This window comes from Hibiscus syriacus, unplaced genomic scaffold (genome assembly GCF_006381635.1).
Source record: "Hibiscus syriacus cultivar Baekdansim isolate YM2019G1 unplaced genomic scaffold, ASM638163v2 tig00110044_pilon, whole genome shotgun sequence".
NCBI lineage: Eukaryota > Viridiplantae > Streptophyta > Magnoliopsida > Malvales > Malvaceae > Hibiscus > Hibiscus syriacus.
In genome coordinates, this window is record NW_024062574.1 from 652,194 (window position 1) to 769,857 (window position 117,664).

A 117,664-nucleotide genomic window follows, 5' to 3' on the forward strand; every position below is an offset into this window, starting at 1 on the left:
TCATCTGGTGTTTGATGGTAAATGCGGTTTGGCTCTTGCTGAGGTTACAGCTTCACAGATATTTGTTTTTGTTCCGGAAGTTTTAGAAAAATTTGAGCAATAATGCTACCTCATTACCTCAACGAGTTGTTCAAGGCTTTAATTTTGTTCTTTTCAACGTGCATTGTCTTGAATTGATAGCATTTATTCCATTTTTATTTCTGGAAAATGACTTTTATAATATGTATCATTCATGAATTTCTTCTGTGATTTTATTTGATGTGATCATTAAATGAGGCATAAAATGTTTTGATGATCTATGTGATTATATGACAGTAATGGAACTCTTGCATTACTCATGGTGTTGTTATTTGAATTTTTGTAGCAGATTTCATCATTCCGGGAGAGCAAATCTGATGATAGACGGTTTTACATTTTTACTGCTACAAAGACCCTTCATTTGAGAACTGATTCAAAGAAAGATCGGGTTGCTTGGATACAAGCTTTGATATCAACCAGGAGCATCCTTCCGCTGAGACCATTAAACGATAATCTCAACCTTGTACCCCATGATTTGTCTATATCAACTGATAGGCTCAAGAAACGGTTGCATGAGGAGGGAATCAGTGATAACCTTGTGAAGGATTGTGAGAAGATTATGCTCTCAGAGTTCTCAGAGATACAAGGGCAACTTAAAGTTCTTTATGAAGAAAGATCTAATTTGCTCGACACATTAAGGCAATTGGAGGTAATGTGAGCTTAGTAATTAGTACGTGTCTTTGAATGAAAATGCTTGATCTTTAGTTATTCACACCTTTTAATAATTTGGAATCTGAATAGTTTCATGAGCTAAATTAAATTTCTTCCTTTCTAAATTAGAGTGAAGATCAATTTAGTTGACTTGGATGAGTATCAAGTTCAACTTAATAAGTTAAATTATGAAAGTGTATTTTTTTTAATCCCATGGTGTTTTGTACTAAGAGGGTGTCAAGCCTCTAGCAGGCTCATGTTGGTAATTAGCTCAACTGGTGGAGCCTAGAATTTGAAGTGAATAATATTTACTTCATGGGATGAACAGATACAGTTCACAGATGAGAGTATAGAGGCCTACTAAAGTTAGTATCAATAATCTTCATATGTAATATGATGAAAACTATCTTTGACTGTTCTGATGGCTGGTTGAAATGAATGTGTGATGTGATGAAAACTATCCTTGAATGTTAGATGGCTAGTGGGAATGAATAACAAAGCTTTTGCTCAATAGTAAAACAAATGTATTCTGTTACTTGATGCATTAGAGTCATTCTATAGGTGATACAAGTGATGACTGCTAATGAAGGGTAATTAGTGTAGTGATCAATTAAAACTGGTTCTGTGTTCGCAATTGTTTCTCATTGTAGAATGTTTTATTGAAACTTTGGCACTTGGCAGTATAATGTAATATACTTTTTATGTTATAAACATTATTGAGTTCTCCATTTTTTTTTCCACTTTTTTCTCATGTGATATCCTTTGTACATGTATTATTGGTTTATTGCATTTTGTAATATCATAATAACACATTTCCATTGTACTTTTAACCTTCCTTTTGGTAAAATGATTGTGGAAGCTTACCTTAAATCCTTATTGATTGTGGTAAAATAGACACTCGAGTTGATCAATAAAATAATTATAATAATAATAATCATATTGGTGGGATTGGAATTGCTCGTCCAGCTCAGTTGGTAGAGCACAAGGTTCTTAACTTTGTGGTCGTGGGATCGAGTCCCACGGTGGGCAATTCATAATTCTGACTGCTGGAGGTCTTCCACGAAAGCTGCTCTCAATCTGGCATTGGGGGCAACCTACTACCCTACCTCCCCTTACACCATTACATATGGGAATAGGGTCAACTAAATATTGGTGGGATTGCTGAACAATGTGTTCTAATTATCTTATCTTTTAAAATGCCGTCTTATTGTTGGTTTTAGTAACTTCATCTTCTAAATGGTTTATTCTTTTTATGAAATTGCCCGATACGACATCATAATTGACTTATCCTATGCAATATTTTGCTAAGCTATATTGTTTATGGTGCATTAATTTTTTAGTCTTTTTTGCATGTTCAGGCAGCTAATATTGAATCTGAAACCTCTGGATTTCAAGGAGAATATCAGTTGACGAAGCATGGATATTCCAATTTGGGGCATGGAAATAGTGGTACATTACCGTCTGTAACTCTGTATCCATCTTAGTTTATGCGTGAATGTCTGACACCTATTTTAATTGTTAAAATTAAATTGTGTTAGCAAAGGAAGGTAGTCTTTGTTGTTTTCTATTGACCTGTGGTGGCACTTTACAGATAAACTGATTTCATAGTGTTTTAGATATGCATTCTTGAGTAGAAATATGTTCTGAACATCTAAAGTTTCAATGGAAATTTCCTGTCCTCTTATTTGCCATCATCATTCTCGCGTTAGTTGACTTTAATGCATGTTTGTTCAGAAATGTTGTGATAACATTAACCAATGTTTCTGGTTACTAATTCTTGTCCTGCTCTCTTATGGCCTGACGTTTGTTTGGTTTCTCAGAATGCAGCACTACAGAATCATCTGATGATGTAGAGAAGCAAGAGCTCGAGGAAGTTTTTCATGAAGATGGAACCTTGTTCTTTGATACCAAAGAGTATTTTACTGAAGCTGCAATCGATCATGCAGATAATCTGAAAGAAACTGAAAATCAATTTGGTAATGTGGAAAAGATGCATGCTGATAAAGGAGATTGTGATTCCAGATATCCTCAAATTGAGAGACGGAAAAAGCTTCCTGATCCAGTCGAAAAAGAGAAAGGGGTTAGCCTTTGGTCTATGATCAAAGACAATGTGGGAAAGGATCTCACACGAGTATGTCTCCCTGTTTACTTTAATGAACCAATATCATCCCTTCAGAAATGTTTTGAGGACCTAGAATATTCTTATCTTTTGGACCGAGCATACGAGTATGGAAAAGAAGTACGTTATTCATACATTTCATCTTTAATATTTTGTGCTTCTCTTGATAAATGCACTATTTATCTCCAGGGGTATAGCAAATTTAAATCAAGATTCCAGACAATTTACAGCATGGGAGTACATCTAAAATTTGAGAAATTGGTGCACTCTTAACTGATAAGTAATAATATCTAGAGTGAAATTTGAGAAATCTCCTGTCCCGAAAGTTTTTGGTCTTTTTGCAATGCTTTTGAAAGTTCTGTAAACATAGCAGCAGATGATCTTGCTTTATTTCAGTTCAATAATGCCTGGGTTTTCTGTACATTCTCAGGGTAACAGTCTCCAGAGGATTCTTAATGTTGCTGCATTTGCTGTTTCCGGGTATGCTTCCTCTGAAGGCCGACATTGTAAGCCCTTCAATCCATTGCTAGGGGAAACTTATGAAGCAGACTATCCTGACAAAGGACTTCGTTTCTTCTCTGAGAAGGTCAGCAGTCAGGATCATCAATGACTAAACTTCATGTTAAGAAATGTGCAGCTTTATATTGAAATTGAAACTGACAAGCTATGAAATTTTCTATTAATTTTTGTTACATCAAGTGCTTTTGACTTTTCAGCAGTTGGAACAAGATCAACTAGATGATACACTTTTGCATACCCTTTGGTAACACACACGCATATATTTAGAAATAAATAAATAGGGGGGGGGGGACTGTCATCACCTTCTTCATATGGATAATCAAGATGTTGGAAATTATTGCCTTGGTAGTGTCCTCAACAATAATTTGAACTATTTATGAAAAAAAAAAGTCTCACATTCTTAAGACAGTGAAGAGAAACATTACAAGTGTTCTTGATGAACTCGGGAGGAAAACTTGAATTATACTAGTTTGTAGGCATTATGAGTATTTTCCTTCCTATGTTGTTGCTTCTATTTATCTGGATGTGAAAGTGCAAATATTGTAATGCAGTTCCATAGCACATATGACTTACCTTTCAGGTTGAAACAGGTTAGTCATCACCCAACCCTTATTGCCTGTCGTTGTGAAGGGCGAGGGTGGAAATTCTGGGGCGACAGTAACCTGTGCACAAAGTTTTGGGGGCGTTCAATTCAGCTCGACCCTGTTGGAGTTCTGACCATAGAGTTTGATGATGGTGAAATATTTCAGTGGAGCAAGGTGTGCACTATACGGGGCTGTGTTTACTGGATTTGCTATTTAGGCGTTTTGGTATACTAGCTTCCCCTTTCTATTTGTGTGGTATGATTTATTTGGACCTCATTCTCTGCAGGTAACAACTAGTATTTATAACCTTATCCTTGGTAAAGTATATTGCGATCACCATGGCTTGATGTGCATTCATGGGAATCGCCAGTATTCATGCCAACTCAAATTCAAAGAGCAATCTATTCTTGACCGGAACCCTCACCAGGTTAGTAGTCAATATAATTGTTTTATCCCCCTGGATTGCTTCATATCCATTGTAGTCTATCTTCTGTGTCTTCAGAGTTATTTTATGTAGTAATTTCTTATCCTGCGACCTTCATTTAAATAGGTTCATGGATTTATTGAAGACCTTTCGAGTAGAAAAGTTGCAACATTATTTGGCAAATGGGATGACAGCATGTATTACATCAACGGTGATGGCAATGGCAATGGCAATGGCAGTGGCAATGGCAAACCAAAGGACTGCAGTCCTCCATCGAGTGCCACCTTGCTATGGAAGAGGAACAAACCACCTCCTAATCTGACTCGCTACAATTTAACATCATTTGCAATTACACTAAATGAACTAACGCCTGGACTGCAGGTAGAGATGATGTATTACATCAGTTTCTCATAAGCAATTTCATTTTCCTCTTATGCATATTTAATTGTTTTCTATAGCTTTGTCTGACTTGGGGTATTTGATCACGAATTAAGGAGAAGCTCCCACCTACGGACTCAAGGCTTCGACCAGATCAACGCCATTTGGAGAATGGGGGAATATGATAGAGCAAACGCAGAGAAACAACGATTAGAGAGGAGGCAGAGAATAGTATGTTTCTATGCACATGCATTTATTTGTTGACAGGAACTTATTGTAAATGGGTCATTGCCTCCAGAAAAGCCTCCTTGCATGTTGTCTTTTGCGTCTTGCTTATATTATTGCTTATATTGCTTGATATTCATGCCGTCTCTGGTCCTGCACAGTCGAGAAAACTACAAGAAAATGGGTGGAAGCCTAGGTGGTTCCAGAAAGACGATGAAAATGGATCCTTCCGTTACGTGGGCGGGTTACTGGGAAGCAAGAGAACAGGGAAAATGGGATGACTGTCCGAATATATTCGGTGAATTCGAAGAGCTTGTTGATTCCTCTGAATAATAATGCCAACTTCACTTCAAGGTTAGTAAACTCATTTTCCATATTCTAGTGTGTTACAATGGCTTGTTTTTGTCATTTATATCGGGCCATGCATAAATTTTCTGATCGTCTAGAATTGGCATACATTGCGGACAATGAATGACGGAGCAAATCGAATCGATAAACACGTAAGTTGCTTCTGCAAAGATTGCAGACAGTAGATTCATATTGGTCGTCCCAAGAGACAGCCAAATTAAGAATATGAACCTTCAAGTGAGTAGATATAGTAGGTATAGGTGAGAGTCTGAAGAGTGGGAGTCCTTTGTGTAATGTAATGTCTCGATAGTTCATTTATTCTATAGTCCTTCACTCCAAAATTTAATTTCATAATTATTTGTATTTCCATTCTATGAATAAATCAAATGAAACAATCGAACAAAAAATATATATAAAAAAATTTGAGCTAATTTATTGCATACATATATATATGCTAAGTTGCTAACATCTTTCTGCAACTGGAGCAATCGAATTCAAGTGATAGAACTTATTCACAGAGTGGAAATCATAAAATTTATATACAATATTCGGCTGTACACCGTATTGCCACCAGTTCTCTTGATAATACTAGTGATGACGAAATTACCGTCCCAAAGGAAATGGAAATGGTGATGCTAGAGGTAATACACGGGTCTGGCGAAATGAGGAAAAGATAAAAGCGACGTCGGGAACGAATTTACCAAAGGCTACTGAGAAATCCGATCCCCAAATGTGTTCTCCCCACTGTAAGTAACATAAAGAAATCCATCTTCATCCTTCTTCTCTTCGTATATGGCAGACATAATGGCACCTGCAAAACCACAAAAAGGGGTTTAGCCCCGTTGAATCAGATAGCAAAGGTAAAGAATCGAGCAGCGATGGATGTAAGTGCAAGGGATTACCAGTTGGAGGGAGAACATTGTCCACAAATATGAATATTGCTTTTTCTGCACTCAGTTTGATCCTTTTACGGATAACATATACGAATTGTACGGACAGTCAAATCAGCTGGGACAAGATACCTGTAAATTTGAGAATCATATCACACGAAGATAATCTCTACTGAAGAGCACCCCAGGAAATAAATAAGCAATTCGAACGATTTCATATGTCCAAGACAGTCAAAAATGGTGGAATAGCATCCACATCAACATGAGAATCAACAATCATCATCATACACTTTACTCTTTATGATACTTCTTTATAGCAGCTATGGATGTTGATCATCGAAACCATAGTGTCGGAGGTGCAATATGATAGAGATAGATAAATCAAAGAAACTAACACCAGACGACGTTTTCAACAGGGTGAGACAATGAATCAAGAGAATCTAAAGCCACAAATAAGATATTGGTGATGCTTACTTCTTCTTGTCGATGTTCGGGATATCACTCCTCTCCGCTTTCTCCACGATCACCTTAAAAATAAAAGAGGGATAATAAACAAGTCAAGCTTGGAACACTGCTAATCACCAACAAATATACAGGCTGATCAAAACTGGTAGACCATGTTAGATGAACAATAACGGCAGATATCGAGATCGGAAATAAAAGCTGAAGCGTTACCGGGATCCTATCCGGGTATTTCTCCCTAATCCTAGCAGCCTCTGCCCTCCTCTTCTCTGAAGCCAGAACCAAACATGGGAAAAATAATTAGCTCCCACAAAATATAAATAATTGATTTCGCCATAAATATCATAATTCAGACTGGTTCACCATAAATAACAGAGAAATTAAAGATACATACGTTCATAACAAATAAAAGGTTTCAATACATACCCAGATCATGCTCTTGCTTGTAGTAACTCTTTGCCATTCCTCCTGAAATTAAAAGCCAAAATGAAAAGGAAAGTTTGTAAAGTTTAAGACCCAAATTTTATCCATGATCACAGTGTTTTTTTCCCCTTTTGCACAGTTGAGGAAAACATAATCATATAACAAAAAATGAAAAGTCCCAAATTTCAACTGAAACCATCCTTTCTGATTACCCAGAAAAAAAACCAACAGAAAATAAAGTAAAAGGTCTATCAAACATACATGAAACAGACTGAAAATGCAAGGGAAACCCAGAAAGGCAAACCTTGTGAAGATGAACCCAAAGCAAAAAAGGATAAAGCTTTTTTCTCTTGATCAAAAGAAATCTTCCAGGGCTTGAAGCTCGTGGCTTGGTTGACAAGATATAGGCAAAGCCTTTGTCTTTGAGCACTTTTTCTACTCCTTCAGCCGAACTTGGGTTTGTTTGTTTTTTAATTAATGATTGATGAATGGTTTTATAAATAGCTCTTGGAAGGGCGCATATGCAGTTGCGAATGGTATGATATACACGTGGGCTGATATTATTGGTTTAGATGTTGGTTAATGCTTGTTGATTAAGGTAAGTCGGGCAGATCATTTTCAGTTGTCGTTGATCTTTTGGATAAGGTTGAAAGTATGTTAATCGGACGGCTACCGATGTGGCGATCATCGTGGGACATTGTCAAACACAGAATGTGGTCTGACAGATTATAAGAAACTTCTCCACTCTTCGTACCCTTTAAAAAAAAAAGGATAAATTAGTCGGATACCATTGAACTTTACTAATAAATTTTAATGACATGATAACGTGGAAACATCTTTTTATCATTGTGATAACATAGATAAAATGACAACGTTTTAATAATAATTATTGAAGTTAAAAATGGCGTTATTTTAAATATTGAACTATAAGATGTATCGATTTTACCATTAAACTTTTAAACATTACATTTTTGTCATTGAATTTTTTCAACCGTCGTCAGTAGCCAATCATTGTCCATCAGTAACCACTCATCTTTCTTCTCCTATGATTGGTCTTCCATAAAGTCCACTCAAAATCAAAGAAAGTCTATTTAAAATTCTGATGTGCTAATACTCTAATATCTTTTGCTAACAGACTGATGAGACTAATTTTGATGCATGTTGGTAATCTTCTCAAAATAATGCTTCTTACACTTAGAATTTTAGAGTAAAAATCACAAATCCTATAAATTTAAGAAAACCCCAAAACTCCTAAAATAATAATTTTTTTTGTTTAAGTTTGTTAATTTTTAGTGAGTTTCGTGAAAAATCAATTATAAGAGAATAACGAGGAGTGAAAAGCAAATGTCTTGATTGTAACCCCCTAGACCAGACCTAAGAGTTACAATCGAATTTAGACAATCAAATATCGTATTCAAAAGTTCTTTTCATATTTAAAAGGTAACCCAAATCCATTTCAATAAATAAAGACCATGTAATTGTAAAATACTGAAAATAACCATCATAAGAATCCATGCGGTAAATATACAGTAATAATGACGGCGTGATACAAAATATCAGTAATACATATACGTAGGTAGTAATAAAACATGTGTCCCCAAAATATAACAGAAGAGGCGAGTAAAAATATATAGAGATACAAAACGGAGAGTAGTCGATCCTCCTGATGCCAAAACTGCTAGCCTATTGTCGAGTAGTATCTGAAAAGTTAAAAGATTGAAGAATGAGCTAAAAGACCAATTTGCTCCTTACAATGTATGAAAGCATACAAATAAAATACTTCGGTAAAAGTTACGTATAAAATAGGTTTTGAAAACATGAACACTACCTCCATCCGAACATCAGAACGTGTAGGTTCCCCTGAACTCTACACCCACATGTACACCCGGTAAGAACCTTATACTGCTAGTATAAGGGCCTGCGGTAAGAACTTACCCTGTACACAAAGCGAGAGGATTATGCGGTAAGTTCTTACAAGTCATAGACTAAGCTTGAGATACTTCTTCCAATCATACCCCCTAATGATAGTAAATGTGCATGTATTTGATTAAAAACAGTAATTTAAATTATGTAAATATTAAAACAGGTCATTTATCAAAATCAGATATAAAAATATGGTAACCAAAGATCATGCTAGAAGCATTCGGTAATTCAGATATCATGCATTCGGAATATAAAATCAGAATTTTAAATAGTTCACACAGATAGTCAAAACAGTACTGTAACACCAATAAGAACACACTTGAACCGATCTGAGTAGTCTGGGACAATCACCTACTCTCGGGTCTTCCTATCACAGTAAGCAGCACCTATGAATCAAAATAACTGAAATCATAATCCTAATAAAATAAGTAATAAACTTTAATCGAATAATTTACAGAAACATACGAGTAGCTCTCAAAGAACTCGGATCGGAAGGATCTGCAGGGCGGGTAGTGCCAGACCTAGACGGCTCTTGGTTAACTGTATCTCATGTACATTCATAAAAATATAGTCTCAGATTAATTCCATAATCAAATCCTGAATAAAAGTGTAGAAATGCTAAAAATACTAAGCATTTTTGGATTAATAGGCTTGACTCGGGGCTTTCAGGTCAAAATTTGGCAAAACATACCACAAAATCGAACTCAAGACATCGAAAAACATCAAGAGAGAGGTTTTTGAAAAAAATCAACGATCATAATCAATGTCTGTCAACAGTCAAAGGTCAACGACGACGGTCAACGGTGGCGAGTCAACGGTCAAAGTTGACAACTCAGCGCGGCACGACGCGACTTAGCTTAACTCGATCCGATTTTGTTCGGTTGAATCGGTTCGGATCGATTTAGAAATGGATCAGTCTGGTTGGGCTGATTCAGTTGGGTTTAGATTTGGGTCGGATGAGTGTATGGGTCGGATACGGTTACAGATCGGATCTGGTCATTGGGTCGGGATAATTCGTTTTAAGGTGGTCCACCAGGCGGTGGACGATCCTCATGTGCAGCATCGACGCGTGGGGGCACGTGTGGCGGTGATGGGTGGCGAAACAACTTCTAAAAATTTGTAAAAAATTACTTTAAAGCGTTATAAGACACTTACCTAACTCGGTTCACTACAGTAAATGACAGAGCTCCCGTTTACGCTTCGTAGAAAATTTGTTTTGCGTCACCCCTCCACACATTGGCGACTCAGACGACAAGACGATCATCATTGGACTCGGGACAATACATGGATTTCATTGGTGTGAGTCGTGTAAAACACGGAGCAGCGGCCGGTGACGAATCGACAATTGAAGTTTCTTTGTTAAAACTTGCTAAAAAGGGAAAAAGAGAAAAAGAGAAATTGTTGGTTTTCGGAAATGGAAAGTTTCAGAAAAATGTTTTATACCCAAAAAAAAGTGTAATTACACCACAAGTCCTCAAAGTTTTACAACTTTCTAGTTTGGTCACAAAATTTATTAAAATTTTGTTTTGGTCCCTGAATTATAATCGAATTTCAATTTAATCCGTGAAATTAAAATTAAGAAAAAAAATTAAGCCCTAATTTGGGGTGTGGCATTGATACTGATCTTGTTGCAAAAGATGATTGATGACGGACAATGATTAACTCCCGACAATGGTCGAAAAAGTATAATGACAAAAGGTGAACATTTTAAAATTTTAGTGACAAAATCAATATACCCATACAATTTAATACCTAAAACAAAGTAATTTTAGACATCAATAGTTGCACTAAAATGATGTCATTGTCTATATCTTCACAATGATATAATTTAAATCAAAACCAAAATTCAGTATTATAATAGAAGAAATTAACAATTCAATGCTATAAACAATACACCACATAAAGTTTAATGATATCTAGTGTAGTTTATCCTCTAAAAAATATATGTAATCTATATTCGAATATACATCAAATTTAAATATTTAATAAAATGAGTATAAGAAAATATTTTAATTTTTTTTATATTTATAATTTATTATTTTATAAATTCTGATATTTTTTTAATACTTCAATATACAAGTCGAATAGCCCAATGCATTCTTTTGGAAAAGGGCTCATTCGAAAGTTATAGAGTCATTATTCATTAAATAATCAATACCATTTCTGGTATTACCAGAACCTGAAATGAACAAAAAAGAATGATAATTACAGAAAGAATTTAACAAATTAATTGATTTGCATTAATTAAATAATAAGAAGGAGAAGGAGAAGGAGAAGGAGAATGAGGAAGAGGAGGAGGAGGAGGAGGAGGAGGAGAAGGAGAAGGAGGAGGAGGAGAAGGAGAAGGAGAAGAAGAAGTAGATGGAGAAGGAGAATGAGAAGGAGATGGAGAAGGAAAAGGAGAAGAAGAATGAGAAGGAGAAGAAGAATGAGAAGGAGAAGAAGAATGAGAAGAAGAAGGAGAAGAAGAAGGAGATGGAGAAGGAGAAAGAGAAGGAGAAGGAGAAGGAAAAGGAGAAGGAGAAGGAGAAGAAGGAAGAAGAAGAAGAAGAAGAAGAAGAAGAAGAAGAAGAAGAAGAAGAAGAAGAAGAAGAAGAAGAAGGAGAAGAAGAAGAAGGAGAAGAAGAAGAAGAATGAGAAGAAGGAGAAGAAGGAGAAGAAAGAAAGAGAATAAGGAGAAGAAGGAGAAGAAGGAGAAGAAGGAAGAAGGAGAAGAATGAGAAGAATGAGAAGAATGAGAAGAAGGAGAAGAAAGAGAAGAAGGAGAAGAAGGAGAAGAAGGAAGAAGGAGAAGATGAAGAAGAGAATGAGAAGAGAAGGAGAAGGAGAAGGAGAAGGAGAAGAGAATGAGAAGAAGGAGAAGAATGAGAAGGAAGAAGAAGAAGAAGGAAGAGGAAGAAGAAGAAGAAGAAGAAGAAGAAGGAAGGAAGAAGAAGAAGAAGAAGAAGGAAGAAGGAGGAGGAGAGGAGGAGGAGGAGAGGAGGGAGGAGGAGGAGGAGGAGAGGAAGAAAGAAAGAAGAGGAAGAAAAAGAAGAAGATGAAGAGGAAGAGAGAAGAGAAGAGGAAGATGAAGAGGAAGATGAAGAGAAGATGAAGAAGAAGATGAAGAGGAAGAGGAAGAGGAAGAAGAAGAGGAAGAAGAAGAGAAGAGAAGAAGAAGAAGAAGAAGAAGAAGAAGAAGAAGAAGAAGAAGAAGAAGAAGAAGAAGAAGAGAAGAAGAGAAGAGAGGAAGAAAGAAGAGAAGAGAAGATGAAGAGAGGAAGAAGGAAGAGAAGAGGAAGAGAAGAGAGAAGAGAAAGAAGAAAAGAGAAGAAGAGAAGAAGAAGAAAGAAGAGAAGAAGAAGAGAAGAAGGAAGAAGAAGAGAAGAAGAAAGAGAAGAAGAAGAAGAAGAAGAAGAAGAAGAAGAAGAAGAAGAAGAAAAGAAGAATGGAAGAAGAAGAAGAAGAAGAAGAAGAAGAAGAAGAAGAAGAAGAAGAAGAATGGATTTGCAGCTACCAAACCCAGAGGACCTTAGACTTGACAAGTTTTTGCTAATTCCATAAAGCTAACTAATGCAAGTACCAGAAGAAGACCCTATGTTTTTCTTCCCTTTACTTCTCCAGATGAAGGAAACTAGAGGGGAAATTGGGCAGATGAGCCGACTAGATCACTCGCCGTTCACGATCTCTTAATGATATATCCCGTAATTAATCCGACCAAGCCGATCAACAACACAAGCATGAATGACAGACCGCCACCACCTTTGCTAGTTTCGCGCTTCAACAGTTCCTAAACATTTGTAAGTTTTACACGTGAGGAATTTTGCAAGGCTCAAAATAGATCAAGAGAACGTAATAAACCGGTCGGAGACAATTATATCGAAAGCACACGTGTCTGGATAGACAAGTAGGGATCATGCTGGGGTCTGAGATGTTGAAGGAAAACAGAAGAGATCGATGTCGACTTGAAATTTTGATAACTAGCAGCGATTATGGAGAGACGGTATGCGGAAAATAAAGGGTCGATGAATTTACTAACTTGATCATCCATAATGAAAGAAAACTGCAGGCTGAAGCATAGAAAAAGACCTATAACTACGATTCATACCAGCTCTTTGCGAAGGTTGTCATTCTGTTGAATTGCTTTATTTTTCTCTTCAGTCAGCTTTGTTATAAGAGCTTTTGCCTGCAATTATAGGAAGTATTATTGAGGACTAGTATACCTTCAATATATCAACATTTCATACAATAAAAGAGCTTCAAGCTCCGATCTAGAAGCGTTGAAAGCAATGCAAATATCCGACAAACTATTCTACTTCGACTCGAGTGTGATTTCTGGATTGCAGGTATGTTTCCAATGCAGATAAGTTCAATTCTTTTAAAGTTCTTTCATGTATTTGGAGGTTACTGGAGGATCATATTTTCATACCGATATTCGGATATGTATGAAAACGTAGGGATCCTATTTCCACACTGATTCAGATATGCATTGGATATTGGTGTTGGACACGAATATTTCAAGAAAATAACGAGTCAAAGCAACATGGTCCATGGATCCGGAATGCCAAAATAAATGAAGAACAAATCATGAATATGCAGCAGTAAAGGGCGACACAAAAGATACGGAATTCAGGGTACCTCAGGAGATTTATCTTGAACTTCTTCTGTAAATGTTCTTGCAACCTGCATTCACCAAATGCAAACTATCAGCATTCCAGAGAAACAGTGTGCAGACAACAGAGGCAATAACAAAACTATTCACAGCAAGATCTCGGTTTCGATACCATAACGAACTCTGTAGCATTCGCCTGGCCATTGTCCGAAACAGATCCTCGCATTGAAGACCCTACTTCAGACCCATCATGTGCAGCTGTATCTTGAGGTGAAAAAACATAGACCACTCTCAACTTGCATTCCTCAACCACATTCCCAGCTTCTCTGTTGAACTAGAAAATCGAACACTTCTTTAATCAATCAAAACCATACATCCTAGCCCTCAAAGGTTAGTATATAATTATGTTATTCGAATTCGAATGTAAATGTCTGAATTCGAATTCGAATGATAATATCATACCATTTCCGCAGTTATATCCTTTGGAGTTGCACCATCAGGGGCTTTTACAGTTTGGAGGAGGAATTTGTCCTTGCACTGCATATCAGCAGGGACATCCTTTTGCGCTTGCATGGTAACTTTAAAAAAAAAAGCCATTGATCGTTTTGAAGCTTACCCAGAAATCAAACAATGATAAAAATCTGAAAAAATGTAATTGATTCATTGAATTTGTACATTGTACCTATAACCTCGCATGTTGATTTAGGCAAAACGATCCCCGTGTTGGGACGAACACAATACTTCTTCGGATTTGTTGTTTTCACCTGAAAAAAAAAATCCAAATGAATTATTGATTTATCGTTGTTAATCATTCATTCATTCCTGTTTTTATTTTTCTCAGCTACCAAACAGATCATTACAATTAGACATTGATGAATGATACCTTGAAAGCTACATAATCATCAGTTTTATTCGACAATTGAAGAGAACATGAGATCTGCTTCTTCAGCTCAACTGTTGAAACACCAACACCAACAACAACGAATCAAAACTATAATCCCATAAAAGAAAAACAGAAATCAAAGAGAACTCCAGAATGAACTTACAAGGAAACTTGAGCTCTACAGGGTCGACGTTGAGAAGTTCGCCCGTGCTCATTTCGAAGCAATGAGATTTAACCGAGGACTCACTTAATCTCTAAAAAAGAAAACGAAAACGAGAAGGAATCCAATCTATCCCTTTATTATTGGTTTTTATAAATTAATTGTTTCAAAAAAATTCCTTTTTCTTCTTATAATTAGTTAATATCACTTGAACCGACCAAAATTATTGGATTGATCGCTTTTATATCTCCATCGTTAAGTTGGGTCAGTTTTATATATAGATTGTTTATAGTTGCTTGTTGAGTAATGACGATGGGTCTTAAAAAAAGGCTCGACTTTAGTGATCATGAGATTACAAAATATCAATGGCTTCCTCGTTTTGGACCCTACTAACTCTTCTGTTTTCTAATGACGATTGCTAAAATATATATTATACTTGCAAATTATATTTTTTCAGATTTGGAAGCAAAAGATTGCTAAAATCAAAGCATAATCATATTCAATAACGATTACTAGCCAGAAATGAACATTTGATTGCCAATTAAAAACTTAAATTTCATCAGTTCATCATAAGTAATTATATATGTGTATCTTTTAGCAACCGGTCACACATGAAAACATCCTGTGGCTCCTAAACCTCGTAGGTTTCAACCCTGCCGGTGTTGGAGAATCCCCGGTAATTTTCATCCCTTCCGCGGACGAGGAGATATCTCCCATGGACATCCGTCGGTGGTGACTGCGGCTGCCGAGATTCCTCTCAGCGACAGAATTATTATTTGGTTCCATATAGAAATGAATACGACTCAGACTCGGACTCTGAACGTAGAAATCCGAAATGTTGTAAGGTTGAGGTACGCTGGACGGAGACACTCGTATTGCCGGCGGGTTTTGGTGTTCTTCAGTGTTCGGTAAACCAAAGGGATAAGACCCACCCTCCATTTTCTGGGAATCTTTTTTCTGGTTTGTGACAGAAGAAAATAGAGAAGAGTGGATTTATTGAGGTAGATAGAGCCTTGGGGGGAAGACTTTTGGTATGTTGGGTTTGGTGGTGATGAGCTGATCACTGAAGACTTTATGTACGTATATGTGTATGTATATATATACTTTGACTTTAATATACATGGACGAATTTGCTTTATATAATACATGCATAATAAAACATCAATAATACTAATTCAACAACAGCTTGTCCGAATCCGCGTACTGACCAGTGAACACCAGAAACATTCCGGCAATACTGCATTAAACCAAACTTTGTTCAACATCCATACATACATGATTTGTTTCATATATACCCAAGACAGCTATTACGAGGTACAGGCAACGGATGATCTTATCTCGGTCGAAACGGCAAGACGACGACCGGTTTGGGAAGACATAGTTGTTGCATCTTTTGGTGGCACAGTGCTCTGCACTAGGCTCAGTGTAAGGGCACCTAACACACACAACATTGTGCCAGCAATCTTCACTTTACTGTATAAGCAACTTAGATCAACATTTCTAACCTGCACCATCAATTATTATCACCTCAAGAACTTGGAAGAAAAAAAATACTGGGGCAGGATTACAGGAGCAAAAATTCGAATTTTCCAAATAATTATAATCAACTCAGACCTCGCCTAATGTGATCAATTGTTTAAGTTTGTATATTTACACTGTTAGATAAATTAAATACTTCATAACTTGAATAAAATTAAACTTGTAGGAAAAATATATCAATAAAATTGAAATGGTTTTTTTATTTATACGAGATATGTTGATGGTTGAATTTTTTTATTTAGAAATCAAGAATTTATTATGTAATGATCAATTTTATTATATGTTAATAGATGAAATTTATATATGTGATATATCACAAGACCTTAAAATTTAATGGTTTTACATATAAATATCGTTTAGGTCCGTTCATGTATAATCTTTATGTCATAATCACATTTTTATTCGAAGGAAAAGTAAACTTTCCTTTTGAGTCATTCTTTGTGAAAAAATTCAAGAAAATGATTATGAAAATGATCAAAACTAGGTCAAAATATAAGACTACTTCTGTGGCTGTAGGTCTTTATATAGTATTGCTATTTGTATGAGAACGTATGTTGATTTAAATACAAAAAAAAGATTACTTCTTGAGTCTTTAACATGGTATCAATCGCTTTCTAGATCTTAAAAGGTGATCCGTTGTGTGTTCTTCTTCTTGGTGTTTTCTTCATTCTTGCAGTTCAGATCTTGAAATTCTAATCCATAGCGAACACCTCTGATGACGATAAACTTGCTGATTATACCTCGCAAATCTTCGCAAACAAGAGGATCAATGTTTGTCTTACTGATTCGAACTACCTGTTGTGGAAGCAACAAGTGATACTTACCATTCGAGGTTTTGGGCTTGAAGAGTATCTTGATGAGTCTATGCCAGTTCCAGCCAAATTGTCTCTCAACAATGCTGGTGAGCAGGTCATCAATCCGGCCTATCTTCGATATGTTAAGTAAGATAAATCGTTGGGATCTTTCAACAGTCAGCTGATCAGCTCTAATATTCTACCTCTGTTGGTAGGAGCCGAGTCCACTGCAACTGTTTGGACTGCAATTACCAGACTTTATTCCAGTCTTTCTACAACCAAGATAATGGCATTGCACTGTCGCCTTTGATCCATGAAGAAAGACACGCAATCAATGAAGGATTACACGATGGCTATTAAAGAAATTTCTGATCTTTTAGTCACATGTGGAAGTACCATCTCTGATGTAGGTCACATTACTACCATACTCAATGGTTTGCCTGTGGACTACGAACCAACGGTTGCTTCCATTACTTTTAGTAGAGATCCTTTTGCCTAGATAACGTGGTTTCAGTTTTGATTGATGTTAAGACGCATCTGGAGGATTCATCGTGTTTTCCTGTAGGTGTAAACTCACTCGATACAACCCGGATCATGGTTCGGGTGGTCATCAAAACAATCAAACCAACAGTCGCTTTGGCGGATCTAAGTCAAATGGCAACAATGGCGGTAAGTATAATGGAAGGTCAAAACAGCAGTGTAAGTTTTGTGAAAAACTAGGACATCTCGTTGGTAGATGCTGACATAAGTTTGATCAAACCTTCAAGGGAGTGTCAGCACGACAGAATCATCCAGAATCACATGTTAATGTTTGCTCGTGTCTAGCCCATACAGTCGATTGTACTTACACTCCTTTTGTAAGTCAAAGTGCAAGTGACAGGGCTCCTCTGCCATAGAATCTGGTGAGAACATTTAGATTAATGCTCTTATGGTGATGGTCCTTTAACTTACTCCAAATGGTTTCTTGACTCGGGTGCTACACACCATGTGACTTGTGATTCGTCCTCATTCACAAACAAGCAACCATATACTAAAAGTGGTAAAGTTCAACTAGATGATGGTTCGAGCATTATGATTAGTCATATTGGTCAAAAGCTAGTTCACACCTCTTCTAGAAAACTATTGTTGGATTATACTTTGTGTGTACCTCAAATTACTAAACCGTGTTGTAGTTTCAACATTAACTCGTAATAATTTAGTATATTTTGAGTTTCATGCAAATGCTTGTTATGTTAAGGATGAGCACTCAAATGATGTGCTGATGAAGGGAAGGCTTGATAGAAGTCTCTACAGTTTTGATTGTCAAGATTCTCAAGATTCAGTAGCAGTCTACAATACAAATGTCAAGAATACTAAAGAGTTTTGGAAGTGGCACATAAAGCTGAGTCATCCAACAGTTAAGGACCTAAGGTTGTAAAACTTGTTGTAAATAAACCTTTATATATAGATAAGACTAGTGTATGTACAGACTGTCAAATGGACAAGAGTCGTGTTTTACCCTTTTTCAAGTTTGCAGTCTATGTATAATCGATTGTTTGAGCTTGTTGAAAATCTAATCTAAAGTTCCTTCAAATCCAAGGAATTAAAGCAACACTTATGGCATGCATCTAATCCAACACTTCCTTCAAATCCAAGGAATTAAAACCCGAAAGAGGAAGAAGAACTAATAAGCTTTTTCACCCTCAATGTTTCCAACAGGATAGTAACTGCAAATCACATAATACCACCCGTTTTTACATTTTTTCTCTAGCGCACCCAACGCTAGTCGTCTTCATGGCAACAATTTGAGTATAGTGCAAGCAATCGTCTCCACCGCTTTTGCATTTACCGGAAGCAGGGTCATAGTCAGGCTTCTCCGTGGCCCAAAATCTCACTGAATCAGCGATGGTCGACTCGTCATAGCCTCCGGCAAGGTTTTCCCCGTAGGGTCCCATGGAATTCTCCATCTTACAGTCATTCACCCTTTTCTTGGCATATTCTTGAGCGTATTTAGCTAGGATTTCATTCCAAACCAGTGGAGGAACCCCAACTTGAGCACGGAATTCGTTATGAGCTTTCAAAGATGTCCTTAGGAGTTTCCTGGATGAGAGAGAAGCTTTAGGCTCATGCAGCATATAACAAATAAAAACAACACTTTTATTAATACACAATACACAAAAAAAACATAAGTTTTTTTTTTGGATGGTATATATTGATTGACTTTGCTTACTAACCTCCTTTGAGTTTTTGCTTTTTGGGTCTGCTCCTTCAGCTTGACCGACAACAGAATGGATAGAAAGAATTATAAACATTGAGATCAAAACAAAGACCAAACCAATCTTTTTCATTATTGCTTTCTTTTGTATATAACTATGGACTAATAAGTGAAATGAGATTAGATGTTTTGAGATTGAAATCATGAACAATTTATATCCTTTTGGAAGAAACATATGCGGCGAGTCTATGGTCGGGCAGGTGACAAAGAAATTGCATAAAGTTCAGATATTTTTTAAAAAAATGGTGACAAGTGAAAATTCTGTGGAGAAAGAAACTGTATCACCCTATTTATGGCCAGGTGTTTATTTCTAAAAAAATATTCAAGGAGGACTGAATATAAGGTAATATCTATTAAAAACGTTCAATCATTCGATACTGAACGTTCATACACCCTTATATACGTGGTGTTTGAATCTATGACCTCAAGAAATAACAATAATTCTTTAATAGGAAGAAATGTTGTATGTGATAAAATTAGCATCTAACATTAATTTATTAAAGAAAATTATATGGAATCGTATCTCGTTAACTGTCGTTAATGATTGAATGGTTGAGTGACAGATATGAAAGTTTTCTATTATTTTGATTCCAGTAACTAATGTAAACCAAAGTAAAAAATTTCCTTGCTCATTTTGTCAATTTCGATAATCAAAGTGAAAACGACATAAAAGTTGAGTGACAATTAGTGTAGTTTATCAAAAGACCAAACTGAGACTTATCGGTCCGAACGAATAACTTGACCTTGACCAGAAGCACAAATACTTACATAACCTCATATGTCATCCGTGTCCCAGTTCACATCTCATCAGTCTGATGAAAAACAACCAAAACAGTATTTGCTTCTGGGAGGACCTAAACCTTTTCTTTTGACAAACAAGTACAACTCAACCTTGACTTAGCTTAAATGGTCTAGTGCAGCAATGAGTGAAATGGAACTTATAGCCTGAGACCGGGTGCTCATCGAATAACAGCTTGATTGCGTACTAGTCCGTCTGTCTGACTCAGCTTCAAATTCAAAAGAGCACATATAGACATGCCAGAAGAACCAAACCGGTGAAATTCTATCAAGTAGGTTATCAATGAATAAATGTCAGAATGCAGTCGGAGTTGGACTCGAACATAAACCGAATTTTCTCATAACCTCGATACTTTGTGCTATTGTTGAACCCGCTGTCCCAACAAAACCAAGTGAACTGCAACTGCAAACTGTTTCCTCTATATACAGGAGTACATCAGGTAATATGTCAGGGGAGCAATGCTCCACCTTAGCCGCTGCATCCAAACTGCCAGGAACAGATTCAAATCCAAGACCACGTCTGGCTAGTGATAGTTTCTTTGCCGTATTCATCACCAAGAGATCTTCCTCTTGCAGGAAATATAGCTTAAAATTTGCTGAATCCCTAGCCAAATCACCCAAGTAATTCCCGGTCCAATTACCTCGAGGGAGATCGGTCATCAGAAAAATATGTATTGGTCGAGAACCCGCCTGCCTTAACGAATCTAGTTTTTGTCTCAAACCCAGAAAAGTGGCTTTCCAGTGGTTCTTGAATTGTCCGTCGAGCAGCCTAAGTTGTGCACAGAGAAAAGGAGCCTTTATCGTTTGAGTAGCAAACTGCTTTCCAGAGTCTATAATTTCAGGGACAAATGGAAGGAATTCAATCTTGTTGATTAAAGATTCGATCCCTGGATCTCCTGGTGCCTTTTGGATATCAATATAGAGCTCAGAACCTTTATATGGGGAAGTAAAAAGGCTACCAAATGCAAGAACAGTGGCTGATTCAGCTTCACTTCCAGGTCCAAGAGCCTTATATACATCTCTCCGTCTTCTAACATACGAAATTTTTTTCTTATTCTTGAGTTGTTCATCGGGTTGGAATGAATCTAACGTCCCATCCACTCCATTTTGGTATGTCCAAACTGTTGATCTACAATCTTCATTGATGGCAAATACACATCGATCTATATTAACATCAATCCCAGATAGCAGAGAGCCACATTGCTTTAAGCTATCAACCAGAGCTGGCAGCGCATTCAGTTCATTGGAGCAAACCAAATCAATGTTCAAACCACACCACAATGACACAAAAACCCTGAAATCTATGGCTCGCAGGAGCGAAGATGACAATAAAGAAGAAATATCGATGATGTCGGCCATGGAAACATACCTGCAACAAGAGGTAAGCATTAGCCAAAAACTACATGGAGTTAAAGCAATGTTTAATTCACCTAGCGATTGAAACTTCCTACAATTAATCAGCAGTAAATGTGCAAAAACAAAAACAAAAACAAAAAAAAGAACCTATACTTGTTTTCTTGTAATAAGCTGAAATAATCTAGTGACTTAAAACGTTCATCATTCATTGGAAATAAGTAAAGTAAATCAAAGCCCCGTATTCTAAATTTTACAAATTTAACCACATTTTGCCACCACAAAACCAATAGAGGAAAATTAATCGTAAAAAATAAACCAAAATCCCAAAATCCAAACATAAAAAAGTTCTAAAATTTACTAGAGAAATTAAGTGAAACGGAAATGGGCAATACTTAGTTACCTCATACTTCTAAGAAGCTCAACGATATGATCCCAAACGGAAACCCGGATCTCTTTAGGGCTCTGAACCCTAAACTTAGGGCAGCTACCAAGAGCTACGGCATGGTGGTCGAGTATAGGAGGGACGATTAAAGTACGGTTCAAAATAGACGCCATTATAATCGCATTTTTGAACTCAGAAAGCTGGTTGCTAAACCCACTATGAGGAGCATACCACAAGAACTTCTCCTCGTAAGATCGAGTATCGCATTTTTGGGATTGGGCTATATTTGCGGTTTTCGAAGAGGTCGAGAAGATCGTGTAATTGGGTAAGAAGAACAAGAATAGGAGCGAAATTAGAAAGATTGAAAGAACAAATAAGGGAGATTTGCGCTTCTTTTTGCTCCATTGTTTGGGATTGGCGATCGTTCTTTTGAGGTTGAAGAACATGATTTTTTTGCCGGTAATTTATTGGCGGGGGCCGGTAATTTATTCCATCGTGAATTGCTTGTTGGGTTTCTACGGGCCTTTTGCGGCTGCTTAAAAATCTTAGGGTAAAAAATGTAAATAGTCTCCCAATTATAAGTTATATTTTTTTAAGATCCTCATCTATGAAAAATTATAAAAAGATCACTTGATTTAAAAAAATATAAATTTTTTTGAAATTATATAAATTAAATATTTACTCATTTATATTTTTTGGATTAATTATTTTTATATTCCTCTTAGTTTTGAGAAGATTTAAATTAGATTCTGACCTCCAATTTTTTAGTTCAATTATCTTTTAGGTTTCTTAGTTTTGAAATTAGACAAATTAGTCTTCACCTGCCATTTTTCCTGGTTTAAATTATTCTCAAGTATACCAGTTTCAAAATTAAACAGATAAGAAGCTAGCAGCTTAAAATTTAAATTCTAAATTAATAGCTTAACAATTAGAGTATATAATTTTATTTTATTACTATTTATATTATTCTTTAAATTTTATCATGCTTTGTCCCTGCATATTGTTCATTTTTTATTGGTAAAAAAACATAAGAAGTCAAAAAAAAATTAATGTAGCTCTCGTGTTATTTTTTTCTTAATATGGTGCTCTAACCTAAAAATTAAATCTAATGTGGTCTTTTGACTATTGTTTTCCATAGTTGAAAATTATTATGTTAATGTGGTAGTTCACAGTGCTGACGTGGTAGTCCACGGTACTGACGTGGCAGTCCATCTATTATGTTGACGTGGCAGTCCATCAGCCATGCTATCACCACGTTATCAACCACCATGGACTGTCACGTCAACACCGTGAACTGCCACATCAACACTATAACGATCAATGACGAAAAACATTGGTAAAATGACCACATTATGTATATTTTCTGATTATGATGGTTATATTAAGAGAGAGAAAATAATACGAGAGTCACATTGATTATTTTAAAAGTATAAGATCCTCTAATACCTTTTTGTCTTTTTTCTTAAAAAAATATATATTTTATGTATAAATTATTTTTTGGGTACTTTTTATAATTTCATTTATTTATTAGAAAATAATTTTAAAGAGTATAATTCATGGGTTCTTTTTATTATTTATCTCGAATTTTCCCCTTTATCTTAGGTTGCCTCGCAATACCTTCTATAGTTTGGCCCGCAACAATACCTTGACCAACTTTATGTCTAATAAAAGCAAGCTAGACGGTCAACTCAACATCAATAATGGAAACGACGAAAATCAGTAGATTCATGATAAGTTCCTCGTACCAAAATAAAGAAATTGTTAATGATACGATCATTCAATAAATTTTGACTTAATCTAGCTTCGATCGTCGATTAAACAAAGTGAATAAGAGAAAGGAGAATTTGAATTTTAAGGTTTTCAAACAATTTTGGGTGAGAACACTTTTTTATTAAGTTGAAATGGGTTAAAAAGATTGTTTTATTAAGCTGAAAAACAACACTAGCGTGCCATGTCAGATAAAACTAAAGAAATATAACGTCATGGGACCTTACTGAAAACAAACTAAAGAAATAATTCATGTGTTCCTTTTATTATTTACTTCATATTTATTTTTTTACCTCATGTTGTCTCGCAATACCTTCTACCATTTGATCTGAAACAGTTAGTTGACCAACATCATGTCGAATAAAAGCAAGCTAGACAATCAACCCAACATCAATAATGGAAGCGACGAAAATCAGTAGATTCATGATAAGTTCCTCACACCAAAATAAATAAATGGTTAATGATGCAATCGTGTAAAATTTTTGACTTAATCTAGCTTCGATTGTTTATTAAACAGAGAGAATAAGAGAGGAGAATTTGATTTTAGGGTCAGTCAATAGCGTGTCATGTCAGATAAAAATAACAGGAGTTAACGTCAGAGACCTTATTGAAAACGAACTAAAAGTTCAATGACTATATTGCAAGTTTTTAAAGTTGGGTGACCAAAATGCAAGTGTCCTAAAAATTTGATGACCTTTTTTATAGTTTACCTTTAAAATATTTAGAAATCAAACACCATATTAATAAAGATTTATTTATCTAGTAAAACAAGAGTGTGATATGGATCAGCCTGAATTAGTCAAAGAAAAGTCTTAAAATCGTGAGGGGAACAAAAAGTGATAAAAGTTTAATTATTAATTTTATGACTATAATAATTTATTGAATATATTTTTATAAATATGATAATTAACATAAACTAATTTATTTGATTTATTATATTAAATTTTTTGAATAATAAGATATTATTTGATCAAAATTTTTATTAATAATTAACAATATAAACATCCATATATGCAATTTCTTGAACTTAATTTTTTCTAAAAATTATCGTTTTAATCACTAAAATTATTTTAGGGTTATATTATATCAAAACTTAAATCACACCGATAATCTTTGGTTTTATATATAATACAAGAATTATTATAAAGAATTATTATAATCTCTGGTTATATATATATATATATATATATATTAATTTCCTTTTCTCATAGGCTAAAAAGAAAAGAAAATCATTTTTCTCAACTTCTTATTTATTGAAGAAATCTATGTAGTATTGTCTAAGGATGTTAAACGGTTATAATTTCGTCGATTTCGTACAGTATCCGCTCCAATTGGGGTGGGATGAGTATAATTTTAGTAGATAGTGAACATGTGTGAATTTAGAAAGTGATACCCTAGGGATGTCAAACGGGTATAATTTTGTGGATTCCGCACAGTATCCGCTCCAATTGGGGTGGGGTGGGTATAATTTTAGTGGGTAGTGGGCATATGTAGATTTAGAAAGTGATACCCATCGCGAATAGTAGGCAGGTGATGGGTTTGAGACCTTACCCGCCCCGTATCCGCCCGCCCCACATCTGCATGCCACTAAATACCTATTAAATTTTGTATCATTATAAATTTAGGTATAATTTTAGGATTCGTCATTTATGTGTGCCAAAGAACAAAAATATTATGTGTTTGTCATTTATATTTCTAGGCTTTAATTATGTCTTTTATTATGGTATTTTATGTATTTTAAATCTATGTTAACATTTAAATCAGATAATCATTGGTTTATTTTATTATGTTTTTTAATGGACGTGTTTGTTTTATGTTTGTTGCTTATGCATAACTTAAGGTTGTTGTCAGGCGAGTCTAGCCGGATACGTCTCCAATTAAATAGTAGGTGTGAGGATGAATTTAAAAATGTGACTACGTGGGTGGATGTAGATTTGAAAAAATTTACCCTTCATAAGTGGTGGGCGGATAGTGGATTTAAAAATATTAAATAGATATGAAAATAGAAGAGAGGGTATTGCTTATGCATAACTTAAGGTTGTTGTCAGGCGAGTCTAGCCGGATACGTCTCCAGTTAGATAGTAGGTGTGAGGATGAATTTAAAAATGTACCTACGTGGGTGGATGTGGATTTGAAAAAATTTACCCTTCATAAATAGTGAGCGGATAGTGAATTTAAAAATATTAAATAGATATGAAAATAGAAGAGAGGGTATTTGCACCTTACCATTGTTATCCTTAGTCTTGTATTTATCATGAATCAAAATGCACAAGTCTTAAAATGAACTCGCCCACGCAGTAACAAAACCAATAGGGTTTTTAAGATTAGGTTTAGCCTCAGTCTCAGTTATCTGCCGCATTGGCTAGGGTTTCGCGATTCATCGAATTTCTCAGTTTTCTTACCTCCCAAACCCCAATCTCGGATCTTTATTTTTCTTCCATTTTTTCATTTATATTCTCTTCCATGGCTGTAATCGTACAATAGCGCTTTCGTTTTCTTTTTTTAACTTAAAAAAGAAGGCTAAAGAAATTTCAGTATCATTTTCTTTGACTTAACCAATGGCAACCCAGAACCCATTCGATCTCTTGGATGATGATACGGAAGACCCAAGTCTGGTTATTGCCGCTGCCGAGCAGCAGAAGCTTGAAAAGCCTAAGAAAGCTCCTGGTTCGGCGCCGGCTCCAGCTCAGCCAGCTAAGCCTGCAAAGCTCCCCACCAAGCCACCTCCTCCTGCTCAAGCTGGTAACCTTTGCTTTTACCCCACAAATCCGTTTGATTATATGCTTTATTTTGAATGTAATGAGAATAAATGAATAAGATTTGTGGGTTTTTAATTTAATGCATTGTTTCAGTATTTTGATGGAGTATCTCTGTTGTGATTTGTTGTTGGGTTGATGTATGTACGTTAATTTCAATGAAATTTGAAGTTGAACCAAAGGCATTTCTGAATCTTCTTATTTGTCAATAGAGCTTATCTGTTAGAAAAAATCTTTGATAAATTCGATTTGTGAATTTGCATGCGATTTGATAATGAGAATGAAGCAAGATTAACATATTAGTGAACTCTATTGATTCAGTTTGTCTTGCTATTATTGTTTGTATCAATTCCATAAATATCTTTTGTGAAGTTTAAACTTTATGTTGAAGTGCATTATGCGGTTCATCATGGATGATATTATTCTTCTATAGCTTAACTTTTGTTGGTCCATTGACAAGCACTTTGAATTTGAAGTGTGGTCTGCTACTTATTTATCTTTCCATCCTTTTTTCCCACGTTTGCCTTATGCAGTGAGAGAGGCAAGGACTGAGCCTGGACGTGGAGGAGGCCGTGGTGGTGGACGTGGGCGTGGATATGGTGGCAGAGGGTTTAATCGTGATTCCAATGCTAGTGATAAATCCAATGCATTTTCAGGAGGGTACAGACCTTCTGAAGAGGGAGAAGAAAGGAAGCAAACTGAAAGGCGTGGTGGCTATGGTGGCCCTCGAGGTTCCTTCCGTGGCGGTCGCCGTGGTGGGTTTAATGATGGAGAATCTGGAGAGGGGGAACGACCTCGCAGGGTTTACGATCGCCGTAGTGGGACTGGACGTGGGTTAGTATTGTTGCGTTATTTTAATTTTCATTATTTTGTTTAAACTATCGACCACATTATTTATCTGTCAATAGGAATGAGTTCAAACGTGATGGTTCTGGACGTGGTAATTGGGGTAGTCCTATTGATGAAGTTGCTCCGTGAGTATCTGTTTTGCCAATCTGTTAACATACATAACTTTTTTTCACAACAAAGCTCTTTATGTATAATTTCTATACACATAATTTTGTGTTACACTAGCTCTTCTGCTTACATATCCTGCTATTTTGGCCCAAAATAAGGGAGACTGAAGAAAATGCTCCCGAGGATGAAAAGAATATTGGCACTGAGAAGCAGCCTGGAGAGGAGGATGCTGCGGATGCCAGCAAGGAGAATGCTGCAAATGAAACTGAGAAGGAGCCTGAACATAAGGTGTTTTTTTTCTTTTTCACAGTTAATACCTCAACTGTCAGTCTATTAAAACATTTTTTAAATAAGGGGGTAATGTGTCTAGTAACTTTACTACTATTAGTAATTCTAATCCTTTCAAAGTGCATAGCATCTGTGGTTGAACTGTAAATTTAGGTAATATGTGTTAGATGAAAGTATGTTAATTCTGAAATTTTGGGTAAATTACGTCTTCAAACATTTTGAATTGCAGTACTGGCCATGCTTTCAATTTGTTTGTTGGAATCAACTTTTGGATAATCAAATAATCAACTTAGTTGCCTGATTTAGTAAGCCTTTGTGGATGAATGTTAATTTTTCATTCTTTCTGTCCTATAGGAGATGACCTTGGAAGAATATGAGAAGGTTCTTGAGGAGAAGAGGAAAGCTCTGCTTGCCCTCAAGACGGCTGAAGAAAGGAAAGTTGATACCAAAGAGTTTGAGTCCATGCAACAACTTTCAAATAAGAAGAGCAATGACGAAATCTTTATCAAACTGGCAGGATTTCTTAGTTTTCTTATTTTGGTTTGTATGGTTTCAAATATTTAATTTATGGTGGCATATTGACTTAGCTTTTGGTATTTAGGGTTCTGAAAAGGACAAACGCAAAGATGCTGATAAAGAAGAAAAGGCCAAAAAGGTTTGCATATTTTTGTCACATGTTATTGTTGGTTAACTGCTTTCATATAGATGTGAGTTGATAACAAGGAACTTGACATTTATCTTTCTTAGGATGCCATCTTCCCTTTCTAACTTAACTGGGTCTTAATAAGTATAGTGATTAATTTTGTTTAATGAAGTATGAGTGCGTCTTTGTACTTTGATTCTTAAATGGCTGTTTCCTTGTCATGGTCTATATTACTTTTGACAAGGCAATGAGCCTAAATTATTTTAAACATAAATGGCAATTAATTGAGAACATGCATGTCTGGTTCTATGTTGGTTTAACGGCATAATAATTGCTAAGCAACATGGAAATGGATCTGCGAAATCATTTGTGCATAGTCCAGCTAATACTCTGTTATTGTGATGTAATTGCAAAATTATGTGAATTTTTAAACTTTTGCAGTACTTGATGAATATTTGAAGTGGTATCTTTGCATTTTCTGCCTTAATCACTATTATTAGTGCTGATGATGTATTTCGCATACTGTTCCCTTTTTAATTCTGCATGGATGTTGTTTCGGTGTAGTCTGTCAGCATCAATGAGTTCCTGAAGCCAGCTGAAGGGGAGAGGTACTATGGAACGGGGCGTGGTAGAGGCCGTGGCCGTGGTCCCAGAGGAGGGTATGGAGGCAATACAACAAGCAATGTGTCAGCTCCCTCAATCGAAGACCCTGGGCACTTCCCTTCATTGGGTGGCAAGTGAGTCCCCAGCCAGCGCAGCGAACTACACAATGGGTTTCCCCTTGTCTGGGAATTCACTGTGATCTATTTCATAGTCAGTAGCTACAAACTTATACTGTTTTGGAGTGTAAATTTAGACAATTTGCCCATTTCCCTAACATGCATGCTTGCATACTTTGGTTTTGTTTTACTATTTTTGGTTAAAATCAGAACAAAGGTTCATTTTGATTGAGAAGTTGTGTCAGTTTTGATTTGATTTAGGTTAAGATGGTCTGTGGGTCTTTGTTCGAGTTTGAGACATGGCATTCATGTTATCCTTTTAGATCTGACGATCTCCTGGCTTCAAATGTAGTTTTTCATTTTAAGATAAAAATGTTTGCTAAAGGGAAGTTTTAATGCCTGTTGTTTATTGTGTTATGTGTCATACCTGATATGTATGACCCATCACAGAACGTCGGGTCTATATTTTCAGCCTGCAATTGTTGGTTACCGCAGATTTTCAAAACAATATACCTATTCCATCAACACTTAGATTATTCTTGGCTTAAATTATATTCAAAATTAATTTTTGATCTCAACAATTTTTTCTTAAAAATAAGTGTTTGATGTTTTTTTCTGTTACATTTTTAGATTTTTACCGTTTAAAAAATTTGTTAAGTGATATGTTTATATTTTTTTTAAAAAATATTTTTAAATAATATTTTATTTTTAAAAATCAAAAAATATAAATGTGATATTATCATTTTATAGTTTTTCTTAACTGATAGAAACTCAAAAGTATAACATTGTAACGGGAAAAAAATTAGACACGTTTAAATATAAAATTCTCTGGATATCTAAAGTTAATTTTAGGTATAATTTAGGTATTTATCCTTGAAGTGTTATTCTCGATTTTGGGTTCGAGGAGTTAAGAATGTGTGCATGATGTTCAATATTAAATGATTAAATTATTTTAATTATTATTATTTATAATCATTTTAAACTAATTATCAAACAATTTGATTATATATATTGATTATTGAGAGTAATTTCTTTAGAAAAAATATTTTTTATTTAATTTTCACCAATCATTAAAAAAGATATATATTTAACATTGTGCTTTTTCATCCGCATTATATTCATGATGTAAATCAGTCATTATAAACTTTAAAATATTTTTTTACGGAAGCGGTTAGTTTTATGAAAAATAAAAAAATATCTCGAATTATAATAAAGATTTACAATTATAATCATAAATTAAACACTTAGGATAATTTTTTGTAATAATTGAAACAAAAATTAGCAACTTAAGATCACATAAGGATCATACAAAGAAAGGTTAAAAATCTAACTAAGAAACTCGAATAAAGATAGATACAAACCGATCTGATCGCATTAACAAACTAACCATAAAAAGGGATCAAGGTACTGAACGAGACGTGAAAAATTATCCAAGCAAATCGAGTATCCAATCCAATCCGAGGGTCCAAACAGATGCATGAAAATAACGTCAAATGACCAGAAAGTATACTAAAAGACTGAAGAAAACGTGCCACAAAGACAAATGAAAAACGTATCACAAAGACAGATTAAGAAGTACTATACAAGAAGACTTATTGAAGATAACAAAACAAGCAAAATAAAGATCCAATATAAGAAAATAAAATGACAAAAAAGAATACCGATGATCGCCAATCAACATTAAAATTAGTGTCTTCGGTGATCAATAAAGACGAAAAGAAAAGGGGATGAACCGCACACCGATGAAAGAAATCTAGGTTAAAATTTTATATTATTTTAACTTACTTTAAAAGATAAAGAAATATAATATGGTATATTTGAAAATCTTTATCCTTTATCAAGTAAATCCATTTATCCAAAGTCTTTGAAATGAAATTGAAACTCTTATTCATGGATATGATAAAATTAATATAAAATATTTATCAATGAATAAGTAGATTGATATCTAAAAGAGTTTTCAGTATACAGGTGCACATATTATTCAGACCAAGAACTCCGACATTGGTGGCGACTTCTTTTTTCCACCAGAGAAAGAAACCTGAGATTTAGACCGATCTCTTTGCACTTTGCACCACATGTTTGTTCCTCCTTCATTGATTAATATTACATCAAATTTCTAAGGATTTTATGGCAGCCGAGGCACTCTTTGTTGATTTATTATTACTTTTATTTTCTTTTTTTTTGTTAGGGTTCGAGTAATTCAGTGTTAAAAGAGATAAAAGGATATCCGGTGGTGGCGGTGGAAGTGGTGGCTCAGTCATGCCGGCTGCCGAGGGTAATCAGTTGATCTCCATTCATCCTAATGATCTCAAATTCGTTCGTAAGTTCCACCTCTGTTATATGCTTATATGTATATACTTGCATGCATGTGAGTTTTGATGTATGTATACATGCATGCATGAGCATGCATTGATTTCCCTTTGGATGTATGTAACAAAAAGAATCATGCTTTAATTCTATGGCCATGTCATTAAGTTTTTGTTATTGTGATTCGTCTTTCAGTCGAGCTTGAGAAGCCAAGTTTTTGTGATCTTAAGGTGGTGAACAACACGGAGAACCATGTTGCATTTAAGGTATACATGTATATACATGAACATCATGTCATGTATGTTCTTCATCATATGTTCCCAAACTTGTTTTCATGTTTATTAGGTTAAAACGACTTCACCAAAGAAGTACTTCGTCCGACCGAACACTGGCGTCGTACAACCGATGGACTCGTGTCTTATCCGGGGTACTACTTCTAACCCGACCTTTTCCGGTAACGGTTATGTTATGTATGATACTGATTTCGTTGACTTGCTCAAATACCAGTCACTCTCCAAGCGCAACGGGAGTATCCGCCGGATATGCAATGCAAAGACAAATTCTTGCTACAGAGTACTATTGTGCCTCCGAATACCAATGTCGATGACTTACCGGCCGATACCGTAAGATTGCCGAAATCGAGAATAATCTTTTCGCATTTGATTTTTCGGAATGTGACATATTTGCCTCTGAATCCAGTTCAATAAGGATGGTACTAAGGATATAAGGGAGTGCAAGCTTAAAGTTCACTATGTATCTCCTTCTTCTCAAGGGAATTCAGGGGATGAAGTATCCAAGAGCTTCCCGGATCAGAGCCCTGATTCTAACTCTGTGAGTTTTATCTGATACATTCCGATTACCATGAGCAAATGATCCCGATCTTCTTTGTGACTTATTCGAACACATGTTTTCGGTTTCTCGTATGCCACGGCTTGTTGAAAATCAGAACCGAAAACATTTGTTCAAGTATGTTAACTTGTATTGGCAGTAGTTTTACTTGTACCTCATTGTCATATGCTCGCCGTTTTGCCTTCAATTATATTTTCCGGTGAAGCTAACTCGAAAAATGCAAGCCGGAATCCGATTTCTTTCCTTAAATTTCCTTCCTGCTTCCCTTAATCAGACTTTGCAGCACCTGAAAGAAGAACGAGACGCCGCAGTTCGGCAAACACTGCATCTCCAGCAAGAGCTGGTATGTCAATATAAAGGCACCATAATTAGGTGATTCTGAACCAGATCAAACATAATATCGACTGGTCACTTGTAACTTGTTAGTGAATGTACACACATTTATGTTCCATTCATATAGATTTATTACGGAAATGAGCGATACGTAAACCGATGGTTCTTTTTTTTGCGGGAACAGGATTTCCTGAAGAGGCGAAGACAACGGAGGAGCGATCGCGGATTCTCGATCATGCTCGCAGGCGTCGTGGGAGTGGTAGGGATAATAGTTGGGTTGGTGTTGAAACTTTACTTGTCTAATGAATAGATGCCTTTTTTGTATGTATATGCCAAGGAATCCAGATTGGTCTAATGAACAATATCCATTGCTACAGCTAAAAGTAATACTCTTATTATGGTAGCCATTAACCAAGCTTTGCTTATGTCTTGCAAAATAAGGAACTTGGATAGGTCCTTTAAAAAGTCACTCGAACCTCAAAAACACCGACTACTTGATCAGTTCAGACAGTGGAGGAGAGGGTTATTTATTCTATTACAAAAGCCTCTCCTTTTCGGACACAAGCACACCATAACTAATTAACTTTGTTCCCACTCAGAAATTCCTTGGCAGACTTGAGCCTTCTCCTCCTCAACCTTTCCGATATGGCAAAGGCTAGCTCTAATGACTTCTATGTGTTTAACCTCGGGTCGCAATGTGTGTGATACCGAGAGTTCAAGTCGTCAAAAGTTATGGTATTTGACCCTCCGATGCACTCTGTCACCTTCTGCCCCGTCATCTCCAGATGAACTCCTTCCGGATAGCTTCCTTCTTGTTCATGAATATCGAAGAATGCCCTCAACTCGGACTGAGGAAAGTGAGAGACCAAAAGGATATCACATTTAGGCTTTCATTACAGTTTAACAAAAGACAAGTTTAGCTCGGAAAGTGAGGTATCCAACATGAGCTGCATCTAATTGCCGAGTCCTCTCACCAATCCAAAGCATGTGAGCAGAACAGTCATGATAGAGGCCAGTTGTTGAGTCCTCTCTAGTCAAGGCCTGCTCATAAGGTAAATGGAGGCATTCATGGGATGTCCAATAATAAACCGTGTTCATTTGAGGGTCATCGATAGTTAATCCAGCCACAGCCATGAACCCGAGAGCTTCACCGACTCTCTGTGCAAGCTCCATGTACCTAATTATAAACCCAAACCCAGATTTCTAAATCCAACAACAACAACAACAAATCCGAGGCCTATGATCTCTGTTGCAAATCTATGCATTTCCAAAATCACAATGCTAGACATACCTGTCTCCTTGTTCACTGTGTCTAACAAAATCGAGATTCCATTGGGAGACCCTTTGCGTGGCTGCATATCCACCGGTGGCGAATGCCCGAAGGAGATTCAAAGTACCAACAGATTCCCCACCTCTATGATACAAAGTTGCCATTCTTATTGACAATTAGTGATGACAACGTGAGTTAAAATAGAAATTGAAAGAGTTTATAGGTCATATTAATATTTTACCAAAATTTTATAGATCAAATTAGAAATTAATCAATTTTAATAATGTATCACATATTAATATAATAAAAACTAACGATTTAACAATTAGTTGTAACAAATCGATAAGAGCAATTAAATATATTAAAAGAAATTATTTTCCGTTATCAAAATAGGACAACAATAACAAATTATTTTCGATAAGTTGCCATTCTTAATAAACCACTTGCTATTTTAATTTTCATTACACCTCGTAAATTTGATCCGTACTCTATTATTCGAACCGATTTACCTAAATCGAAACTCGAAATAGACTTGAACATGATTACCCAAATTTGACTCGAAATTAAAAAAAAATCAAATCGACTCGAATACTAGTCAAACCGAAAGCAACTCAAACCAAAAACAACCGAACCGAAAGTAATCCAAATTTAATTTATCCAAACCCGATTTGAACCAAATATTGACCCGATTTTAAACCGATATTTCAGTTAAAGTGTATAAATATTATATTTTCATTATTATTTATTTTTAGCAATGTGTTAAATAATAAAATAGTAAGATAAAATTCAAGTATAGATATTAATTATTTATTTGATTTAAAATTTAATTATTTGTATTAATTAGATATCTAAATTTAAATAGCTAATTAAATATATAACAATTAAATAAATCTAAATTAACATTAGTCTATAATTAATTAATTCATTAATTAATAATTATGATAAAATTAATTTTTCTCCATTAAATATTTTTTATATAATAGAATTCTAATTTCATAAAATAAGAATAACTTTATCGTCTCGAATTTATGTTAAATTTTAATTTTTTAATTTTCTATGTTTTAATTGAATAATACTTTAATATCTATTTTAAATTTCATTAACTAATGAACTAAATTATTAAATTAATCTTTAAATAATCTAAATAATAATTTAATTCAATATTTCATTTTGATTTTATTACCTAACGATTCAAAATTATTAAATTGGTTTTTAGTTTATTTAAATCAAATTCTGAATTATTAATATTTTACTTTGGGCTATTAAAATATATTTTCAAAAATATTAAATTAATATAAAAATTATTTTAATTCCTTTGCTTGTGAAAAAATAAAATTATTTAAACTCAATATAAAAATAACTTATTTTTACATTACACAAACAACTTATTTTTACAATATAAAGATATCTATTTTCATTTAATATTAAAATATTATCTATAATATAATAATATAATATTATTTATAAATATATTTAAAATAATATTTATTCAATCATAGTATATTATTATTATTTTTAAATTTAATAAAAATATTATATTTATAATTGAACGTGTCAAAGCATCTAATTTAAAATTTTAATGGACAATAAAATTTATTATTATTATTATTATTTTGGTTGAACAAAGGATTTTACACACTGCCTATCGACCCAATTATTCTAGCCTCAGCCTATCCTTGACCTCGTCCGGGGGCTGTTGTATACTTTGCTCCTTGTCCTGGCAATTCCAGGCATACTTCGCCACGATATCCGCTGCCCTATTTGCATCTCTTGGAATATGCATGAGCACCACCTTCCAGTCATTCTTCAACAGATGTTTAATATGTTGTAGGATACTGAGCTGTCTTCTTTCCATTGATCTCTCCTTAATCAGGTTAACTGTCTCTATGCTGTCCGATTCCAGGATTATTTGTCCTTCTCCCTCTCTCCAAGCTAAGCGTAGCCCTTCATGGATATCCCACAGCTCCGATTCTAATGTTGAGCAAATTCCAATTCTCCTCGTGTATCCCCAAATCCACTCCCCGTTATGGTCTCTGGCTACCACGCCACAAGCAGCTTCGTTTGTATTCTGCTGTCTAGAGCCGTCCGTATTTATCTTGCACTAATGTGGTTCAGGTCGTCGCCATGAGATCAAATTCTTCTTCCTCTTACCGGCTTCTCGATCTTGAACTGTCTTAGCGTTCTCTACATCCTGCTTCTGTCGGAGAGCTATTTCAATAATCGACTCCCTCTCTACCATATCTGGTTCAAACATGTATTTATTCCTTCTTTTCCAAATTGCCCAGCTGAGCAAAAGAAAGTAGATAAGTTTCCCACTCTGCTTGATTGAGACTTTATAGTTCTTAGGTTGTCTGCTAACCAGATCTTTACATCACTACTAAGGAACGTCTGCGTGTTCTTTGAATCTAGGAGTTGCGCCCGTACCAAAAACGCTGATGGGCAAGTTCTAAGTGCATGGTCTATGTCTTCAGTCTCGTAACCAACTGATAGATATGACTCATAAATATACCAGTAAAGAGGACAGGGGATGAAGTGGAGTGAACGAATCAAACATCAACTGTCCTTACAAAGAAAATCTCGTAGAGGGAGTTACGATTATGTGGGTTGTGGGTGCGGGGCGCAGTTCCCGCGGTACGGTACAAGGTTAATTATGTAATTATGTACTATGTTTTTTTATTATAAATAGAGATGTAACCTAAACCTATGAGACATTGAATAAAATTTCTAGCGTCATCTAGACACCGAAGACGTAAGTACATTGTCGAATCTCGTTAAAATTCTTGTGTTCTTTCATTTTCTTTTTTCGATTCTTCAACACACACATAGGGCATCGCTCATCAAGTGTCATATGTCTTCGAGGTCTCTTCGAATTTGTCAAAATTTTTCCACAACTAATCAACCACAAGAAGGTTCTGACCCTCGGTAGGTTATCATGCTTTGCTATTATATCTCAAATCTTCTGCTGGCTCGCTTCATCTGTGTTTAAGAGAGAATTATATCCCAAGCATTTTGGTTTGGAGCAATAAACAAATATCACAAACTCTAACATATCTTATAGATCGAGACTGAGTTAAAGTGTAATCCTTAAATGATAATTGAATTTGAATGAAATACACAAATGATAAGATTTTAAAAAAAACACGTTTTTTGTACAAAAATATATTAATAATTCTATATATATTTGATTTGACTCGTACCTAGCTCAACCTGAATTGACCCGAAAATTCAAAGTTGACTTAAACCGAAAATAATTGATCGAATATTGACTTGACCCAAAAATCAACAGATCTGATATTGATCCGAACGAAAATCAATTGATCTGATATTGATCCAACCAGATACCCGAACCGATCCTACTTTCTATTCACTCGAATAAAACTGAAATTCGAAATGATGAACCCGACCCGACTTACTATATATCCAAATAAAATCAAAACCCAAAATAACCCAATCCAAACCCACTTAGATTAAGTCTAAACACAAAATGACCCAAACCAAACTCGATCCAAATGACTCGTTTGCACCAGCACCTCTACTTTTCATGATGGGGATAAATAGGTAAGCTATCAAAATAGTCATTTATCTTTTATATTTGTACACTTTTATTCATTAAATTCAAAAAAATTAAGTTTTGATCATTTATACTATTGTTTTATAAAATTTGATCACTAAAACATTGAATGCCGAGCACCAAACTAAGAATGAAGAACAGCTTAGTTGAAGAATGTTATAAGCAACAGCCAATGAAGTGATATACACCAATCCACCGTCAAAAATTAAACTAGAAACAAAACTTGATCAATCTCATATTGATTAAACTAACGATATTCAACATCACAATAACTAAAACTTAATAAAATAATAACGTAAGTGATCCAAACATAAGTTTTTTTTTAATTTAGTGAATATAAATGTATAAATATAAAAAATAAGTGGCCATTTCTATAATTTACCCTAAAATATTTTCAAACATGGCGCGAACGCAAAATCAGAAACAGGATTTACTTGGGTTTCATTCCAACATTCCCAGGAGCTGACAGACAACGAACAAAAGCAAATTTAAAATTATCTATAAAAAAGGAAAAAATAAATAAATAAAATGATTAACAATAATAACAACATCGAAAAAATGGGATCTCCCAACTGTTGGGTTAAGCCGTCAAAGTTGTTTATATTTGCCCTTACCTTCCTTTGGCTTTATCCATCTCTCTTGGTATTATATTTCGTCGTTCTGTTTAGAAGGACATAGGAAGGAGTTGAAGATCTCTCAACAGCTTCGTTCCTTTGTCCTTTCAAAGCGACGTTTTTCATTTCAGGCCTTTCGAATTCTCGGTATTTTTATTTGATTTTTTGGTTGTTTGTTAAGATTGCTAATTTGGGTTTTCTTATTGAGTTTGATTGATTCTAATGCTGTTAGTTTGGGTTTTGGTTGATTGATTCAACATGCATTGAATTTTTTTTTTCAAGTGATGGGTATTTCTCAGGTACCAAAGGAAATGATTTTGATAACCATTTTCCCTTTTTTTTCTCAGTGAATGGGCTGCTTTCATTCTAAAGCGAAGACTCAATCTAAAGTAAAGAAAGTGCAAAGATCCAAACGTGAAGACCCTGTTAAACTCGCTGCACAAACTGATTGTAAGTTTTGCAATTTGTTTACAAAATTTTGTTTGTTGCATGTGATGTACCCCTGTTGTGTTTGTGTGGATGCAATTTGTTTTGGGGTATAAAAAACATAGCCCTTTACTCAAATGAGTAGAAAAAAAAATACTATATTGGATCGTTGCAATCAGCTGGGAATTGATTATTCGGTCGATTTAATAATTATTTGGTTGATTTTACTTGTATCTGCAGTTAGTGTTAGTGAAGTCGAAGCGCTCTTCGAGCTATTCAAGATCATCAGCAGTTCGTTGGACGACGATGGGCTTATTAGCAAGGTGAACTTTTCTGTGATTCCTCCATTTCCACCGGTTCTTTTGGATTTCATTTAATGTGGTCCGGATTAGGATGATCACATACATATCTACATATGAAAGTTTGTCGTCGGTGATGTTGTTTATCATCGTTCCTTCTCTGTCGAATTTGAAAGTTTGCGTTGACACGATGTTAATGTCGGTCTAATGTTTTCTGTTGTATGTGCAGGAAGAGTTTCAGTTAGCTCTGTTTCAAAATAAGAAGAAGAAAAACATTTTTGCGGATCGGGTAATGCATTTTGTTGCATTTTGCTTTGATGGCAAACTAAATATTACTTCGAGTGTCGTTTTGCTTTGCCTAAATTTCGTTCGATGTGCTAGCAACAGGCGATCTATAGGGTTGAAGGTTGTTTTGAGGGCATGCTTATCACACTTATCTTGTACAAATACTATCTATAAAATCCAATTGCTTAAAGCCTTTCAGTCCAGTAATTATAAGCATGATATCATAAATCCGGTTTTGATTTACTTTTACATGCATATGGTTGTTCTGTTATGACCAAAACGTTCGAGTTTGGACATTAAGGTTTTGTTTTCCGGCTGTCTTTTGGGCTGGCAAAGTTGGTGTAGAGCATTTTTACTTGGTGTATCAGTTTCCTTCTATAAACCATTAATGCAGTACCGATACGAGAGTTACGGAGTTAGGTATTCTTGGAAACAAGTATTTGAAATAGTTTACTTGTGCAACCTTCTAATATGTGCAGATCTTTGATTTGTTTGATGCTGATAAGAAGGGAGTCATTGATTTTTCGGACTTTGTTCGAGCACTCAATGTCTTCCATCCAAATGCATCGCAAGAAGAAAAGATGACATGTAAGTTAACAGTTGTTGAATGTGAATGTTACATCATGTTAATCTTTCATCTCATTTTACTTAGCTGGATTGTTTTACATTGCAGTTGCATTTAAACTTTATAACATCGACGGAACTGGATTTATCGAGCGTCATGAGGTACCTCGGTCTATGCTATTATCCGGTTTCGAATATTAATGCAAACCTCTTTACGGAAACTTCATCCTTTTGGAAATTTTGGTTCAGGTCAAGCAAATGCTGGTTGTGCTTTTGAGTGAATGTGAAATGAAGCCATCCGATGCAACGATCGAGGCAATTCTCGATAAGGTGAGAGCTCATTGTTTTCACGGCTCGCTAAGATTAATCGTTTATGGTACCGTTGGTGATTTCTACGTTAACTCTGCGGTGTGTCTCGGTGTTTTTGAGCAGACTTTCATGGACGCCGACACGAATGGTGACGGAAAGATAGATATGAATGAATGGAAGACCTTGGTGTACCGCAACCCGTCGGTGTTGAAAGTCATGACCCTCCCATACTTAATGTACGTGACACCGATGCTATACAGACCTTTGATTACTTTAGAAACCCTGCTCAACCCGGAATCTCATCGGTTTGGTTACATTAACCATGATGCAGGGACATAACAACAGCTTTTCCGAGCTTCATTTTCAACACCGAAGTCGACGAGGTTTCGACGTGGATGGAGAAAACACACTCGGGTTAGGGTACTCGATTTGTTTTTAAGCCAGACTAAAAATTCTTTGATCTGTTTATTCGTTGACGTTAAGTGTATCTACGAGAAGAATGAAATGCCTAAATTGTTTCACAAGGCTGAGAGCAAATCTATCAAGTCTTATTCTTTAAAGGTCAGCAGCTAAAACAATCACTGGCGTACAGGGTCAGCAAAATAACCCAAACCCGTCGGGTTCTAAGCCGGTCCATTAATCAAACCAGAAACAAACCATTTTTCACATCCTGTGTAATGAACTGCATAAAGTCCGACTCAAATAAATAGATTTTAAATATTGATTGGAAGTCTTAGGACCAATTTACGACGTGGTTAAATCATATAATCACATTGGCCTGTGTATATATCTTCTCCCCGTTAGCTACTGTGATAGTTAAAGGATTGGTAGCTATCACTTCGACCCCTTCTTTTGCCCAAGGAGATGTTACAAAGCTGTGTGCTTCCATTAACCACAAGAATATTTGCTGGTTTGCCTCCGATTGAACCTTCAATTCTCAAGGTGTTGTGGTCAATATTGCCCGTTAAGGCATTGATTGAAATTTCGAGATCGCCTTCTGGATTGTCAATAGCTATGTCACTCGGTTCTTCCACTGTTTCTGCCACCTAATCTTGATGTTCCTCTTCTTCCATCAAATTTAACTGAATTCTTCTGCCATAATTTATTAAATTCCTCAATAATATCAGCATAGGTTCTCTCACAAAACCGCTGACATATGTCCACAAAGAATTATGCCCAAGCAGTTCGTTGGGGTTGCATGAGACACCCATCAACAACCACGCTTCTGCCTTACCAACGAGGTACATAGTGGCAATCTCTAACTTCCCGTGATCTGGTATAGCGAACAACGAGAAACACTTCCGGCATTTTCAAACCCAACCTTGGGAGTTATTCCCATCAAATGCTTGCAACCCGATATTTGGTCTCAGGTTGTAAGAGCCAAAACACTCTTCGTTTTGAAACGGAGTCATTCATTCTCTACGGAAGTGATCCTTTAGGTTAAAAGGTTCACTCACATGATCATTTGCATGTAGAGCTTGATCTTGTGTTACAGCAGTATTATGGGAACCCATAGCAACAGGTTTAGTAGGAGCTAAAACTCCTGCCTCTTCCGGTTTGTATGTGTATCTTTCATTATCATCAATAATAGTGACGTGTGTCATGGATTTTGCTTCAGGTTTTTGAGTATTTAGATGAGTGTATGTACGTGTATCTATGTGGATGTCTTCTTTGGATGGTTTCACTGGTTTTATTTGCAATAATAGCGACAATGATTCTCTAATGACATATTGATACCTGTCTCATGTTTGTTTTGTTTGCAACAACAATAACTCAAAAATATTGGTTAGTTGACTATCAAAGAACTTAAAAATGGGTAAACTACACATTTAGTACATAAACAATCAATTTTAATCTGTTTTAATACCTAACTTTCATTTTTTTTCTTTCAAAACCAAACGTAACATTTAGTTTTTGTTTTATTTTAGTACCTCACCGTTAAAAATTTAACGCATTTAATACCTAAAATATCATTTTTAATCCATTTTATTACCTAAATTTTCAATTGTTTTCAAAACCTAATTTTAAATTTTAAACAGAATACTAAAATAAACAAAAAATAAATTTTAGATATATTTTAGAAAAAAAATAAAAAATTAAGTACTAAAACGGAGCAAAACTGATAGTAGTTTATGTATTAAATGCATAATTTACCCCTTAAAATCAATGAAAGTAGGCATGGAGGAAGAAGGCAGGTACCAAAATATGTTTTTCGAGCAATACCCAATTATTTCATTGTAGCGAAATATGCAGAGCATTGCAGTTCACTCGACAAAAAGGGTTAATAAAGACCGACTTAATCCGAACATTTATTATCTTATAATCATCTCATACTAATAAAATAATAATAATAATTCGATACAAAAGTAGCAAGACTAGTAGAAAACAAAGTACTGAATATTTCAATATAAATAAAGTTCCAACACCAGAGTTAAAGACACAAAATTGAGAATCAAGTACATAACACATTACTTTCAATAATATGTCTCAATTTGGTTGCAGCCAAAACAAGCAAAAAAAAAAAACATCATACCAAAGTCGATACTCCGTTGGTGGTAGCTCAGCTCTCAGTTTGCTCCCTCAGCCTCCTAATAGTACTCCTCACCGTAACGGCACTGGCGGTGCTGTAAAATAACAAGCAAAGTGCATTGTCAATTACATGGACATAGAAATAAATGATATTGAAATGAGAAGCTTAGGTATGCATACTGTAGATATGCACTTACTTCATAGTATAAGCACCGCCGGCTTTAACTTTCCCACAATCCTTGCAGCCCCAGATTCCGACGGCCTTTCTCTTTACTGCATACTGTAAGCAGCAGAGATTGTTGGAACAAATTGATGCAAATCATATATATATATAAACAAGGATATCATAAGACGAGCAATGACATGAACATAAGCCTTGCTACTCGGAAAAAGGATCATGAAGATAATCAAAAGTGTTATACCTTTCCACAGAACTCACAGAAGTACTTGCTGTGTTGACTGACCTCCATCTTCTTTATTTGCTTCCTCAAACTGGCACCATAACGAGTACCTTCATAACGAGGCAAAAACATACCGAGGAATCAGAAAAGGAACTTCAGTAATCAAAACACTAGAATTAAATTTTATTTAGAATCATTTCATAAGCTATAATGGTGAACAACTTCAAGCAATTTAGATAGAAATCAGAAAGGTAATAATGTCCAACATTCAAATGGCTATTGAATACCGATCTTTCGTACAGTTTTGAATCATTCCAGGGGTAATTTTCTCTTAAATACTACAAAGCAACACTTGATGAAGAACATACCATATTTGCCAACAATTCCGGCCTTCTTCGTTCTCTTTGTCTGCACCAAAAGCCAAGAGCACAGGGTTAATGAATCAAACTAAGAAACATCATGAACAAATCAATGAATCAAACCCAGTAGATATCAAATTAATACTCTAGCATTTTTAGCCTTTAGATTCTAATTCAAAATAAATGAAGAAATTAGTAACTACAGATCAAGAATAAGAGAAATTGTAATATGAATAACCCATCAACTTTTTTAACCTCAGAATTGCAATATGATTGTCAATCTCCCAATCTCATTTCCTTTTGTTTCAACATTGCTATAACACAATTGATATTTAGCTATAAAAATGGAATGATATCTCATTTCAAAGCTATTCAATGACATAATGTCTTACTTCAACATTGCTATTTCACAATTAACAAGATTTTTTAGGATAACATTTCTCGGGAAACAAACACGCAAATAGATGATTGAAAAAATATAGATGCTTTCAAATCGAGAAAGAAGAGAATACCATTGTGGTGGTGTTTGGAGGATCTGTGTCTGTCTGGTTCGGAAGGTGAGGAGCGGCTCTTCGAGGGGAATCAACAACGAGGGGTTAGGGCTTTCTGGTTCGGATTTTATACCCAAAACATTAGGCTAAGGCCTTTTGGGCTGTGATGAAATTATCATAAGCCCAGTTATGGCAAGTCGCCATAAAATCATAAAACCCAATCGGCGACCTAATTCACTTCCTTTCGTACTTTAGTTACCGGGAAAAAATATGGAAAAATCGTTCACTCTTATTCACATGGTTGCCACCGCCGGTGTTTTCTCCGCCGTTTCTTGCTGGTAACAATTGGCTCCCTCCACATTTTTCACTTGCTCTAGAATCTTCATCTTTCAAAGTTTGATTTTATTCCTTTTTTTTCAAAATCATTGATTCAGGTACGGATTCATGTTCGGCAGAGAATCAGCTCGTAAAGAACTGGGAGACTTGATCGAGAGTCTTCGCCGTGATAATTCAGACTCCCCTTCTTCGTCATCTCCCCCGCACTCTTGATCGGTACTTTTTTTTCTTCTTCTAGTTCTCTGACTTTGTGGAAATTCTTTCAAATGTGATATAATCAGTTATCAGAATAAGTAAAGTTCAAATTTTGAGTGATGAAATAGACAAATTAATGGACAGCTTATTCTTTTTCTCTTAATTCTTATTTGTAAGAAGGTGTTTAGTTAGAGGAAAATTGGATTCTTTCCTAGGGATTTAACATGTATCTGTTTCTCATGATAAAAAGAATTCTCAGAGTATCAGAGAGCCATGGTTTTGACTGCTTTAGCAATTGCTATAAAGATTTATAAGACAATGTTGGTTGGCACTCTGTGTTGCTTCTTATTAAGAGAGAGCATAAAAAGGTCCCAGTGCTAAGAATTACCAAGGCACCCTAGTACCTGGGAAAACTCGGGATGACCTACTTAGCCTAATTCAGAGAGACTCGAGTTTTGAGTAAATTAGCCAGTTTTTCCTCAGTATATGGCATTATGTCGAAGATTGAAGGAAATTGCCATGAAGGTAGGATCTACTATAACTTCTGCTTCTATAAAAACAGTTGTTACTTGGACTCGGGTATGTGTCTGATATCGGTCCAATTTTATCTGTGCTTTTCCATGTTTTCAGAAGGTCATATCTTCATACTGATGTATGAAAGTGGGTCTGGTACTTAAAGAAAGCGAACAGTCGGAGAATATATGTAAAAACCAACTACCTCTTTCGTTTCCAGATTATTCCAAAAAACTTTATGAGAGGATACTACTTGGTGTGTCTGATACTGTATATAAGTTTTGCATTTTAGGCGACAGATGCACGTATTATTTCTTTAGCACATTGGTACTTTGTTCTAACTATTAACTCTTAATCGGGAACTTCTGGTTTCATTCCCTTTTTGCAACATAAGTGGTTTGATTGGCTGCTTTACCTTTGAATTTTACTGTCCTGATCCTGTCTCAGTTGAATCTCCAACTTACTGCATCTTTTATCTAGCAATTGCTGAATGTCTTTGCTCGTAAAGTTATACTCCAAGAGTTGATAGTGGAATTACTTTGTAATTTGGATGCATCGATTTTAACCGAGTATCTAGATGAATGTCCTAACAACTAAACTTTGTTCTGGATTATGGCAAATTCAGCTATACGAAGCTTCGATGTCAAGAAGCTGGGACTGAACAACTTTTCTTAAGGGTTGGAACTTGGCAAAACTTTGAGGAGGCATATCAGGAACAGAGTTCCTAATGCTCCTCGGAATTCTCTGACTGTATTTCATGTATTGTAGTTTCTCGACAATTTTTGTAATGAATTGCTATATTTAGTTCATCATATCAAACCTTTCTACTATGGGTGAAAATATTATATGAAATGAACTGATTTAGGTGTTTAATTTCTACTGTTGTATGTGGACTATGTGTATTAGCTTCTATAAAAAGCAGCCTCCTTTGTATCTCACGAAGGAAAAGCCTAAGCCTAAACCTAAACCTAAAGGTTCACCAAAATTAATTTGCATTTAAGACCAAACAATGGAGAACTGATGATGATGAAAGCCTTTTATCACCATGGAGAAGATAAAAAAAAATCCACCTAAAAATTCTACCTTCACCTTTCTCTGGACTTGACATAGAAACCCAAAGCCTAAATGAATTAACTTAGAAAGTGCAAATAACAAAAATAAAGCTATAATTATGAAAACAAAAAGAACACATCTTTTCCAGCAAGTTCCATTCATGTTCATTTCTCTTTCAACAAAAGAAAACTAGTACAAAAATAGTCCACGAAGAAACCATAACTTCTTCAATTTGATTCACTAGCACTTGTTAACAAGAAGATGACGATTGAACAATATCAATTCTAATTAACCACCAAAAACACCCCAAAAGGGAGAGCAATATCATAGAGTAGATCTAAAAGACTACCTCACAGTCTCATATCATACCATATAACATTCACAGTTAAATCTCAGCATCATGTATGTTTGGGATTCAAAAACCCCAGGGGGGAAAAACCCAAACAAGCTTTCTTGTTCTTCCTGTCTCTCTCCTTGGCCCTTTTCCTTCATGGATCTCCATGTCCTTTGTTCTTTTGCCTTTCTTTTTCAAGAGTTTATACAAGGGTAGATATATGTTTTTTCTGTTCTTTTTTATTTCCTTTGTGAGATGTTTATTTAGGCAGCTGCAACAGTGCCTGGTCGGATCGGGTAGTTCTGAGCTTTTGTCGGAGGAGTTGTAGCTTTCCTTTGATCCTTCTTCCTCGAAGCTTTCATTGAAGATGAAAGGCTCTTTCTTTTCTCCTTAGCTTCATCAACGTCTATCTGTTCTTGTCTACACTCTTCACTGCAAAAAGGCATATCCCCTCTGCAACAGAAAAAGAAAACACCAATCAATAACAAATTTAAACCCCCCAAAAATCCAACCTTTGGCTCCAAACTAATGGAAGATTCATCAGATCTTTAGGCAAAATTATTCGCTTTTTTAATATAAAAATTTACCTGTACATGAAGATGTCTTTGTTACCCCCAAGAGGCTTCTTGCAATGGAAACAAGCATCCAAGAAATGGGGTTGATTGTAATCTTCAAATCTAGCAGGCCTTGGAGATGAACATGAAGAAGAATATGATGATAGATTCCTCAAACTAGTTCTCCTCGAGTAAAATAGAGGTCTTTGAAAAAACCCATTTTGGTTATGGGTTTGGTAATGGGTGCCCGAGTACCCGGCCTCCATCACTGCAAGGGAAGCCAATCCTTGATCTTCTTCGATGAAACAACGCCTCCTTGAACGTACAGATGAGTCCATTTTTGTTATTCTTTTTCTGGGGAAAAAAGGTTTGATTTTTAGGGTTCTTTGAAGGGAAAGAGATGAGAACACGAGGAAGATGAGTGGGTGAACAAGTGGAGTGTGGGTTTGATTTTATAGTGGCCTAGTGGGGGAAAGATCAAAGCTTTCTTCTTTGTTTGAGAAAAATAAACAATTAAATCAATAGTTAATTGCAATAAAAGGTCCCTAAGCTACGACTGCATTCTAAACTGGTCCATAACCTTTTGATATTCCAATTTCATTCCCAAACTATAACTTTTATTCTAAATTGGTTCCGAATTGTTTTGAATATTCTTCATTTTCAATCTATGGCATTCATTCTATATTAATTCTTAAACTTTTAAATGATTATATGGATGCTATTAGAGTGTTCAAAAGTTCGGAAATTAATTTAGGAGGGTTATATTTTTGGGGATGGATTTGAAATATTAAAAAATTTAGAGATTAATTTAAAATGAGGGTCATAGTTTAGGTATGAAATTGGAATGCTAAAAAATACAGGGATCGATTTAGAATAATAGTTTAGGATATATTTTGATATTAACTCTTAAATTTTTTTGAACAAACTCTTAACTTAAATAAAAAAACAACCGGAGGTTTTCAAGAATCCGTGTCGTTTAATCTATTGGCTCGAAATGCATGCATCTGTCTAGTCCCAAATCATTTCTAGATTGCCATTGACATTTTTGCCCTTTATTCGGAACTCACTTTTTTTTAATAGAAAAAATTAAGTTGGTTAAAAGTATTTAGGCAAGTTACGCAATTTATGAAAAAATAATTTTAAAAGTATAATAGAAATAAATTTTAAAAGTATTGTAAAAAATGCAAATTAAATCTTTATTAAAATATGAGTTTAAAAATATAAAAGTATAGTAATAAAGTTCAATTTAAATATTTATGCTTATATAGTGAGATATTAACAAATTAAAAATATTTAAATAAATATTATGTTTTAATCATTTTAAACTATTTTAATTTTGTTTTTCATATATTAAGTGGTGAAAAATTTTGTAAGGGAATGGCAATTTCGTGATTATGGGAAAGAAGAGGGGTGAAAAAGAAGAAAAGCACAAGTCTCGTTTTCGGGGACTAATAATAATAAATCATTAAAAAACGAAAAAGTCCCCACAAATTCCAGTGTCCATATTCTAATGTTTAATAACAGAGGGAAAGGCCCACGCTCGTGCATTAGCGCGTAAACATAAAACGACCACCGTACATTTTGGTGGACCAGTACCAGTAGTTGTACTAAAAATGGCAATTTTATTTAAAAATACCCAAAATTTTAAAAAAAATACTAAGTTAGCATTGTTTTTTCAAATTTTACCAAAGTAAAACTCTTTCTCATATAGAGAGAGATAGAGAGATGCCTTTCACAAAATGTGCCTTGGCGGCGGGCCAATTGAGAAAACTTTCCCCAAATTTCTACAGCATATTTAATAAAATACACTTTAAAAATAAAATTATAGGGACTAATAATATAATTTAGCACATATTAGTTCCGCAAGATAAAGAGTATAAGGGTGTTAGTTTATATAGGCATGGATTGATAGAGTGTTTAACGTATATTTTCTAACAACGTGGGATAAAAGTTAAAATGAGTTATGCTACATTTTTCTAATGTAATATTTATTTTCTTTATTTTTTACTTAATACATTAAGTTGGAGTTTTTTATTTGTACTATTTAAATATAAATTAGAGTTTATACAAATTAAAATTAAATTTTTTTATATGTTAAAATATTTAATTTTTATTTTTTTATTTTTTTTTATGATCGATCGATGTAAACATCAACAACTCTGAATTATATCAGTTTTTCCCAACAAACTGAATTCTATATAAAAATATATATATATATATAATCTAAAATACATAGGTTAACCTACATATCAAACTCGTAAGCCTAAAGGATAACATAGATTCCTTAACTACTTAGGTAGGTTGGTTCATGAAATTTTAGTAAATACTATAAATAAACATATATTTGTTCTTTAATATGAACATGTAAAATATAAAAATCCAATGTCATCTTATTTTTTTTTATTTGGACAAATTTTCATTGTTTTATGTAGTTAAGGAATAATGGGAACAAAAATTAAGAACGGTTCGAATGAGATTGACATACAAATAGAAACACATATAGATAAACATACAAATGAAGAACTATGTCCGAATAACATGTTGTTGTTGTCTAGCATGTCCATTAATATTAGCTTTGTCTTTATTAAAAGCTCAAACATAAAATATAAAATACAAATTGTTCTTTAGATAGATCTTCCATCTGCTGATAGTTTGGTCGAATGATCTACAAGTTGTTGGGGGAGAAAATGATATAATTTGGAGTTGTTGATGTTTACATCGATTGATCATAGAAGCAAAACAAAAATTAATATTTTAATATTTTAACATATAAAAATATTTAATTTTAATTGATATAAAATCCAATTTATATTTAAATTGTAAAAATAAAAAAACTCTAACTTAATGTATTAAGTCAGAATAAATAAAATAAATATTACATGAGAAAAATGTATGAAAACTCATTTTAATTTTTATCCCACATTGTTAGCAAATACAAGCTAAACACCCTACCATGCCTATATAAACTAACACTCTTAAGTTCTTTATTTTGTAGAACTAATATGTAGTAAATTACATTGTTCGTGAAACATGCCTCTCCCTCTTTATATTAGAAAGGGTATACTTTGGTAAAATTTAGAGAAACGGTGTTAACTTGATATTTTTTTAAAATTTTTGAGTATTTTTTTAAACAAAATTGCCTAAAATGAGCAATTACCATTTTATTTTCATTTTAAAATGTTGATAATTATATTTTTAAAATACTAAACGAGATAGTTTTAATAAACGAAGTTAATTAAGTTATTTTAAATTTATTTTGAATGTAAATATTTTAAATTAAAGTTTACAAACTTTGATAAAAATTATAACATTTTAATGGAGATAGAAGAAACATTATTTATTAGTATTAATTATAGCATACAAAATTTGTAAATTAATTTTCATAAATTCAGTTATTGCCGTTAAAATAATATCTATAAATATCATTACAATCTAATTAATTAAAGTCAATAAAAATTCGTCTTGTTCCACTTCCTCCCAAGTCCGGAAAAAATGTCTTTAATTTTAAAAAGGTGCAGTTTAATCACTAATCTTCTTTCTCTTTATACAAATAAAATCATTATAGTATGATGGTACACCTCACGCGCCAAAAATGCAAGTACGAGTAATTAGAAACTTCCCTCCCAAAAGAACCCTTCCTAACTCTTTCTGGTCTATGAATCCTTTGTTTTTTTTTTCAGTAAAAAAAAGGAAGAAGAGAGGAAATCGAACGGTTATGATTGCTCCTTTGGCGTTTCACTTTACGTCACTCGCCTTTGCTTTTTATTTTGTATATTTATTTTTATATTAAGTTTTTATTTTGTTCAAATATGCTGACGAATTAAGACTATTTTTACTGGAAAATATTAATGAAATATAAAGATTTAATCTTTAATTATTTATATTTATGTATGATAATATTATAATCAGAGATAGATCGAAGGGGTGGGTGGGTCAATCGTTCCCTAAAAACTTAAAATTATCATAAATTTTTAAAAATTTATGATAATTTTTCTATTGAAAATACGCTTTTTTTCCATTGAGATTTTATATATTTATGTTTATCTCCTCTAACATAAAACTATGTTTATCTTTGATTATAACATTATGCTGACACATGCATCGAAGTTAATTATAAATACTCTAATCGAGTTTGAAAATATAAATGAACAACTTATAATTTATTCTTATTTTAAACATCGATCAATAATCATTCTCACGTATTATAATTCTATACTTAAATTAAAATTAAAAAAATGGGCAACAATCGGATTAAATATTTCTGATGTATTAGAAATTAATAAAATATTATTAAGGAAAAGGAGTAGAAGATGCATGGGTGGGTGACTGCATGACGTGGTTGTTACTTTAAAACCTGTGCACTTTTTCCGAGGTTTTATTGTTTCCCCAACCAGAGCTGCCGCTGCTCCGACAATCTAGGGCAGCCCACCACTGGGCTCACCTGCCGGTGATTTCATACTGTACACGTGTGTCTTCGTCCTTCTCACCACCTCACCAGATCCCTCTCCTTCCTCCTCGCACGTGGCACCTCATAACACGACAAAAACCTCTCAATACGTTCCTCCACACTGTTAAGTAAAAGCAATCTTCTATGACCCGATCTTGTTTTGCTTCAGCGAGTAGACGGCCGAGATTGCATTCAGAACCAACCCATTTTTATCATCATCCAACTAATATATTATTGATTATTTTAATGATAAATAAATATTTTAATATTTATCAAAGTTCAATTTGCATATTTGTCATAGGACATATAACCCGAATATGACGGATTTCGATTTGATCCGACCTAATTGGGTCGGGATTTTTTAAAACAAAAATTTGGTTCGGTTCAAGTTTTTTTTATGTGGTGTTCGGGTTCGGGTTTAAGGTGAAAAAGACTTGATTCGAAAAAAATATATAATTTACCCTATATATTTAGGGATAATTACAATAATAACCATATGTATATAATTTTTTTCAATTAAGTCACTGTTTTTATTGAATAAAAATATTTTTTTATTATTTCGGGTTGGGTCGGATTTTTATATCATATATTCGAGTCGGGTCGAGTGAAACTTTATTTTGATCAGGTCGGAAGTGGAGGCCCTCTCGTTTTCGGGTTGAGTAGACCAAAAACCCGACCCATGCCTATCCTATTCCTGAATTATTAATGAAACCTCACATGGGCCGAATCATGAATCATGATAGTGCATGATGGCACGAGAGATTTTATAATAGAATAAAATCATTCAACATATTGTATTTTTAAATACATAAAGTGGAAAAAAAGAGATTAGATTCTAATCACAAGTGTTTAATTAATTACGTCTTAATGACATTGTAATGACTTTTTGCAACATTCATTGGGTCGGTTCATTTCACATGGCCTAAGTATAGTAGCCGATTCATATTAAAAAAATTAAATAAAAAACCAAAAGAATAGTTTATAATTTTGCAGCTTTGTGCAGCAATGCTGTCGACTGTGTGCTTCCCTTTTTTACCTTTGAAATATGAAAATTTGAACAATGCTCTTACACTTTACATGCAGCACATGTTGAATAAAAATAATATTACCGACGGACACGTTTAAGTTTCGTTTAAAACTATTAGGATAAATTATCCGCTTGGTATCTAAATTTTAGTTTTGATTTATTATAGTATCTAATTTTTTAATTTTTCAAATCCTTATCTAATATTTAGTTTTTGTTTCGATTTAGTACCTCAGCCTTTAAAACTTACCGGGCGGGTGATTTGCACATGACATTTTTTATGGGTAAATTGCATCATTCACCACTAAATTATCTTCTCACTCCTATTTTGATCACTAAAGTTTATGTTTTTAATTTATTATTTAACTTTCAAATTATTCCTAATTTAATCACTATAACTTTCAAATTTATTTTCTTAATTATATAATAATAAAATTAAAAAAAATCATGTCATAGAGATTATTAATAAAATTTATTAGAGTGATTAGAATATGATCAATGTGAAATTGAGTGGCTAAATTGAAATTTTTTAAACTTTAGTGTCAAAATAGGAGTGAGTAGATAGTTGAGTGATGAATAATGTAACTTAATCACATAAACTGCAACGTGTTAAGTTTTTAACGTTGAGGTACTAAAATGATACAAAAACTAAATGTTATGTATGATTTTGAAAATTTGAAAGTTTAGGTATTAAAAAGGACAAAAACTAATAGTTTAGGTACTAAATGCGTAATTTACCCAAATTATTACTACTTTTAGGGTAAACAACATATTTAATACCTAAACTACTAGTTTTAGTCTGATTTAGTACTTAAATTTTCAATTTTTTTAAAATCATAACCTAATGTTTACTTTTTGTTTCATTTTAAAACCCCAATGTTAAAACTTAACACTTTTAGCATCTAAACTATCAATTGATTCCATTATAATGCATGCTTTTAAAAAAAACACGTTAAATTTTGAATAGGCGAAGCAAAAATTAAATTTTATGTATGATTATGAAAAAACTGAAAGTTTAAGTATTAAAACGGAATAAAACCGATAATTTAGTTACCAAAAGCGTAATTTACCCTTACTTTGACTGGCTTTTCATTTTCAACAAAGTAGTATTCGTGTCGCATTTGTCATGTAATGGGTAAATCCACAAAAGAAAAATGAGAATTCACCCATTGATTTGGTAAAAACAAAGACCAGAAGAAAAAGAAAGCATCTTACTTTTAATTTCTTTTATGGCATGGAGTATAATATAGCATAGTGGGACACATTGATGGAGACGCCATAGAAAATTTCTACATTTTTGTTCTTTGATTCCTTGAATCTGTGTGTGCCCCCAGATTTAAGTTGATCGGAACCAGTGGGCTAAAACCTAATTCTCATCAAATTATTGCCTTTCGAATTCGATTCTTTCTTGTTTTGTTGCTTCCAAATATTATTCTTTCCCCATCTTTTATCGATAGATATTTTCAGGGTTATTTCCACGTAATAACGAATCTAAAAATATATTTTTTAGAATGAATATATATATATATATTAATTTCTTGAATTTTTTCATACAGATAGAAAACAAATAAAATTTTAATATGAAAATTCATAATAAAATAAACAACTAAATTAAAATTTTAGATTTCAAAGTTTCGACAGCTGTTATAGAGCGACACGTAATAAAAAGTGTTGGGTTTGTTGTTTGATACGTGGATATAACAGATGACTTGTGGGGCAGTAAAAGATCTGGTTCCATTTCTAGCTCAAACCACAAAGGCAGTCTAGACAGAAGCTTATTTATACACGTGGAGCAAGGATGTAGTCCCACGTGTGTCTCCCAGATACCTGCATGTTGTTGTTTAAGGTGACATGACAATACGGGCATCCCTCCCAAGGAACCTAGTTTATATTAAACCCTAAGTTTGAACAAATTTTTTTTAGTTTACCCTTGTTCCCATATATAATGGGGTAAGAGGAGGTAAGATAGTATGTTGTCTCCAACATCAGATTGAGAGCAGCTTTCGTAGGAGACCTCCGAATTATGAAATGTCCTCCGTGAGAACAAAATATTAGGCCTAAAAAAAATAGACTTGGACAAAAGATTAAACCTGTTTTAGAATATGAGACGGGCTTGGATTGTAACATTTAAGTTTATATTGCATGATTTATATCATATAAAACGTATTAGGTTGTACGAATTAAATTATCTTAGTGGTTAAAGAAATTATTGTTGATTCTAAAAGTCATGGAGTCGAGCACCAATAATTACAAGAAGAATTGAACGTTTATTATCAAATGGTTAAAACTACTTATAACATCTACTATTTTATAATCACCTTAGCGTAATAAAAAAAATATATTAGATTGTTTGTGTATAACATAGTAAAAGGTAAACTTAATAAAAGAAAATATAAAACCATTAAATACTAAAGTTAACAGAACAAATTTTTATAAATTAAAAATTTAGATAGGCCGAAATGAGCTTGATTATTCATTTACAAATATAATTATTAACAATCATATTCTAAAAAAAAATACAAATATGAACAAGTTTGGGTAAAATTTGACGTTTATATTTGGCTTAATACCAAAGTAAGTGTTTAAGGTATATCGTTTTTTTAATAGGCGTTTAAACTATTTTTTGATTGTGTAACGTTATAAGCATTACCACTTTTAGGTGTCTTACGTTACAAACGTTATCACTTTATGTGCCTTGGTTCTAACCGCAATAAAAATGTCCGTTAACTGACATGTGTCACATTCTGATAATTTTAAAATTTATTAAAAAAACTTAAAAATATTTTATTTTCGAAAAAGCCCTAATTTTTTCTTGAAGCTCTTGAACTTTTTGATGACTGTTGCTGGTTTGGCAATGGTTGGATATGGGATTTACTTGTTTGTTGAGTTCAAAAGAGCTGCTGATGTTGCCTCGCTTTTGTCGCCTGTGGGTAGTGATCAGAATTTGATAGAGCTTGGTCGCCCCATGCTCATTGTCTTGTCGGTTTCATCAGATATTTTTCATCATCTTCCAAATGGATGGTGTTAGCTTTTGTCCATTGCTTGTTGTTTGAATGTTGGTATTGTTACTTATTTCTTTATCAGTTAGTAATTCTTGCATTAGTTGAATTAAAAACGTTTTCATGTAGCACTTGTGATATTCCTCATTTCTTTAGTTAAATATCTATATGTACTATATAACTTTCCTTGGTGTGCCTGAATTTGAGTCATACTAGCTTGAATGGAATCTGCCCAAGATCCCCAGATGCTCTCTGGTAGGATCATGCTACTTGTTATATACCGGTACTTCAAATGCAATTTGTGTGTCGTCTTCTATCGCATGTTATATTTTCCAGTTCATAACATGTCAACCATTTGTTGTTCTCATGGTCATGTGTATTGCCGAAGAATCTTATGCTGATTTTCCGGTGCATTTTACTTGTTAGTGAACATATGAATTTCAATAGGGAAGTGAAAACCATTCAATTAACAGTACTGAAGGGAAGTGAATCTTCTTCAACTATGGTTATTTGGGAATGTAGCATGTTCGTTTATTTTCAGTATGGATCATGATTAAGATGATTGCATATCACATAGTAGTTTAGATGATGATGTGTTTCATGACTTTGTTTTTCTGTTGGATAATAATGGCTCAGACATTAATGGATGGATTCTGATATTTATTGCATTAAAATAAGGCCTTGAATCAACTAAAAACCAACATTGATTTCTCTGTTAGAATAACATCTGGACTGGTATAATTTCTCTGAGCTTTATCTGACTTGAGGGCAAAATCAACTTCAACTTGCAGGTTCTTATTTTCTTGTTAGCCCTTATGGTTAGGGCCGCCAATGTACCTGCTGATTATGACCGTGATAATGAGTTCATTGCACCAAGGCAACAAATCAGACAGCCTTTGATGAACAGGCAACCTGTTCCGGTTACAGGTGTACCTGTTGCTGGCGGCCTTGATCAGCGGCCCGGCAGAACTGATGCTTGGAGTGCACGTATGAGGGAAAAGGTGATTTCTTTCCCATAAACTCCTTTTCTTTGATATAAACATATAGCTGTCCCGTGTAGTAAATCTTTCCTTAGACCAATTCTTACATCTTACCTTGATTTTCTTGAGGCTTCAAATCTCGACATCGAATCATGTTTACGAAGTAAACGTGCTGATGTTTCTTACCTTAAATGCCCAAGTGCTTAGATTTTACTATAATTCGTATTGTCTGTAGTAGTGCACTTGTTAGGAAATAAACCGAGTACGAGTAATTTCCATATAACCAGATTAGTGAAAATGCAAAATAAAAGCGGAAAAATAATACTCGAAATTGATAACGGAGTTCAACCAATTTTGCTTACGTCTCCGAACTGCTGCAGATCTTTTACTAAGATAGAAAATTTACAGGTGTTTACAAAACACTCACTACTCACAAGAAACTCTCTAGTATTGGGAGAAAGAAATGATTTGGGATTTTGGGATGATTTTCAAGCTAAATGAGCTAGGGTATTTATAGTTGAAACTTAAGGACTAATCTTTGAAAATACCCTAAAGTCTAATGACTAAAAATAATTAACCCTTGCTTAAATTCAAAAATATGGGCTGCCTAACTTTGAAATTTAAAGCACCCCCTTTGAAAATTCAAGCAGCCACCGGTTGCTATAATATTTGACCAATAATCTCCCACTTGAAGACTGATTTTAATCTGTCTTCACACCTCGATCAATGCAACATCATTTCTGGTCTTGTTATCCTAGCATGCCAACTGAAGCTGAACACAACTTCAGTTTATCCGTGGTCACCGTCTTTGTCAACATGTCTGCCGGATTTTGAGCTCCACTAATCTTTTCAAGTTTCAAAATCCCATCTTCCAGAAGAGACCGGATAAAATGATATCTGAATTGTATATGCTTCGTTCTGGAATGAAAAGACGGATTCTTCGCTAGATGGATAACACTTTGACTGTCACAATACAAGACATTATTTTCTTGTTTCTTGCCTAACTCTTCCAAGAAACTTTGGAGCCAAACCATCTCCTTGCTGGCTTCCGTAACATCGACATATTCTGCTTTAGTTGTGGAGAGAGCAACTATCTTCTGTAGTTGAGAAACCCAACTCACTGCAGTTCCTCCAAGAGTATAGACATACCCTGTAGTGCTTCTTCTGATGTCGACATTTCCGGCTAAGTCAGCATCTACATAGCCTATCAGTATCGTATCTCCACCTTTGAAACAAAGTGCTTTGTTTGTGGTATCCCGCAGATATCTGAGGATCCATTTGTCTGCTTCCCAGTGTAGCTTGCCTGGATTATTCATGTACATGCTAACAGCTCCCACTGGATGAGCAATATCTGGTCTAGTACAAACCATGACATACATAAGACTTTCAATTGCTGAGGCATACGGCACCTTCACCATGTGTGCTCGTTCTTCCTCCGTCTTTGGTGACTATTCTTTGGAGAGTCTGAAATGAACTCCTAAAGGTGTACTTACTGGTTTAGCATCTTGCATGTTGAACCTGGAGAGTACTTTGTTGATGTACTCAGCCTGTGATAACATCAAAGTCCCCGACTTTGTGTCTCTCTTGATCCTCATCCCAAGAATCTGCTTTGCAGCGCCCAGATCCTTCATAGCAAACTGCTTCGACAATTTTTACTTCAAGTTTATAATTTCTTGCATGTCTGAGCCTGCAACGAGCATGTCATCAACGTACAATAATAAAATAATGAAGATGTTGTCGAACCTCTTGATGTAGCAACAATGATCTGCTTGGCATCTGGTAAAACCACTGCTACCCATGAAACTATCGAACTTCTTGTACCACTGTCTTGGAGCTTGTTTTAAACCATACAAGCTCTTCTTCAACCTGCATACCAGGTTTTTCTTGCATGCCTCTATGAAGCCTTCTGGCTGCTTCATATAGATTTCTTCCTCCAAATCACCATGAAGGAAAGTTGTCTTTATATCTAACTGCTCAAGATGTAAATTCTCTGCAGCTACAATTTTCAATACCAGTTTGATTGTAGACAGCTTCACGACTGGAGAGAAAATTTCATTGTAGTCAATACCTTCTTTTTGTTGAAAACCTTTGACAACCAATCTTACTTTATAGCGTTTGCTCCCATCATGCTCTTCTTTGATCCTGTAAATCCACTTGTTATGGAGCGCTCTCTTGCCTGGTGGTAATTCAGCTAATTCCCACGTCTGATTTGATATAAGCGAGTCCATCTCATCTTTCATTGAAGACTCCCACTTGACTGAATCCTCCACCTGTACTGCTTCATCATAGCACTCTGGTTCACCATTGTCAGTCAGCAACGAGTAGTGCAAAGAAGGAGAATACCGTTGGGTTGGTTTAGGAATTTTGGAGGAGCATCTTAATTCCGGTGTGCCTGGTTCTTCTTGAACTGCTTCAGGATTGATCTGAACATCATTTCTAGAAATCTCCTTGAACTCAGCAAATTCCTTTGTTTCAGCTTTGGTATTTGAGCTACTTGATTCTACAGTTGACCTGTCTTTGTACATCACATTCTCATTGAAAATGACATCTCTGCTTTTGATGATCTTTCGATTTTCATAGTCCCAAAACCGGTAACCGAACTCATCACCGCCATAACCAACAAAGGCACATTTTTTGGACTTGGCATCAAGTTTACTTCTTTCAGCAAAATCTATGTGTACATAAGAAATACAACCAAACACTCTTAAGTGTGAAAGGTATATTTCTTTCTTGCTCCAAACTTCCTCTGGTATTCTGCCATCCAAAGGAACTGAAGGCCCATGGTTGATCAGGTAAGCTGCAGTGTTGATAGCTTCAGCCCATATAAATTTGGGCAATCCGGCATGTATCCTCATGCTTCTGGCACGTTCATTCAGAGTTCTATTCATGCGCTCTGCTACGCCATTTTGCTGTGGTGTCATGGGAACTGTTGTCTCCATCTTGATCCCATTGCTTGCACAAAATTCTCTGAATCTGTTATTTCTGTACTCTCCTCCATTTTCAGACCTCAGCCGCTTGACTTTCAAACCAGTCTCATTTTCCACCATGGCCTTCCATTTTCTGAAGGTATCAAAGAATTCTGATTTCTTCTTCAGAAAATAAACCCACACCTTCCTTGTAGAATCATCGATGAAGGTGACATAATATAGTGAGCCTGCAAGAGATGAAACTGGAGATGGTCCCCATACATCAGTATGAACCAACTCTAACTTTTCAGCCTTGGGTGTCTTACCAATCTTTACAAAGCTGACTTTCTTTTGTTTGCCAAAGATGCAATCCTCGTATAGTCCGATATCTACATTCTTTAGATCCGGCAACTTCCCCTTTGACAAAAGTGTCTTCATCTCTTTCTCGCTCTTATGGCCAAGCCTTTGGTGCCATAGGTTTGATTTTCCATCAGTATCTGCTACTGCAATAATATTCTCTAAATTTGAGGTTATATAGAGAGTACCAGTTTTCTTACCACGAGCAATGACGAGTGCTCCTTTAGTAATCTTCCATCCACAACCTGAAAAGGTTGTGCTAAATCCTTCACCATCAAGTTGTCCTACAGAAATCAAATTTCTTTTGAGGTCAGGAATATGTCTCACTCCTTTCAGCGTCCAGGTGGTCTGGCAACTTTAATCGGATGTCTCCTTTTCCGACGATCTTCAAGGTTTCATCATCGGCTAGATAAACCTTCCCAAAATCACCACTGACATAGTTCTCCATGATTTCTCGGCATGGGGTGGAGTGGAAAGATGCCCATGAATCCAAGATCCATGATTCAATCGGACTGTTGACGCTTAGAATCATGACATCACCTGTCTCCTCTGTCATGTTTGCAGATTCATGTGCGCCAGTATCTATCTTCAGTGCTCGGCAATCCCTTTTAAAGTGACCCTTCTTGCCACAATTATAACAGGTAAAATCTTTTTTTCCCGTTCTTGATTTTCCCCGTCTGAATTTCGATCTGCCACGATTTGAATTTCTTTCTGAAGTTCTCCCTCTGGACTCCGTGTGCAAGGCTGAGGAGGTTGATACTTTACCCGATTCTCTCCGTCGAATTTCTTCGCTCAGTACCAGATCCCGAACATTGCCGAATTTCAATTTACTATTTCCCGACGAGCTGCTAACTGCTGTAACAGTAACATTTCAACTGTCTGATAGAGATGATAAGAGAATTAAAGCTCGAACTTCATCATCGAATTGAATTTCCACGGAACTCAATTGGGTTGTGATTATGTTGAGTTCATTCAGGTGTTGAGCCACTGATGCCCCTTCCGTCATCCGCAAATTGAATAATCGCCTCATCAAATGAACTTTGTTTGAGGCCGATGTCTTCTCATACATACTGGAGAGAGCCACCATAAGACCCGCCGTGATCTTTTCCTTTGCTATGTTGAAAGCAACATTTCGGGACAACGTCAGTCGGATAACTCCGAGGGCTTGTCGGTCGAGAAGAGCTCAGTCTTCATTCTTCATGCCCTCAGGTTGCTTTCCTGAGAGGGGTTGATATAGATTTTTCTGATACAGAAAATCTTCGATATGCATCTTCCAAAAGTCAAAATCCGCACCATCGAACTTTTCAATTTTCACCTTCCCTTCGTTTGTAGCCATCGCTCCCACTCGAATCTGGCTTCTTCGGATCGTTTCTGACAATTTGTGCGAACCACCGTGTATTATAACACCTCCGTCGACAAATTCGTATCGCCGACAAAATTTTACTATTCACGAAATTTACTATTCACGTGAATGGTAATAAATAGTAATCTCGCAAAAAATTGACAAAATTCACAACCCAAAAGCTCTGATACCAGTTGTTGGGAAAATAAACCGAGTACGAGTAATTTCCCTATAACCAGATTAGTGAGAATGCAAAATAAAAGCGGAAAAATAATACCCGAAATTGATAACGGAGTTCAGCCAATTTTACTTAAGTCTCCGGACTGCTGTAGATCTTTTACTAAGATAGAAAATTTACAGGTGTTTACAAAACACTCACTACTCACAAGAAACTCTCTAGTATTGGGAGAAATAAATGATTTGGGATTTTGGGATAATTTTCAAGCTAAATGAGCTATGATATTTATAGTTGAAACTTAGGGACTAATCAATGAAAATATCCTAAAGTCTAATGACTAAAATTAATTAACCCTTGCTTAAATTCAAAAATATGAACTACCTAACTTTGAATTTTAAAACACACCTTTGAAAATTCAAGCAGCCACCGGCTGCTATATTATTTGACCAATAGCACTCTGATGTGATAGATACCCGAATATCACCTTCCGTTCCCTTCGATTCCTGCATTTTGGTCCCCTTAATATATCACTTTGTCTCATCATTTTTCTCTTAACCTTGTTCCTAATTTGTTTCTCTAACGTTGTTTTTAACTGGATGTATATCAGTACGGGCTGGATACGTCCGAGTTCACATACAACCCTATGAACTCAAACAGGTACCAGCAGGCAGCCCCTCAACCTGCAGAAGAAAGCAGCCGGTGCACCATTATGTGATAATCATCCGGTTGTCTTCCAAATGCTATTGCATTGACGGTCGAGCGACAGCTTCAGATTTTTCAGATGACAATCTTAATTTATGTGTTCCCTACTCATTGATTTCTTTATAGAACATGTGTGTTTAGAAAATGCATAACCATTTTGTGCGTAAAACTTGACTGCTACATTCAAGGTTTGGCAATGAGTTGAATCCCGACCATATACAACTCCGCCTTTTTCTTATCTGTTCCTTCTCATGTTATATATATATATATATTGCAAAATAAGTATCGATACGAGATATCAATATGCTTTGCTAGTGATGGGATGCTTTGAAATGGTAGATTTTAATGAGGTATATATAAGTACAGTTCATGTGCTTGCAAGCTAATATGAATATATATATATATATATATATATATATATATATATATATATATTCCATCTGCTTTATGATATTGTGATTGTGATCACCATGAAAAAGAAAGCAATGGAGGAGAATGAAAGCTTTGATATGCTTTGAAGTTGGCAGTGGCATCTTTGTACAACAATACTATTCTTATTTACTTGGACTCGAATTTTGTTTGTTCGTGGTTTGAATTTTGACATTTATAACTCGGGGTTTTGAAGATGCTAAAGTTTAAAGTTTATATTATTAGAAAAACAGAAGAATAGATACTTTTACAGAAAGATCTGATAATAAATTAACAAATTAAAAGTTAGAATTTATCATTTAATTACCATTTGATTAGAAGTTGAGCTGGCTTAACATGTTTTCCAGCAGTAATGGAATCACTTAACTCTGAGACCCTTAAGCATAATTCCTCACACATTTATTCATGTAATTAGCATATTATTGTATCATATCATGTATTTTCTCATCACAATGTGAAATAAATTAAGAATAAAATAAAATGAAGAAATTACAAGATTATTCTCTCTGCCCTTTCTTTCCTGTTTAATTATTCTTCTTATTTTCGGCATGGTATTATCGAAAAGTTCCCTTCACACATAGTGCGTAGTGGTCCCATTAGGTTAACAGTTAAATAGTAAAATATCTAATATTATATATTTTCTTGCATAATCAAAAGCTTTCCTTTATATGATACACATTAGCATGTTATACCACAGCTAAAATGTGTGTGTATATATATATTTCATAAACCATTTTTCTTTGTGCTTTGTCGTTATTCTTTTGTGACACTTACAGTTTCTTGTCCACATCAGTGTTTGCGACTGTCTTAGAACAAAACTTTCCAGTTTGTTAAAGCCTTATTTTTCCCATATTTTGCTACCAGAGACTATGAAGACTAGGAGTGGAAAGCGTTCCGAGGCAAGCTCTGTTTGCTATTTTGCTTTTATCTAAACTGCAATGCTTTAATAATGAACTTGTTCAATTTGTTTTCGAATTTCAGGCCTTTTGGCCATCCATCGTGATGAAGAAATGGTTGAACATAAAGCCAAAGGTGTACGATTTTAGCGAAGATGAGGTCGAAACCGAAACCGAAAGTGAAGATGATGGTATTTATAAAACACATTATCATATCATATTCAACAGCACATGTTTCCTTACACTCTTTGCCTTTTTCTGCAATTTCCACTAGCTTTCTCTGTTAAAGATTCAAGATTGAATGGTGATGAGGAGCAGAACCATAGCCCGTTGCAAAACCAAGACTGCAGCAGCCAAATTTCAGGTAATATTTACTTTCTTCATCTGTGGTTAGTTTAAGTTGGTGTTTTTTCTTTCTCTGGTTTCGATGTTTCATCCTTCAGATTCGCCGTTTATGGGTCAATGGTTAAGACACCGGAGGGGAAAGTCGGAAACTCTGCACGTACAGTGCATGAACACAAAGGATGTGAGGTTTGCCTGCAATATGCTTATGCTTAAAATGTGTAAGCCTTCTAAGGTGTAGCTGTTTCTAAATTTCTTATTTGAAACATATTATGGTTGCCTAAAGGGTGACAATAGGCACTTGGAATGTTGCTGGAAGACTTCCTTGTGATGATCTTCAGATCGATGACTGGCTTTGCATGGAAGAGCCGGCAGATATTTACGTTATCGGGTTGGTACTTCCTTTCCCTGTCTGATCTTATACCCGTGTATAAAACATATCTATATCTGACACTAATATTATACCCGCAGTTTCCAGGAGGTAGTCCCTTTGAATGCCGGAAATGTACTGGGAGCCAAGGATAACAGGCCGATTCCTAACTGGGAGGCAATCATTCGAAGAACTCTGAACCGAGCTTTGGAGCCTGAAAGCAAGCATAGATGCTATAGTGCCCCACCTCCTTGTTCAGTTGCAAATGTATCCACCGATGAGACACCTGGTCTGCCATTGGAGTATTTGGAGACTGCAAATGAAGTTCGCCAAAATTTACAGCAGAAGAGAACATATGGCTTTGAGTATGAAACCGGGATAGTGTGGCCTGAAAATGAAAACCAACAAGTTCGGGTTTTCTCTGCAATATCTGATGATAGTTTCGTGGAAGCAGCAGTAGAGGAAGATGATAATGATAGGGCGATGTCAAGGTCGAAGTACGTGCGAATAGTGAGCAAGCAGATGGTTGGAATCTACATATCTGTGGGTGCGAAAGAGGCTGAGGAAACATGTTGGCAATTTGAAAGTCTCTCCTGTTGGTATTGGTCTTATGGGTTACCTGGGAAACAAGGTAATCACTTTCCCGCTGTTCTAGCAATGGATTATGCTTTTCGGATGTCTTCGGTACCCGTTAAACAGCCGCTCGGTTCCACCATCTTGAAAGCTATGCCTATGTATTATCCATCTTGAAAGCTATGCCTATGTATTATCCATCTTGAAAGTTATGCCTCTGTATTATGATCTCTTGCAATCTAAAGTTGGCTTCATTATCAGTGAATGCCTTGTGGACTTGCTTTTGTAGGGATCTGTTTCTGTTAGCATGAATCTTTTCCAATCCAGGCTGTGCTTTGTGTGTTCGCATTTGACATCTGGTCATAAAGATGGAGCTGAACAAAGACGCAACTCTGATGTGTACGAAATTATACGACGAACCCGTTTCTCAACTGTCGTCAATACAGATCAATCGCAAACAATCCCATCTCACGAGTAAGTAAAATGTCAACCAATTTTCTTATCATTATATGATCAATATATTCAACCTGAACCATGAATGTATGTTGATGTTGGCCTCTGTAAACAGTCAGGTATTTTGGTTTGGGGATCTGAACTATCATCTCAACATGTCGGATGCTAAGGTGAGAAAGCTTGTCGCTCAAAAGCGATGGGAAGAACTACTCAACAATGATCAGGTCAGTATCACACAATAACCTAGTTACTGGACTCGACTTGTGATAACAAATGAAGTTAAAAGCTTTGGTTCTGTGCCACAGCTTCATAAAAAACTGTGCGGTGGGCACGTTTTCGATGGATGGAAAGAAGGGGTCACAGATTTTCCTCCTACCTACAAGTATGAAATACATTCCGATAGATATGTCAGTGTGATCCCTAAGGAAGGGGAGAAGAAGAGATCTCCGGCATGGTAAGTACAAGTTTCTCAAGGTATCCCTGTCAACTGACATATATCTGAACATGGGTATGGAGATGTAACACTCCAAGAACCCTCCACATACATGAAAAAGCTTAGAAAAAGTGAACACAGAACATCCTTGTGTTGGACAGATACCGGTGTCCAACATTCGCAAGCCAGTACGGCAACTTAGCACGAAAACCTAATATTCAAGTTTCAGAAAAATGTTTCTCAAAACCCATATACTTGGCAATGTGTTAACTGATAGCTCATAAAGTTCTGTGTACTCTTACCTTGGTAGGTGTGATCGTATACTCTGGTCAGGAATAGGCATCAAACAACTTTGCTACCAACGGGCAGAAATAAGACTTTCGGATCATCGACCAGTCAGTTCAATGTTTTTAGTCGAAGTTGAAGTCTTGGACCATCGGAAGTTGCAAAGGGCTCTCAATGTCAGCACAGCTGCTGTCCATCCAGAGATTTTCTTTGATGAAAATGGAGACTTCGAGCTTTAGTGTAAACCAGGTAATCAACCTTAAGATTCAAAGAGTTATCAAGAAAACAAACGTCTTGATGGCTCTGCTTGAGGCTCTTTTTCCTAATAGGAAGCAGTTATTGTTGTGCCATAATGAGCAGGCCTTTGTTTATGAGTTACATTTTCTTATATAAAAATTAAGAAACTGAAGCATACTTTATTTAACAAAGCCAAGATTGAAAACAAGAACGAGAGAGTATCATCGCTTGTTTATGCAGCCATCAATAAAACCTGTAGAAGAAATTTGTTTGCCATCTTTGGGAGAAAAACCAGAACAGATACAGGAACTATTTTCTATCATATTCAATGTATACAGACAGCAAAATGAGAAATATTATGACATTTGATGTACAAAGAACATGTTCTCCAGAATAATTGTACACTGCTCTAACTTGGTTGAGAGAAGTTACAGATAGAATCTTTCTCAGCTATGAACAACAAGGTTTGACGATGATTAAAGAAACTAATGGCCGAGAAAATAGTATGCCAATGAACTTAGGGTGGTGAACCAACCTCGGGCTGTTGATTTGCCTGCTGAGATTCCTGGGAAAAATTGGATTCAAGAGAGAAAAGAAACTGAAAACTCGCAGTTTTTAAAGCAGATTAGGGTGGTGAACCAACCTCGAGCAATTACAAGCAATTACTAAGCTATATACGTTCAAACGACAACTGCAAAATGCAAGAGACAGAGAGAGGCTATACCCCTTGTGCTTGAGACAGAGAACTCAGCTGGCAGCTTTCCATATTTTCAAGTAACTGAATTACCGTTTTCAGATGTGGAACACTGCAAAATGTGAAAACTAGAATGAACTTACGGTATAGTTGATTGAGATATATGGATCTATTTACCAAATTAAGTGGCTTCTTCATTGAGTGGCATTAACAAATGTCTACTTAAATAATTAGGATTTAAATACTGTTTTGTGAAACATCTCCTATACATTTTTCAGAAAGTTTGTTATTTCTAAATTAAACTACAGAACTTTTATAAATGTGATCAATTCCGGGGGACTGTAATCTCCAACTGCAACACAACATAAACAACCTCCTTATATGTAATATGGCTAAGTTAATGGTGCTCTATAACATATATACCGCACTAAACTGGAGTAACTTTAAATAGTATTGATGCACATTATTTCAACCTTTGTAATCCATTGTCAATATGGGCATCAAGTGATGAAATAGCCCTAGGCATCAGCTCTAACATCTGCATTTGACGAAAACAGGGAAGATCGATATCAAATTTCAAGTTTTGCAATTGATATTATGTATACACCTATATCTCTTTACTCCTATATGGAGGAACCGCACACCTGCCCTGTATTTTTTATTGTAGGAGTTTTGGCCAAAAGATTTTTGGGAAGCTTCAACAATTGTGTCTGTAGATACAAAGTAATCAAACATATTACTAAATAAACAAAGTCGAAAGACAAAATCAAGCGGCACGGGCACATCAACAATCACATTTAAGCAAGCGTTTCAAGAGTTCTTAACCGAGTTTGCAACATATATATATATAAACAACTAACAAATCAAGATCAGATTTTGTTTGCAAAGTGCAAACACAACACATCAAAGTCATAATTCTTACAGCATCAATCTAACAAAACCCAACCCAAAAATAAGAACCTTCATGTTTCATCCACAACTAAGAGTCATCCCTAAGCTCACAACTCAAGCCATGAAACCAAAACCAAAAGTTTCATTTTTTTTCTTCTTTTGTGCGCTCGTGTCATTGGGAAGAAGATAATTTGATGGAGCTCTTAAAATTCACAAACAGAAACAGAATGAAAATGTTATCTTTGATAAGTTATGCTAGTACCCGAGAAGGAGACGACTGTTGCATGAGATGGATGAGATTAGAGGTGGATTGTACGGCCTGTGAAATCTGTTCAGTCACTGTTGATTTTGCTGTTCCTTCTCTGCTATTTGTGCCCGTAACAGCTCGGCCTCCTCTTCCTCCTGTTGCCATTTTCTTCAACAGATCAGAGAACTCGCTGAAAACCCCAAGGAAACAAAAATTTGTACTTCCAATTAGTTGTGTTGTCAAAAGAAATATAGCCCAGTACTGGCCTGAGTCCACTCGGGCTTTAGAGTTGTTCAACTTTTGAGTAGCAAACGCCCATTTTCAGCCCAGGGAAAAATCGATTAATTAGATGAAAAAAAAAGGAGAAACTTTTATATTTGAGTTACAAAAAAAAAACCTTACATATAGTTGGGTGACTCTAGTTCAATTTACACATAGAATTTCTTTCCATGGAATAATTGTGCAAGACAACAACTTACATTGGTTACTTTATTAATGGCATTTGAATGACCAACACTCTCTTGGGTTAATTGCCCCGAACTGTCAAAACTATGGCTTGAATTTTAATTTGGTTATGAACTTTAAAACATTCTAGTCGAGTCCCTAAAATATCATCACTGTATCCATCACTTTTTTGTCATCTTAACAGTCATTTTGAATTCGACATGATAAAAGAACGACTATACCGATAAAAATTAAGAGCATTTTTTTAATTAATCATTGGTATCTGATCTATTGACCGATTAATTCAAATCGGGTACTGCAGAGACAAGGAATACCCTCCCAACCCAGTTTGCTCCATTCGCAAACTTAAGCTAACTTTATATCTAATAGGTAAGTTGATGGAAAGACTTCATTCATACGATATTAATACTTTATGAATTTAATTGAAAAGTTTGAGGACGCTTGATGAATTAACCCTAAAGATGAAAACTTCAATCAATACGAAACTTCTTTTACCTTACCGTAAACTCATTTACTGACGAACTTCGTAACATACCACCATTACCAAAAGCAGCTCTTTTGAACATTTAAGAAGTCATATAAATTCATCAAATCCATTCCAAAGAAACCAACCAGTTCTTGTTCTTCTGCAATGGGTTCTTTCCAACAGCACCTTTTGGTCTTCATGGCAATGTCATTCGCCATAGCCATCACCCCTGTTTTCTCGGTTGTGGGATGGGAAGAGAGATACTTGCCGGACCCGAGTGTGTGTTGGGCTGAAATCAACAAGGCCGATGGCTGCGCGCTTCATCTTTATGCGTCCTTGTTTAAAAACAAGATAAATATGGGGTTCGAGTGCTGCGAAGCGATTCGGGGCCTGGACTACAAGTGCAAGAATTGGATGTTCAATCATGGAAGATTCACTCCTGAGTTCGGTAACCGAGTTAAAAGGTTTTGTGCTACTTTGGGCGTCACGCTTCCTCCGAGTTATCGGATTTATTACCCTCAAACTCCCGGTCATGGTGGCTTGGGGCGGTGACTGATTGTTTTAAAGAATTGAATAAAAATGTAAACTTTATCTGTTTGAACAAACAAGAAGAGTTCATTTGTAGGAGGTAAAGAGGAATAAAATAAATTTTCACCTCATTTCTTCTCTTTTCGTCAGCAATTCACGTGCTTCCTTTTGAATTTTAGGTGTTTTAATTGTTGTTATATTTCTGTGTAAGTTGGAGATGTTACTAAGTTTCAAATATATGTGTGGGAAGGTCATGACTGAATGGAGGATATGAGAATTTTATGTCGAACAAGATATTAACGAACCAAAATGCAGGTTTGAGAAGTAATAAGAGTTTTAAAAAATAGGTTTGACTAAGGGAAAACGAGATTGAAATTGATTTTCGACGACATAATATCTGAGTTGGGCCTTTCCAAATTTTAATATGAATGTTTTAACGGCAATAGATGTGATTAATCCACTCAAAAATCTTCTTTTAAAGATAGACTTGGAAATAACAGTTACACGAGAAAAAAACAAGTTACAATGTGTTGGGCCTTATAGACTGTAACCGACATGAATCTCAGATCAAAAATACATTTCTATGATCGATGAAATCGAAACAAAGCTAGCTCGAGGCAATTTCTCTCATCATAATTTTTTCCAAATTATTTACTGTTTTATTTTAATTCATTATTTTATTCAATTATTTATTTTATTTTACTTTGTTTACTTCATATTAAATTTGCCTACTACCCCTTTTCTTTATTTTTGTTTTGTTATAGCTTCCTGAACGAAATCAACATAAATCACATCAGAGATTCTAATATTTTTCAGTGGATCGACCCTCCACACAATAGAAATAAATAATTAGCTGAATCTTATTCTCATATGTAATGAGGTAAGGGGGAGTTATGATAGTAGGCTGCCCCCAACATCAAGTTGAGAGCAGCTTCCGTGGGAGACCTCCGAATTATGAATTGACCACCGTGGGACTCGATCCCACGACCCCAAGATTAAGAGTTTTGTGCTCTACCAACAGAAATAAGTATGGGCTTAATGGATCACCCTGATGAAGACCCCTGGAAAGAAAAAAAAACCCGAACCCTCCAATCCATTTACAATGACCGAGTAAGAAACAGAGCTCACACACATGTTAATAAGATCAATCTAGAGCGGCGAAAAATCCCAATCGAGACGTAATCTCCCATACGAAGTACCATTCCACTCTATCATAAGCAAAATATCCTTTTCGGCCCTCCCTCTTTCGACAAAGGAATGTAACAATTCATAGGCAGTAATTATATTATCAATAATCAACCTACCCTTTATGAATGCAGTTTGCGTCTCATCCACACAAACATCAAGCACTTCCTGGAAACGGAGCACAATCATCTTGCAGACTATCTTGTAAATTACATTGCACAAGCGTATTGGGCGGAACTAACTTAGACTAATCAGTTGATCCACTTTAGGAATTAACACGATGTGTGTTCGATTAATCTCGCCAAAATCAAAGGGTCCCTGCGTAAGTCTAATATAGTAATCTGCAACATCAGTGCCCAGTACATATCAGAATTGCTGATAAAAGAATGCACCCAATCCATCTTCTCCTTAAGCTCTCAAAGGGCTCAAAGACTTCACAGATCGATTCATTTCCTACCTCGTAAATTATTTTAGCAAGGACGAGTTCATCTGGGGTGTTATTTTTGGTGCTACCCCATCTAATATTCACTGGTCGACCCCGGACGAACCAGAAGTGAATAAATTTATAAAATATCCACGTGCGACTTCCTTCGTGCACAATTCCTCTTCTATAACATTTTTAGCATCAGTTTTAAGATGCTGAATACGATTCCGTCTTCTTCTCTATGAAGGGTCCCAAGCTTTTTGCGTAATTCCTTTTGTCAATTTTTTTATTACACATATCCTCTTGATCCATCTATCAAAGCCGTGGCTTACCTGGTTCAGCCTCTCAGGGACTGTGATGATCGCCTCCTCCCATATTCTTCGAGCCTCTCCCTCACAAGAGTCATCCAAAAGCCATGCAGCCTCAAATTTAAAGTGCCAGCGTCTATGTACTTTTTGACCGCTATCCAACTCTAGCAGCAGTGGACAATGATCCGAAAAAGAATGTTGCAAATGAGAGATACAATAATACGGAAAACGATAATTCCAGACTGAATTAACAACACCTCTATCTAGCCTTTCTCGAACTACGTTGTTCGCACTTCGACCTCTCTCCCAGGTATATCAAGGTCCTTTGAAACCAGCATCGACCAATCTGCAGTCCACCAAAGCATAATGAAATTAATCCATTTGTCGTTTGTTGCGCACCAATCCTCCCTCCTCATAAAAATAAAGAATTTTGTTGAAATCTTCGATAACTAGCCACGGAAGAATTGGGGCCATGTAGCATTGAAACAGATACGGGGATGGGGACAGAAAATGATAATTCCTAAATTTACAGGGTACGACGACGGAAAGAGTACGTCATATAAAAAATTTTAAATTATAAATAGACAAAAAATCATAAATAAAATAATACTTCACAGAAAATTAGAAACTAAAATCCATAAGTAAATCACAATATTAGAAAATAAATTCATAAAGTTAATACTTCATAGAAAATTTGAAACCCTAAGATTTTGGAATTTTAGCCTAAATACCTATATTATTTTCGTGACTAAATTGTAATTATTGTAAAGAATGAAACCTATTTCATAAACTTTAGAATATTTGAGTACTAGCTCTACGAATATGCCAGTTTTATTATAATCCACAAATCCACCATGGCTTTATTTTAACAATTCACTAGCGCCTCCCCTGTTTATTTTCCTTCTTCCTTTGTAGATTCATGAACTCTGCTCGTCCTCATCTCCTCTCGTCGCCTCCGTCCTTACTGATCTAGGGTAAGTAAGTCGCCGGTCATCTTCCAAAAGCCTCCACGTTGTGACCCCAACCCTCACCGTTGACGTAGGGCTGTGTTGATATTAAACCCGAAAGCTTTAGCTTTCATCCGCCACCGTTGGGTCAAATCGGCCGCCTGGGAACGCATGTGATAGTCACATGCCATCCTCGAAACGTCCCCAAGTAAGTCTCGAAAGTCCCCGAATCCATTCAACCGTATCCCGCCACCGTGGCACGTCTCCGGTACATACCCCAATCATTCTCCTGCCGTCCTCTATCAGGTACTTGAAAAGGGGTAAAGGTGTCGACCCCGTGCTTCATAGATTTGGGGAATCATTTAAATGACGAAGCAAATTCCATGATTCTCTGCGTCTGGGTTCTTCCGGAGCACCATAAAAGCCCGTGCAATGCCAAACATCACCATTCGACAGATCTGTCACTATAACATCTATACGTGAGCGCGAGAAAGATCTCAATGCCACCGTACAAGAGTCACGCCAAGCTAAACATAGACGACGAGGTTGCCCCAAACCCCGGACATTCCAGCTTAATAGTTTCATTGTGACCGACTAGCCTGATCCTTCAGGCCTGCCAATAAATCTTGATTCGAATTGCTTGAGATATTCTCCTTCAGCTGACTTGGAACAGCCGTATCACCTCTCTGTAGTTTTGCTCCATCTTTTTTAACAATAGGAACATCCTCCTCTGCTATTGCCATGGTCACACCAATGTCGCAAGATTTAAAAGAGTAGCTTGAAATTTATTTTGCAGGTTATTTCATACCCAAAGGATGGAAGATGTTGCAGTTCATATGGACCCTGAAATTTATCCCAACTCTAAACAATTCCTTTCTTCAAGATGGGATGCAAGTAAAATCTTTGAATAAAGATTTTGATTGTTATTTATCTTAAAAAATCATGGAATGTCTAATGAGATGTATTAGACTCTTTATCTATAATCTTTAACCAATTAAATAAGTACACATCATATTTATTTTTCACGTCATATTTTCTTAAAAATTAAAATTTTAAAATCATTATCTTTTATTTCATCCTCTCATTATGTAATCTTAAAGCGTCAAATCTTTATATTTTGTTATACTTTTGAAATTAATACAAAATTTCAAATTTCTTTCAAATTAGGATATTAGACAAATATTATTTCATTCTTAATCAAACCATTCTTATAGAGAGAGAGTTTTGAAAATCCGAAAAGCAAAGAAGAAATTAAAAGAGAAAAAAAAAACCTAAAATAAAGCATTGGCCTAAGTACCAACTAGTTTCCTTGCCATGCTTCAATGGGTAATTGGACATTAGATGGCATAGGGAGTGGCAAATTGAAGAAAGGCAACCCACCCGGACCGGCTCCGGCACCAGAAAACATGTTATTTTCACCGTCATCTCCGTCACCGCCGCCTTGCATATCATCATCTTCCAAAGGGAGTCTCTCATAGGCCACATTCGTAAATGACGACGCTATGAGCATAACCGGTCCCGCCGCCATCAGTTCCCCAACCACGCTTCCACCTACAACTTGCCCTTGTCCTCCAGCCAAAAAGATCGCCAAACTGGTGGCTCCCGGAGGCGCCGGCGGCGGCAAAAACGAACCCGAAAGCGATAATATCTCGAATCTTCCATGAAGAGTAACAACAGCTCCGGCCGCAGCCGGTTGCCTAATGCTCACGTTGGTCACCGTACCACTCCCACTCAGTATACATATCCCTCTCTGCCTTCTCCGAGCGTAGCTCGCAACGCAGTCGAAAACATCGCAGCCGCTCGAAACTTCCAGAATGTGAGCTCGGAGCGTGTTTGCACTCTCCCGAGTTACGATACGGGCTGGTGATTGTTATGAAGGTCCGGTCTTTGAAGCTGGTGTGGAACGTAGCGAGAAGCTGTGCCTAAATCGAGACCGGCCATGCGAGCATCCAAGGGAATCAAATCAACAGTAAAAAAAAGAATTAAAAATGGCGTTGGAATAGATAATGTTAAGGATAAAAGGAGTTTTGTTTATTGAAAGAAATTAAAAACAAAGATGAAGAAGACGACGAGGAGGAGATCGATTGGTCTGCAACGAAAAGGGAAAGAAACAAGGGGCGAAGAGGGGACAAAGTCTAAAAAAGCTCAATCATTTTACAGCCTAAAGGTTTAAATAATATGAACAAGGTACAACTAGTTGAACCAGGAAAAAAAATTTAATATGTTTTGCAGAAGTGAAAGGTGGTGGAAGCCAATCCCACTCTCATCCCTTGGAGCGTGGAATAACGGTTTGGTTCTTATTTGTGATTTTCTTATATTTCGTATCATTTTATATGGTTAAATAAAAATTATTAGTTGATTAACTATTAATAGATTTTATTATTATGATATTTATATGTGTTTAATAATTGACACGTCAAATGTCATGTCATAATTTTAGGTAAGGATATTTAAATTTTGGTGCTCGTATTTTTTGTACTCGAAATATTAAGTAGTTTATTTATCGATCCGTTAAATTTGAGTATCCACATGTTCAGGATGCGGATACAATGTTCATATTTTTTATTTTAAATTTAAATAAAAAAGAAGAAAATTTTATAATTTATAATATATAATCCCCGTACAAAAATTAATGATTTGAAGTTAATTTTTAATAAGAATATATATATATATATATATATATAATTAAAGTTTATTTTTAAAATAAAATATTGATATTTATAGTGATTTTTTTCCTAATCTTATTTTGAAAAATTAATAAATACTTCATTAAAAATCTAAAACATAAAAGAACATAATACAAATCTAAGAAAATTTAAAGATTTAAATTTAATTTTAAAGTAAAAATTTCAAGGAATCTAAAATTAAAATATAATTTAAACTATATATATATATATATATTAAAACTACTGGATCGGGTCAAGTACTCGGTTACAAAAAAAATTCAGTCCAAACCCGACCCAATTACCCGAAAAGAAAAAATCACAGGTCAGGTACCCGACCCGACCGAGCAATTTATTTTAGAAAATTACCCGATATTTTTAAGTTTAAGTTTAGGTTTGCAGGTCTATGGGTTGGGTCAATCAAATTCGTTGTTTTTGAACACACTTAATCTTAGGTGAGGTGTCACTAAGGATAGAGCAAAGGGGACTGGATGGGGCAGTTGTCCTCTTAAAATTTGAAATTATCATATAATTCAGGTTTTTATTTTATATTTTTATTGATAATATATTTTCGTCTCCTGAAATTTTATAAATTTGTTCCTCTAACATAAAATTTTATGTCTGCCCCAAGATCTCACATCATCACTTAAGACGATGTAACACATGATGTCTCATAACTTTAGACGACATGACATGTGAAATGTCAATAATTTAACACATATAAAAATAACACATGAACAACATCCGCTGACTATTAGTCAACTAACGATTTTCTTCCAGTATAGATCATCTTAATCAAAAACTAAAACATTAAGGGTTAATACACTTTAAGAAAACACAATAAGGGCTAAAATAACTAATTAAATAAATATTGAAGGTTAATTTCAACATTATCTCTTATTTATTATAAAAAATGATTAGTAAATATTTTAAATGATATGTTGTTATCTAATTTAGGGATAAATGGATAGTATATTAATAGGTAAACTATACGTTTAGTATTTCAATTATCATTTTTATTTTATTTTGATCATTCAATTATTTTCATTTCAAAATTATATATAGCATTGCGTTTTGGTTTCATTTAGTCATCTGTTAAAAGTTTAACAGTGATACTAGCATGTAACTATAAAATTAATATCACATCATCATTGAATTTTTTAAAATAATATCACGTTAACAGTTATGTTAATTTTTTAACGGCGGGTGGCCATGTATGGACCTAGGCAGGGGCGGGTGGGGGTGATCGCCCCCTAAAAATTTAAAATTAACATATATTTTAATTTTTATGTACTTTTTATTGAAAATATATTTTCGCCCCATAGAATTTTATAAGTTTAAGTTTTTCTCCTTAAAATTGTATAAGTTCAAGCCTGTTCCCTAACATAAAATCATGTGTTTGTCTATGCGAGTGACCAAAATGAAATTAAAATATAACTTTAGGTATGATTTAAAAAATAATAATTAAGTGACCAAAACAGAATAAAAGTAATAATTAGATACTAAAATGTACTTTACCCTAATTAGAATATGATTTTTTAAAAAATAAAATTTGTCCAAGTGGGAGCAAAGGCTTGTCGTTTTCTTGAGCAAATGATAATTAAAATATTATTTTATCATTTTATTTGTAATAATTTTTTAATAAAATAATTATTATAATTAAAATATTCTTTAATTGTTTGAAATATTATAAAATAATATTTATTTAAAATATTTTAATTATTTAAATAATAAATATTTCATCACTATGTTGATAATCTATTTAAATTCGAGATCTTAAAAAATAAATAATAATTATTCCAGGTAATCGTGCTTATTAAATGAAATGTTTGGTTTAAATAGTGATGTCATAGAGGAAACAGAAGAAAGTTTTATTTAAAACTTCATTGGGGGCAAGTGGCACAAGTGGGCGGCGCGTGGGTCCCATTCTTGTCGTCTCCTCCGCCACGCACGGCCCACTTTGGATGGCCCTCCTTAGCCGTCACTGCTCCTTTGCTTTGGATTGACTTGGAGCAATTTGGATTTATTAATTACCATTTATTTCGTCAAGTTGCCCGCACTACTGACTAGAGATCTACAAAAAAAAAAAAAATCGAATATTCGATTTTACGTAAAAAAATATCTTAAATTGAATTTGGAAAAAACAGATTTTTTTAATCGGATCGAATATTTTAATCGGATAGTATAATCGGTTTGAGAAAAAATTAGACGATCAGATTTTTTACCGGATTAAAAACCGGTTTGAAAAAAACGGATAAAAAACTGATTTTTTATCTGGAAAAAAATCTAGTATGGGGTTTAAAAAATTGGATGACCAGATTTTTTACATGATTAAAAACTGGTTTTTTCAAACCGAAACCGGTTACATCATCCGGCCCTCCAAACCGATTTTTTTATAAATCAGTTTTTTGACTTGATGAAAAAATCGGATCGGTTTTTATCCGATCCAAATCAGATTTAAATCCGGCTATGTGCCTCTCTACTACTGGCTGTCCCAAATCTTTTTTTTTTATAAATAAAAGAGACAATTCACAAATGACTCATGATCTTTAGTGAATCTTTCAATATGGTACATGTACTTAACAAAATGTTGATTTTAACTAAATTAAACACTTCTAATTTGATACACACCCTACATATACAATTGTTCGAACTCAAGAGTTGAAACGAAATCTAATTCGATTTGTTGGTTCGGGTTCAATATACATTATACTAATGCTAATCATTAATTAATCAATCATTAATTATTATTAAACTTTATAATTGCACAATGCCAGCCCCTCAAGAATGAAAGTCTAACCAAGTGCCAACTATATCCAATTCCAATGCTTGTCTGACCAAGTAGTCATTGGATTTATTATAATCCTAATTTTGATAAAAAATAATAATTTAATAATAATAATAATAACTACGGATTCATTTATCACATGCATGTGTTGTTTTTTTATTTTATTTTATAAAATTATACAAATTAATTAAAATATACCAAACAACTTTAGGTGTGAAAATATATCAAATTAATTATTATTAATTTATTATATTAACATTTTATTAATGAATACAATTTTGAATTAATTATCAATATTCACTTCATTGATCGATTTAATTTAATTGATGTATGAATTAGACATCGTTGTTAATCAATAAATTTATTGTTTTAAATAAAAAATATATTTTTTAACTGTGAATATGATAAATTTAGTAATAGAAAAATAAAATGAAAACTAAATAATTATTTACTTTTACTGGGAACATCTTCCAAATTTGACCAACAGAGCAGAAGAAAGATTAACGAAGGTTCCCCAAGTTCCCAACTAAACCATTCAAAATTTCCAAGTTTGATTTGAAAAACTAAGCAAACTTCTTAACCAATAAATCAAAGTTTTCTATTGTCATAAAAAATATTTTTAAATAACAATAAATTTAAATTATTTATTTATAAATATAAATTTTAAAGAGTTTAAGGTGATTATAAGGTAGTATCTATTCAGAACTTTCTTAACCAATTGATAACACACACCTTGTATATAAGACTGTCCGAACCCAAAATCTCTAAGAAGAACATCATTATATTTGACCACTAAAATAATTTGACGAGTTCTTTATAAATATAATTAGATTTGGACAAAATTTGAGTTCTATATTTTTAGGCCAAATCATATGTATACAAATAGGTATGATATTGGTTAGTTTTTTTAATATTTTTTATGTGATCCTTATACGATCTTAAACGATTTTTTATCTTATTACTAATTTTGGGAAAAAAATATCCAATTTAAGTTACAGTTATAATTATAAACTTTCATTATAATTTTAGAAATCTTTTATTTTTAATAAAATTAACAGTTTCTATCTATCTATATATAATATGTATATATATATATATATATGGTTATGATCTACTTACACATTGTAAAACTTTTTAATTTTACACATATTTAAGACCGTTAGATGAGTGAAAATAGATGATTAAGATTGACTTATTGTTTTTTTCAATAAATATCTTCACATTTTTTTACTTTTAATCTCATCCATTTGTTTTTGCTCATTTAACGATCTTAAATCTATATAATTTTTTTTTTAAAAAAAAGACTATATAAGGATCTGTCTCGTATATATACCTTTTAATATGGTATCCGAATTTCATTGTTTGTTGATTTGAAGATTATTGCATTAATTATAGCATGAGGGTGTAATTAAGACACCAATATTGACCATAGTCCATTCAAATGAGTTGAATTTGAGGCAGGGGTTTTGCCATTTGCAATGGTGACACAGTGAGTTATGTATGAAAATGTGTGGTGCCCAAAGTCTTAATCTGTTGTACTTGTATTTCTTGTGGAAAGTCCTGTCATTGACGATAACTGAACTATTTATTGTCTCAATCAGACCATCAAACTATTTAATTGATTCAATTAAATTACCTGCTGTTAATTTTTAATAGAGTTGGTGATGTGTCCATTAATAAGATTGTCATAATTATATATTTGGTCCTCAATATTTACATATTCTATCATTTTAGTCACTATTTTAATTCAATTAAATAAATTTAACTATCCAATTAGAACATGACACGTGTATATTTCATTATAGTTCTATGATTCAGAGTATCATTTCCTATTTGATCCCTTTGAATTCCATATTCGAAGTTGCGATCGGATCCATGGCATCAGGTAACCATACATGAAGAGGAAATTGCGCAGATTTAGCAACTGCGCCGGCAAATAATAAAGAGGCACATAAAGTAACAAATAAAAAATGAACCTCGTTATTATAAATCAAGTTATTAAATATTTCGAACAAATCTTGAAATTCGAAACTTCCCGTTGTCCAATAAAACCCTAAAATTGATAGAATATGTAAATATTAAAGACCAAATATATAAGTATGTCAATTTTATTAATGAACACATCACCAACTCTGTTAAAAATTAACTGCAGGTGGTTTGATTGAATCAATTAAATAGTTTGGTGGTCTGATTGAGACAATAAATAGTTCAGTGGTCACATTGACTTTTAGCCATAGTTTTGTGGTCTCCGGTGTAGTTTACCTTCTTTTCTTCTTGTATATCATGTTTTAAAATTTCGTCTTGATTAATTTAGATTAACTCGAGTCGTACATTTAGTTTTAATGAGAAAGTCTTTGAACGATAATTTCTTTCCATACACAAAGATAAGGCTGAGCAATGAAACCGAAAAAAGAAAAAATTTAATTCAAATTGAACTATTTGGTTTGGTTCGTTTTTTTAATTTGCGTTTAATTTTGGTTTGCTTTTAAAAATAAATATCTAATTCGGTTTAATTTTAGTTTTTTCATATGAAAATCATTTGAATCGAATTAAATCGAATTAAAAAAATAAAAGAAAATAAGTACTCAAAAACATTCATTTTGAATTTATTATAAGATAAAGTTAAATAAATAAAATATTAAAACTAATAATATTTTTTTATAAATTTAAATTTATATAGTTGCACTTGATTAAAGTTTTAAATTTGTTTTTCTTAGAGGTTGAGTTCGAAAATAGTGAACAATAAAAAACCATAAATTCAAACCGAACCGAAAACCGTGGTTTTTATACTATTCGTCTTTGGTTTCATATTTTCAAAAACTGTGGTTTCAGGAACAAATCACAATTTTTTCTTCTCATTCAAAATCAATCCCGGAGCATACTTGAACCATCTCAGGAATCCTATCTCGTACTCGGTCACAGACATATCATTTTGTTTCAGATTCAGAAAATCCTCCGGACACTTTACCAAATACTCAGCCCCCACATAGCGATCTCGAAATGGTGCTCCCTAGAAATACTCTCAAGTGACAATCCTTGAAATTAGGGTTGAGCAACGAAACTGAGAAAATCGGAAAATCGACACGAATTGAGTAAAACGGTTCGGTTCGGTTCGATTTGGCTTTAAACGGTTCGATTTAAAGGCTTCATTTTTTTTGATTCGGTTCGGTTCGGGTTTTCCATATGGAACCCATTTGTTCCATATTGAACCGAATAGGCAATTTTTGTAAAAAAAAAAATTATAGTTTCTAGTGATTTTTTAATGAAAAACCGAAAAACCGAACCGAACCGTAAAACCCGAACCGTTAAAAAAACCGAACCGAACCGATAAAACCGGTTTTAGTTTTTTCGGTTTTTTAACTATTCGGTTTCGGTTTAAATATTGAAAAACCGTTTATTTCGATTCGGTTTAATTTTTGATAAAAAACCGAACCTAACCGAACCGAATACACCCCTACTTAAAATGGTGCTTCCAAGACCCACGACGGAAACACCCTCCAATCTTACTCCAACACTCTCCAGGATGCCTCTTCTTATAGAAAGAGAACAAAGGTATCTCATAAGCACCAGTCGAATCGCCAGCACTAACAGTCAGAGCATAAGATGGCATCGGTCTTGCTCTAAAATAATCTTGAGAACCTACATCATCCTTTGATCGCTTACCAACCGGTAACCCACCACCTTTTCAAAAAAATTAAACGTTAAAGATATAAACAGTCGTATAATAATTTTTAATATTTTTATTATTGAGTTGTTGCCTAATCATAATTTACATATTTAATCAACTACACCGTGTGCTATTTTATTGGAAACTTTCTTACCTGCCAAAGCTGAAAATTGTGGGCTTCAACTTTATCAATCATCATTATATTTATTTGACTTTTAGAAAAAGAATTTATTTGACTGAACTTGATAATAATATGTACCACCAATATTCATCATTAAATTTTAAATAATGTAATAAATATGATATATGATTAGGATAAATAATACAATTTGAAACAATTTTTATTTTCGAGTCAAATTTTAACCTCATCATATGTAGATCCATTGAAGGTATCAGTTCATTCGGGTGGTGGAGTCATTGTTCTCGAGTCAGACTTAGGTGGACCAAAAATCCGACACAACTCGACCTATATTCATCCCTAAGTAGAATAAATATAGTTGAAGACGAGAAGTTCCATCTTTTTTTTATTCAAGAGTTTTATAATGATTATTTGAGCTGGTAATATGTGTAAGATCCTTATAATTACTCGTAGATTGACAGATTACGAAGATATGATCAATTCATGCTGAGTTTCACTTCAATAAGTGAAGTGAGTTTATAAAGTCATATGATTTCTTAAAAAGTATTACTTTGGAAAACGCCCCACAAATAATTAATATACGAAAAACATTCAGCAAAAGTATAACAATAATAAAAGCTTATTACTATAAAGTATTGTCGAAATAATAACTGGACTAAGTCATTTATTTAACATTGAAGTTGCAAAAATCCAAATGTTTGGTACAACATTTGGGTGATATGCCCGGTGTTAGGGTTTTGTTCTCTATATTCCCAAACCCCATCCCCCATTTGCCCCCTATATTTAACATCAATTCTTTCCGCAAATATTTCTGTCGCGTTTATCACCGTGGCTGCCGAGGTCGGCCTTCTCTCATTGACCCAACTTCAAAAGTTAGTCCAATCTCAACAAACTCATAACCAACATCACCACCAGCCCGACGCGAACTCCACCACCGGCTCGTGGATGTGGTAACCTAAGGCGCAACCAAAGGACGACGATTCATGGGAAGTTAGGGCCTTCACCGAGGACACGAGTAATGCGTTGGGGACTACTTGGCCTTCGAGGTCTTATACTTGCACTTTTTGCCGAGTAATGCGTTGCGGTTACATGAATGTTCACTGCCTTGATAAAGCTCGGCTCCACCAGGTTGTACAGCCTGGTGGCCCGAACTCATCATCTACCACGACTAATTCCGCGTCGACTCTCTTTATACCGACTCAAGAATTCACCACGAATGGAGGCTCGTGCCTCCTCTACCAATTCCATAACCCTAATGGTGTGTTCACCTCGTCTCCACCTATGAATGCATGGTCCATTTCACCATATCCCTCTTTCAACTCGAAGGCAACATCGATAAACATTCCGGCACTGCATCCGACGTTAAATAGTCCTTCGCATTCAATGACGACATCAGCCAACAATAATATAAATCGGGAAAAGAATTACATTAGCAGCATCAACTGCAAGGAAACATCCATTGAAGAGCTTGATCTAAAGCTTCACCTAGGGCATAGATGTCCAACAACATCTCGAAAAATCAAAGACAGCTAAAAGTGTGCCAAATGGAATGAAATGAATAAGAAGAAAGAAGGATTTGTTCTTATAATTTAAGATGAAGAATGAGAAACAAGATTAGGGTTCGAGTGAGCGAGTCAGTACCGAGTTTCTGCAACACGAATTTACTTTGAAATGGAAAGTAAAAACTTTTTTTTTTATAATTATCTATCGAATTATATATATCGGTTTATTTATAATTTCATGGAACAAATGTAGATCTACACTGTTTCTCATCAACAACTGCTCCTTATATATAGTTTGTTTGAATACTTACCGAGTGTATACATACCATGTGTAATAATACGTTTGCTATACTATTTCCGAATCTCCTCTACAAACAATTCCTCATATAATCGAAGTTTCTGCATTAAGCACAGGAGAATTAACAAAGCTATGAGACCTATGCGCTAACCAACTGCGCCACCACCCCTTGTGCTTTAAATTTCTGTTAATAATTTGTCTACCAAAAGATATTAAATCTTAAATTTCACAATGATTGAAGGACTAGAACTACAATTAAAGAAAAAATATGGGATGAAAAAAAACTCAAACTCTCAACCTCAAAATGACTGAACCAATATATAAGACCTACGCACTAGCCAACTACGCCACCACCCCTTGTTAATTTTGGTTCCTGTTAATAATATTTCTACCAAACTATAACTAATGGAAGCCAAAAAGATTAATCTTAAATTTCATAATGGTTGGAGGACTAAAACTACAATTAGATCAAAAAACATGGGGTGAGAGAGAGGCTCGTACTCTCAATCTCAGGATAACTTAACCAAGCTATGAGACCTACACGCTAGCCAACTACGCCACCACCTCTTATGTTTTATTAATAATTTATCTGCGAAAAATATTTTAAATATGAACTCCGATTAAGTCGATGACAAGTCAAATTCAACCTTCGATTTGAAATATGAACTCTATTTTAAGATTTCATTCAAGAACTCCTAATTTTTAATTCTTCATACACCCTTCATCTTGTTATTTTAAAATAAATTAAGCTTTCCTTAAGCTTAATTATCATCTAAGGATCAAAACCAACCTTAAATTTCAACTAACAATCAACTTAGGAGAAACCTCACCTTTGCAATGAGTCTTCACGTTGGAAGAAAAGAAGAGAAGAAGAGAACTCTAGAAGCTTATATATTTCTCTCTTCACTCCACGTGGAAACATATATAACCATAATAATTAAATTATTTCCCTCGTCAATGACTATTTTGTCCTTCTATTCCTCATTCTTTCAAATTTGATCCTACACCACATTTTTCATATAAGTCCTTCAATTATTATACTTTAATCATTAAATTCTGAAATTTTACAATTTAGTCACTAACCCGGTATTGAGGATGTTACAGATATAGTGTGGTAGCCGTACATATTTTTACCATAAACAACCGATTTGTTTCGTAGTGAATATCATCAAAATGTGAAATTCCAGGTTTATGACACATTGTTTTCTTACATTTTTTTTAAAGACGTGAAAACCGAGCTTAGGTTTCATGGTGTTGTGTATTAATTAATTAACAAAAAGGATGAATCAATATGGGGTCTAGTTTCTGAATTCGTCATACAGAGACTACATCTAACATCTGTTGGGGAAATCGGGTTATTTCCCACACGAGCGTAGTTTCAAAATTGACCACAAACCAAGATGAAATTTCCAACTTGCCAACTTAATTTCAAGCCAAATCTAACAACATCAATAATCTGACCCATCTTATACATGTCGATTCTTAGTTGGCAACCTGCGTAAAATGGCATAGGACTAATAACATATTTTTACTAAAATCGGGGACTTGTTTGTCGATATGATATAGATATTTTTTTCGAGAGATCACAACTTGTTATTGGTGGTTTAGGTAGTCCTGATAGTTTATTTATGTTTCCGTATATTCTTTAATCCTGATGGGTTTATTCATTGTATAGTGAGTTTAAATTCTCACGACGTGATAAAAGCTGATTTAGGTGCCAATTCAACCGAGAATATGTTTAAAGAACCGTTAATCCCTAGACAAATGATATTATCTTTTTTTAAATTATTCACTGATATCTGATCTATTGACCGATTAATCCAGATCAGGTACTGCAGAGGCGAGGGCGACCCTCCCAACCCAATTTGCTCAATTCACAAACGTCAGGATTCGAACCCCTAACCTTACTTAAGGGACCTAGTAATTCATGCCAGTAGACCAACTTATTGTTGGTAATGGTACTATCTTCTAATCGCACACAAAAGAAATACAACTTACTTTATCCAACACCACCCACCAATTATCAAAGACAATAAAGGAAATGGCGTTCGTGTGCACATGTCTGTTGCCATATGAAATTGTACGTTGGATTTAGAAAATCCAACAAAATGAGAATCTTATGAATATACATTTCTCAATGCCACCAAATATCAAAACGACACACTTCCACGTTCTCCCCCACATGACTTGTCTTTTAACCCCCCCCTCAAGCAACAAATTAAGATCATGTATTGCTACTGGACCATGAATTTAACTCGAAATCGATGAGTTTTGAAGCGACGTGATCTGATAGAGTTATATTTTTTTATAAAAAAATAAATCGAATTCAGATCAGATCTAGTTAAATTTTTTAAGGGAGTGAAGTCTAGTCGGATTAGGTTCGGATAGAGAGTGAAAAAACTTCGGTCTGACTTGGGATAATAGTGTAATTTCTTTTAAAAATTTATTATTATTTTAATTAAATACTTATTTTATCCCGTGTTGGATCGAAGTCAGATGGATGATACATATTTTCGGGTCGAGTCAAAATGGGTAGAAGATATATAATTTTCAAGTCAGATTGTTAATTTCTTTTTTACTATACAAATATAAAGAACAAATAATAGTAATAATGGAACACTTGCACTAATCAACCTCGAAACACAGGCTAATGCTGCCGGAAAACGAATTTCGAAACCCTACTTCGCCTCAAAACCTTCATCGGACTCGTGAGGTACCATCCCTTCCCTTTCGTCGACGTGGAGGATTTCGAGTCTCCGGTTCCGGAATGTGACGTCATCTCCATCGCCATCGACCTCGACTTCCTCATCATCATCCTTTCATCTACCGCTGTCGTTACACTCTCTTTCTCGACTTCTCTCCGATGAACCCCGCTGTCGAATCGCTTGCTCGTGTTAGTACTACCTCTAAACATCGACCAAAACGACGGCGTCTTGCTCGCCGATAAATCGTTCTTTTCGGTCAAATTCTCTGGTTTCAAACGGAGGAAAGAGATCCCGAGGGATCTGGATCGCCGGAACGCAGGCTCGGTTCCGATGAGACTAGGTACTCGGAATACGGCTCCGAAATCGGAGACATCACCGGCGGTTGAGAAGCAGGAGAAGGAGGAAAATGAGGATGATGAAGAAGAAGAGGTTGCGGTGCACGCGCACGGACGAGTGTGGGCGCAGTCGGGGCAAAGAGATGCTAGCTTGTTTTGGAGACAAACGGGACAGATTCCACTGCGGTGTCGTTTCGAAGGATGCTTTGCGCATTTCCAGACCTTTTCTTCGTCGGCGTAGAAAGCCATTTTTTTTTTCTTTTGCTGTCCGCAGTTCCTTTGTGGTGTTCGTTAAGAAGGAAGCTTTTTGATAGGGGCAGTTGAGTTAACCATGGTTATTTCCCTAACAGCTAGGATGTTAACCATGGTTAGCTTTAACTTTCTTGTCTAATTCTACTAACAGTCCTTGTACTATCCACACATTTTAAATTTAGACCATTTACTTTTAATCCCAAGAGTTTAATCATTTTTAGTCTTTGGCTTTAGACTTTACAAGCAGGTACACTACACATCCTATTAAATATGTATTTTCAAAGAGAGTAATGATCTTATGATAATATAAAAAATAGAATATAATATAATTTAACAGAAACCCTTTGATGATAATATAAGTTGGGCTTTAATTATTTAATAAAAAGAGTGAAAAACATTAAAATTTTAGAATTAAAGTACAGAATTTGGTAAAAAAAATAGAGATTAGATTCTAAATATGTAAAGAGTAAAGGGACCGAAAGGAAATTAGACCTATGTCTAGCTTTTATTGCTTGTACTCGTTAGTACGTGAGGTTGGGCAACGATTGATAAGTTTTGGTGGATTGAACGTCGCGTTTTGGTACTGAATTTTGAGACTTCCTAGTGGTATGTGTAATATTTACGAGATTGACAATAATATTGGGATCAAATTCTGTCATTAACCCTTGTATGATACACAAGTTGTAAATTTAGTCTTTATACTTTAATTTAGTCAGTTTCAATCCCTGCACTTTTTAGTTTTTAAAGTTTCAATCGTGGACTAAATGATACAAAGACAGTATGGCTAAATTACATTAATGATTTAAACTAATCTAATTGAAGAACATAAACTAAATTTACAACTTAAGCATAGTATAAGATCTAATAGTTCTTTTAGAAATATAAGAAATAATAGTTGAATTAACAGAATTAATAGTTAAATTCACAATTACTGTTTGTGTTAGGATTAAAATTCCAAACATTTATAAGGACTCAAATAACCGAATTAGAGTATAAGGAATAAGTTTATAACTCATGTATAACCGAGGGACTATAGAAGAGTTTAACCTTTATATAGGTTTATGGAGCGGACGACATTGTAGGCAGAAAGCAATGTGATTTGTTCACACGTAGAGAATATGGTTGAGCTTAATTAGGCATTAAATGATACATAAAAATAAGTATAGTACGTGGCACCGACACGTTTCACACCTGCGTCATCTAAGTCGTTGCCCCACTCAATATTATTAAAGTAATAATTTTTTTAATTAAAAATCCAATTACCAAACGCAAGAGAGAAGGGCATAGCTTTTAGGTTTTCAGCTCAACAAACCCTAACCTAATATTTCATACGTTATCCTCATCCAAGGCATAAAAGTACAAGCTCCCATGCAACGCATGCATGAGATATATATGACACTTGATCAACTTATATATATACACGTATGGTAATATCTATGTCTTGTGCACTTTTTTTAAACTCTCGAATTAGATTTAGATACGTAGATGGTGTTTATAAACTTTAGTGATGCTTGCCTTTACTTTGTATTTGTCGGTTTTTTTTAGTAGTTTAATTTCCTATTATGGTTTGTTTATTGTAGTAATTAGATCTATTTGTATATACCTATTATTCGAGCTATTTTTGGATGATTTTTTCACATTTTCTTTATATATGATCCTTATATAATCTTAAGTGATTAGTTTCTTGTGTTACTGATTATAGAAGAATCTTAATTATGTGTTTAGTTTACTATTATAGTTGAAAATCCTCATATTTAGAATATTTGTTCTTTTTAATAAAATTAGTTGCTTCTATTTTTGCCAAATTTTTTTACCATAGTCAACATTTGTTGGGCTTGAATTTTGAATTAGGAATGATCATATCAAGTGGAGTAGATTATTTTTACCTTAAATATTAATTTGACCCAACGTTATCCTCTAAAAATATTGACCTAGTCGTACTTGAACTTGAATTTGAACTTAGAAAAAAAGAACTGATCCTGTAAAATTGGATCGAGTCAAAACTTTTCGAGTATAGTCTCATGACCACCCTTGTTTACACCGCTAACCCATCACGCCAGCTCCCTTAATGGTTGTCGCTAAGTAAACCATTGCCATTATTAGGGATGGCAACGGGTCCGGTTGAGGTCGGGTTTTTTGTTCATACGACTCGACTCGAAAATTTATATCCTCTATCCGAATCCGACTAAAAATTTTTATATCATACACCTAATCCTATCCGACCTGATCCAATTTTCTAGAGTATGAATTTGACCCGACCTGACCCGGTATAAATTAAGGATTTAGTTAAAAAATAACAATTTTTTAAGAAAATTATATTATTGTCTTCGTGTCGGTTCGAAATTTTTCACCCTCTACGAATCTGATCTGACCTTACCCCTTAAAAAATCCAACTCGATCCAACCCGAACCCGATTTTTTTAATAAAAAATCAGACCTTATCAAATCGGGTTAAATAAAAATCGTAGTACTTATGTAGTCCCCATCCCCAACCAGCTGCTAGGAACCAATCCTTTAAAACATCTGACCCAACCAACCAACACTTTCAAACCTATTTTTGGAATAATGTCGGACCCCTCCCTCTTAAACTCTTCCCCACGCGTGAGAGCTAAGAAATAGTTTTGTTGGATCCACCTTAATACATAAACCTCTCCTTCACACCAAATATTAAATGCATAAAATAACATCGTTAAAAAGAAATATTTTTATATGATTATATTTTAAAATCAAACTAGTTAAATTATTATTACTATAATAAATATTTTATATATATTAAAATAAATAAATTTAATTCCAACAATTGTTGAACATAAATATTATTTCTCGTCAACAACAAATATTTTTTCTTAACACAGTGGTCAGGCGTTGCACTCTTCCTAAAAGTCCCATATTCGATAATCTTAAAATTCATTCATTGTATTAATTTATCAAAAAATAACATGTGAAACCAACAAACAAATGATCTAACAGGACGATGATATGTCTAAATACTTTTGAATCTCAGATACCCTTATTACATCATGGTACTAAGATCTCCTTATCTGTCCAAAAACACACGCACAAAAAATCAGTAAAATCGAAATTCCGTCTCGTAACATAAAATTACGCGTTCGTTACTCGATTCAATGCACCTGAATGGAACGATGATCCTTGTGATAAGCAAGGCAAAAGGAACAGAGAGCGCCATTCATGCAGTCTAAACAGTACATATTGCATTCACTCTTGTGTGAGTCGAGATGAAGCATGCATTGAACGAAGAATTGTTCCCTCAACAAAGGTTTCATCCATGGCGGCCACCTGTTGTTGTCTTCTTCATCGGGCCCCTATCAATCAACCAACATTCGATTAAAAACACATTTTTTAACGAATACCCAGATGGGTACAGAAAAAAAAAAACAGGAAACAGAAACAGTTAAAAAAGCAGAACACTGAGTTAAAAAACGTGTCTATTTACCATGATTCTTCTGTTTTTGGGCTTGATTTCACGGATTTAGGAGTCTTGATTAACGATCGCCAGCTTGAATGAATTGAAAAGAGAAAACTAATTGAAAAACAGAGAAAAAAGAGACGGCGTTCGAGGGAGAATTAAAATATAAAGGGGGGAAGATTTTGTTAACCATACGTTAATATGACTGGTAAAAGTCGAATTGAAGTACTCAAGTTCAAGTCCTATTACACGTAAATCCAGAGATAAAGTTAAGATTTTTATTTAGGGTTAGAACGATTTTATAAATGTTTGAGGGGTTAAAGTGTTATTTTTTATTGGACTAATTTGTATCTGCATAATTTTTCAAGGGATTATGAGGAAAAGTTCCCATTTTAGGGGAAACGTCTCGTACTTGGAAGTAGGGAAGAGCCCATGTGGGGATTATCATTGTTATGTAACTGCGATGGTGTTAATCTTATTCGAAATAAGTTTGATAAGCTCTTGAGATTAGGGTTAGTACAAGTTCATGTCTTTGTTTAGAGGCGTCTCTTCTATATCTTTGATCACCATTATATGTTTTTTCTCTTATAAATAAAGGGATTTTTTAACGAGGTATATGGTGATCTTGAATGATCTTTTTCTTCAATAAAAATCTCATTTCGTTGAGATAAAGGAAATTATGTGAAGTGTTATTGATTGAAAAAATAGTTGAACCACCAATAATGGTTGATATCGGTTTTTAGGGTATTTGTTCTAAGTGGCGGAACTAAAGAGAGACTAATGGGGTTAGGGATGGGCATAAGACCCGAACCCGACGGTTTTCGATTCGATCCGACTCGATCTGGTCATATTTTTTTAATAAAAAAAATTCGGCTTCGGGTTGGGTCGGGTTTTTTTAAGTTGGTATTCGGGTTAGGCCGGGTTCGGGTTTAGGGTGAAAAATACCTGACCAGACTCGATCCAAAAAATATATATAATTTTACCTTTATATTTAAGAATAATTACAATAATACCTCTCTATATATAATTTTTTTTTAATTAAGTCACTGTTTTTATTGAATAAAAATAATTTTTATGTTATTTCGAGTCGGGTCGGTTTCTAAGTTATATATCGGGTCGGGTTCAGGTCGGTTGAAACCTTGTTTTGATCGGGTCGGGTCTCGGGTGGAGGCTCCCTTGTTCTCGGGTCGGGTCGGGTGGACCAAAAACCCGACTCAACTCGACCCATGCCCATTCCCTAAGTGGGGTCATGGTTTCATAAAATTTTAAAAATTATAATTTAAAATCTTAATTTTTTTAAAAGATTAATCTAATCCTTTAAAAAATTTAGAAATTTAGATTAAACTTTTAAAAAAATTAATTTTCTTAATTAAACTTCTTTTCATAAATTTTAAAAAATTTCATTAAACCTATTAAAATTTTAAAATTATACTTGGACCATAATTTTAGAAAAAAATATAAACTAAACCAGAATCAAAGGAACTCTTCATATATATCCGATACAAAGCATGTTAAGCATGCAATTACGTGACCTCACCATCCATCCCATTATTTATTAAACACCATGAAAAGTCATGCCTAAGAAAAACTCAAAATTCAAAACACTACTTTTCATTGACTCAAAGTAAAAAAAAAAATCTACTGAAAAAAATGAACAAACTCTAAACACCCCTCTCAACAAGAACCCTAAAAACAGAGGGAGATGATGGTATTTTTGGTGATTTGACGATAAATCAAAAGGGTTTTGGGTAGCCCAAAGTTGATATCAACATAATGCAGCAGTTGCAGCATCTTCCTCAGTTATTTCTGAGCATGTTGTGAACTGCCTCTGCTATGTCGTCCACTGAACTCAGTTGGCATCCTTCTTCAACCTTCATTCAAATTGCTTCAAATCTTAGCCCAAAACACCATGATTTCCTTTAATTATATAGACTATATGATGACATTATAAATGTAGAGGGACCAAAACCACAATTTTAACCAATACAATGTTCATCAATATTTGCTAAAATCATGTACAATGTAATAATATCTTACATACCTTGGCGCTGATAGTGTAGAGAACTAATGTATCCATGGATGTAACATTAAGGTGAAGGATGGAAAGGTAAAGTGAGTGAAAACCAGCAACGAGCTTGGAAAGCTGCTTGGGAGCTTTCCGTGACAGAATTCGAAGATTAGCATGAGTTTGGATCAATGTCACCTCGATATCGGCTAACGATGCCGTTGTCTTCGGTGTGTATTTGTTCGGATTCTGAGACCAGGCATACTGAGGGTACATGAAGAAATGTGAAAATAACGACGACAATAATTCGGAATCTTTGTCGCCGTTGGTTTCTAGTTCATTGCCAACAGTTTGCTGCTGCTGCAACACTCGAAGCTTTCGTGCTTCGAGTGTTTGCAGGAGGTACTCAAGTTCCTTGACAAACTCTATGGCTCCACCAACTGTGGATGCTTGATCACCCTACACCATGTAAAAAAACCATTCAATATTGTGTGTATTGGACGAAAACGGTTAAATTAAAGTAATAATTAGCTTTTTTTCCATGATATTTCATTCAAATCATTATTTACCATAAGACAAATTACCCTTTGGACATAGGACTGAGGCATGAGGGAGCGTAATACACCGAGATGCTCATTCATCTGCTTCCGCCTGTTTCTCTCGACAGCAATGTGATTCATCCTTTGCGTCTGTGCCTTCTCTTTGTTCTTGCAAACCCTCGGCTTTCTCCTCTTCTTTTTCCTCCCTTGAACCGCCTCACCATTCAAACGCCGTTTCGGGTTCACCACTGGCAAGCAACTCAAAGCACCACCACCACTAGTACCAGCTTGTTCCAAGGAGCTGAAACAATTTGTCACCAAAGAGTCATGGCCATGGCTGCTACATGGGGTTGCAAATATAGTATCATAGATGATAACGTTCAACAGCTCGTTCGACGAAAAAAGGGTTTCGAGTGACATCTCCTCTACAATCTGCACAATCTACAAGTGCTTCCATACTTATGCAGAAGGACCAGATTTTGATAACTTAAATGGATTAATCTCTTAAATAGAGGGACGGAATTCATAATTAGACCGAAAATATGATGCATGCACGTGAGAGGAGGCAGAGTTCTCTTTTGGTGCCAGCAAGAGGGAAGGAAAAAGAAAGGAGCTCTTCATTTAGCCTTGCTTTAGGTTTGTCAACACTGGGACACAGTGACCTGCAATGGAGTGTAGGGGACCCCAAATCTATATAGGAATATGCATACAAACAACACAACGAGCTGTGGGTTAAAGCGACCCTTCATGTTCAAATCTAACATTGGGGTATTGTTTTGCAGTGAAAAAAGTGACTGGCTGGCTCACGGGACCCTAGATTCTCCTAACCCCCTACTGTTTTCTTTTTTACAAGGAAAGCTTGACATATGCTTGGCAACCCATTCTCTGCAGCGTATTACATTTGGAAAATGAATAATTTGGCTTGCCAATGATCATTTGATGCAAATTAATGAAGGAATTAAGCCATGTAAAGGGATCTCTCTACGTTTTCAAGAGAGATCTACGAAGTGCCATTTGCCGGACAGTCAGATGAATTCTAAAGAGTCGATATTATATTTTTGAAGTGTTCATGTTCGATTCAATTCTATAAATGTTGTCTCTAAATCATAAATACAATGTGTTGGAAAGCGTCTCAAATAATTTATATAATCGTGTCAAGAATCACAAAGGGTCCATATAAGCATGTTAAAAGCCATAGTTGAGCTTACCATGGAAACTAAATATGTGTTTGGTGGATTTTGAATCTATGTCAAATGCATATATAACAGGGCTTGCTTGATATCATCATCAGAAACCGTGGCCTCAAGGCTTCGGACCTCCCTGGCCCGGGTCTTGGGAAACGTGCCTCTGATTATAAAATCAAATTCGAAAGTTACATGATAAAATCATAATTTTTTTAGGTTAAACAACCAAAAAACTGAAGTAAAACTGACTGACGAAATACATAGTTTACCCTTAAAATAATTGCATATAATACTTTTCGTAAAATATCTCAAAATTTTCAATATCAAATTATATTTTATTTTGACATTTAAATAGTATTTCAAGCACTAACCGAGTGACCGTGATAAAGAATTTGTTGTTGTTCTTTGAAGTCTCGGGTTTGAGCACTGAGAATGACAAAGATATGAGCATTCAACGTCAAATGATTGAAAGTTATTTTTGAAAAATTACTATCTTTTGACTTACCCTAGATTAATAAAAAGTAATATTTTAATATTGAATATCGAAATAATTTTTAATTTAGTTAATAATATTGGACTAAATAATTATGAAATCTGTATTTAATGAAGAAATGTTTAAATTTCATATTCGAACTAAATTATAAAGTTCCAAAATATAAAGGATAAACAGTAATTTTACAAAAATATGGATTAGGTATAAACCATTAAAGAATTTCGCTTCTCATGCAATTCTAGTTACAGAATTTCTACTTTGTTATGGACCAAATGATGGAGGGGGAAAATGAAGTAGAGATTATGATTTTCTTATATGAAAAAGGGCAATTGTGACTCATAAAGCAAGAAAAATGATGGAGAGGAGATATTTCCCTAATGAAGGTGGAATTGTTCCTATTAGGTTATTCCTGGGTAGTTGAAGAAGTTGAAGCCTAGCCAAAGAACCGAGCTCTGCATGCATCTCCCCTCCGACAGCATTTACGTTTAACTTCTCAGGGGATCAACCACGAAGCCATTGTTCCCAAGATCGATCACACCCTAGGGAACTCGAGGTTAGCTATGTGAGGAGAAAGGTCACCTGCCAACTCGATTGATGATAGATACGGTGCGGTCAGCCAGGCCGGCGACCGCATGTTAAGTTGTGGAAATGTTGTGAACCATTTCGAAGAGCTGAACACCCTGTGAGGATCAACTTAGTAGCTTTGATATCATGGTATTAGTAGGCAAATTCCAATACCAGTGCCCATCAATCAGTATATGAATGATGCCATTATAATGGTTCTACTTTAACATTGACATGCAATAGAAAATACTAAACCCAACAAACAGAGACGATTCAACTCAACGCCATTAGCAATAGACATCATCAACCATGTATTTCTAGTCTAAAACTATACAATACAATCGCGAAATGAAACGGTTTGATTTCTACTTCAGTTCATCCATATGTTTTGTATGATTTATATCCTACACTTGAGATGTTCAAGTTTTCAACAGCAAAAATTCCCTCTTCAAGTAAAAAAGACGACGACAACAGTTAATATATCTCCTTCATAGATACATACGCATAATGCACATGGCTACTGCTCCAGAAGAGGGCTTCCCTGTCTAGCAAGCACGAAAAGACCACCATCCCCTCTTGATATCCGAAGATCTTCATCGAGGTATGTAGTCAGAAGCCAGGAACTTGATCGGTTGCCGGGAATGGGAATCTTAAGAGGTGGCTGACCAGAAATTGTTCTTGAAATGTTTGCGGCCAGTTCCTGCAGTGGGTTAAGAGATTGCCGCACAGGCAACAAACTAATTCTCTGACCAAAAATCTCTGCATCTGCAGGAAGATCAACGGTTGGTTTTACTTCTGGAGGTTGCAATATGCCTTCCTTAAATTCAACCTGGACGTTTCGTGAAAGACTATAAGGACCTTAGGAGAAAATGTTTCATACATTAAGATTTCCAAACTCCAAAGGGTTTCAAGTGTAATAAACAGAAAGCCAACCATACTCCAAATTCAATAATAAGACAACCATACTCCAAATTCAATAATAAGACAACAATCATCATTCTAATTCCTTCCAATTAACATTTTGCTTGCTCATAGTTGTATCCCACCAGCTGGAAATTCAATTAAAGTGTCATACAGGTCCATGTCCTATAGCATAAAGTGTATTCCGGTCCCTACACTTCTAAAATGAGCAAATAAGTCCATATTCAGTGGGGGGGGGGGGGAACACAAAAATGCCATCTCTGTAACGGTTTAAAAGATTTGTTAATTTTATGAGGTGAATTTAATTAAATGATGCAACACTAATATAAAATATGACTTAGCGTTTTTAAATGATGTGGCATGTTCGCTTGACCAATTGTTGCTTAACCTGAATCATTGCATTTAATCAGTTAATAGAGTATGAAATCATGTTAAGTACAACTGTTCAGGTTAACCTACAATGGGTTGGTGATTATTGAACATGCTACGCCACTTAAAAATGCCACAGCCCACATCATTTAGTTAAGTCCATCTCATAAAACTAAAGATTCTTTTTAACTATTAAAATAATTTCTTCTAATATACAGGACCTTACCTCATTTTGTATTACAGGGACCAAAATACACTTCATGTTAGAGTACAGGGACCTATACAATACTTCTACCCTGAAAATTCATAGGAAAATTTTGATCCAATCATCATAATTTTGTTGGATAACACACTTCCCATTTTCTTTGCAATGAAGCCGGTCTTGACAGATTCTACACACACGGGCGTACATATACACACACAAGTGTGAGTGCGCGCATACACACACACAAGTGTGAGTGCGCGCATACACACACATATATAACAACAGGGTTTAATTTAGGAATTACCTGTATTCTTGAAGGAGATCTAACTTCAAAGGTAGCAGATGCACTAAAAGAGAAATCAGCAAAAGGGCCAGACAATGTGGTGGAGTTGATAATAGATTGACTAGCCGTATCAATTGTTTGGCTTATACTTTTCACTTTTAATAGTGGGGTTGCACCGGCTGCCAGAAGTGGCAACAGCTCGGAAAATGCTGTATACCTGATCGATTAGAGATACAAATTATACAAAACAATCACTAGGAGGGACAAATAAACATGAGATGAGAACATGTGTAATTCAAGTAGTAGCATATTTACAATCATGAACTCATCAAGAAGGCTCCAATCAATGATGAGCCCCAAAACATGTAAAGAAGCTACTGTCGATGTCAATAATGGCAGAAATTCAGGCCATAAATAAATGCATGGGTCTTCCGTCTCATCCGGAACAAGTGTGATTACCGTCCCCAGACGGCCAGTGGATCGAACACCGGACAACCCAACAATAAATAAGGAAATATTTTCCAATTCAATCAGCACCCAACAATCGTTTAAAAGTTTTAGAAGGTACATGGATCTTAACTCATATAAGTTCGTCCACTTAAAATTTTATAAATTTGTCCCGTCTATACATATAACGATTGTGTTTAATAAAGAAGACACTCACAGCAAAATCCAGTTGCCATCAAGAAGCTGAGTAGCCTCAACGGGAGCCGGGGTCGGGCTAACCGCTTCCAACTGACTGACTAACTCCAAAACCTCGGCCCTTAGCTCCTGACTCGCCCGAAATCCCAACTCGGTCCCATAAACCGAATCCACCAAACACCTCTTCAAATCCGAAACCCTATCATCAAAGCGCTCCTTCTCCTCTTTCTCCGCCGCATCGGAAGCTCCTCCTTGGGCAGCGGCGGTACCATTACCCTTCTCAACATACTCTTCCTCCCACTCGTCCTCGTTCCTCGGAGGATCGTAATCCGGGAGCTTGGTGGACTCGGGTTCCGATCCAAGCTCCGATTTTTCACCCCATTCATCGGTTATGTTAATCGGAGTGGGGGTTTCTCGGTCGGAATCGGATTCGGGAGTGGGGCCGGATTGGGTGCTGGAAAGGGAAATGAAAGGAGATGAACTGAGGGGGGTTCGGGGTTTAAGTGGGAGGGAAAACGAGGGTTTAGGGGTTTGAGAGAAGAAACAGTTGAGTTTAAGGGATCGGGAGAGGAAGAGAGAAGAAGATTGAGCGATGAAGAAAAGCGCCATTTTTGTTTTGGTTTTCAGTCTTCTGCTGCGAATCCTGAGCTCATAGACTCAAAATAACCACATTTTCTCATCGGAAAATCCTAATTTTTTTCTTCTTATAATGAATTAAGAGTAAACTGTGCATTTAGTAACTAAACTATCAATTTTAGTTCATTTTAGTACTTAAATTTTCATTTTTTTCAAAATAATACCAAACATTTAGTTTTCATTTCATTTTAGTACTACTATTAAAAATTTAAAGTGTTTAGTATCTAAACTATCAGTTTTGGTCTGTTTAGTACTTAAAATATCAGTTTTGATCCATTTTAGTACCTAAATAAACTTTCAATTTTTTAAAAACTTAATATTAAATTTTGAATAGGTACTAAAAATGAAAAAAACTAAAGTTTTCAACAGATGTGTACTAAAATAAAATAAAAACTAAATTTTAGCTATAGCTTAAAAAAATTAAAAGTTTAGGTACTAAAATAGATCAAAATTGATAATTTAGGTATTAAATGTATAATTTATCCATTAATAATTATTATTATTGTTGTTTACCTTTTTGAATTTTCCATTTTTATCCCCATTTTCCTTTTTAATGGTTCACTCAGATTCTGATCTATCATATTAATCAAACATATCAAATTATATTTTTTGGTTGGAGATGTTTGTTTCTAACCACCATAGTCCTTTTTTCCTGTTCATGAAAAACAAAAATACATCAATTTTGTGGGTTATATTTTTTTATGAATTTTATTTTATAATTTAAAGAAGTGGTGGTGGTCGGTCCATCAAAATTTGAAAAGATGTTTTTGGCAATCTCGTAGTCATTGGCATATCATATCATACCAACATGCAACAATATGTCAATGAATCAAATCGATTTGGGTTTGAGTATTGTTAAATTTGATCCGATTCAAAAACATAAATTTGAATTTGATTTAATTTGAAAAGTGTAAATTTGATTTCGACTCGACTTAGAAACTCACGAGTTCGAAATTTAGGTAAAGTATACAAATTGTCTTCTAACTATGGTATATCGTTTTATTGAGTCTTTTGACTATTAAAAGTTACAAAATAGTTCATTGACTATAGGTAGTTGTTTCGTTGAGTTTTTCGACTATTAAAAGTTACAAAACGGTAACTTAACTGTTCATCATGTTCCAAACTTATCATTTTCATTAAAAAAATTAACGGTCTTCTAAGTTTGACGTTAATATGTTGATTGAGATATGATAGTTGCTTGAGATTATGAAATCAAATTTTATCATGTCTCTGTCAGCAAGTTAATGTACATCTCAGACTGTAGTCAAACTTTTAACGAAAAATGACGAATTTGAAACATAATGAATAGTCGGTGACCATTTTGTAACTTTTGATAGTCAAGGGACCCATAAAGTAACTCCATATAGTCGGAGGATCATTTTTTAATTTTAAATAGTTAGGGGACCTAATAAAGTAATATCATATAGTCATGAGACTATTTATGTACTTTACCCTTAAAATTTTCAAGCTCGAATCAAACTTAAAATAAAAAAGTGTAGCTCGACTTAACTCGAAAGCACAAACTTAAATTTTTCAAGCTAACTCAAAATAAAAAATTGAAACTTAACTCGAGCTCGAAAAAACTTGAACTTTAAATATTCTCAAACTTAGCTCGATTGAAGCTTAATCTTAAACTCGATCTAAAACCTTAAGTACATGAAAGTTTATATTGTATTTAAAAAAGGTACACAAATGATCCCTCACTATAGAGTGTTATTTTATTAAGTCCATCGACTATTAAAAGTTACAAAATTATCCTTTGACTATAGAGCATTGCTTTGTTGAGTTCCTCAGTTATTAAAAGTTATAAAATGGTCACCATACTATTCATTATATTATAAACTTATCTCTTTTTTTGTTAAAAATTGATAGTATTATGAGTTGAACGTTAATCTACTGACTATGATATAATAAAATTTGATTTTACAATCTCAAATCATCATATCTCAGTCATTATATCAACGTCAACAATTGTTAATTTTTAACGGAAAAATATGAGTTTGGGGCATAATGAATAGTCAAGTGACCATTTTGTAATTTTTAATAGTCAAATGACTTAATAAAGCAACACTTTATAATCATAGGATAATTTTGTAACTTTTAATAGCCAAGGAACTTAATAAAATAATATTATATAGTCAGTGGATCATTTGTGTACTTTACTCTTAAAAATAACATATAAATGTTAATATTATTAATAATTTAATTTTAAAAAAAATTAATATATTATTCTTTAAAGTTGCTTACGAGTTTTTCGAGTCGAATATCAAGTAGTTCGCTTCTACTAGTTAAGAATTCCAGTCGAGTTCTAACTCGAATCAAATCTATTTAACTCGAGAATCAACCAAATTTTAATTAAATCGATCTTAAGTAACTCGTGATTTGTCCCGTATCATTTGTAACCTTAAACGTCTCGGCCCCGATTGATAACCAAGTATTGTTGTTCACTCAATTTAACCCGATCCATTACCATTTGGAGACGATGCAAACAGTCACACCTGAACATAGTCTCCATCGAGCATAGAATATTAATTGACCTTTATTTCAAGTGTGTAAAAGGCTACTTGGATTCTTCCATCTTATTATAAAATTTTAGACAGTGAAGATATTACAAGGACATGAAGCATGAAACAATAGGAAGATTGTAAAATTTTATTAACATCTATAAATCTTGGATAGTAATAATCAAACTGTTGATTTATATTTTATAAATTTGTTTTTTCTATTTTTTTTAAAAAAACTCTAAAAAATGTGCTTTTATTTTACGTGACACATCTAATTAATGAATAAATGTTATTTCAAAAGTTAATAAAAACATTATATGACATTATTTTGTTGAGTTTTCCGATAATAGGACATTGCTTTTGTTAAGACCCTCGATAAATTATAAAATGGTTTTCAGGGTGTTATTTTGTTGAGTCATCTGATAACAGGGCGTTGCTTTGCTAAGTCATCCAACTATTAAAAGTTATAAAATATTCACCGACTATAAGGTATTATTTTGTCGAGTCCTCAACTATTAAAAGTTACAAAATGATTACTCAGATATTCATATGATCCAAATTTGTTATTTACCATTTTAAAAAAGCGACGATCATCCGAGTTGGAGGTCAACATGTTGATTGAGATATAATAAAATTATATTTTAATTGTATCTACTGGCATCACTATTACTTTCAAGTACTAGCTCTACAACATAATGTTTCAAGAGCTGACTCGATGACATAAATATAAACAGAAGTTCCATCCACAAAATATAAGCTCAAACGATTATGAGATCATATTTTATCATATCTCAATCAATATATTGACATCCAACTCAAACGGCCGTCAATTTTTAACGAAAAAAATGAGTTCGAAACATATGAATAATCGGATGACCAGTTTGTAACTTTTAATAGTAAGAGGACTCAACAAAGAAATATTATATAATTAGAAGATTATTTTATAATTTTTAATAGTTGAAAGACTCAATAAAGGAACACCATGTAATAGGAGGACCATTTTTTTAGTTTACCAAAAAACACAATTACATAACAGTGGAGTTTTTATACGATTTGATCACGAGGGAGTGATCAAGACTCCACTTTAACTCCATCGGTCATATCGGTTCACACAGTCAGTTCTACAAAGGAGTAAGCGTCGGCTGACACGTACGGAAGGTCACACTCGCACGTGCGAAACCACCTCGACCTTCCCACTTTCCTTGTATTCCCAAGCATCAAATTCTTTATCGCTCGCTCGCACACTTTTTTTTCCCACAGCGTAAAGAGGAAAAAAAAAAAACTCTCCACTCCACAATCACACATATTATTCACACTCCAAAAAAAAAAAAAAAAAAAAAATCTGGTACTCATTGCTGTCTCTATACAATAACAAAGTAGCACCGAATCATTCTCATTTCTCCAGCTCTTTGTTTTGTTCGTTTTCTTCTTTACAGCTCATTGCCTGCTGCAGATCGAAATCAATCTCAAAGGTATTTCTCAAATTCTCTCTTATTTTCCTTAAAAATTTAGCTTTGTTTTATGCTACAGGTTTCAGGTTGTTTACTGTACGCTGTTCTACGCTGGAATCTTTACTTCGTTTTAGCTCAATTTCTTCCAGAATGCTTAAAATATGATTAGCTTAAGTCGAGGTGCAGATTCTAGGAATCTCAATTTCGTTGTTATCTACATTGATTTCGTCCAGCTTTGATTTAGGCGTTCCTTTTGTTTCCCCCTCCTCGGTTTCTGTTAAGAAATTCCTGTCACTTAATCGATGTAATTGTTTTCTTTTTTATATGTATGTTTTTTTCCTCAGCTTTATCAAATTTCAGAGGCAGTTAGTTTAGTTTCAACTTCAGAAAACTGAATTTAGCTGTGTAGTATAGATTGGAGAGGATTGTTCTTAGATTAACCACTTCTGTTGTATTTCAATTTAGTATCTTTAATATTAAATTGAGATTTGAAAATATATCTTGTAGACGAAACTGCTAAGCTCTTATTATATTAGATGGCAGAAGCAATGCAACAAAAAAGCCTTGGATCAGAATTTTTTTTATAAGATGGGTTCTATTTCTTTAAAATGACTCTAAAGTCTAATACTGATAGTTCTTTTAAATATCTGCTGCCATCTGCGGTTTGTTTCTGAGTGTTATTTTTTAATAAAATTACTTCATTGTACTGACTGGTTCATTCATGAAGGTTCATGTCACACAATGTACGGCACTGGATTAAGCAGCTCTTTTAGTCGTCCATCATAGATATCAAAACCTGCAATTGTTTTCTACATGAATTAACTTCTTATTCCTTTCTAGATTCAATATCTAGCCATTATTGGATGTGATTAATGTGTAAGACATTGGTGTGCTACGTTGTCTTTTGCTTCTTTGAGAGGGTTCTTTGATTTATCTGTTCTTTAAACAGAAAATAAATAATAATATTAGTTTTCCCCTTTTAGAGGGGGATTTCTGGTTAGTTTCTCTTTATGTATTTGTGCAGTGTGTGGAAGGGTATTGTTAGCGATTTGCATTGGATTCAAGATCAATCTACACAATATCATTTCTATTTCATATTTTGTATTATTTCTAATTCTTCTCTTTCTTCTATGTTTCTTGGCAGGAATATTATTTTTCTTTCTTCCATGGCTGCCAAATGGCAAGCAATATAGATCAGATAAACCATATGTTACAACAAGGACCGATTCTTGAGCTTGGTGTCTCAGATGTTTTTTAGTATCTATATTATGCTTGTTCAGTGCCATTATGGGCATATGTTTGATAAAATGTCAATGGCCATGGCTGCTTCACACACTATTCTTTATTTTCCTAATAAACAGAAACAGAGCTATCAGTCCTGATGGTAGGTGATATATATGTTATATCAGATAATTATAGCCTTTCGTCATCTTTTCCTCTCATCATTTTAAAAAGGATCCATAATGATTTCCTTATGTATCATATTTGGTTGGAATATATTGGTTAATTTGTCTCACCAAGGAAATTGAAAGTTTCCACCTTTTAGAATTATGGTGATATATTTACTTTTAGCCTTCATCATTCTTTTCTTTCCTTTTTTGTTAATGTCTTCTAGATTGTAGCTTTGATGATACTGACTTTTTTTTTCTGGTTTTAGAATCTTTAGCTAGCTGGTTTTTAAGTGCCTTTCTGACTATAGTAAGTGAAGTGATTTTCTTGATATGCAGGAGAGGCACTTCTAAGTTTTCGGATAGCAATTGTTAGTTCGGATGGTATATTTTATCATTGGAGACCAGAGGATTCTGATCCATGCAAATGGAAAGGGGTGAAATGTGATAGTAAAACTAAGAGAGTGACAACTTTGTGAGTTTTGAAGATCATGTCCAAATATATCTTGTGTTTTTACAACTTCTTCTTAACGGCAGTGTGGTTTAATGTATTCTTTTTCCCTATATTTTCTCACCAGGAGTCTTACCAATCATAAACTGAGTGGTCCTATATCACCTGACCTTGGGAAGTTGGATCACTTGAGATATTTGTATGTATTATGGACTACCTTGTTTTGCATCTTCATTGACGCATGATGTGCAGACTATATTCAAAGATTATTTGTTGCAGCTGATATTTTCTGTAATTGTCATGTGAATCAGAGTGCTTGATAACAATAACTTTTATGGGACAATTCCTTCAGAGCTTGTTAATTGCACAGAGCTGCAAGGAATGTAAGTATCATTGCCAACATGTGGATTCCGTGATCTTGTGCTTCTTTGCACTCAAAAAGTCTTGTTGTCTATCTATAGATTTTTCTTGCAAATGATTGAGAATTATATTGATCTTCATTTGGTCCTATTGTTCTTATATGTATATACATTGGATATTATAATTTTCAAGCAATCCTTTTTGTCTATTTGTGCAAAGGCCAAGGGGGGAAGTGAACCCCTTGGCCTTTGCTCGTCATTGGGTGGGTACTACTACGACTTGGGCAATCACCAGACCAAGTGATATGTTTTGGGAGCTGGGCTTGGCTAAGTGAGCAACCTCCTATATTGGTCCTTTTCCTGATATTATATCCACCTTGGATTTTCTCAAATCTGGTCGTTCTTCATATGAAGAGGAAAAGAAAATGACTCAGAAGTAACGTTTCCTGTTGCTTTTTATTAGTGTTGCCTAAATACTACCTGAATGTATTTGATATTTGAAGTTTTGTATTTATTTTATGAAACAATGATATTGTGGTGTACAACTAGTTTGTTGTAAATACGAAGTATCACTTATGTCTTTCAAGAGTATTTACATTAGATTTGGTACTGATAAGTTTACTTTGTAATTGCCTGCCTTAGTTCTTTTATTTTACTGTAATATGTTCTTTTCTACAGATACTTGCAGGGTAATTACTTAAGTGGATTAATTCCAAGTGAATTGGGGAACTTATCTTCACTTCAGTATTTGTAAGCTAAGCTGTTTCTTTTGCTAATAAATGTGGGCTAGAATGGTAAAGGGCAGTGTGTTGGGAATGATTAATGATGCTTACAGTGTTTTTCAAAACTGCAGGGATATCTCAAGCAACTCTCTTAGTGGACCTATCCCTCCTTCAATTGGGATGCTAGATAAGCTCGTTACATTGTTAGTTCACTTGCTTCAAAATTGTTTAGCTTCTAAAAATGGGTATTTGCTGAGTTTACTTTATGATTTATTGAATATGAACTGATCTTTGTTGATCATATTGAATTCCTAAAGCAATGTGTCCAACAATTTTCTGGTTGGCCCTATTCCATCACAAGGAGTTTTCAGCAGCTATACTGTAAGCTCGTAAGTATAAATTTTTTCTACCTTGTTCAATAAATTGTTATTTATGTGCGATGTTGGCAAATTGTAATTCAGAAGGGTTCCAGGAAGTGTTATACGTGATACATTTATTCTACACCTTTAGAATCTTCATCTTCTGGAAAGTCAAAGAAGATTGCTGTACTATTATTAGGCTAAACAGTTCAACATCTTTCTGGCAGTTTTGTTGGGAATCGTGATTTATGTGGAAGGCAAATCAATGTATCATGCAAAAATGACAATGGAGGAGCTACAACAAATTCCGGATCTGTATCAGGTAAGCTGTATACATTTAGAAGGTATAACTCTTTATTTTTGATGCTCTTTTCAGTGTTAAAAATATGGATATGAAGAATTTTCTCCATCAAATCTGAATTCCTCACAAGTTTCTCACCTTTGTTCTTGTAACTATTGTTTTCTTTTGGAGGTCATTTTGGTAAGTATTTCAATCTTTTTCTTGCAGCTCAAACTCAAGGTAGCAAAAAGAAATACTCTGGAAGACTTCTCATTAGTGCATCAGCAACTGTGGGTGCACTACTTTTGGTGGCACTTATGTGTTTCTGGGGTTGCTTCCTATATAAGAAGTTTGGTAAAAATGAGGGAAGAACTCTGGCCATGGACGTCAGTGGAGGTGTTCTTTTAAATTGATCTTCAATTTTGGAAAATTTAGCTGTTTTCAGTTTTCATGTTTACTCTCTAAAATTCGAACATCTTTATTGATATGACATTGTTTCTTCAGGGGCATCTATTGTTATGTTTCATGGAGACTTGCCATACTCATCTAAAGACATCATTAAGAAATTAGAAACTTTGAACGAGGAGCACATTATAGGTACTGGGGGGTTTGGGACAGTGTACAAACTTGCAATGGATGATGGAAATGTGTTTGCTTTGAAACGAATTGTGAAGTTGAATGAGGGATTTGATCGTTTTTTTGAAAGAGAGCTTGAAATTCTTGGAAGCATAAAACATCGATATCTTGTAAACTTGAGAGGATACTGTAATTCACCAACATCGAAGCTGTTAATCTATGATTTCCTAGCTGGTGGTAGCCTTGATGAAACTCTTCATGGTGAGGCTCCCTTAACCATTTTTATTCAAAAGCAGTTCATTTTTTCGCATAAAGATGAACTGCACATTTTCCTTTGTTTAACTGAACCATAAGATTCAAAAAAGTGAACGGCATTGCATTTTTCATGGATTTATTGACTGATCTTGAACTTAAAACATCTCTATTTGTTTTCGCCCGTTGGTTGGAAGTCCTACATATTTGTTGCATGGATCAAATTCTTTATTTGTGGAGATGATGTTTTGTGATTCGTTTAACAGAATGGTCTGAGCGGTTGGATTGGGAAACACGCTTGAACATTATTATGGGAGCAGCAAAAGGAATGGCCTATTTACACCATGATTGTTCTCCTAGGATCATACACCGTGACATAAAGTCCAGCAACATTTTACTTGATAGCAGTTTGGAGGCTCGAGTATCAGACTTTGGACTCGCCAAACTGTTGGAGGATGAAGAATCTCATATTACTACCATTGTTGCGGGAACTTTTGGTTATTTGGCTCCAGGTATGCAGTTGCAATATTGGCGTACTAACTGTAGAGCCTGTAGCTATCTTTAAGCTTGAATTATAAAGGAGATAAATTCAGTTTTAGTGCTAGCATATTTTGAGATTCTTTCCGATAATGTTGACTTAATTCGGCAATCACATCTTGCTGATAAATTGGACTTTTAAAGGAATAAATCGTTTGATAAATTACAAAACATACTCTGTTTATTCTTCCTTCAACAGAGTACATGGCAAGTGGAAGAGCAACTGAAAAGACGGATGTCTACAGTTTTGGAGTCTTGGTGCTTGAAGTCTTAAGTGGAAAGAGACCCACTGATGCATCATTCATTGAAAAGGGCCTCAACATCGTTGGCTGGGTATGTCTCACTTTTCCAGTAAAGTTTTTTTTTCCCAGTATTCCTTTTCTTTTTCGAAAAATGTTGGACATCTGTAAATAGAAAGGTATAGGGGTATGACACCTGGAAAAAAACCAGAACGGCCTGTGTATGAAGAATAGTTGTTGGTGGAGGCTTGATGCTGGCATATGGAAATTCAACATAACAAGTCTCACGCGTTTCGGACATCGGAATCATTTGCATTTTGCCTTGCTCTTTTTACTAATTTCTACTTGCAATAAATGCAAATGACAACATTTGGCTCATTAATAGATCCATGTATCTCTCAACTCTAAGACTCGGGTTGAAGTTATCCTCCCAGAACTGAAAAAGATGTGTAATCGAGAATATTTGTGTGTGTAGTGCTATCCATTTTGACTGGTTTGTTCTGTTTTATGCAGTTAAATTTCTTGATTACGGAGAATAGGCAACGAGAGATTGTAGATCCAGATTGTGTGGGGATGCAGCAAGAAAGCCTCGATGCCTTGCTCTCAGTTGCCATCCGGTGTGTTTGTTCAACCCCAGAGGATAGACCCACCATGCACCGGGTGGTGCAATTGCTCGAATCTGAGGTTATGACCCCATACCCGAGTGATTTTTACGATTCCGGCTCTGATTGAATAGTCAAAGCGAAAAACAAAGACTCGCATGGTTCACATGCACGCTTGTTTGTTATAAAGTAGTCCAATGAAGAAAACAAGCACCAAATGAGGGGGGCCGAAATCGGCAGCAGCGGCTTTCACTTGTTCATTTCATTAAATTTTTTACGCAGATGGAATTTGGAAGGTACATTTGAACCTCAATCTGAGCTGTTGAATGGATGTGGATTTTAGGTGCATATTTGTCCTTCGTTTGGCATGGGTGAACCTTTGGCGTTAGCCATTTTATTCATTCTAGTTTTGCTTTTTTTTTTTTATCAAAGTCAGTATTGTTTATGCCATTTTTGTAAGATAAATCTTCATTGTTTCGGTAGTAAGTCACTTCTTTCAACTAATAACAGCAATTTATTTTATTAAATAAACAAAGAAAAATACATTAAAATTATAATCCCACAAACAAAAGTTTATCAAATATGATTCAAATTTGAGGTAAATCATTAAGATAACTAAATAAACTTAAAAACCTATAATATGCGAAAAATAATAAAAAATTAAAGAAATGAAAAATAGACCAGGGGAACGAGGAGAAGACTGAGTAGAAGAGTACAAGGTTATGGTAAAGTATGACCTACGACAATATTTCTCTATGCAATCAGGAGGAATTTAGGATTTTTTTTTCGACAATGGCAACTAAATTTTATTAATAATAGAAGGAATCAAAATTACAACGTATCAAAATATAAAGAGAAATTTAGAGATAATAGTAACCAAAATACTCATACACAAGTAAAATATTAAACCTAAAGATAAAAAAAACAAAAAAAACATTCCATTGAGAATGATGATCAACATCAAAACCCAAAAATCTTCGTAAAAACCCTAAATCCAATAGTCTCTGTTGACACAGTGATAAAGAAGGGTGAGCGAATTAAACAATTTGACAGGCTACTTCGCTACACAATCTTTTACCAAAAGACAGATTTGACCATACATGACCACCGACAAACCAATCAGAAAATAAATGCCGTGATGATTTTTGTGCGAGAACCAAAACGATGGCAGAGGTATGCGAAAAACGAACCAAAAACTATAAGGATCATGCTGTTGCAGAAGACGACTATCGGATAGCAAAATCGCAACTGATAATTTGAGAAAATAAAAATGAAGATAAAGAAGACACAAATTTTACGTGGAAAACCCCTAAATAATATAGGGTAAAAACCACGGGAAAGGTAGAAGAATTTCACTATGAGAAAATAGGAATTACAACTTCTCTCGATCTAACAAGGAGTAAACAATAACAATTCTCTCTTGATAAAAAGGAGAAAACAACTCTCAAGAAAACTCTCTAAATTCTCTAGTATTGGGAGAAAGCTAGAATGATTTGGGATGGTTTTGAAGCTAAATGAGTTAGGGTATTTATAGTTGAAGCTTAAGGACTAATCTTATAAATATCCTAAAGTACAATGACTAAATATGTAATTATCCCATTACCCAATTTCAACATTTTCAGCTTCTTTTTTATAATTTCCATTCGGTGGAAATTTGTTTTCAACTTTCGGTGCAAGTTGTTTCACCGAAAACTAAATTTCAACAATCTCCCACTTGGAGATTTGATTGGAACAATCATATCTTCACACCATTATTTCTACCTTGTACCATCATGTTGTTTACGTCTCTGACAGGCCACAAAAGGATCGACACCAAGTAAATTTATCAGCATTGATCGCATTCATCATGAAATCTGCTATGTTGTTTTTGGTATGGATCTTCTGCATATCTATCGCCCATTCTTCCACCTTTTCACGAATGAAATGGTACTGAACTCGTATGTGTTTTGTTCTTGAATGAAATGTTGGATTCCTTGCTAGATGCAAGGCGCTTTGACTATCACAAAAAAAGAGACATACTCTTGATTGTGCCCAAGCTCCTCCAATAACATCTTCAACCAGATTGTTTCTTTACTGGCTTGTATAGCTGCTACATATTCTGCCTCTATTGTGGATGTAGCCACAACTAACTGCAATTTTGAAACCCAGCTTACAGCTCCATCAACAACTTTGAACACATATCTTGTTGTAGATTTGCTTTTATCCAAATCCTCTGCATAGTCAGAATCGACATACCCATTGATAAGTAAGTTTGATCCTCTGTAACATAATGCAACATTTGAGATCTCTTTGATGTATCTCATGATCCTCTTTACTGTATTCCAATGCTCTTTGCCTGGATTCTCCATGTACCAACTAACCACTCCCACTGCTTGTGCAATGTCTGGTCTTGTGCATATCATAGCGAACATTAAACTTCCCACTGCCGATGCATACGTCACTCGAGACATCTCTATCATCTCTTCTTCATTGCTAGGACTCATACAGGAGGATAATTTGAAGTTAATAGGAAGAGGGGTGGAAATTGGCTTACAATCTTGCATGTTGAATCGTGACAAGATCTTCTTCAAGTAATTCTTTTATAAAAGCCAAATCTTCCTATTACTTCTGTCTCAGTGAATTTGCATCCCTAGAATCTGGTTTGCTGATCCCAAGTCCTTCATTTCAAATTCCCTAGCCAGTTGTGCCTTCAATTCTTCAATATGATCTTTTTTGGGTCCTGCAACCAACATGTCATCCACATACAACAACAATATAACAAAATCGTTATCACCAAACCTCTTGAAATAAGCACAAGGGTCTGCATTAAGTCTGTTGTATCCAAGACACATAATGAAGGAATCAAATCTCTTATACCAACACCTCAGCGCCTGCTTTAGACCGTACAAATATTTGTTCAACCTACAAACCAAGTTTTTCTTTTCTTTTTCTTCAAAACCTTCAGGCTGGAGCATGTAAATTTCTTCTTCAAGATTTCCATGAAGAAAAGCTGTTTTAACATCTAGCTGCTCTATATGTAAGTTCAATGTAGCACACATTGCCAAGACTACTCGATATGTTGTTAGTCGAACGATAGGAGAAAAGATTTCATTAAAATCAATACCTTTTTTTAGCATATCCTTTGACCACCTGACAACTGTCGTTTTCGATGTCAAAATAATTCCTTATTCTCAATCAATAAATTAAGGAAATGCGTAGCAAGGAGAAGTAAGGGTCGATTCCACAGGGACTTAGAAAATTATAAATTTCTGTCTGAATTATTTATGCCAAGCGTGAAACAGTAAAAATGGGGGGATTTTAGTAAAAGATAATAAAGTGATTAAATAAAAGTAATTAAAGTAAAAATAAGAAGATGAAGATTGTGAATAAATACGATAAAAGTAGCCTCAAGCTTTGCTTTGATTCAATTTCCTTTAGATCATCGAATAAGATTTTCTCTTCGGGATTCACGTCGGTTACTTTGTCTACAAGGGCTATCCTTGTGACTCTATCTTGTATACCGAATACCCAAGGCAATCTTTGATTCCGGCTTCGGTAATTGATTCTAACAACATCTATTGTCGTAGATCAAATACCGTTTAAGTTCGTGGCGACCGACTCGGATTGTTGTTTCTATAACCGTCAATTCCGATCTCAATTCCCTCTTGGCGAAGTTATCTCGCCAAGTGTGTTCCCAGGAAGTCGAATTACTTTCTATAAGCCGAATCTTCCTCCCATACGTTTAATCACAACAACTTCTTGACCAAAGTCAATCTTCGATTTTTGAAAACTGTTTTGATTTTGAAAAAATAAGCGCAGAGATTGAGAGAGAGATTCCGAAGATATTAAGGAACCGTTTCAATTCTCCCGTTGGAATTGAATCATCGCGACAGCTCTCGGATTATAAAAAGTTTAGCTAAGCATGACAAAAGTCATACTTAGCATAAAAATAAAACTTGAAAATAAAGAAAAATAAAAAGAACTTGAAAAGGAAAAGAGAAAACTTTTATAAAAACTAGAGAGAAAAGAAGAATGTATTCTGAATGATGAGTTTAGGCTTACCCCAAGTGGGTATTTATAGCCTCTCAAAGCCTAAAGGATAAACAAAGAAAATAATAAAATAATACAAAAGATAATTGTTTTTAAATTTAAATTCAAACTTAAACTAGTCTCCTAATGCAACTCTGTTCGTCAATCTTCCAGAAGGCGTGCAGACGAAGTCTCCTAGAAATCGCCGCTGACTGGACCTTTTAGAAACTGCCATGTCAGACCGTGTCATGCCCAGAGTCGTGCCCATGTCTCCAGCCGTGACCAAATAATAAAAAAAATTACAGAATTCGCCCGTTTTATCACCAATTCTGGAAAGTAAGGACCTGCACGAAAATAGACATAACACAACCAAATCAGCAGCAATAACTTCACAAAATCGAAGAAATAACGAACATATATTAACGATTCTGAACACTCATCAAATTCCCCCTCACTTATCTCATGCTTGTCCTCAAGTATGATTAACCAAATCAGTCAAAAACTTCATTAAACGTTCTTTGTCAAGTTTCATATTCAAGGAAGCAAGGTAGAGACCACAATAACTATTGAAGTCAAGAAATCAATCAACTGAACATCACCAATTGAAACAAGTCAAGTGCAATTGTAATATCCATTCATTCATAAATCTCAATGCTCATAACTCAATACCTTACCGGGATTCACTCAAATCACTCAATGTGTTTGGGGTAAAGAAACGCTCAATGTCAGAATCGACACGATATTACCATAAGCCTGCAAGTAAATCAAATCTCCACTACTAATAAGAACAAGATGCATAAATCAAAGGGTCTTTTATTGGTTGTAACGTGGCTTAGGTAAAGGTGGGGAAAAGGCTAAATATATGGCTAAAATTCAAGGCAATGAACTAACAAATAATAATCTCAACTCCATCAAAACATTAAGCACAACAAGATAAAAAGACGACATATCAAACAACAATTTTCTCGTCGAAATGCATTTTTTCTTTTTCACACTTTTGTTGTTTTGTTTTCCATTTTTTTCTTTCATGTCTTTTTTTTTCGAACAGTTTTTTTTTCGAACTGCTATTTTGTTTTCAACATTTTTTTTGTGATGGAGAATACAATGGTAAAATTATTCACTTGCCCTGAAAAAGGTAGAAAAGAGGGATAAAATAAAAAGGCTCAGGTTTATGAATATGGTGGAAACAAAGAAATGGAAATAGGCTCAAAAGTGGTTAACTAAGGGAAAATATGCATGGGTAGGCTATTTAGTGGGGAAACGGAATGGTTAATCCTAAGGTGCCCAAATCATTTTTAAGCATCATGTTCATGTGTAATCTCGACAATATTTAACATGCAGGTTCTAGAATGCCAATGTCAAATTCGACACACTCAATCAAACAAAATGAGAGCGAAAATGATATGCTCGTAAAGGCTCAAATCTCACCAAATTGTTTTCATGCATTGAGCTAATCACATTTCAACCAAAAAAATCATGGAATATCACAAAAATACCAACTTATCACAATCCATGCTATCCATTATCAAGAATATCATAACCTAAATAATCATGTGTTCCCAAACAAGCATAGCATTCCAAAAATTTTCACCAAGACAAAGACAATCAATGAAATTTCCGACAAATTCAACTAACACATACTAGATTCAAAGCATAAAGATAAGCGAAATGAAATTCAATCCTACACTCTACTCCCCCTCACTTAAAGCGTTTTGCCTCAAAACGAAAAAAAAAATAAAGTGCAAGAGAAGGAACAGAGTACTCCCCGGATTTACTGTCGACCGGTCTCCTTAGAAGTGTGCTAACGTGCACCGTTACATGCTCCTAGGGGTAGAATTTGGCATTGTTCGGATGATAATCTCTCAATTCTTCGTTGTTTAAGTTTAAAATTCCTGCAAAATTAAATAGAATATGCTTAATCGGAAAAAAAATAATAAAAGAAAAAATAAAAATAAAAATATAACGGAATTAAAAACAATGGGTTGCCTCCCATGAAGCGCTTTATTTAACGTCATTAGCTTGACGACCTGGTTCAAACTACAGGTTTCGTGACAAATACTTCCGCTTCATTCGCTTTCTCCAACTAAGAAATTCCTTATGAGAAATTTGAAAATTCTCACAAAGATTTCTTCGGATATTTCCCAATTTTAAAAACTTGTCCAGAAGAATGGCCGTCAAAATATTTTTTTTTTACCAAAAAATGATTTCTTCAAACGACTCCTTGATGATTTCGACTTAATTTTTGGTGTATGCAAAAAGGAAGGTAAATCTTTAGTTTTTAAAGGAGTTGAGATCAAATTTGAATCAACAACTGAAATATTTTTCAACTCCCTTATGTCGTCTTTTTTATCATCTGATTCCTTGCATAAATCGTCAACAAAGTTAGATTCATCATCAACAAGTTCAAAAATGCCAACAAAATTAATACTATGAACGTTATCCGGATATCTCATTGCTTTATAGACATCAAATTTTAAGATCTCACCGTCGAACTCTATAGTAAGAATACCGCTTTGAACATCAATCTTTGCATTTGTAGTGCTCAGAAAAGGACGACCGAGGAGGATTTCAGAACCAATGTTGCTACGATCATTTTCCATATCAATCACATAAAAATCAGCAGGGAAAATTAAGTTTTCTACCTCCACTAGAACATTTTCTATGAGTCCTTCAGGATAAATTATTGATTTGTCGGCTAGCTGAAGTGTAACTCTCGTCTCCTTCAAAGGCTTGGTGGAAATTAAATTATAGACGGAGAGAGGCATTACATTGATAGAGGCACCTAGATCGCACATAACTCGCTTGATTTTAACCTCACCAATTTTACAAGGTATTGAAAACATACCTTGGTCTTTATACTTCGGTGGAAGAGGTCGTTGGAAAACTACTGAGACGTTCGCGCCTAAATCCACTTTCTCGACCCCGATAAGCTTCCTTTTAGTCGTACAGAGATCCTTCAGAAACCGACAATACCTTGGAACTTTCCGGATAACTTCGAGGAGAGGTATGTTAACTTCTACCTTCCGAAGTACGTCTAATATTTCATTTTCCTCAACTTTTTTATCCTTTTTAACTAACCTTAATGGAAAAGGCGGTGGCACATCGTAAGGAGATGGCTTCGGATCGTCCGTTTGTTCTTCATCGTTCTCTTTCTGGGATTCTGCGTCAACTGCTTCTTCTTCACTTTGGGAGTTCGAATCTTCTTCTTTCTTCCGGGATCTTGCGCTTACCTCCTTAGGGTCTGATTGTTCAACAATTGTAACGCTTCGGAGGGTGATGGTGCTAACATTCTCTATTGGATTCGGTTCAGTTTGTGATGGTAGCCTCCTTTGTGACTCTAATCTCCCCACGGTTTGAGCCAGTTGGCTCAATTGCTTGTCCATCTCTTGGAAGTGGGTTTCAGTTCGAGTCTGGAATTTCTCCTGGGATAGTGCTAACCTCTCGACAATCAATTCTAATGATGACTTCTGCGGCTGTTGTTGTGGTGAAGGTCTCGCTTGATAGCCTTGATTCGGTCTCGGGTTCTGCGCATAACTGAAGTTCGGGTGATCCCTCCATGCTGGGTTGTATGTATTACCGTAAGGATTATAAGCTTTTTGGGGAGGTCCCGAGAAGTTTCCGACTACGTTGACTTGAGTTGTTGTATCGTCTTGAATCAGTGGACAACCGTCTGTTGGATGATCAGGTAGTGCACATATTCCACATAATCGATTTTGTCATGTCTTTCCTGCAACAAGAGAGTTTACGACTTCAGTTAACTTATCTATTTTACTTTCCAAGGAAGATGAACTTATCTCATGAACCCTTCGAGAAGGTTCATTATTTGCGCGGAACTGTTGGGAATTTGCAGCCATCGTCGATATTAAGTCTCTAGCCTCGGTAGGAGTCATATTCACCAAGGCTCCACCGCTAGCAACATCGATCATCTTCATTTCCAGGGGAGATAATCCTTCATAGAAGTATTGAAGGAGTGTTTGTTCGGTTAACCCATGTTGTGGGCAACTAGAACATAACTTCTTAAAACGCTCCCAGTAGTCGTAAAGTGACTCTCCATCAAGCTGCTTGATTCCAAGTATTCTTCTTCGTAGTTCACTTACTTTTACCGCAGGGAAAAACCTGTCAAGAAAAAGACGAGTCATGTGAGCCCATGTAGTTACAGAATTAGGAGGAAGATAAAATAACCACTCCTTAGCCGAGTCGGCTAAGGAAAAAGGGAAAGCTTTAAGTTTTATTTGGTCCTCGGTTACTCCCTGTGGTGTCATGCTAGAGCAGACCATGTGAAATTCTTTGAGATGTTTGTGTGGATCCTCGTTTGGCAATCCACGGAATGTAAGGAGGAGATGAATAAGGCCAGTTTTCAATTGGTATGGAGTTTCGCCTTGGGGAAGATCAATGCACATAGGCCCTTGTTCAGTGGGTGCCGCGGCTAACTCCCGAATAGTAGGTTCGGCCATCGGATTTGTATTACCTGAATTTGATCTTTCTTCTGGATCTAATTGTTGTCTCCTTCTTTCCCGAAGTGTCTGTGCGTGGAGTCTCCTAGCTTCAGCTTCGATCTCCGGGTTGTACTCCACTAATGTGCCCGGATTTGTCCTGGTCATAAATAAAAAACAAACAAAAATTAGTAACTTTGGCGAAGTCCCCGGCAACGGCGCCAATTTGACAACTGTCATTTTCGATGTCAAAATAATTCCTTATTCTCAATCAATAAATTAAGGAAATGCGTAGCAAGGAGAAGTAAGGGTCGATTCCACAGGGACTTAGAAAATTATAAATTTCTGTCTGAATTATTTATGCCATGCGTGAAACAGTAAAAATGGGGGGATTTTAGTAAAAGATAATAAAGTGATTAAATAAAAGTAATTAAAGTAAAAATAAGAAGATGAAGATTGTGAATAAATACGATAAAAGTAGCCTCAAGCTTCGCTTTGATTCAATTTCCTTTAGATCATCGAATAAGATTTTCTCTTTGGGATTCACGTCGGTTACTTTGTCTACAAGGGTTATCCTTGTGACTCTATCTTGTATACCGAATACCCAAGGCAATATTTGATTCCGGCTTCGGTAGTTGATTCTAACAACATCTATTGTCGTAGATCAAATACCGTTTAAGTTCGTGGCGACCGACTCGGATTGTTGTTTCTATAACCGTCAATTCCGATCTCAATTCCCTCTTGGCGAAGCTATCTCGCCAAGTGTGTTCCCAGGAAGTCGAATTGTTTTCTATAAGCCGAATCTTCCTCCCATACGTTTAATCGCAACAACTTCTTGACCAAAGTCAATCTTCAATTTTTGAAAACTGTTTTGATTTTGAAAAAATAAGCGCAGAGATTGAGAGAGAGATTATGAAGATATTAAGGAACCGTTTCAATTCTCCCGTTGGAATTGAATCATCGCGACAGCTCTCGGCTTATGAAAAGTTTAGCTAAGCATGACAAAAGTCATACTTAGCATAAAAATAAAACATGAAAATAAAGAAAAATAAAAAGAACTTGAAAAGGAAAAGAGAAAACTTTTATAAAAACTAGAGAGAAAAAAAGAATGTATTCTGAATGATGAGTTTAGGCTTACCCCAAGTGGGTATTTATAGCCTCTCAAAGCCTAAAAGATAAACAAAGAAAATAATAAAATAATACAAAAGATAATTGTTTTTAAATTTAAATTCAAACTTAAACTAGTCTCCTAATGCAACTCTGCTCGTCAATCTTCCAGAAGGCGTGCAGACGAAGTCTTCTAGAAATCGCCGCTGACTGGACCTTCTAGAAACTGTCATGTCAGACCGCGTCGTGCCCAGAGTCGTGCCCATGTCTCCAGCCGTGACCAAATAATAAAAAAAATGCAGAATTCGCCCGTTTTATCACCAATTCTGGAAAGTAAGGACCTGCACAAAAATAGACATAACACAACTAAATCAGCAGCAATAACTTCACAAAATCGAAGAAATAACGAACAAATATTAACGATTCTGAACACTCATCACCACCAGTCTTGCACGATACCTCTCAACTTGATCGTCACCATTTCGCTTGATTTTGAAGACTCATTTGTTACCAATTGGCTTCCTTCCTTGTGGTAGTGGCACAAGGTCCCATGTATTATTTTTATTAAGGGCTTCGATTTCTTCTTACATCGCCATCATCCATAGTTAAGCCTCTGAGCTGTTTATTGCCTCCTGGAATGTTGATGGCTCACCGACCTCTGTTAAAAGCAGTATGCAATATTTCTTTCTATAACATAATCTGAGTGCCAATTGGGACGTCTTCTCACAAGATCTGATTGATGAGTTGTTGGAGCTTCAGAACTCTCTGGTTCTTGTTCATCATGTGATTGTTCTGCTTCAGAAGAATCTCCTTGTTCAAAATCCTTTTGCACATGTATTTGTGTAGTCTCTGACTTTTTAGCGCTATCATCTTCTTCTTTTCTTTGTAGTTTATATTCTACAAAGATAACATCACTGCTGATGATCACTTTGAGGGCAGTGAGATCCCATAAACGATACCCCTTTACACCATTAGCATACCCCAAGAATTTGCGTTTCATGGATTTTAGATCCAACTTTGAAATTTGGGAGTTATACATCACGTACACAATACTTCCAAATACATGGAGGTTTGAATAATCAACTGGTTTACCAGTCCATATTTTAATTGGTGTCTTTAGCTCTATTGCAATTGATGGAGCTCGATTCACCAAATAACAGGCGGTATTG

At 34.9% G+C, this 117,664-nt stretch overlaps 16 protein-coding genes, 1 long non-coding RNA gene and 4 pseudogenes across 19 annotated transcripts in view; 9 read left to right on the forward strand and 12 right to left on the reverse strand.

Moving 5' to 3' along the window:
• LOC120213740 (oxysterol-binding protein-related protein 2A-like) overlaps positions 1 to 5,695 on the forward strand; it is a 7,751-nt gene extending 2,056 nt beyond the window's left edge. Inside the window, 12 exon segments of the mRNA XM_039211798.1 lie at positions 365 to 727; positions 2,088 to 2,178; positions 2,550 to 2,968; positions 3,279 to 3,434; positions 3,958 to 4,125; positions 4,238 to 4,378; positions 4,502 to 4,756; positions 4,870 to 4,926; positions 4,928 to 4,984; positions 5,140 to 5,220; positions 5,222 to 5,332; positions 5,425 to 5,695. Coding sequence (XP_039067729.1) covers positions 365 to 727; positions 2,088 to 2,178; positions 2,550 to 2,968; positions 3,279 to 3,434; positions 3,958 to 4,125; positions 4,238 to 4,378; positions 4,502 to 4,756; positions 4,870 to 4,926; positions 4,928 to 4,984; positions 5,140 to 5,220; positions 5,222 to 5,311 — 1,878 coding nt within the window. The 3' untranslated portion in view covers positions 5,312 to 5,332; positions 5,425 to 5,695.
• A 112-nt stretch (positions 5,696 to 5,807) lies between these two features.
• LOC120213741 lies at positions 5,808 to 7,523 on the reverse strand (annotated as a pseudogene).
• A 5,158-nt stretch (positions 7,524 to 12,681) lies between these two features.
• LOC120213594 (vesicle-associated protein 1-2-like) lies at positions 12,682 to 14,824 on the reverse strand. Its single transcript, XM_039211696.1, has 8 exons — positions 14,662 to 14,824; positions 14,499 to 14,569; positions 14,298 to 14,379; positions 14,078 to 14,193; positions 13,788 to 13,949; positions 13,642 to 13,686; positions 13,112 to 13,189; positions 12,682 to 12,793 (listed from the first exon to the last, which is right to left on the reverse strand). The coding sequence occupies exons 1-8, from the start codon at positions 14,711 to 14,713 to the stop codon at positions 12,683 to 12,685; spliced, it is 717 nt and encodes a 238-aa protein (XP_039067627.1). The 5' UTR covers positions 14,714 to 14,824; the 3' UTR covers position 12,682.
• Positions 14,825 to 18,586: 3,762 nt separating this feature from the next.
• On the reverse strand, positions 18,587 to 20,030 carry LOC120213615 (annotated as a pseudogene).
• On the reverse strand, positions 19,932 to 22,252 carry LOC120213743 (O-fucosyltransferase 30-like). Its single transcript, XM_039211799.1, has 2 exons — positions 21,800 to 22,252; positions 19,932 to 21,412 (listed from the first exon to the last, which is right to left on the reverse strand). Exons 1-2 carry the CDS (start codon positions 22,225 to 22,227, stop codon positions 20,338 to 20,340), a joined length of 1,503 nt encoding a protein of 500 aa, XP_039067730.1. The 5' UTR covers positions 22,228 to 22,252; the 3' UTR covers positions 19,932 to 20,337.
• Positions 22,253 to 25,911: 3,659 nt separating this feature from the next.
• On the forward strand, positions 25,912 to 29,143 carry LOC120213744 (RGG repeats nuclear RNA binding protein A-like). Its single transcript, XM_039211800.1, has 7 exons — positions 25,912 to 26,290; positions 26,838 to 27,138; positions 27,213 to 27,278; positions 27,420 to 27,549; positions 27,904 to 28,062; positions 28,151 to 28,204; positions 28,757 to 29,143. Exons 1-7 carry the CDS (start codon positions 26,107 to 26,109, stop codon positions 28,931 to 28,933), a joined length of 1,071 nt encoding a protein of 356 aa, XP_039067731.1. The 5' UTR covers positions 25,912 to 26,106; the 3' UTR covers positions 28,934 to 29,143.
• Positions 29,144 to 31,170: 2,027 nt separating this feature from the next.
• Positions 31,171 to 32,710, forward strand: LOC120213616 (vesicle-associated protein 2-1-like). Its single transcript, XM_039211708.1, has 7 exons — positions 31,171 to 31,231; positions 31,414 to 31,484; positions 31,564 to 31,645; positions 31,726 to 31,841; positions 31,918 to 32,049; positions 32,342 to 32,410; positions 32,585 to 32,710. The coding sequence occupies exons 1-7, from the start codon at positions 31,171 to 31,173 to the stop codon at positions 32,708 to 32,710; spliced, it is 657 nt and encodes a 218-aa protein (XP_039067639.1).
• Positions 32,711 to 38,418: 5,708 nt separating this feature from the next.
• Positions 38,419 to 40,260, forward strand: LOC120213617 (calcineurin B-like protein 1). Its single transcript, XM_039211709.1, has 8 exons — positions 38,419 to 38,422; positions 38,522 to 38,604; positions 38,810 to 38,869; positions 39,345 to 39,453; positions 39,539 to 39,591; positions 39,679 to 39,759; positions 39,862 to 39,974; positions 40,070 to 40,260. Exons 1-8 carry the CDS (start codon positions 38,419 to 38,421, stop codon positions 40,155 to 40,157), a joined length of 591 nt encoding a protein of 196 aa, XP_039067640.1. The 3' UTR covers positions 40,158 to 40,260.
• Positions 40,261 to 42,119: 1,859 nt separating this feature from the next.
• LOC120213747 (60S ribosomal protein L37a-1) lies at positions 42,120 to 43,650 on the reverse strand. Its single transcript, XM_039211803.1, has 5 exons — positions 43,540 to 43,650; positions 43,037 to 43,076; positions 42,690 to 42,778; positions 42,465 to 42,547; positions 42,120 to 42,362 (listed from the first exon to the last, which is right to left on the reverse strand). The coding sequence occupies exons 1-5, from the start codon at positions 43,540 to 43,542 to the stop codon at positions 42,299 to 42,301; spliced, it is 279 nt and encodes a 92-aa protein (XP_039067734.1). The 5' UTR covers positions 43,543 to 43,650; the 3' UTR covers positions 42,120 to 42,298.
• Positions 43,651 to 43,766: 116 nt separating this feature from the next.
• LOC120213748 lies at positions 43,767 to 45,441 on the forward strand. Its single transcript, XM_039211804.1, has 3 exons — positions 43,767 to 43,856; positions 43,953 to 44,070; positions 45,188 to 45,441. The coding sequence occupies exons 1-2, from the start codon at positions 43,789 to 43,791 to the stop codon at positions 44,065 to 44,067; spliced, it is 183 nt and encodes a 60-aa protein (XP_039067735.1). The 5' UTR covers positions 43,767 to 43,788; the 3' UTR covers positions 44,068 to 44,070; positions 45,188 to 45,441.
• Positions 45,442 to 45,819: 378 nt separating this feature from the next.
• LOC120213745 (FCS-Like Zinc finger 2-like) lies at positions 45,820 to 46,946 on the reverse strand. The gene is made up of 2 exons (XM_039211801.1): positions 46,537 to 46,946; positions 45,820 to 46,402 (listed from the first exon to the last, which is right to left on the reverse strand). The coding sequence occupies exons 1-2, from the start codon at positions 46,839 to 46,841 to the stop codon at positions 46,213 to 46,215; spliced, it is 495 nt and encodes a 164-aa protein (XP_039067732.1). The 5' UTR covers positions 46,842 to 46,946; the 3' UTR covers positions 45,820 to 46,212.
• An 8,713-nt stretch (positions 46,947 to 55,659) lies between these two features.
• LOC120213746 (tobamovirus multiplication protein 2A-like) lies at positions 55,660 to 61,677 on the forward strand. The gene is made up of 2 exons (XM_039211802.1): positions 55,660 to 55,974; positions 61,344 to 61,677. Exons 1-2 carry the CDS (start codon positions 55,789 to 55,791, stop codon positions 61,449 to 61,451), a joined length of 294 nt encoding a protein of 97 aa, XP_039067733.1. The 5' UTR covers positions 55,660 to 55,788; the 3' UTR covers positions 61,452 to 61,677.
• Positions 61,678 to 62,641: 964 nt separating this feature from the next.
• On the forward strand, positions 62,642 to 65,695 carry LOC120213749 (type I inositol polyphosphate 5-phosphatase 2-like). Its single transcript, XM_039211805.1, is given in 11 exon segments — positions 62,642 to 62,766; positions 62,849 to 62,954; positions 63,038 to 63,127; positions 63,207 to 63,294; positions 63,392 to 63,496; positions 63,577 to 64,017; positions 64,019 to 64,106; positions 64,338 to 64,522; positions 64,617 to 64,725; positions 64,807 to 64,955; positions 65,245 to 65,695. Coding segments are annotated over 11 exon segments (1,605 nt in total). The 5' UTR covers positions 62,642 to 62,736; the 3' UTR covers positions 65,459 to 65,695.
• On the reverse strand, positions 65,291 to 67,504 carry LOC120213750 (tobamovirus multiplication protein 2B). Of its 3 annotated transcripts, XR_005524808.1 has the most exons (6): positions 67,304 to 67,504; positions 66,795 to 66,860; positions 66,624 to 66,688; positions 66,181 to 66,262; positions 65,909 to 66,021; positions 65,743 to 65,855 (listed from the first exon to the last, which is right to left on the reverse strand). XR_005524808.1 is itself a non-coding variant. In XM_039211807.1 (5 exons), the coding sequence occupies exons 1-5, from the start codon at positions 67,451 to 67,453 to the stop codon at positions 65,397 to 65,399; spliced, it is 384 nt and encodes a 127-aa protein (XP_039067738.1). In that variant the 5' UTR covers positions 67,454 to 67,504; the 3' UTR covers positions 65,291 to 65,396. The 3 variants fall into 3 exon arrangements, 2 of the variants coding, with proteins under 2 accessions (XP_039067738.1, XP_039067737.1); XM_039211807.1 differs by lacking the exons at positions 65,743 to 65,855; positions 65,909 to 66,021 and adding an exon at positions 65,291 to 65,417; XM_039211806.1 differs by having other exon boundaries at positions 65,743 to 66,021.
• Positions 67,505 to 72,851: 5,347 nt separating this feature from the next.
• On the reverse strand, positions 72,852 to 81,001 carry LOC120213619 (AT-hook motif nuclear-localized protein 23-like). Its single transcript, XM_039211710.1, has 4 exons — positions 80,989 to 81,001; positions 80,884 to 80,892; positions 80,570 to 80,743; positions 72,852 to 73,471 (listed from the first exon to the last, which is right to left on the reverse strand). Exons 1-4 carry the CDS (start codon positions 80,999 to 81,001, stop codon positions 72,912 to 72,914), a joined length of 756 nt encoding a protein of 251 aa, XP_039067641.1. The 3' UTR covers positions 72,852 to 72,911.
• Positions 81,002 to 81,292: 291 nt separating this feature from the next.
• On the forward strand, positions 81,293 to 82,401 carry LOC120213620 (annotated as a pseudogene).
• A 2,843-nt stretch (positions 82,402 to 85,244) lies between these two features.
• Positions 85,245 to 85,983, reverse strand: LOC120213571. The gene has a single exon (XM_039211674.1). The coding sequence runs from the start codon at positions 85,955 to 85,957 to the stop codon at positions 85,316 to 85,318; it is 642 nt and encodes a 213-aa protein (XP_039067605.1). The 5' UTR covers positions 85,958 to 85,983; the 3' UTR covers positions 85,245 to 85,315.
• Positions 85,984 to 88,935: 2,952 nt separating this feature from the next.
• On the reverse strand, positions 88,936 to 89,500 carry LOC120213687. The gene is made up of 3 exons (XR_005524806.1): positions 89,414 to 89,500; positions 89,091 to 89,282; positions 88,936 to 89,000 (listed from the first exon to the last, which is right to left on the reverse strand). It is a non-coding gene; the product is annotated as an uncharacterized LOC120213687 (long non-coding RNA).
• A 1,651-nt stretch (positions 89,501 to 91,151) lies between these two features.
• LOC120213621 lies at positions 91,152 to 92,350 on the reverse strand (annotated as a pseudogene).
• Positions 92,351 to 94,511: 2,161 nt separating this feature from the next.
• On the reverse strand, positions 94,512 to 97,248 carry LOC120213753 (probable plastid-lipid-associated protein 3, chloroplastic). The gene is made up of 4 exons (XM_039211809.1): positions 96,614 to 97,248; positions 95,971 to 96,166; positions 94,670 to 95,000; positions 94,512 to 94,615 (listed from the first exon to the last, which is right to left on the reverse strand). Exons 1-3 carry the CDS (start codon positions 97,198 to 97,200, stop codon positions 94,689 to 94,691), a joined length of 1,095 nt encoding a protein of 364 aa, XP_039067740.1. The 5' UTR covers positions 97,201 to 97,248; the 3' UTR covers positions 94,512 to 94,615; positions 94,670 to 94,688.
• Positions 97,249 to 101,076: 3,828 nt separating this feature from the next.
• Positions 101,077 to 107,364, forward strand: LOC120213751 (LRR receptor-like serine/threonine-protein kinase FEI 1). Its single transcript, XM_039211808.1, has 14 exons — positions 101,077 to 101,203; positions 102,327 to 102,566; positions 102,910 to 103,045; positions 103,149 to 103,220; positions 103,333 to 103,404; positions 104,059 to 104,130; positions 104,234 to 104,305; positions 104,420 to 104,491; positions 104,689 to 104,783; positions 104,970 to 105,137; positions 105,246 to 105,578; positions 105,836 to 106,081; positions 106,306 to 106,439; positions 106,859 to 107,364. The coding sequence occupies exons 2-14, from the start codon at positions 102,470 to 102,472 to the stop codon at positions 107,075 to 107,077; spliced, it is 1,788 nt and encodes a 595-aa protein (XP_039067739.1). The 5' UTR covers positions 101,077 to 101,203; positions 102,327 to 102,469; the 3' UTR covers positions 107,078 to 107,364.
• Positions 107,365 to 117,664: the final 10,300 nt, after the last annotated feature.

Coding starts and splice junctions, on each gene's coding strand:
- LOC120213594 (XM_039211696.1), bottom strand. CDS start 14,713: ATGAGCACGGGCGAACTTCTCAACGTCGACCCTGTAGAGCTCAAGTTT. Junction 14,570..14,661: donor TGTAGAGCTCAAGTTTCCTT/GTAAGTTCATTC, acceptor GTGTTTCAACAG/TTGAGCTGAAGAAGCAGATC. Junction 13,950..14,077: donor AGGATATAACTGCGGAAATG/GTATGATATTAT, acceptor TCGATTTTCTAG/TTCAACAGAGAAGCTGGGAA.
- LOC120213743 (XM_039211799.1), bottom strand. CDS start 22,227: ATGTTCTTCAACCTCAAAAGAACGATCGCCAATCCCAAACAATGGAGC. Junction 21,413..21,799: donor GAGCTTCTTAGAAGTATGAG/GTAACTAAGTAT, acceptor CTCTTGTTGCAG/GTATGTTTCCATGGCCGACA.
- LOC120213744 (XM_039211800.1), top strand. CDS start 26,107: ATGGCAACCCAGAACCCATTCGATCTCTTGGATGATGATACGGAAGAC. Junction 26,291..26,837: donor ACCTCCTCCTGCTCAAGCTG/GTAACCTTTGCT, acceptor TGCCTTATGCAG/TGAGAGAGGCAAGGACTGAG. Junction 27,139..27,212: donor CGTAGTGGGACTGGACGTGG/GTTAGTATTGTT, acceptor ATCTGTCAATAG/GAATGAGTTCAAACGTGATG.
- LOC120213616 (XM_039211708.1), top strand. CDS start 31,171: ATGCCGGCTGCCGAGGGTAATCAGTTGATCTCCATTCATCCTAATGAT. Junction 32,050..32,341: donor AGAGCCCTGATTCTAACTCT/GTGAGTTTTATC, acceptor TCCCTTAATCAG/ACTTTGCAGCACCTGAAAGA. Junction 32,411..32,584: donor TGCATCTCCAGCAAGAGCTG/GTATGTCAATAT, acceptor TTGCGGGAACAG/GATTTCCTGAAGAGGCGAAG.
- LOC120213617 (XM_039211709.1), top strand. Junction 38,870..39,344: donor AAAACATTTTTGCGGATCGG/GTAATGCATTTT, acceptor TAATATGTGCAG/ATCTTTGATTTGTTTGATGC. Junction 39,592..39,678: donor GATTTATCGAGCGTCATGAG/GTACCTCGGTCT, acceptor ATTTTGGTTCAG/GTCAAGCAAATGCTGGTTGT.
- LOC120213747 (XM_039211803.1), bottom strand. Junction 42,548..42,689: donor TCTGTGAGTTCTGTGGAAAG/GTATAACACTTT, acceptor TGCTGCTTACAG/TATGCAGTAAAGAGAAAGGC. Junction 42,363..42,464: donor GGCGGTGCTTATACTATGAA/GTAAGTGCATAT, acceptor GTTATTTTACAG/CACCGCCAGTGCCGTTACGG.
- LOC120213748 (XM_039211804.1), top strand. CDS start 43,789: ATGGAAAAATCGTTCACTCTTATTCACATGGTTGCCACCGCCGGTGTT. Junction 43,857..43,952: donor TTCTCCGCCGTTTCTTGCTG/GTAACAATTGGC, acceptor TCATTGATTCAG/GTACGGATTCATGTTCGGCA.
- LOC120213745 (XM_039211801.1), bottom strand. CDS start 46,841: ATGGACTCATCTGTACGTTCAAGGAGGCGTTGTTTCATCGAAGAAGAT. Junction 46,403..46,536: donor AAAGACATCTTCATGTACAG/GTAAATTTTTAT, acceptor TTTCTGTTGCAG/AGGGGATATGCCTTTTTGCA.
- LOC120213746 (XM_039211802.1), top strand. CDS start 55,789: ATGGTTAGGGCCGCCAATGTACCTGCTGATTATGACCGTGATAATGAG. Junction 55,975..61,343: donor GTGCACGTATGAGGGAAAAG/GTGATTTCTTTC, acceptor GATGTATATCAG/TACGGGCTGGATACGTCCGA.
- LOC120213750 (XM_039211806.1), bottom strand. CDS start 67,453: ATGGCAACAGGAGGAAGAGGAGGCCGAGCTGTTACGGGCACAAATAGC. Junction 66,689..66,794: donor CAATAAAAAATACAGGGCAG/GTGTGCGGTTCC, acceptor CGTCAAATGCAG/ATGTTAGAGCTGATGCCTAG. Junction 66,022..66,180: donor CTCTGTCTCAAGCACAAGGG/GTATAGCCTCTC, acceptor AATTTTTCCCAG/GAATCTCAGCAGGCAAATCA.
- LOC120213619 (XM_039211710.1), bottom strand. Junction 73,472..80,569: donor GCATCCTGGAGAGTGTTGGA/GTAAGATTGGAG, acceptor AACAATCACCAG/CCCGTATCGTAACTCGGGAG.
- LOC120213571 (XM_039211674.1), bottom strand. CDS start 85,957: ATGGCTTTCTACGCCGACGAAGAAAAGGTCTGGAAATGCGCAAAGCAT.
- LOC120213753 (XM_039211809.1), bottom strand. CDS start 97,200: ATGGCGCTTTTCTTCATCGCTCAATCTTCTTCTCTCTTCCTCTCCCGA. Junction 96,167..96,613: donor GATGGCAACTGGATTTTGCT/GTGAGTGTCTTC, acceptor CTAATCGATCAG/GTATACAGCATTTTCCGAGC. Junction 95,001..95,970: donor GATCTCCTTCAAGAATACAG/GTAATTCCTAAA, acceptor CGAAACGTCCAG/GTTGAATTTAAGGAAGGCAT.
- LOC120213751 (XM_039211808.1), top strand. CDS start 102,470: ATGGGCATATGTTTGATAAAATGTCAATGGCCATGGCTGCTTCACACA. Junction 103,221..103,332: donor TTGGATCACTTGAGATATTT/GTATGTATTATG, acceptor CATGTGAATCAG/AGTGCTTGATAACAATAACT. Junction 106,440..106,858: donor GCCTCAACATCGTTGGCTGG/GTATGTCTCACT, acceptor TGTTTTATGCAG/TTAAATTTCTTGATTACGGA.